Below are 144,179 nucleotides of genomic sequence, written 5' to 3'. Positions count from 1 at the left end.
ACTAGCAGCATAGTGTAATGAGACAGCAAACATGTTAATTGCATGTGAATTACAATAAATGGGGAATTCTTGAGTACGAAAAAAGAATTCGATAAACATAATCGTTCAACCGACTACGACTGCCAATAATTATTTTCCTAAATATTAAAGACCCGTATCTTTTTTGGCTAGAACCGTTATTATCAAACTTTTATTATATTGGACTACGTTTAATTTTGGAATTCAGAAAGTCCAAATGCGCATAATAGACGCTGCGCTGACGAGCGATAATTGGTCGACGCTGTATTTCAATTGAACAATGTCGTTTGAGCTAAGGTAAGACGACATAACGACATAACATGAAATATTTTATTCCCCACTTGTATCAGTCTAAAAAAAAATTAAAAGAAAGTGTTACATTTTTCCTAAGTGGAAGAAGAAACGTATGTGTTATACCACATTATGTTTCTCCTCATTTCATTTACCGCCACTCGAGCGGAGGCATAACAAATGTGAAGGAAATAGATTAAAAATATATTTTAGGATAACATGAGTATCAAATAACATGGCCGGCCAATGAACCTATTCAGTAATAGTTCTATTAACACTATCCGTGTCTCTTCAAACATACGCGAAATATTTCACTCTGAATCCACTTGAATTCGCGTATAACAAAAACTTAGGTCATTCAGTGGAATACTGAACCTACAGTTTGAGGAAAATTACCCCCACACAGCATGTCGAGTGATGCGTAAAAAAGTGTGTTGCGCCGAACTTGAAATAAACGGCGTCCGATCAGTAAAAGTTAATATCGAAAAATTCATTTTCATTTTCGTCCCGTTATTTGGTATTATCTGAAGTGCCGCATGAATGCATTCGGGAGATTTAACGTCGCCGATAACAATGATGAACAAGTGTTCAATGTTTGATTTTCTTCGGTAAATTGCTTTCTTTTCCCAAATCGCGTAAATCTGATTTGAATCGCTAACAAAAAGATGCGATACGAATAGATTAGATTCGCAAATCCAAAAGTGGCATCACTAGCCGCGTTTTCAAAAACTAAAAGTATTGAAGGTGGTCAATGGTGATATAGAGAAAACAAATTAGGAAAGTTGAGAAATTCTAAGTGTAGTTCAATTAAAAATACGCATGAATATGAAATAACAAAACAGCAGGATTTAAGTCAGCATGGATTTGATATTTAGAAAAAAAAAGAACTAAAAAAAGAATAATATATATATCTGATTGCTTTGATGTCGACTAACATTTATTTCAACGTGCCATGTGAAGATTATTTTCTGCGCGTTCAAAGTCTTCAAAGTAACTTTCAGTTATACTCACGCACAGAGTGTAATTAATGAATAGTGATGAATATTCATACTGCAGTTTTTCAAGTGTGTGTTTACTCATGTGATTTTTTTGAAATTTTGGTGAGATTTGAAGGAGGTCGATCTGGATTTTGAATACAAGTTACCAACAGAGTCAAGCTCTGCTTCATGTATTGGCAATCTCGAAAAAAAAGTAAGAAAATTGCGGAAATATGAGTAGCCTAAATGTCTATATAAAGTCAGCGGTGGGGAACCGACTTTATCTCATAAGACGCTCTGGTCCATTACATTTGAACCCACGTACATTTGAACCCATGACAATTGCACCTGTATGCTATTGCACCTATGGAATTCTTTTTGTTTCACGGATAGTTGAACCCATACTAAACCTAACCCATGGGTTTTTGCACCCGCATATAGATTGAATCCGTGGTTATACGCATGGGTTCAAATGTACATGGGTTCAAATGTACGGTCACCCGCTTTGGTATGATGCCAATACTAGTTCAAGAAGACACAATAAACAATTGCAATTTGATAAGATTGCAAATATTAATTGATATTTGACCTTATTACTGATTTGAACATTGGCCAAAGAACGTAAAACGTTGGAATTTTTTCATTCAATCAAAGATCTAGAAACAATCTTGAAGTGGTCAACTAAAGTGCACCCTGTTAAAGATGTTGGACGTGTCTGTGAATGTTTTACAGTTCCAAATTCAGCAAGCCAAAATTCCCCATTTTAGAAACTTCCAAACCTTTAAAATTTAAGTTGTAGTTTTGGTTTATTAAACTAGAGCACACCAAAGTAAACTTTTAAGGTTAATGTCTTGAAGCACTTATCGCTAGCAAAATGTGTTTATAAGGCGTAAAACAAACATGTAAGTGTGTGATATATTAAAAAATACTTTTTCAGCCAATTCTTTATCGCATCATATTATCACAATAAAACTCCATTTGAATGTCTGATTATTTTTTGCTCATACATGTTATAAAAGCAACTTACTAGATTTATATTTGGTTATTGCGAAGTTCATACTGCAAAAATAAAATTGCAAAGTTTCGAAAGATATGCCGCTGTTCTTCTTCTACTGATATTAGTCAGAGATGTATCTGGAGCTTCAGAAAGTAAGATACTCTTTGCAATATTCCTTATCGTAGCGTAATAATTGGGGATCGAAAACAGAAATCCATACCAGCAACAAAATCACGAAAGCTGATAACACATTTTAATTATATGATCTTTATATTAAAGTACTCAAAGGATATCAAGAAGCCCCAGAATATTTGACATTTCATTTTTTTTGTCTTACAGCTTATGACTGTTGGAATACGGCTGATCTTGGGGCAAGTTACCGAGGGAATATGGCTGTCACAAATGTTGGAAAAACTTGTCAACGATGGGATTCGCAGAGCCCGCATGAGCATACAAGGTATATGAATCACGGGTACATGATCGTACTTTCTGACTTTCAGTATTTCATTGAACCATTCAATAATTCAATTTCGCTGAGATCTTGCTTGACAGCTTATTAAGTCGCTTCATACCAGCCTTTGCTCGAAACACGTGCGCGTTTCTCTTAACCCTGACGCGTTGGAAATGATAGAAAAAAAAATTAAAAAAAGTTTCGTAATTGGTATCGCTGTGATAAACACAAGCGCAGATATTCAAGATAGTAAGAGGACTTGTTTTTCCGAGCTGATGCGAGCGAGCGGAATTTTTGTTTGTTTAATTATGTGCGGGTAATGATTGCTAGCTTGTTTACGTGCGGAAACGATTGCTAGCTCGAAATACTTTCTTACAAGTAATAACAGATTCTTTGTATATTTTTAAGCTTTCAAATACTTACACACATAAAACTCACCATATACCGTTTTTTCTTGAAAATAGGACCTACACTGAGAATTAGACCTAGCCTGAATTTTAAAAATGATTTCAATATAAGCCCTCCCCTCAAAATAAGACCTAGTATTTTACGCGAATTATTTTTTGACCTAGTAGATAGCAAGAAATCTCACCTGCGCGTATTGAATGATTGAAAATCTATGTTTTGCAGTTATTTTGACTAAAAACGTGCTATCTATAGGTAAATGTATATCGGTTTTCATATTTTGTATATTTGAAAATCTCGTAGTTCTCAACTTTATAATTTTGTTTTTGACAAATGAAAATATGAGACATACCCCGAAAAAAAGCCCTAGTGTTATTTTTCGGAAGAAAATTTAAATAAGACCCAGTCTTATTTTCGGGGGAATACGATAGTAGAATTGAAAATATGCGAAAAATAATGACACGATTACCGTGATTACGAACACTCGGAGAAGCATAGTGCTTGAGTACGACTCAAAAGAGTCTTATTGCTTTTATTTACAGCAAATGTCCACGAAAAGACGTGACGTATACGTAAAAGGATACCAAACCTTACTAACCAATCATATTAGGACCATATATATATATAAGCACATAAGTAGCATCCCGGCTATATCGGGTTTTAGTCAGCGCCCTAAGTCAGTGCTCTTCAACCGGGTGTATAGCACATGTATGACAATATTTATTTCTTCAAACATCTCTTACCTTTTTTTTTTGTACTGTTTCCGCTGTCTGTTTTACCACGCTTAATATTATTTACTATACTCACTTTACAGAACTGCAGAAGTCTATCCCAATTCTGGATTAGTAAACAACTTCTGCACAAATCCTGATGCAGAACCGTCTGGACCTTGGTGTTACACAACAGACTCGGAGAAACGTTGGGAAAATTGTCCAATACCGAAGTGTGAATGTGAGTTCATAAAAATGTAGCCTCTATGCCAGGCAGTTTTTTGCCTTGTTTTATTTGATGAAGACGTGTAGTCATGTACCCCAGAACTCCCAAGACGGAAATTCACTATATATATATATATATGTGCGAAGGGAAGAATTAAACCTATATTGAGAAGTAATTTCAAATGAGTGCTTCACTGGATTTTATATTCAAAGAACAGGAATTGCTACAATCTTTAATATGCGCTGCAATAATCAACAGAAATTAAAAAAAACACAAACAAATTATTCATCCTAAAGTTTGATTATACTCCGTAATTCACAAGCTAATTCGCGCAAACAGTTGAAACATGCTTTGCCATAGAGGACACAAGTGCAAGTTATCGTGAACTAAGATCAATCACCAAAAATGCACATATATTTAGTAATAAAATATTGGAAAATTAATTATGTTTTATATTTAATCGCAGCTGTGTCAACTACAACTCCCGAACCAACAACAACAACAACAACAACAACGACAACACCAACAACAAGTACGACGGAGCCTGCCCCAGGTTAGAGTTGGGCCATAATTTTATTCCGATTTTTCTTATTTTAGTTCTATTACGAGTTTAGGGACTGTCTGTTTTAGCCAAGTGAATATTCCTTTGTCCATAACTTTCAGTTTCTTCAGCCAACTTGATATAGAATAAGCGAACAAAATTAGTTACCTCCATATTGATACACATACTTCCGGAGCGCACGAAACCGTCGCATTGCTCTTTAACAATTCCCCAGTGAAACAGTTTTTACAAATTGATTTAATTCCACAAAAAAGTTCACGTAATGTTGTTCACGTTATTTTAAATATTCTTATACTTTTTATTTCATGGTTGTATAATGCCGCATCAGCACAGAATATGATCTTGGTAACAGCACTTGTTCCGGCCTTCCTCATTTTACTTTTGATCTGCATTTTAGTTCTTGTCTACGTGTGCAGAGGGTGAGAATATTAAATAGATTTATAAAGGGATTCTGATCTCTTTCAGAAGTCAAATAGGCACACAATGATGTGTTGAGTTCCACGTTCGAATTGAATTGTTCCAACTGACAGATAATGAAATTTACACTTAAAACGTATAATATGTCTTTGAGTTAAACTTTTCCTCTAGTCTAGAATGAGATCGAGGATTGTTTGACCCATGGCACTGTTTGTCATGAGTAGGGCTGTCCAAGCGAACCGCATATTCGAAATCGAATCGCCACCTTTGCATCGCGTCTTTCACCGGGCAAGCAAAAACATGTTTCTATCGCTTTCTTTGCTGTAAAAAAGTGTTTCCTATTGCCCGGTGCCTTGTAATTATCCATTTGTGCATGGTGATAAATGAAAAGTTATGGGTAACAATGATTTAAAGATGACGTTTTTTGAGAGAACACAAGGAGAAAAAAGCAAATTTTGTGTCAGCAAAAACGCCAGTTCTATAAATAGAATCGATTTGTAGCTGTTGAGTCAGTAATCATAGGAACATGGTACAAGACTGAAACACGTTTTGGAGGTTCAATACCTTTTTCCAATAGAATTTGTAATTTCTTCTAATGGCAATACTTTGTTTCATCCATTTATTACTATGAGAAATAATTGCACTCTTGTGAGTTGATGGCTGTTCTACAGCAACAATATGGTCATCAAATATTAATGTCATCAAACTAGCTCTGAATTTGTGAGTTCCCGCAATGCAATTTTGAATTTTTGGGTAACAGTTATATCTATATTGATAGTTGTTTATTATTTTACTGGAAATTACACAAAAAATATTGAGTTAATAATACTAATGATAAAATAACTAAAATAGCAACTACGGGCATATAAGAGTCTGTGCAATTTCCAACTCTTAAAAACTTGATAGTTTTCGAAATCCTAATTTTTTGACCAGTTCAAGGAGGCTTGTGATCTCCTTTTATAACTCTGGAAACATAGTTATGCAAAATATTTGCAATAATTTAGATATAACTGCACGTACGTTATCACAATATTGAAGAGGAAGTTTTTATTGTACATCAGAGACAAATTTAGGATTGCGCAATAATATTCGATTATTCGGTTCGATTCGAGAAAAATATTCGATTTTGGACAGCCCTAGTCATGAGTACAAATCAACCTGCCGACAATATAGCACTCAACTCATGATGTGTAGCCGATGTCATCTGCTTCAAATTTAATGTTCACATTTCTATATATATATAATAAAATATATGTAACGTTACAGAAAAAAACAACATCAACGCGAAGTACGCCTGGCAGAAAATGGAGGCGAGCAAAGATTCGTTCATTGAAATAGAGTCACGAGCCTCTGCGAAAGCCATGCATTATATTGTTCTGTCATGGACAGATATCTCAGTCTGAGAAACTTACAGCTGGGACTATACACATTGTTTTTGATTCATTTTCATTACGTATAATCTTCTTGTAATATTTTAAATGATAAGAATGAAGGAAGTCTTTTTTGTTATATGGATAAAAGGACGAGATGATGTATATATATTATATTCAGTATCTATTTGTTCCACACAACAACGAACTGTAAAAATACTTAAACATATTTGTTTGTATTATTTTATCTGCAACATTCTGCAGATTGGTAATTTTGAACTCCGAGGAATATGAAAGAAAGTTTTACCCGTATAAACCATAGTATAACCATTTATACAAATTGCGAAAAATGTGGTACATTTAGACCCATGTTCTTCAATTTCATTCTCAATACAATCCTTTTGATTCTGCATAGAGCTTCATGAACTATTCGTTAAATTCAAGTCGGTTTGGTGTTGCTGTTTTAGGAAAATAGTTAGGCAAAATTCACAGAAATTGTGTTTTCGGCAATAGGCATGGAATTTTGAATACTCCTCTTTGCACCAAACAGCAAAATGAATATAATATACTATACAAACATGAAGGTTGTTCTGAATTGATAAACGCAAATGTAAATTTCCATATGTTCCATATAACATAAAACACACGAACGGATATTTTCAGGTTATTTCCGGATGATAATAAGGAAAACACGAATTCAAAAAATTGCGTTTTGAATCTCAAGTTTTCTCCGATGTCGTACTCGGAAATAATTGACGCTGCGTGTTTCAGAATTTTCCGTGCGATGCTTCATAAATTTTGAGTCGAGATATATTTATAATTCAAAATTGAGTAGAAGGTCGACACAAGAAAATACAAAACAATTTTCGTTGTTGAGTTTTGTACTTGATGATGGAGAATCACTCACTCGCAGAAATGTTATTTTATTATGCCAAATCATATGTGTTCAATATTTTTAAAAAACAAGATCTTTTTTAAATCACATTTTTTGTATCTTTTGTATTTTTTTTCATTGAAATACCCCTTGCATTGCCGTGAAACTACGGCAATGTAGTGCTTTTTGCAAGCTGCACACACTGCCGGAATAATAATTTTGAAAATGTGAAAAAAAGTTCTGATTTGACTTTTACTATCATCGCGTCGCTTTATCGCAAAGTTAGTACCTACACCAAAATCTTGATATTCAAAGGGAATGTTTATTCGCGATATCAGAGAGACGTTTTAAGCAAAAAAAAATCATGACACGGGGCTCACGCGTCTGACAACAGTCCTAAAACAGGTGGATCGCAGGCCTCGTCGCCCAAATCTGGTAAAACCATTGTATTAATATATACAATAAAGGAGAATTTACTTGGACCGGCGGCAACCTACACTAAGTACCTACGAATCCCATGAGGGAGGGGTCAATGTGCGAGAAAATTGCTGGACCCATCCCCTGTTTCATTCGAGACCCTTAAAGTTCGACCTGAAAGCATGACGTTACATCAGCAAAATATAATTCAGGTAAAATATTTCACATACTTGGCAAAGCCACAATTCGTCATAAATAAATACACTTTTATAAATAGGTTAATATTCCTGACTTTTTTGCAACAGCATAGCTTTGAGGTAGCAATTGATTTCCAGATTAATAAAAGTAAAGTAATAACATATGATCAAAGATTGGAAAACATCTTCTACAATATGTATTTATTTGAACAAAATGAATACATAAGGAGATGAAGAATTTGGCGATAAAGAGTTTTTTTAAAATCGTACAATTATGCTATGAGCGATATCACTATTTGCAGAAGGTAAAATTGATTTTGATTCAAAATGATTTTTGCAAACCCGTGGAAATGATATCAATGTCTTATTTTTTGTTTTAATTCTTTATATATATAATTATCTAACTACTAACATTATACATAGAAAATTGGATAGAAATTCAATTCAATGGTATTTAGCAGTGTAAAATCATACCTATTAACGCTGAAGTGTCGAATTATGCCTAATACCAAGCGGTTCGGACCAATGTCAGCCAATGTCATATGCATATACAACCAATTGATATACAAATACAGCGATTTTGGTGATGTACAACATACACAGCCAACGCCATATGTATATACACTCAATTCGATATACATATATACGGCCATTCAAGTAATGTACATAGCTAATTCCATATGTGTGTGCATAGTCACTCTTTATACACATAAACACATATGAAAGTGATGCGCAAACAACAGTCAATATCATATGCATATACAGCCAATCGAGTAATGTACATGGACAGCCAATGCAGTATGCTCATATAAACTACGCTATATACTTACTTATACAGACACTTAAATAATGTACACAATCACCCAATATCATGTGTATGTATAGTCAACTCTATGTGCTTATCGAGTCATTTAAGCCGTGTCATACAATGCAATATGCATATACTACCAATTTAATATACATATGAAGTTATTCATGTAATGTACATATAAAACCATTACCATATGTACCTATGACCAACTAAATATACATATACAGCCATTTAAGTGATATAAAAACACCACCAATCCATTTCATATTTATGCACCTCCTGTATATTATGTATCGATGCGGCTGTATATACAACTCACAAGTTTGGAAGTCAAATTTATATAAATAGTGCGTTAAAATGGCTTTTGATGGAAGTCTCTTACAAGAAGTGTAAAGTATATGTAATAATTTATTGTGTTATCAACATCATTTAGTGACAAGAGAGCAATGCTCAAATACATGGACACGTTAATCAGAGAAAAGCAGTCCTTACGTTTGACGCTACCGGTACCTACGGAGCTTTACGCCATTCACTGTTCCCCAGTTCGCGGTGCACGAATACGTACAATAGATTGCAATCTATGATACCATAAGATAAAGCCCCAAAACAGCTGGTTGCGATAACATGAAGAATGTGTTGCTGCCAACGACGATATTTAAAATTTCTTTTCAAAGCACTATGCTTGGCCATTGGCAGTAAACTATCGACAAACTAACCAAATTCAAGTTTGGCGCAAACTATCATTACTTATGTTACATATTGATTAATCAAGAAAGCATTGCCAGATTACTTTTATGAAGAGACGCCATGCCCGTTGACGAATTGGGAAGTGTGGCTACGCTTACAGAAACTCCAAAATGGCTATTGATTGAAATGAGAAAAACTACTTGCAAATAGCGTATAGTAGATGTTATAAAATGCTAGATATGAGCATAATTCAGCGGTAAGCCGTTACATATTGCTTGCGCATAATAGGGCATAGTAGCCGGTGCACGTAGTTAAGAAAGAAATTGAAATAAGAAATGAATGTTAGGCTATCAGTTTGTTGAACAAAAACGATTCAAAATGTTATTTATTATGCAAAGACCCTTATAGTAGAAAAATGTGAATATAACATTATCATGGGAATAACAAGGTAGTAATGTTAAAATGAGTATATACAACAAACTAGCAAATGAAAAACATGAAAATTTAAATTCCGTAAAGGCGGTAAAGCCATGATTTTCAAATTTTTGTGTTGAAACGCCTTTCCAAAAGCTCACTGGACGTGCGACGCACCGATGAAAAATATTTCAAAGCAAAATGGTAAAAACACTGAAAATAAAATTTGGTTAGCTTTATATTGTTATGATTTTTTATCATACAAAGAGAATAAGTCATGTTATCACGCTTGTCCGTGGATCTTTTATCAACAAACTCAGCGGTCAGCTAATGCCTCATACGCGATCTTGATGCCAATATATTTTAGCATTGCTTAGTCATATTCATGGTTTACTGGTCGGACTATTTTGGGTTATTATTCATTCAATTCAGGTTATTTCTCATTCAATGTTAAATTAGTATCTGGTTTGAACTCACTCAATCTGTTGCCTTAAATGAAGCATGAATAAATGTTAAATCTAATACCCACTGTTGACTCTCAATTTTTGATTTTCACGTCCAAAATTGAAATAAATAATGCGCACGAGGAATATAATGTTTCCGTACATGTGCTCTGAGATCAAAACGGGTGAAATTGGTTAAATTAAACAAACTTTAATTGATAAGTTTGTGAAATGTTATTGCAAAAGGAATGCCCATCAGAGATTGGCGCCTATTTGGCATTTATCAAGAACTATGCGCCCAGGCAGTTTTATTTTTTATATTTTTCACTAAGCGGCAATTTTAGTAGTTTGTGGACAGTTTATTGCCAATAGGCAAGGAATAGTTTCCTTAGAAAAGATTCTCAGCCAGCACATTTCTTGTATTATTAACGAACAGCTGTTGAAGGTATTATGACATCATAGATTGGCTCCTATTGGACATTTTCCAAGAACTACACGCTCCGGCAGTTTTATGTTTACCACCAAGCATTAATTTGAATATTTTGTGAACAGTTTATTACCGATGGCCAAAGATTAGTCCTCTGAAAAGATATTTTCAGCCAGCACTTTTCTCGTATTATCAACGATCAGTTTTGTGGAGTATTATGACACCAACGATTGATGTCTGTTGTACATTTATCAAGAACTACGCGCACCGGCAGTTTTATGTTTGATATTAATCACCAAGCGTTAATTTGATTAGTTTGTGGACAGTTTATTGTCAGTAGCCATAGGATAGTTCACTGGAGAGAGATTTTCAGCCAGCACATTTCTCGTGTTACCATGTACTACGAACACTGGTAGTTTTATGTCTTTTTGTTTTCAATCAACATATAAGTAAAGCCTTACCCCATGTACTACGAACACTGGTAGTTTCATGTCTTTTTGTTTTCTATCAACATATAAGTAAAGCCTTACCCCTAGATGCTATTACCGTATCGATCACTAGCTGCTTCGGAGGTTTTCATTCTATTTAATGCGCTAATTATATGAACGACCCGTAATGTGCATATATTTCCTATATGCAACCGGTATATGTATATTTGGTTGGCTGTATATGTAATGAGTTGGCGACATATGCTTATTCTTGGCACGTTATATATTCTTTTAAGTATGGCACGTTACCAACCTTGTCGAACTCTGTTTACGGTAATTTTGATTTCTCGCTGAAAGCAATGAAATCAAAGCTGACTTGAATGACCTTATGAAACGCGTCAAAAGAAAGAGAATTGCAATTTTCAATATACTTTAATCTATGAAATCACTTTGGGATAATATAATTGGTTTAATATAAAGTTTCACTGACAGGTGAACGGTCTAAAATTAACTAACAAACTTTTTGTTACAATTTGTTGATTTGTTGGCCTGACTTGTAAATGATGAACTGACAAAGGGTTGGGTAACAAATTCGTTAACTAAATTGGGGTACGTTTTGAATTTTTGTTGATGATGTTATTTTAATTGAATTTGACATTTTTTTAGGCTCAACTTTTATAGTACAGTATTCCATGTTTTGCCATGTAGAATCAAAAAGATAGGTTACCCATTATTACGGCAAATTATGACTATTGTCTAATTGCAGTCAATCTTGAGTATGAAATAGGAAAACATTTCAAGATTATTTGTAAATGGATATATTTGGTAGCATAAATAAATGAAACAGATGTGGTCGTTGTCAAGCTATTTTCCATTAAAGGTCGATCAATTTCAGACAATAGCGCTCATTCAAGGCAAATGTATTTTTGTCATTAATGTAACTTGACCAGGATATTTAATTGTAAAAAGTATTATTTTATCTAACCAAATACGAATTTCGATATCTCAGGATCAGTAAAGAAAAAATTCACTTTTATTCTAAATGCCCGTGATGATGATGACTTCCCGCGACCTACTACATTTTACATACAGCAACGTTGTTCTAAATCTCCCGCTAGAAATTACACGAATGTTCCACACAACTTATCATGCATATTTCCACATCTTTTATATTATATTCAGTGGTAGTAAAGAAAGGACAGGAATTAAAAAACACCCAACTGTTTAGAAACACAAATTTCTTTTTAAGTAGGCTACTCGGAAATAATTGAGGCCCACCGTTCTGGGTTTTCCACGCACCGAGTAATACATTTGAGCGATTGGTATTTATAATTCCAATGCGTCGTTCTGGGTTTTCCGAACAACGAATAATACATTTGAGCGATTGGTATTTATAATTCCAATTCGTAGGGTAAGAGGTGGAATCAAGATAAATATAATAAAAATATTTTTAGAGTAAGCCGTATATAGTAAACCACAAATTGGGGTATCATTGGCAAGAGCCGTTGTGATTAAAATCAATGTTCAGATGAAGTTATTCATAAAAGGGGTAAGTGAAACTTCAATACCAGGGCATGTTTTTTCAAAGAGACTCGCACTTGTTTCACGTATTGCCAACCGCCATCAGTTTTGTTTGATATAATATCCCAAAATGAGAAGCATCACTGTCATCAGTCAGTAATAAATAACAGTTGAGTCTAGAAATTGATGATGGCGAACTATTTGCTCGCAGGTTTGTTATTTTGATCTCCAAATTGAAAATTTAAGGAGAAAATATAAGTCATCATCATTGAACAAAAAGTCGAGAATTTTCACAACTTATAATTTTGTTTACGCAGTCTGTAATCAGAGGCAATATGATAATTCTCAGGATAGTCTATTTCACGATTGTTACCAGAAATTTTGTATGCTGTTCAAGTAACTGTTACGACGGCGGAACAAGTGTAGCAAAACAATGTCTTACGCCTTACGTATCCGCTGCCTACGACAAGAAGGTAGTGGCGACAAACACTTGCGGAGGCATGCGAAAAGAGCAATATTGTCAAATAGCCACTTCGTTTGGTGCTACCAAAACCTGCTGCCAGGCATGTGATAATGATGACAGGAAAAGTTTGCAACACAGCACGCAGTTTTTGACGGATGCTCACGATAACTTTAGGCCAACATGGTGGCAATCACAAAGTATTTTCGAGCAAGACATGGGACCACAAACTGCAGTTAACCTCACGCTTGATTTACGTGAGTTCACTCATGTTTATTGCCTTTATTCATGATTGTCTTTCTTGATAGAGTTTGAGTAATCTGCTAATAGAAAACAGAAATGTTAATTTCATCTTTAATCAAAGAAAATCTGAAATACACGATAGTTAATGGAAGCTATTGTTTGTTCGAACGCCTTTGAAAAAATTTGCCTACAATAATGGGCAGTTTTTCCACTTCCAATGAAAACAATATAATACTGTATATGACTTTCAAACTATTTTTTCAAATCATTTCTGATGTTATTCTTGTGTAACTTATTAAATTATGATAATTTTAGTATTTACCCTTTACAAAATTTCTCGTACTTTATTATTGCGTCAATTAAAAGATAATTTTTTTTTTATATTTAGGCAAAACCTACGAGATAGTTACTGTTAGACTCAAATTTAAATCACCAAGACCAGAAAGCTTTGCTTTGTATAAGAAGGCATGCACCGCATGCGAATGGGAACCGTATCAGTATTATTCGTCCTTCTGCCGTGGTACATACGGAATTGAAACTAAGGTGCAATAATTTGTTTAGAGATTCAAACAGAAGTTAAAACATCATATGAAGGGCCTTCACCCATTTTACCATATATACCGAGGAAATAACCCTACTTGTCTTCGTCAGCAGATTTCAACTTTGCAGATTTATAAAGATGCAGAGGATTCGACATAAAATAACTGAATTGCTCGAAGCGTCATTTTGTACTTTGATTATGTAAATTATTTTGTTAGTTCATAAAATCAATTCAATGTATTTTTTGAATAAACAGACGTTTTTATCAGACAATGAGGTCGGTTGTTCTGAGAGTGAAAGCGACATATCACCACTGACTGGTGGAACTGTTTCATTTAGTCCCTTACGGGGTCGACTTGGAAGCTGGACATTATATCAGCGAAAGGAACTCCAGGTGCAAATATAAAAATACTTGGATTTAATAATAGTAGAATTTTCTGACCTTTCCGTATTTTAGCAATATCCTAGACTAGATGCATATAGGCGACCAGCGATTCTCGCACAAACAAAATTAAAGTAGCCCAATGATATATATATATATCTGTTATAGGATTGGATAACGGCTTCTGCAATACGTATTTCATTAAACAACATGAATACATTCGGAGATGAAGTATTTGGCGAAGAAGAGGCTTTGAAGTCGTATTACTACGCTATATCCGATATCTCTATTGGAGGAAGGTAACTTTGATAATTTTCTACGTGATTGATTATTTGACTATCTCTTGGGAAGGATAGGAATGCCTAACGGAGTCTTTATAGTTATTTTATTTTTTGAATTCCTTGTGTATATGTAAATTGGATATTGTGCATACAACATGCTTACAAATCGTTTCATAAAAACACATTTCATCTGTAATTACAGAGTTCGTGTAGGTTTATTCAATCATCGTGTGTAGTTTCAGTATAGTGTCGAATCGTGTTCACAAACGCAATTTCATATCAGTCATCGCGTTGAAATGAGCTTAATAACACCCCTAGAATTAACCATCCCTCGGACAAGTTCGCTATTTTTTCAAGCCTAATTAGGAATAAATGCTACATAAAAATATATGATCAAAATTTGTTATATCGAATTTCGTTTTAACAGTTGTAAATGCAACGGGCATGCATCGGAATGTCGAGAAAACGACGAGGGAAGTTTCATTTGTATTTGTGAGCACAATACTCAGGGAGATGATTGTGAAACGTGCGCCGATTTTTACAATGATGCACCCTGGCAAAGGGCATCTGATTTCAACGCAAACGAATGCCAAAGTACGACTTTATTAATATTTCAGCCAGAAATTTGATAAAGTTTAGGTTGGAAAATATCGCAAAATTTTTTATTCGTTATGTATAGCCTCAAGATTCGAATTTACTTTTTGCTTCATCACCAGAAAATATAACATATCAAATTAATCTATCAGCAAATTTAAAATATATATATATACCATCATTGTTTTTACAAAAAACTTTTAGAATGCGATTGCAATGGCTTCTCAAAAAAATGTTTATTTGACTCTGAGCTGTATGAGAACACTGGCCATGGAGGACGGTGCGTTCAATGCGAGGGAAATACTACTGGTCCACATTGCGAAGTATGTCTACCAAATCACTACAGGAAGTCGCCGATAGAGGAATGTCTGGAGTGCGGCTGTCATGCCGTGGGCAAGTATTTTTTTTTTTATTCAAAAAAAAACGATCATTTTTAACTTTGGCTCATTTTTCGGCAAGCAATAATTTGAATGTTTCGTTACCAGTAATTAGACAAAATAAAAATATAAAAAAAATGAAGTCATTCGTACTTGTGCGTACAGGATCACATGGCGAACATTGCAATGAGAGCGGAATATGTTCCTGCAAATACGGAGTGAGAGGAGATAAATGTGACCAATGTCGTCCTGGCTATTTTGGAATGTCAGAATTTGGATGCAGGTGTGCTTTGAAAATTTATATATATATACCAGCATTTCTCTAAAACCGAGGCTCAAGATATCAAATTCCTATAGTTCGGAGTGAATGCGCGTGGCCTTGTTTTAGGAATATTTTCCAAGTCTCAATGCATCAACCGCTATGCGATATCCGTGTCTCGAGTCCACTAATATTCGTTTTACCTAAACGATCCGTGGCCAAAATAGGTTGAGAAACACTGTTCTATACAGTTGCTTACTTGGCAGAGACTAATATCTGAGCGTACATTGTTGGTAAGACTGCATGAAAGTAGAATTGATTGCTAAGTATCTCAGTCATGAGTAGGCCTATTGTGTGAATGTACTGCGTCTTGCTTCTTTCTGTTTTCAGTGAAGCACAAACAAACTTTTACCTGCATAGGCATAAATATATTGCCATTGCTCGCAATGCTAAACCACTTCTATGAAATTCAGTGATCGTGATGTACAATATGAATCATTAGCATACTTCGTAACTATACACCTGTCAGCCGATACGACTATTTACAGTTTATATGATTAGGCCAAAACACTCGCTATTTTACCTGTAACTAAGAAAAGAAATGATCAGATAAAAGATATTGGAATATTGACACTGGAAATAAGGCGAATGGTACAAAACATCCGAATAAAAATATCGCGGCTTTTAGATCTTCAGTTACCATTCCCTGACTGGTTAAGAAAATAGCTGACCAGATAAACGTTGCGATGTACGATTCAGATTAGCGGGTTTTCAGACATATTGTTGGGATTCCAATATATTAGTTTTTAATGATAATTATTTCAGCCGATATCTTTGTAAATTATTTCTTCTAATTTCCTTTCAGAGCAATCAAACAATCCATCCTAACAAATGTAATACCATAGGAAAAGTGCAATTGTTACACGGTCTACTTCAATCATTCAGAGCTAGTCACAATCAATTTTCAATATTGCTCGACTTCATATCACAATGTTCAAGAAATATCAATAATTCGGGGTCGTTTTTTATTACCAAACTTTGGCATTTTTCAAGTCTGTACGGCTTGCGGTCGCACATACATTTATTACTTATCGATCTTGATCGGTAAGTATGTTGATAGGTATTTGTCTGTTTGTCTGTTAGATGCACGCGGTATCTCACGAAAGCGAGGTTGAATCTGCTCCAAATTTTGCATCTGCATTCATCATATCTCGGACCAGAAGCCTATCGATTTTGGATGAATTATGTCGTATAATTAGCGAGTTAATGATGAATTAGTGATGGAACACGCGGTGTCACTATAACTTTGTCTGTAACTGATGAATAATCAATTTTAATTTGCAGTACTTGTAGAGTAGTAGAGGGCGCTCTGGGATCTACTATTTCAACGAAACTCCTGCTGTCATATTTTATTTAATAAGAAACGCATCCTGAACACAATTCAAAGTACATTCACATTGCTCGAATGCGACCAGGTTCATACAGCACCACTGTCTTGTATGTCTTATTCGCAGAAAAATCAACTTGGAATCAAAACGACGCTGAACCTCGTCTAGTCGGGCAAATAAACCGTATATAACAATAACCTCCGCTCTCTATGATTTCGAAACCTTCTACCTATCCCAGTGGCGTAGCCAGAATATTTTGCGCCCGTACCAAACTATAAAATTGGCGCCCCGACCTCCACGTTCAATCATATTTTCTATAACATTAAATTGTATATGTAATAAACAATTCAAATTTTAATGGAACAGTTTATTTAAAGAAGAAGCAAAGCTATACAAAATATAGCATATGTTCATAATGTCCTACTCAGTTACTGTCAAAGATGATTTACATAGTCTACAATAAATTTATTTTTTTCTTATTTTACTGTCGCGAACTGATTAATCACGTCATCAAAATCTGTTTTTCCCAATGTTTCTCTTTCAACACTTAGAATTGCAAGATCACTGACAAGATCCTGTCCCATTGATGCACGCGAATACAACAAAATAGGTTTTAATTTGCTGAAGGCCGTTCACAGCTTGCAATTGAAACTGTTATTGTTAACAAAATTTGTAGAGAAATTTGCAGATTCCGGAAAACGTCGTCTCCAAAAGACACAATAAAACCAAGAAAATTTAAAGGAATTTTTGTTGACCTTTAGTTCTGTTACTGAGCAGCATTCTGCAATCTCTAATTTCGGTGAAAAGTTCGTGGCCATTGATGTCCGTGTCGTATAAATTTGCAAAATCTGTGCAATCTTCACAAATTGCATCCTCATCTGTGTCGGATAGAAGAGTCTTAACGTCAAGCAGAAATCAAAATTTGTTTTAAGTCTTTTGGTCGTGAAAAACGTGTTGACATCTCCTGCTTAAGCCGATCAAATACATTTTTCATAACGCGCACAATTTCTTCTTCTGGTGAAAGTCTTGGATCTTTTTTCAGTTGTCCAGGCATTCCCTTACGTTGCCTAATTCGTCTATCTACCTGAACCCCCTGAATCCTGTAAGTGCTTCTGTACACGATCAATTTTTCCAGGTATTCCAGAGTTGTAATAAAACTATGAAATTAAATTTCAATATGCAGGCCTGTAACTGCTTTGCACCACTTCTAGCTTCAGGTGTCATAGTTGAGTCCACTGATGATTTTTCTAGGAATTGTACCAGTTCATCCAGTCTTTCAAAAATAGCTTTTACAGTTCTTATCGTGCACTCCAGCGTGTTGGCAGACTCTCGTTTTACTGTTATAGGAAGAACTCTTCCCAACGAATTGTTGAATGAGAGAAAAACGAATATATATTTTCAAGAATCTCAAAAAATGTGACGACAACTGGATCTTGCTTAGTTGAGTGTAATCCTGCTTAATTTAAGCTGTGGTTGTCACAACTGACAAACAGTGCTCTGTTATTTCTGTCACATATTCGTTGTTGAAGGCCAGAAATATGCTCTGCTATCACAGCAGCATTGTCATAACATTGTGCTCGACAGTCAGCTAAAGATATGACGTCAGATTTTAGTCTCTCGACGATGACTTTCTCTAGGCTTGCTGCATCTTTTGAATGTATCTCGATATAACCTAAGATGATTCTTTGATAGTTAGTTGTTTGGTTTGAAAATTAACATCCACAAATCTTATGATCTGAGACAGCTGTTTCCGATGTCCTAAATCAGGAGTTGGGTCAAGTAAGATGCCGTAGTATTTCCTTTTCCTTATATCCCGCAGCAATTTGCTCTTTACAGTTGATGCAAGTATGTGGGTAAATTCATTCTGAATTTCGAGTGACAAACAGGAAACTGATCCCGGATTCTGTTCAGCATGTTGGACGTGTTTTGCCAGTACTGGACCAAATTGAGCAATGAGTTTGATCAGCGCGAGAAAGTTTCCAACATTTTTATCATTTCTGGAATTCAAGTTTAACGATACAGAACCACGTAATTAACCCCGTGCATTTTGTTACCTAACGTAACCAAATCAATTTTTGCTTTGTTTCCCGGCCAGTTTTTTTGGCCATGTAATTACGATGGAAATCAGACCGTGCGCGAGCAATGTGCCTGATGACGTCGGCAGTCGACGTAAGTGGTCTGACCAAGTGTGCAGTTGGCCATGTACTAAGACTAGATATCTGCCGCCGGTGCAATCTTGCTTGTGGCCGTTTTGTTATCCTTGTTGTGAAACTTTCGCAAGCCCCATTTTGGCGCCCGGGGACATATGTGGGCAAAAAAAAACTTTCTATAATAAAATTTAATTATTTTCAACATATAACACCACTACTAAATTGAAACAAAGTTTCAACCACAAAATATTGGATTTTTTTCAATGATTGTTGCTTAGTAATATTTTTTTGATTTTCTTTCAAATCAGGAAATTCCTTTTGCAGCAAACTTTTTTTTGATATAAAGACACTATTTTTCTGTTTCAATGTCAATAAGACCCTGAAAAATGAAAATAAATGAATTTTCTGGAATATGGTTAATATTACCAATAAATAAAGTGATTGCTTCAAATGCATACATAAATACCCTTTCTGATGTAGATATACTTTGCAATTTTGAAGAAGTTCAGATAAGACGAATTTACCCAGACTATGGATATGCAAAAAATCCAGTGTAATGAAATTGCATAAAGTATACCAAAAAAAGAGTATTTTGCTATTTCAGGTATCTCTCTTTTTCATAAAGTATTTGTAAGTACACTATTCATCAATATTAAAATCCAAGAAAATACACATTTTTAATAAAACATTCAATTTCTAGTTTGAAAATTAATCAATCTTCAACCGCTTGATTATTACAGAACCACCTGGCACGAACATTTAAACAAAACAAAAAACGGACAAACCTTCAATTGCACAAAGACTTGAATATTTGTATTTCGAATATTGTTTGATACAGAACCAGGAAGTTTCTCAGCCTCGTTATCAAATATCTTGATAACACATGATTTCGTGAGGCTTTTATAACTTCCACGTTGCTCGAAAAAGCATGATCATCTTCATTTCTACGAAAAATCATAAAATTAAATCTTAATTAATAATTAAAAACAAAATCAAATGAAATATATACATTATGTATTTACTGGCAAGATATTTAAATATTAGATAGGGCACTGGGCACGCGGTATGTTTGCCTTATGTTTCTTATCAACTGAATCGCATCTCTAACCTTTTCAATCTCATTTTCTAATTGAATATTTCTGAAGTCATGCTAAAATACAAATGAAGAAATATACTGAATATTTTAACTTAAATTGTAATAATCAGATTTGAGTATATTTTATCCCCAACTTTCATAGTATTTATCTACCAAGTTGAATGAAAAAGGTAGAGACGGCAGACTAATATTAGATAACTCAAATGTCAGATAAATTTCCTGTGAATGTTCCGAACATACCGATTCTACCGTAGGATGTTCCTCAATCATAATACTTCAATAATTTTTATTTTTGTTTGGAAGTCTGTGTAATGTATGGCATAAAAGGAGATAGGAGACGAAGAAATGATTCAAATACAAATTCAAATGTTTTTTCATTTGCAACACTTTCCGCAGAGGATGAATCATTGCTGAAAACCGACTTACAACTTTCCTAAAAGACATAGAAAAAAGATTAGGTAATGAGAGTTACAATTTGCAGGTCTGATATCTTTATCGTGATTAAATCTGCGTTTGCAACTAGAATCCAAATTCCGAGTCGTTTGAAAAAAAATAAATAATTCATTTTCATATGCCGCTTAATTTAATTGTCAGTTGAGAATGCTTATTCAACTTAATGATTTTTTAGTTTCAATCATCACTATAGTACAAGTCTTAAATTTCAAATGCATACTCCAAAGAATTCAAATTTTTGGTTCCAACGAGATTGAATCAATAAACGACGACTCCATCTACCACATCAAGAGAAATTGAACTATTATCCTTTAAAAGACCATCAGTTAAGAGCAAATGATTGAGAACATTACTTACCAAATAAAATCAGCCATGTCAACAAAAAAGAATTTATGAATGATAGATGAAGCAGATGAAAGATTTATCGAATCCAATCATGTATTAGTTATCCGTGTTGCAGCACTGAACTTTCTACGAATCCAGCGGTCAACTGGTCGGACGTGATTATTCTGTTGAGGATTTTGTTGTTTTTAATTAAACATGCAATCAAGAGTACGAATTTTACAAAAAATACAGTCTGCAAAATATATTTTTCACCTAAAATTACGGGCATGTAAATATTCCCTAAAATTTATCCGATTAATTAATTTGTGAATTGGTTGTGGTTGGTTTGCCCAAAGTCACAAAAAACTAGCCCAAATTTAGAAGAGAAAAACTTGACAATGGAACATTGACACACAAACATACTAGATAGGATTGATGTCAAAGTTTTTTCAGTAAATGAGCCACACATATTTCCATCATTATAAAAATATGTAGGTCATTGTTATCAACAATCCCCCAATAATTGATGGAAAGCTTGCTGTTGCAAGTCATCTGCTAGTCTTACAATACTGGATTATTATTGTGTAGGTTTGCGCTTTACACATGCAGTACTTGTATCAAGACTGAGGCAATTTGATGAAATTCACATGCGAAAATGAGAGAACGGTTCTACTGTACCATTATGTCATAAACATAGTAACAGCACTGCTTCTAGTAATTCCATGCCGGCATATGTGACTGTGGAATTTCACATATTGGTATATGGAATTTTGGCCCGCCTTATTACAGATTTTCCATCTCCTAAATATTAGTATGATTTTTTACAATAATTTGTGACTTGGGAAAATACCAAAAGGAGAACTTTGTTATACGCAGATCAGCGCTCCATCATCTCTGTACTATATATGATGATTTTTGTGATAGAGCTTGCTAAACAAGAAGATACTAGTCCCAAATTTATACTAGCAGCATGGTGTAATGAGACAGCAAACATTTTTATTGCATGTGAATTACAATAAATGGGAAATTCTTGGAGACGAAAAAAGAATTCAATTAACATAATCGTTCAACCGACTACGACTGCCAAAAATTATTTTCCTAAATATTAAAGACCCGTATCTTTTTTGGCTATAACCGTTATTATCAAACGTTTAATATATTGTACTACGTTTACTTTTGTAATTCAGAAATTCCAAATGTGCATAATAGACGCTGCGCTGACGAGCGATAATTGGTCGACGCTGTATTTCAAATAATTAAACAATGTCGTTTGAGCTAAAGTAAGACGACATTCGCATATTATGCTTTGTCTCATGTCTGGTATGAAATCTGGCGCGTGTTAATGTGCAGCAGTGCACAAGTTGCTATTCCTCAAGTATTATCTACTCCCACCTGCCCGATATGACACTTGATAGAAATAACATGAAATATTTTATTCCCCACTTGTATCAGTCTAAGAAAATTAAATGAAAATGTTACATATTTCTGTGGAAGAAGAAACGTATATGTTATAACACATTATGTTTCCTCTCATTTCATTTACCGCCACTCGAGCGGAGGCATAACAAATGTGAATGAAATAGATTAAAAATATATTTTAGAATAACATGAGTATCAAATAACACGGCCGGCCAATGAACTTATTCAGTAATAGTTCTCTTAACACTATCCGTGTCTCTTCAATCATACGCGAAATATTTCACTCTGAACGAAGTATAAATTATATTTCAATCAAAATTAAATCATTTTTAGAAGTCGTTAGCTGATTCTTTATCCAATCATACCAAGGTGTATCATACCTTAGTCGCAGCGCTGGTGTGCTGTTGCAAATTTTTATCAAAATTGTCGCAAATTTTCGGATATACGATCAACTTGAATTCGCATATAAAAGAAACTTAGGTCATTCAGTGGAATACTGAACCTTCAGTTTGAGGAAAATTACCCCCACACAGCATGTCGAGTGATGCGTAAAAAAGTGTGTTGCGCCGAACTTGAAATAAACGGCGTCCGTTCAGTAAAAGTTAATAACGAAAAATTCATTTTCCTTTTCGTCCCGTTATTTGGTATTATCTGAAGCGCCGCATGAACGCATTTGGGAGATTTAACGTCGCCGATAACAATGATGAACAAGCGTTCAATGTTTGATTTGCTTCGGTAAATTGCTTTCTTTTTCCGAATCGCGTAAATCTGATTCGAATCGCTTCCAAAAAGATGCTATACGAATAGATTAGATTCGCAAATCCAAAACTGGCTCCCTACTGGAGGTTGTCAATGGTGATATAGAGAAAACAAATTAGGAAAGTTGAGAAATTCTAAGAGTAGTTCAAAATACGCATGAATATGAAATAACGAAACAGCAGGATTTAAGTCCGCATGGATTTGATATTTAGAAAAAAAAAGACGTAAAAAAAAGAATATCATATATATCTGATTGCTTTGATGTCGTCTAACATTTATTTCGTGCCATGTGAAGAATTTTTTCTGCGCGTTCAAAGTTTAACTTTCAGTTATACTCACGCACAGAGTGTAATTAATGAATAATAATGATTTTTCATACTGCAGTTTTTCAAATGTGTGTTTACTCATGCGATTTTCTTGAAATTTTGGTGAGATTTGAATGAGGTCAATCTGGATTTTGAATACAAGTTACCAACAGAGTCAAGTTTTGCTTCATGTATTGACAATCTCAAAAAAATAAGTAAGAAAATATCGGAAATATGACTAACCTAAATGCCTATATGAAGTCAGCGGTGGGGAACCGACTTTATCTCATAAGACGCTGTAGTATGATGCCAATACTAGTTCAAGAAGACACAATAAACAATTGCAATTTGATAAGATTGCAAATATTAATTGATATTTGACCTTATTACTGATTTGAACATTGGCCAAAGAACGGTAAACGTTGGAATTTTTTCATTCAATCAAAGTTCTAGAAACAACCTTGGTCATCTAAAGAGCGCCCTGTTAAAGATGTAGGACGTGGCTGTGAATATTTTACAGTTCCAAATTCAGCAAGTCAAACTTCCAAACCTCTAAAAATTTAAGTTGTAGTTTTGGTTTAATAAACTAGATCAGGGGTTCTCAAACTTTTGGTGTTGCGGAGCCCCTGAAACGGTTGACTTTTATTCGCGGAGCCCTAAAAGAAATGTTAAAATTGTAGCTTTCCGATAAATATTCCTGAGTAAGTTAAAAGTACTTAACTTAATTTAAATGCTAAACCATTTTTTTAAAGGGGTTAATGCAAGTCATGAATTAATCAAAATTTCAAAGCTAAATTATATATACTCTTACTAAAGCTGTTAATTTGACCTTTGACAAACATATTAATAAACTAGGGGTCGAATCTTTTCCCTTTTGACATTTTCGGAAGACTTAAAAGGCCGCTAATAACGTGCGCGATTGCATTTTGTTACAATCACCTATAGTTTTCGTCAGCATGGCATGTTTTTAAACATCTTTACGTCGGCGTTTATTCTCCCTAAATCAAAAATTTTCTTCGACATATACATATATTGTTCCACAATGACGACGATAAATGTTTTTTTGTTCTCGTGGGGAATTATGAGTTCAAGGTTAAAGTTCAAAAATAATAATTAATAATAAAGGGGTAAATCCCCAACTCAAATTTCTTGATTGAAAAACGGCATTCTAAAATATTAAAACTTAAAATAAAAGATCACACTATAAGTTTGGTTTTAGCAGACTCACGTCAGATTAAAAACGCTTTTATAGGCATTGTAAATCACAAAATTTGGTGTAATGTTGGGTTTTCTTTGGTTAATCATCGTATAGTAACTGCGAAATCGAAACACAGTCAATTGTGTGCGCGATTTACCTTTTTTCTATTCTGAAACTACCGACGGAGCCGCATGCATTAAAATAAATTTCAATCGTATATTGCCCAGATCTTGTGATTTTTTAAACGGCGATATCTTGCTTAATTAATAATAATCTCGAGTGCAAAATAACAAATCAAGTTTGACAAATTCCAAGATCGCAAAAATACGACTCCAATTTATTTATAGTTGGCAGTTTATCACGTATTTTATGTAATTTTAGAATAGTATTCTTTCACTTTAGTAATCCTAATAGTAATCTCGAAGAAAACTTGAGTAACTATGAGTACAATTGAATTATTACGACAAGACACTTTAAATGCTCGCATCGGCCATACATTGAATATTTTACGCAACAGAAATCTCGTTATCCGTTTTTTATAATCGCAAAGAATGTTGCGCGGAAATTTCCGATTCAAATCCCCACCTCTTGAGAATCCTGGCTGCGCTCCAGCTTATAAATAATGTCATTTTTTAATTCCGCCTCTTTGCCATATTTCGAGGCTATATTGTTGTCAAATTTTATCAAAACTGTTATTGCTTCTTTGGACAGTTACAAAACTATAGTCATTATTCTGAAAAGTAATCGGATAGCTCGCGGAGCCCCTGGGTTTCTCTCACGGAGCCCTGGGCCTCCGTACGGAGCACTTTGAGAACCTATGAACTAGAGCACACTAGAGTAAACTTTTAAGGTTAATCTCTTGAAGCGCTTATCGCTAGCAAAATGTGTTTATATGGCGTAAAACAAACATGTAAGTGTGTGATATATTAAAAAATACATTTCCAGCCAATTCTTTATCGCATCATATTATCGCAATAAAACTCCATTTGAATGTCTGATAATTTTTTGCTCATACATGTTATAAAAGCAACTTACTAGATTTATATTTGGTTATTGCAAAGTTCATACTGAAAAAATGAAATTGCAAAGTTTCGAAAGATATGCCGCTGTTCTTCTTCTACTGATATTAGTCAGAGATGTATCTGGAGCTTCAGAAAGTAAGATACTTTTTGCAATATTCCTTATCGGAGCGTAATAATTGGGGATCGAAAACAGAAATCCATACCAGCAATAAAATCATGAAAGCTGATTAACACATTTTAATCATATGCTCTTTATATTAAAATACTCAAAGGATATCAAGAAGCCCCAGAATATTTGACATCTCGTTTTTTGTCTTACAGCTTATGACTGTTGGAATACGGCTGATTTTGGGGCAAGTTATCGAGGGAATATGGCTGTCACAAATGTTGGAAAAACTTGTCAGCGATGGGATTCGCAGAGCCCGCATGAGCATATAAGGTATATGAATCACGGGTACATGATCGTACTTTCTGATATTCAGTATTTCATTGTACCATTCAATAATTCGAAATAATTATAAAAATGGATTATTTACATCAGTATAAAATTACAGTTTTATACTAAATACGGATGCAGAACATGCACGGTTTAGTGAAAAGATAACGCCATTTAACGACGAACTATTTTGAATCGATTGTTTTTGCGCCACGCCGAAAAATGGAAAGTGTTTTTAGTAACGTCAAAAATCTTGCAATCGTTTTTGTGGAATGATAGCAACCCAATTGAACCGCCCTCCCTCTGAGCTTCTCGTATACCCTTCCTAAAATATCATACCATTTTTTCAAACGTGCGAGAACTTCGCTGAGGTCTTGCTGGACAGCTTATTTACGTCGCTTCATACCAGCCCTTGCAAGAAACACGTGCGCGTTTCTCTTTACCCTGACGCGTTGGAAACGCGACGATATTCAAGATAGTAAGAGCACTTGTTTTTCCGAGCTGCTGCGAGCGAGCGGAATCTTTGTTTGTTTAATTATGTGCGGGTAATGATTGCTAGCTCGCATACTTTCTTACAAGAAATAACAGATTCTTTGTATATTTCTAAGCTTTAAAAAACTTACATATACCGGTAGTAGAATTGAAAATATGCGAAAAATAATGACGCGCTTACCGTGATTACGAACACTCGGAGAAGCATAGATCATGCTTGAGTACGACGCAAAAGAGTCTTATTGCTTTTATTTACAGCATATGTCCACGATAAGACGTATACGTAAAAAAATATCAAATCTTACTAACCTATCATATTAGGACCATATATACATAAGCACATAAGTAGCATCCCAGCTATATCGGGTTTTAGTCAGCGCCATAAGTCAGTGCTCGTCAACCGGGTGTATAGCACATTTATGACAATATTTATTTCTTCACACATCTTTTACCGTTTTTTTGTACTGTTTCCACTGTCTGTTTCACCACGCTTAATATCATTTAATATACTCACTTTACAGAACTGCAGAAGTCTATCCCAATTCTGGATTAGTAAACAACTTCTGCAGAAATCCTGATGCAAAACCGTCAGGACCTTGGTGTCACACAACAGACTCGGAAAAACGTTGGGAAAATTGTCCAATACCAAAGTGTGAATGTGAGTTCATGAAAATGTAGCCTCTATGCCACGTAGTTTTTTGTCTTGTTTTATTTGATGAAGACGTGTAGTCATGTACCCAGAACTCCCAAGACGGAAATTCACTATATGTATATATAATGTGTAAAGGGAAGAATTAAACCTATGTTGAGAAGTAATTTCAAATAAATGCACTGCATTTTATATTCAAAGAACAGGAATTGCGACAATTATTGAAATGCGCTGCAATAATCAACAGAAATGAAAAAAAAACATAAACAAGTTATTCATCCTAAAGCTTGATTATAATCAGTAATTTACAAGCTAATTCTCGCAAACAGTTGAAACATGCTTTGCCATGGAGGACAAAGGTGCAAGTTATCGTGGACAAATATCATTCACAAAAACTGCACTTAAATTTAGTAATAAAATATTGGAAAATTAATTATGTTTTATATTTAATCGCAGCTGCGTCAACTACACCAACTCCCGAACCAACAACAACAGCAGGTACGACCTGCCCCAACAGCGCCATTTTTTCATTATGTTTCTGTAATTTAGTTGTAAAATTATAGTCGCTTCGTATTTCGAGTCGTTTTAGTTGCAGTAGTCAATAAATTATCCAAGAAAGCTGCCATAGACTACAGTCTAAATTGGCGTATACGCCCAAATTATCCACCAGAAAATCTTAAATGTCAGTTAATAAAAGATTATGAATCAAAATTTGACAAACATGCAACTTGTGCACCCTAACTAGCGAAAACACTTTCGAAACAAGCATAAAAAATTTCACAATGGTAAAGTATAGAGATTATAGTTCTGCGACCACGTACTGCGAAACATTCATTGGCTTGCACGAATTCGGGTACTCTCGTAGTATGTGTACCAGGTTAAGATTAGGCCATAATTTCATTCCGATATTCCATATTTTAGATCTATTACGAATTTGGAGAGTGTCTGTTTTAGCCAAGTGAATATCCCTTTGCCCATAGGATTCAGTCCGTTTACCAATAAGCGAACAAAATTAGTGTGTTATATTGAAAAATATTTTTTCAATCAATTCTTTATCGCATCATATTATTGCAATAAAACTCCATTTGAATGTCTGATTATTTTTTGCTAATACATGTTATAAAAACAACTTACTAGATTTATATTTGGTTATTGCAAAAATGAAATTGCAAAGTTTCGAAAGATATACCGCTGTTCTTTTTCTACTGATATTAGTCAGAGATGTATCTGGAGCTTCAGAAAGTAAGATACTTATTGCAATATTCCTTATCGGAGCGTAATAATTGGGGATCGAAAACAGAAATTCATACCAGCAATAAAATCATGAAAGCTGTTTAACACATTTTAATCATATGTTCTTTATATTTAAATACTCAAAGGATATCAAGAAGCCCCAGAATATTTGACATCTCATTTTTTGTCTTACAGCTTATGACTGTTGGAATACGGCTGATCTTGGGGCAAGTTACCGAGGGAATATGGCTGTCACAAATGTTGGAAAAACTTGTCAACGATGGGATTCGCAGAGCCCGCATGAGCATATAAGGTATATGAATCACGGGTACATGATCGTACTTTCTGATATTCAGTATTTCATTAAACCATTTAATAATTAGAAATAATTATAAGAATGAATTATTTACATTAGCATAAAATTACAGTTATATACTAAATACGGATGCGGAACATGCACGGTTTAGTGAAAAGATGAAGCATTTTAAGGACGAACTATCTTGAATCGATTGTTTTAGCGCCACGCCGAAAAATGACTGTTTCTGAAACTGTTTCTAGTAACGTCAAAGATCTTGCATTCGTTTTTGTGGAATGATAGCAACCCAATTGAACCGCCCTCCTTCTGAGCTTCTTGTATACCCCTCCTAAAATGTCATACCTTATTGGTCAAACGTGCGAGAACTTCGCTGACATCTTGCTGGACAACTTAATTACGTCGCTTCATACCACCTTTGCAAGAAACACGTGTGCGTTTGTCTTTACCCTGACACGTTGGAAACGGGATGTTTTTCAAGATAGTAAGAGCACTTGTTTTTCCGAGCTGATTCGAGCGAGCGGAATCTTTGTTTGTTTATTTATTATGCGCTTATTAAATGTTTGAAAATCTATGTTTTGCAGTTATTTTGACTAAAAACGTGTTATTTATAAGTAAATGGATATCGGTTTTCATATTTTGTATATTTGGAAATCTCGTAATTCTCAACTTTATAATTTTGTTTTTGATAAATGAAAATATGAGACATACCCCGAAAATAAGCCCTAGTGTTATTTTTCGGGAAAAAATTTAAAAAAGACCCAGTCTTATTTTCTGGGAAATACGGTAGTAGAATTGAAAATATGCGAAAAATAATGACGCGCTTACCGTGATTACGAACACTCGGAGAATCATAGATCATGCTTGAGTACGACGCAAAAGAGTCTTATTGCTTTTATTTACAGCATATGTCCACGATAAGACGTATACGTAAAAAATATCAAATCTTACTAACCTATCATATTAGGACCATATATACATAAGCACATAAGTAGCATCCCAGCTATATCGGGTTTTAGTCAGCGCCCTAAGTAAGTGCTCGTCAACCGGGTGTATAGCACATTTATGACAATATTTATTTCTTCACACATCTTTTACCGTTTTTTTTTGTACTGTTTCCGCTGCCTGTTTTACCACGCTTAATATCATTTACTATACTCACTTTACAGAACTGCAGAAGTCTATCCCAACTCTGGATTAGTAAACAACTTCTGCAGAAATCCTGATGCAGAACCGTCGGGACCTTGGTGTTACACAACAGACTCGGAAAAACGTTGGGAAAATTGTCCAATACCAAAGTGTGAATGTGAGTTTAAAAAAATGTAGCCTCTATGCCACGCAGTTTTTGTCTTGTTTTATTTGATGAAGACGTGTAGTCATGTACCCCAGAACTCCCAAGACGGAAATTCAATATATGTATATATAATGTGCAAAGGGGTGAATTAAACCTATATTGAGAAGTAATTTCAAATAAATGCACTGCATTTTATATTCAAAGAACAGGAATTGCTACAATCTTTGAAATGCGCTGCAATAATCAACAGAAAAAAAACAAAAAAACATAAACAAATTATTCATCCTAAAGCTTGATTATAATCAGTAATTCACAAGCTAATTCTCGCAAACAGTTGAAACAAGCTTTGTCATGGAGGACAAAGGTGCAAGTTATCGTGGAAAAATATCAATCACAAAAACTGCACATATATTTAGTAATAAAATATTGGAAAATTAATTATGTTTTATATTTATTTAATCGCAGCTGCGTCAACTACACCAACTCCCGAACCAACAACAACAGCAAGTACGACCTGCCCCAACAGCGCCATTTTTTCATTATGTTTCTGTAATTTAGTTGTAAAATTATAGTTGCTTCGCATTTCGAGGCGTTTTAGTTGCAGTAGTCAATAAATTATCCAAGAAAGCTACCATAGACTACAATCAAAATTGGCGTATACGCCCAAATTATCTACCAGAAAATTTTAAATGTCAGTGAATAAAATATTATGAATCAAAATTTGACAAACATGCAACTTGTGCACCCTAACTAGCGAAAACACTTTCAACACAAGCATAAAAAATTTGGCAATGATAAAGTATGGATGTTATAGTTCTGGGGCCACGTAGTGCGAAACATTCATTGGCTTACATAAATTCGGGTACTCTCGTAGTACGTTAGGATTAGACCATAATTTCATTCCGATTTTCCATATTTTAGTTCTATTACGAGTTTGGACAGTGTCTGTTTTAGCCAAGTGAATATCCCTTTGCCCATAGGATTCAGTCCGTTTATCAACTTGTTGTAAAATAAGTGAACAAAATTAGTTACCTCCATATTGATACACATACTTCTGGAGCGCCCGAAATCGTCGCATTTCTCTTTACCAATTTCACCAGTGAAACATTTTTGACAAAGGATTTAATTCCACAAAATAGTTCACGCAATGTTATTCACGTTGTTTTAAATATTTTTATACTTTTTATTCCATGGTTGTATAATGCCGCATCAGCACAGAATATGATCTTGGTAACAGCACTTGTTCCGGCCTCCCTCATTTTACTTTTGATCTGCATTTTGGTTCTCGTCTACGTGTGTGGAGGGTAAGAATATTAAATAGATCTAAAAAGGGATCCTGACTTCTTTCAGAAGTCAAATAAGCACACAATGATGCGTTGCCAGAGTTACACGTTTGAATTGAATTGTTCCAACTGACAGAGAATGAAATATACACTTAAAACGTTATAATATGCCTTTGAGTGAAACTTTTTCTCTAGAATGAGATCGACGATTGTTTGACCCATGGCACTGTTTGTCATGAGTACAAATCAATCTGCCGACAATATAGCACTCAACTCATGATGTGTAGCCGATGTCATCTGCTTCAAATTTAATGTTCACATTTACATATATATATATATAATGACATATATGTATTGTTACAGAAAAAAACAACATCAACGCAGAGTGCGCCGGGCAGAAATTGGAGGCAGGCAAAGATTCGTTCATTGAAATAGAATCACAAGCCTCTGCAAAAGCCATGTATTATATTGTTTTGTCATGCACACATATCTCAAGTCTGAGAAATTTACAGCTGGAACAATACACATTGTTTTTGATTCAATTTCATTACGTAATCTTCTTGTAATATTTTAAATGATAAGAATAAGGGAAGTCTTTTTTTATATGGATAAAAGGACGAGATGATGTATATATATTATATTCTGTCTCTATTTGTTTCAAACAACAACAAACTGTATAAATATTTAAACATATTTGTTTTTAATATTTTATCTGCAACATTCTGCAGATTGGTAATATTGAACTCCAAGGAATATAAAAGAAAGTTTTACTCTATGAATCGTAGTATAACCAACCATTCATACAAATTGCGAAAAATGTAGTACATTTAGGCCCATTTTCTCCAATTCCATTCTCAATACAATTTTTTTGATTCTGCCTAGAGCTTCATGAACTATTTGTTAAATTCAAGTCGGTTTGATGTTTTTTAGAAAAACAGTTAGGCAATATTCACAGACATTGTGTTTTCGGCAATATGCATGGAATTTTGAATACTCCTCTTTGCACGAAACAGCAAAATGAATATAATATACTATACAAACATGAAGGTTGTTCTGAATTGATAAACGCAAATGTAAATTTCCTTATGTTCCATGTAACATAAAACAAACAAACGGATATTTTCAGGTTATTTCCGGGTGATAATAAGGAAAACACGAATTCAAAAAATTGCTTTTTGAATCTCCAGTTTTCTATGATGTCGTACTCGGAAATAATTGACGCTGCGTGTTTCAGAATTTTCCGTGCGATGCTTCATAAATTTTGAGTCGAGATATATTTATAATTCAAAATTGGGTAGAAGGTCGACACAAAAAAATACAAAACAATTTTTGTTGTTAAGTTTTGTACTGGTGGAGAATCTTTCATTCTCAAAAATGTTATTTTATTATGCCAAATCATATGTGTTCATCATTTTTAAAAAAACAGTCTGATTTAAAACAAGATCTTTTTTAAATCACATTTTTTGTATTTTTTGTATTTTTTTTATTAAAATACCCCTTGCATTGTCGTGAAACTACGGCAATGTAGTGCTTTTTAAAAGCTGCACACGCTGCCGGAGTTATAATTTCGAAAATGTTAAAAAAATTCTGCTTCGACTTTTACTATCCTCGCGTCGCTTTATCGCTAAGTTAGTACCTACACCAAAGTCGTGATATTCAAACGAATGTTTATTCGCGATATCAGAGAGACGTTTTTAGTGTAAAAAATCATGAAACGGGGCTCACGCGCCTGCTAAACACAGTCCCAAAACAGGTGGATGCCAGCCTCGTCGCCCAAATCTGGTAAAACCATTGTGTTAATATATACAATAAAGGAAAATTTACTTGGACCGGCGGCAATCTACACTAGGTACCTACGATTCCCATAAGAAGTAGCAATTGATTTCCACATTAATAAGAGTAAAGTGATAACTTATGTTCAAGGTTTAGAAAACATCTTCTACAATATGTATTTCTTTGAACGAAAGGAATACATAAGAAGATGAAAAATTTGGCGATACAGAGTTTTTTTTAAATCGTAAAATTATGAGCTATGAGCGATATGCAGAAGGTAAAATTGGTTTTGATTTAAAATGATTTTTGCAAACCCGTGGAAATGATATCAATGTCCTATTCTTTGTTTTAATTCTTTATATATATAATTATCTAACTACTAACTTTATACATAGAAAATTAAATGGAAAGTCGATTCAATGGTATTTAGCAGTGTAATATCATACCTAGTAACGCTGGAAGTATCGAATTAGACCAAGCGGGTCGGACCGATGTCAGCCAATGTAATATGAATATACAGCCAATTGATATACAAATACAGCGATTTTGGTGATGTACATACACAGCCAACGCCATATGTATATACACTTACTTCAATATACATATACGGCCATTCAAGTAATGTACACAGCCAATTCCCTATGTGTGCATAGTCACTCATTATACACTAGGGTTGCCATACCGTCCGGAAAATTTAGGGTTAAATTTTGCGTCCGGGAGGAATCAAATGTCCGGAATTTTACTGCATCTGCAATCATAATGTGCACACTGCTAATACAGAACATTGTTATTTCGTATCGTGCGCATATTTTTTACTACGAGGTTGTATGGAATTTTAATATAACACAGCTTTTTCCTTATCAATGGTGTTAAAGTTGCAAACGTCTATGAGAGATGCTTGGAGTACATGTGCAAATGGAGGAAACCAATGGAAGAGTTTACTTGTTTCAAATGGTTAACCTTGAACGAGATACCAAGTTGGAAGGATGTAAAGCAGGGGTTGCAACCTACGGCCCGCGGGCCGGATTCGTTTTTGTTTTCAACATTCTAAAAATATGAGGCCCGCCAATGACTTGCAACCTTTGGTCTTGGCCCGCGAGCGACAAAAGGTTGCCGACCCCTGATGTAAAGCCTTGCCTGGAACATCTGATTAGTAAACAGGTTGATGTGGACGATGATAAATGCTTTGACCAATTCTGTAACTTGAAGCAGCTTGTGGAAAGTTACCTACAAGACAAAAAATTTATTAAACTGCCAACGCATAAGAAATGATGCAAATATTTCGATCAGTCTACGAACATCACATGCCACTCCGAAATTTTAAGAATTGAACTGTTTTTCTTTGCTGTTACATCCCACAATGCCGATGTAGAGAGAGTCTTTTCACTGATGCTAAGTCAGTGGACTAAAGAGAGAAACAAGTTGCGACTATAAAGGCATGTTGACTCTCCAATATAAATGCACTGTAGTGAATTGTTTTCATTTTTGAAATCAGACAAGAAGAGAATTAAATCTTCAGAAAAATATGTATGGTCAGAAGAGTAAATTTGTAGTGATTGTCTTTAATTTGTTTTAAGCATGTAATTGCTGTTCTTCCGTTTTGGCACAATCTAATTCTCATTCTTATTTTTCACTCTGAAGTTGAGGTTTTTCCAGTCGACGGCCCGTAGCTATATTTAGATTAGAGTGTGCTTACCTGCCTGGTGTGAGATTCCGCTTGTGACTGAAGACAATACTTTTCATTTCGGTAGCTGGCGCTTTAGCATGAGTATCGTACAACGTTAGCATGAGTATCGTACAAGGTTTGCAGCCTTAGAATTTCGGTAGCGCATATATATGTGCTCATGAAAAGAGGGACCTCCAGAAAGAAGTATGCGCACCAAAATGGCGCACAACCTGAACATAGTTTCTGTGTACCGGTTAGGACTAAGGTTGTGCGACATAGTCATGCACTGTCCGGAATTTTGCTTTTTCCAATATGGTAACCCTATTATACACATAAAGACATATGAAAGTGATGCGCATAGCGCAGTCAACATCCTATGCATATACAGCCCAATTAATATACATATACGGCCAATCGGGTAATGTACATACACAGCCAATGCAATATGCTCATATAAACTACGCTATATACTTACTTATACAGCCACTTAAATAATGTACACAATCAGCCAATGTAGTGTGTATGTATAGTCAAGTGTGGCGGGACTGGATTGTCCTATTTTTTTATTGTTTTATATTTTATTTATATTTATTGTCTAGTATTGCATATGCAGTGGTGTGTGGAGTCTGATCTATAATTCGGCCTATAGTTAGAGATCCTGTTACTCGACTCCAACCACCACTGCATATGTGAACTGGCTGCAGTTCGCAGCGTTCGCTCTTTTTGCTTTTGCTGTCGCTGAAAATAAGAACTTGCTAGATAACTGCAAATAGTCTATGCTAGTGTTGCAAAACTTGAAGAAAGAGATTTTGGCATGAAGGAAGTACTCAAACGGGTAATATGCCGTCCGGAGAGCATTGACGAGGCCATGGCTGAGAGTGAGGTGCCATCATTTATTCCTAAACCTATTTTAAAAACCCCTGAGGTGCCTAAGAGTGTTGATAGGAATGGTGAACCGGACTGCTCTGATAATGAATGGTACCGGTACTATTAAAAAATTGAATTTTGCTGATGAGTGTGTGGTTGACCAGTCTACACCTATGCATGCAAGTGTGAATGGTAATGTTATTGATTGCAAGGCAGTTCCTTTTGGTATGAATAATAGTATGAGAATGGATATCCAGCCTGATACTTTTAATGGTGATGTTATGTCTTTGGATGATTATTTGTGTCATTTTTCATCCATTACTACCTGCAATGGATGGACTGATAAAATTGCTGGTGTTCATTTTGCTGCATGTATGCGTGGGAAGGCTTTGTCCTTGTTGAATGAATTATCCCTTCTAGATAGACACAGTTTGAGTGTTGCAGTGAATCACTTGATAAAGCGTTATTATCCAGAGGGTAAGGAGTCATACTTTGCTACTTTGCTTAATAACAGGAAGAAGTTGGCCAATGAGACGCCAACGGAATATGCTACTTCGCGCATTGTCAAGGAAGGCTTATCCTTCTTTGAATGTAATTGCTCGTGAGAATCTGTTAAGCAGCGTTTCATTTCAGGTTTTCCTGATTTTGCGATGTGTAAGACTTTGACCATCAGGCAAACTCAGAGATTTGATGAATTTATTACTGCTACTCTGATGTATGACTGATGTATGTCATTCTATTGGTGCTACGCACAGTGCGCCTGGTTTTAATCGTGCTAGTAAGCCCATGGTAGCTGTTGTGAATAATTCTGAGCGTGATGATGGTGTGTGTGAATCTGAATTTAGTAAGCTGCGGAATGATATTAAAGAGATGCTTGACAGTTTTCGTGCTATGTTTGACAAAGGTCATCAACCCCGATTTTCCCGCCAGAAGGGTGGGCGTAGGAATGAAGGTATTACTTGCTATGGTTGTGGTGCCAAGGGTCACATACGTAGGAATTGTCCGGATAACCTGTGCCAGATACGTAATGGCAGAGGTCATATAACTTTTCAGTGTGATAGATATTATGTTCCACAGAATTCGCAGCCTTCTACTGCGTATTCGGCCCAGCAAACGGTCAATGGATCGGTAGTAATTTGTTCACCAGGGAATAGCTCAAATTCTGCCTGGGGTGGGAATGGCCAGACTCGTCGTGACGGTGGGAATATTCCCCAGTTTCACCCAGCTCCCAAGAATAATGATATGCCTTTAAACAGAAATCAGCAGCACGGGGGTCCTCAGTTGCTACTGGAAAGATGACGAATTTATGCATAGACCATGATTTTGATGATTTGATTTGTTCTTTGAGATTACCCACTAGCTGGTATGCTATGGTTGATGTGAATGGCATTACTGTACGTTTTCTTATTGATTCTGGTAGCGCTGCTACGCTTATAGATTATGCAGTTTTTTGTTTTATTGGTGGGAAGGAGTGTGATTTGTCACCTTGTGATGTTTGTTTTCAAACTGCTAATGGTACTTCTCTGAAAGCTCGTGGTATGATTGACTTGAAATTTTGTATTGATTCTGTGTGTGCTGTTCAGAGAGTGTTTAATATTTCGTTCCGCTGTGTTTCATATTTTGCTAATACCTGCCGATGGACATACACATTGTGTTTTTTACGAGTTTTGTATTCCCATTGTGTTAATACCTTTCTTAGGGGATGTTTTTATTTTTTTTAAGAGTAAATTTTTCTGAATTTTCTCTAATGAAAAGGGGGTATTGTGGTGGGACTGGATTGTCCTATTTTTTATTGTTTTATATTTTATTTATATTTCTTGTCTAGTATTGCATATGCATCGGTGTGTGGAGTCTGATCCATAATTCGGCCTATAGTTAGATCCTGTTACTCGACTCCAACCACCACTGCATATGTAAACTGGCTGCAGTTCGCAGCGTTGGCTCTTTTTGCTGTCGCTGAGTGAGGACCGTATTTTGTCGCTCTTATATTCTATCTGTTTTAATCGTGGATTTTACACTATTTTAATAAAGTCTTTCGTGTGCATCGTGAACTTCGAACCTATTTGTATGTCTTTGCAGCACACGGGATCTTCTGAACTAATTATTACTAGACTATATTAGTGGCGAGCACCTACCGGTATTCCGGTTAAGTCGTACTGTTGCACAAGTCTATGCGCTTATGGAGGCATTTAGCGGAGTCATACAATGCAATATGCATATACTACCAATTTAATATACATATGACGCTATTCATGCAATGTACATATATAACCATTATCATATGTACTTATGACCAACTAAATATACATATACAGCCATTAAAGTGATGTAAAAACACCGTCAATCCATTTCATATCCATGCACTTCCTGTATATTATGTATCGATGCGGTTGCATCTACAACTCACAAGTTTGGAAGTCCTATTGATATAATTAGTGCGTTGAAATGGCTTTTGATGGAAGTCTCTTACACGAAGTGTAAAGTATATGTAATAAATTATTGTGATATCAGCATCATTTAGTGACAAGAGGGTAATGCTCAAATATATGAACACGTTAATCAGAGAAAAGCAGTCCTTACTTTTAAAGCTGCCGGTACCTACGGAGCTGTACGCCATTCACTGTTTCCCAGTTCGCGGTGCACGAATACGTACAATAGGTTGCAATCTATGATACCATAAGATAAAGCCTCAAAACAGCTGGTTGCGATAACATGAAGAATGTGTTGCTGCCAGCGACGATATAAAAAATCTCTCTTCAAAGCACTATGCTTGGCCATTGGCAGTAAACTATCGACAAACTAACCAAATTCAAGTTTGGCGCAAACTATCATTACTTATGTTGCATATTGATTGATCAAGGAAGCATTGCCTGCTTACTTTTATGAAATGACGTCATGCTCATTGACGAATTGGGGTAGTGTGCTTACGCTTACAGAAACTCCAAAATGGCTATTGATTGAAATGTGAAAAAATGCTAGATATGAGCATAATTCAGCGGTAAGCCGTTACCTTTTGCTTGCGCATAATAGGACATAGTAGCCGATGCACGTAGTTTAGAAAGAAATTGAAATAAGAAATGAATGTTAGGCCATCATTTATCATTCATTGTTAAATTAGTTTGGTTTGAACTCACTCAAACTGTTGCCTGAAATGAAGTATAAATATGTTAAATCTAATACCCACTGTTGAGCACACGATGAAAAATCAGCTTTAGCACTCATACTATATCCATCATCAGCCATTGCTTTCGATGTTTGACTCTGACGTTTGGTGATTTACGACGTCTTTGCAAACGGACAGCGAGCGTGCAGAGCCACCCTTGATATGATATGAAATTGGTTTTAGGGGGTTGAAATTAAAATTTCGCCATCTCCGTTTTTTATTTTTCACATTATCTTTTCCGACAGAAAAAAACAAATGTATGAAATATTTTAGCTTTATTCCACTGTGAAATATTCATAACGTTTAGCGAGGAGATGTACCTTTCTAATTTTGCCATGGAGCAATATGAAAATGTTTGTTGGAAACAACGCACCGAGGTTCAATAGGACATGCTCCACTGCGCACAATTCGACAGTGTTTTATCCATTGAGTGCTTAGATGCCTACAAATTCGTTATATTTTGTGTTATATTAGGTTTTATTTAAGGCCATGGCTCAATTCGGAATATATTCTAGATTCAAAAATATTTTTTCAAAGGGTATTTAATAGTGTAAATTATTTGACATTTTACTTTTTAATACATAAATGTGGATTTTTTGTTTTATTGAACACGGTTATCATTTCAGTAATTGAAAAAAATATACTTTCTTTTTTTAAGTTTTTTTTTGATCACTCAAATCCCGTATTTGATGTTTATGGCATTTCGACAAAGAACTGTCAACTGAGAATCTAAAATATTTAATCAGCATATATATAATGACTCTTTAGATACGCTTGTCTCCAGAGTGGTTTTATGTTACCAACGCGGAACATTTGTTTAAAGAATGTTTTTAAAAAAGATCTGAAATATTTCAGTTGAACCATAATTTCAAAATTAATAAATTCTGTGGGGTAATATTACATCTTATATTGGCGCCTATTGGAGATTTATCAATGTTATTTTATATTTTCCACCAAGCGGTAATTTTATTATTTTGTGGACAGTTTATTGTCAATAGTCAAATAATAGTTCCCTCAAAAGAGATTTTCAACCACCATATTTTTCGTGGTATTAAAAATCAGCTGTTGAGGGATTATGACATGATAGATTGTCTCCTATTGGTCATTTTTCAAGAACTACACGCCCCGGCAGTTTTATATTTATCACCAAGCGTTAATTTGATTATTTTGTGGATAGTTTAATGTCAATAGCCGAAAAATAGTTCTCTGAAAAGAGGATTTTCAGCCAACAAATTTCTAGTATTATCATCGATCAGCTTTTGAGGGGTATTGTGACATCATAGATTGGCGCCTATTTGGTATTTATTAAAAACTATGCGCCCCGGCAGTTTTATGTTTTTCACCAAGCGGCAATTTTGTTATTTTGTGGACAGTTTATTGACAATAGGCAAAGAATAGTTCCCTTAAAAATATTTTCAGCCAGCACATTTCTTGTGTTATTAACAATCATCAAGGTATTATGACATCATAGATTGGCTCCTATTGGACATTTTCCAAGAACTACACGCACCGGCAATTTTATGTTTTATATTTACCACCAAGCGATAATTTGATTATTTTGTAGACAGTTTATTACCAATGAGCAAACAATAGTCCTCTGAAAAGACATTTTCAGCCAGCACATTTCTCGTAATATCAACGATCAGTTTTGTGGAGTATTATGACATCACCGATTGATGCCTGCTGTACATTTATTACTACACGCACCGACAGTTTTATGTTTGATATTTTCCACTAAACGTTAATTTAATTAGTTAGTGAACAGTTTATCGCCAGTAGCTATAGAATAGTTCACTGAAGAAAGATTTTCAGCCAGCACATTTCTCGTGTTACCATGTACTACAAACACTGGTAGTTTTATGTCTTTTTGTTTTTAATCAACATATATATAAAGCCTTACCCCTAGATGCTAATATCGTATTGATCACTATCGATCACCGCTTCGGAGTTTTTCATGCTATTTATATGCGGTAATTATATGAACGACCTGTAATGTGCATATTATTCGTAGATGCAACCCATATATAAATAAATTGTATTCTTATGAAATGATCTGGCAGTATTTGTATATTTCTATATATGCGTATCACTCGGCAGACTGGCAGTATATGTATAGCAACTAACCCCCAAATGTACCCCATTTCATGTTGAAATCATCAAAACAAAGTTAATTTAAGAACATAACATGTTCCACCCGGCCATTATCAAATTAAAATTCATTTCACCACGATATTTAAACACTAATTATATCTAAGTTGCCATCCGTACGAGGTACATAATTACCCTTATTGAGATAATAGTTTCTGTTTATAACGTGAATCACGAGCTCACGTTTACAGTATTTAATTAGATGTATGATCGACGTATAAATACGACTCGATATCTTTCGATATTGACGATGTAAACCATTCTAAGCTAGTGTGGATAAATGTTTTAAGATTTGTATTCTGTATGTTGTGGAAATCTGAGAATAAAATCAAACAGAGTTTACTAAAGTTTCTTCATTAACGTGGGCATTGAAGTTGAAAGGTGAACGGGCGACTGGCAGTTCTGAGACGGTCTACGAAATAGCAATATACGGTGACATCACATTCATTTAACAATCATATATGCTATATATGTATATTTGGTTGGCTGTATTTGTATATGAGTTGGCGACATATGCTTATTCTTGGCAGTATATGTATGGCACGTTATCAGCCTTATCGAACGCTGTTTAATTTTGATTTCTCGCTAAAAAGCAACGAAATCAAAGCGAGTGACCTTGTGAAACGCGTCAAAAGAGGAGAATTGCAATTTTCATTATACCCTAATTTATAAGACCGCTCTGGGATAAAATAATTGGTTTCATATAAATTTTTACGGATAGGTGAACGGGCTACAAATAAATAACAAACTTATTGTTGCAGATTGACTCGGGTAAAACCTATATGTATTCAAAAACAGTAAATGCTCGGATGAACTAGAAAAAGACAATTAACAACTGAATTATATAGATACTGTATTGTGTCCTTCTGTTTTTTGTAACTAAAGTCTCTGTTTTATTAAGAAAATGGATAGCCAGCTCAACGTTTTCGATGTATGTTTTTAGATTATAAGTTTCCTGCAATATTGTTAGAATTCTTCCAGGCTTTCAGCAATAATTATTTCATCCGAAATCCTTGTAAATTCTTTTACCCTTTATTTTCAGGTTAATTTGAAATCCATCCTAACAAATGAAATACCATACAAAGAGGGCTATTCGTAGACATAAAGTATGTATCCTGAAGGAGCCTGGTCATCATTATAACATTCAGTGCTCATTACAAAATGATTTCAAATATTTCTCGCAGTTTATGTCATAACAATCAAAATATATAGACAAATTCATGATCGCATTTTAAGATCTGAGTCTGTATTGTAGTGACAAACTACTCCGAGGATACCTCAAGATAGTCCGTTTTTAAAATTTTCTGAAACATGGTCAATATTACCAATAAATGAAGTGATAGCTTCAAATGCCTACATCAATACCTTTTTTGATGTAAATATACTTTATAAGACAAATTCACCCAGCTTATAGATATGCAATAAATCTAGAAAAATTGATTTGCAAGAAGTGTACCAAAAAAAGAGTAATTAGCGATTTCAGGTATATTTCTTTTTCATGAAGTATTTGTAAGTACACTATTCATCAATAATAAAATTCTAGAAAATACAATTTTTCAATAAAACTTCCAATTTCCAGTTTCAAAATTAAGAAATCTTTAACCGCTTGAATATTACAGGATGACCTGACGTAAAGGCGCGAACATTTTAGAAAAGCAAAAAACGGACAAACCTACAATTGCACAGAGAATTTGAATATTTGTATTTCGAATATTGCTTGATACAGAACCAGAAAGTTTCTCAGACTCGTTATTGAATATTTTGATATAACATGTTTTTGTGAGGCTTTTTATGACTTCCATATTGCTCGAAAAATCATGATCATCTTCATTTCCACGAAAAATCATAAAATAAAAACAAAATTGAATGAAATATATACATTGTGTACTTACTGGCGCGATATTGAAACATTAGTCAAGGCAGAAGTAGGCACATAGTATAGTTGCCTTTTGTTCCTTATTGAATATATCCTCATTTTTATTTTCTCGTCAAGTTCCTAAACCATTCGATTGACAGTTATATTAATGTTTCATTGCAATTTTTTCAAAAAAGTCACAGAAGAGCTACCCACATATATGGACGAATATTCAAGTTAAATTACAGTATATACAGCTTTTTTTCTTTATTACATGCGTTGGTTTGCTCAAAGTCACAAAAAACTAGCCCAAATTTAGAAAAGAAACTTGACAATGGAACACTGACACACAAACATGCTAGACAGGATTGATGTCAAAGTATTTTCAGTGAATGAGCCAAACATATTTCCATCATTATAAAAAAGATGTATGTCATTGTTATCACCAATACCTGCAATAATTGATGGAAAGCTTGCCGTTGCAAGTCAGCTGCAAGTCTTACAATACTGAATTATTATTGTGTAGGTTTGCGCTTTACACATGCAGTACTTGTATCAGGACTGGAGAAATTTGACGAAATTCACATGCGAAAATGAGAGAAGGCTCTATTGTACCATTATGTCATAAACATAGTAACAGCACTGCTTCTATAAATTCCATACCAGCATATGTGACTGTGGTGTTTCACATATTGGTATATTGAATTGAGACCCGCCTTATTACAGATTTTCTATCTCCAAAATATTAGTATGATTTTTTACAATAATTTGTGACTTGAAAATACATGAAGGAGACCTTTTTTTATGCGCAGATCAGTGCTCCATCATCTCTGTACCATATATGCTGATTGTTGTGATAGAGCATGCTAAACAAGGAGATACTGGTCATAAATTAATACTAGTGTAATGCGACAACAAAAAATGGCTAAAATCGTTTTTATCAAACATTTATTATATTGGACTACGTTTAAATTTGTAATGTACATAATAGCCGCTGCGCTAACGAGCGATAATAGGTCGACGCTGTATTTAAATTTCAAACAATGTCGTTTGAGATAAAGTAAGACGAAATTCGCACATTATGTGCTTTGTCTGGTATGAAATCTGGCGCGTTTTAATGTAAGGCAGTGCATAAGTTGCCATTCTTCAAGTATTATCTACTCCCACCTGCCCGCTATGACACTTGCTAGAAATAACATGATATATTTTATTTCCCGCTTGTATCGGTCTGAAAAAAACTAAAGAAAATGTTTCATTTTTATTAATGTGGAAGAAGACACGTATATGTTCTATCACATTATGTTTCCCCTCATTTCAATTACCGCCATTCGAGCGGAGGCATAACAAGTGCGAATAAAATAGATTAAAAATAAATTTTTGGTTAACATGAGTATCGATTAACATGGCCGGCTAATGAACTTATTCAGTAATAGTTCTCTTAAAATATGCGCGAAATATTTCAATCTGAATGAAGTTTAAATTATGTTTCAATCAAAATGAAATTATTTCTAAAAGTCGGTAGATTATTCTTTTTTCAATCATGACAGGGCGTATCATGACTTGGTCGCTGCGCAGGTGTGCTGTTGCAAATTTTATCAAAAATGTCACAAATTTTTGGATATACGATACATATAAATTCGCGTATATTAGAAACTTAGGCCATTCAGTGGAATACATAACCTACAGTTTGCTAAAAATTATCTCAACACAGCATGTCGAGGGATGCGTAAAAGAGTGTGTTGCTCCGAACTTGAAATAAACGGCGTCCGATCAGTAAAAGTTGATCACGAAAAATTCATTTTCATTTCGTCCTGTAATTTGATGTTATTTGAAGTGCCGCATGACCGCATTCGGAAAATTCAACGTCGCCGATAACAATTATGAACAAACGTTCATCGTTTGTTTTTCTTTGGTAAATTGCTCGCTTTTTCCGAATCGCATAAATCTGATTTGAATCGCTTCAAAAAAGATGCCATACGATTCGATTCGCAAATCCCAAAGCGGCATCCCTAGCCGCCCACAAGTTTCGAAAGTTTGCATTTCCAAAAACTAAAAATACTGGAAGAAGGGATTGGTGATATAGATAAAAACGAATTAGCGAAGTTGAGCAATTTTAAGTGTAGTTCAGAAATTTAAACAGCAAGATTTAAGTCAGCATAGATTTGATCTTCGGAAAATATAAATAAACGATTATTATATATATCTGATTGCTTTGATGTCGACTAACATTTATTTCAACGTGCCATGTGAAGAATATTTTTTGCGCGTTTAATGTACAATTTCAGTTATACTCACGCACACAGTGTAATTAATGAATAATAATGAATATTTATACTGCAGTTTTTCTAGTGTATGTTTACTCACGCAATTGTTTTGAAATTTTGGTGAGATTTGAGGTCTGTCAGGATTTTGAATACAAGTTACCAACAGAGTCAAGCTTTGCCTCATGTATGGGCAATCCTGAAAATAAATAAGAAAATTGCGGAAATATGAGTATAGCCTAAATGCCTATATGAAGTCAGCGGTAGGAAACCCACTTTATCTCATAAGACGCTTTGGTATGATGCCAATAATAGTTCAAGAAGACACAATGATAAATGCAATTTGGTAGGATTGTACTATTAGGATTGTAAATATGAATTGATATTTGACCTTATTACTGATTTGAACATTAGCCAAAGAACGTTCAACGTTGGAATTGTTCTTATTCAATCAAAGATCTAAAAACAATCTTGAACGTGGTCATCTGAAGTGCGCCCGGTTAGAGATGTTGGACGTGGCTGTGAATGGTTTACAGTTACAAATTCAGTAATTCAAAATTCCTTATTTTAGAAACTTCCAAACCTCTAAAAATTTGAGTTGTAGTTTTGGTCTAATAAACTAGAGCACACTTGTAAACTGTTAAGGTTAATCTCAAGCGCTTATCGCAAGCAAAATGTGTTTACATGGGGTAAAACATGTAAATGTGTAATATATTAAATATATATTTTTATCAAGTTTTTATCGCATCATATTATGCTAATAAAGCTTCATTTCAATGTCTGATTCTTTTTTGCTAATACATGTAATAAAAGCAACTTAGTAGATTTATATTGTAAGGTTCATACTGCAAGAATGAAATTGCAAAGTTTCGAAAGATATGCCGCTATTCTTCTTTTACTGGCATTAGTCAGAGATGTATCTGGAGCTTCAGATAGTAAGATACTTTTTGCAATATTGCCTATCGGAGCGTAATATTTGGGGATCGAAAACATAAATAAACATGCCAGCAATAAAATCATGAAAGCTGATAAAAACATTTCAATCAAATGTTCTGTATATGAAATACGCAAAGGATATCAAGAAGCCCCAGCATAATTGACATTTCATTATTTTGTCTTACAGCTCATGACTGTTGGAATACGGCTGATCGTGGGGCAAGTTACCGAGGGAATATGACTGTCACAAATGGTGGAAAAACTTGTCAACGATGGGATTCGCAGAGCCCGCATAAACATACAAGGTATATGAATCACGGGTATATTATGACTTTCCGTAAATGGATATTTTACATTAGCATAAAATACAAAGTTACAGTCATATACTAAATATGGATGCATAACATGCACATGTTTAGTGAAAAGATTACGCCTTTAACCACGAACTATTTTGAATCGATTATTTTTGCGCTACTTCTCGGTGGAAATTACTTCATAGAATTGGCACTATTTATAAGAATTTAGATTTCGTCTCAATATTTATCAGATCCGAGAAATGGAAAGTGTTTTTAGTAACGTCAAATATATTGCGCTAATTTTTTGTTGAATGATAAATTAAGTCAGCGCCCTAAGTCACTGCTCGTCAACCGGGTGTATAGCACATATATGACAACATTTATTTCCTCACACATCTTTTACCGTTTCTTTTTTACTGTTTCCGCTGACCGTTTTACCACGCTTAATATCATTTACTATACTCACAGAACTGCAGAAGTCTTTACCCATTCTGGATTAGTAAACAACTTCTGCAGAAATCCTGATGCAGAACCATTGGGACCTTGGTGTTATACAACAGACTCGGAGAAACGTTGGGAAAATTGTCCAATACCGAAGTGTGAATGTGAGTTCATAAAAATGTAGCCTATATGACACGAAGTTTTTTGCCTCTTTTTAATTGATGAAGACGTGTAGTCATGTACCCCAGAATTCCCATGACGGAAACCCACTATATATATATATATATATATATCTTGGAGCAAATGATTAATGATGTATTCACATGAGGTGACAATCATACAATTGGGACACGAATTATTTTGACGCGTAGCTCACCACAAAGTCCGTTATCTAATCATTCAACATTTTCAAGTCTCAACGCCGAAGCAATCCACATCGGTGGTATCGATAATAATATGTAATGAAGTTGCCTTGACTGAGGCTGCTGCTGTTGACCACCCAAATTTTTGATCAATGACCCTCAATGATTTCGCTCTCGATGTCTTTGTTGTAGTATATATAAAATAAGTTAAACGAAGTCACACTTTATTGATTAGAAAGATGATGCACTCCGAATAAATTTTTGGACCAATAATATTCATAACCACGGCGATTCATTGATTTGTTCAAAGCGGATTTCTTATATTATATATATTTCCTCTCGTTAATCGGGTACAAGGTCCGGCACTACTTTGACAATGATTTGAACCACACTTTGTGATATCTCTCACCAATTCATGCTACGAATTTTTTTTTTTTTGCAATACATATAAAACTTTTGATATGTCAAGAGTATGTATTTCACACAAATATTTACTTAACTCAATTCAGGATATATATATGAACTTTGAAAGCTTTTATGCCTTTATCACAAATTTTAATGAACTCGTGATGAATTAGCTTTAGATGAACAAATGAGCAAAAATATATATGCTTGATATAAAATTAGCATCAGAAATGCAACAGAATTTTCCACGGCGTAACTATAGGTTTATATCCGTGCCAATTGCATACCGCCATAATAATGAAAAGATGCCGAATTTCGTTTTTTAATTTTATGAACATTTCTCTTTTGTGGTTATTTATTTCCAGGCATAATAAAACAGTCAAATAATATTCTAGCGTAGTATCATATAATATGATGGAATGAAGGATGTCGTGATCGATATTCCTTACTGTAAATTTTCTAAAATTTTGATTTCGAAAGGCGTTAATTTCAGAGTGATTCTCATTTTCTGAATTATATTCTGCCGTTTTTTTGCGAAAACCCAAAACTTTACAACTGTAAAGTACACCTAGAAAATGTGCAGATATATAACAGTACATGGAAGAGAATTGTAAACAAAGCTGTAGAAATCATGTAGTATCTCTGGAAACGTCATTTCCTATCCCGTCTGATATCTATATGGATTGACTTACATCTGACGATATAATTCTGAAAATCTTTCTGGAAGAAGGTTGTATAAACTGCATTATTTGGAAATGCAGCCTATTTCTAACAGCGTACATTACTGTGGTTATAGATGTCCATAGCCATCCAACCTCGTTCATTTATGACAACTGTGGTTCGACACCAAAAGAGAATGTAGACTGGTCTCAGGCAAGTATTTATGAACGTATTTGATGTATGAAGTATACATGCTAAACTAATGGAATACTTCAATAAGTAAATATGAGAACACTTGCCCTTCGAAATGGGGTGCGGCAATTTTGGAAAACTTTTCAATACCCAATTGCAAATAAGATCAAATTATATTTAACTTTTCTTGATAGGTACCTTCTTCAGTCTGGTATCTATCATCTAAATCTCCAGATGGAATGTTTTCGAGAGTAGTCAATTGTCAAGCTATAAAAAATATTACAAATGACCTCCAAGTCATTTCGACCCGGCGTACTGGTATCTAAGATTGCACCACAATTTTCAGATAGGTTCAACGTTTCTTTTCTACAAAAACTCTTTGTAATTCCGAGGATTTTTTTCGTTAAATATGTCATCCAAGAAAAGATCTTGGTCTGATGATTATTTGCGGTATGGCTCTTCCTGTTCAACTGAACGAGACTCCAATGCGAGAATGGCGTGAGAATTGCCCCTTTTGAATCGAAGCCACGTGTCTCTCAATTGGTTACCGAAAAACAGCAGCAGAAGTATTACTAATAAATCTAATGAATAATTGAAGTTTACTGTTTGTTGCAATTTATTCTGCTACAACCAATGGAGCAACCAGTTTTTTTTTTCGGTGGTTGATACTCTCTTGACAAAGCATTTCCTTCAAATTTAACTCGCAAAAACAACCTATGCTCAACAGTAAGGCAACGAATTTATATTTTATCAATTGAAGGTGGTCAAATTTTCTATAAATTTGTACAAAATCGACTTACCCTCAATAAGTTCAGGTTGCGCTCTTAGTTCAAATATTTTGGGTTCGACAGAAGCTTGCGGAATAGCGTAGGGGTTCGGCAGGCTCACAAAGTTTGAGAACCACTGACTTTAGCGGTCCTCGAAAATTCCTTCGTCGTGGAAACTTTGTGGAAACGTTAGGCGCTACGTTCTAAACAATTATCAGAATCAATTTCCCCAAATACATTTTTCGTAATACCCCGCCTTTGAAATAGAGTGAAAGAGAGATTGATAGAGAGATCCGATAGTAAATAAAGCAAGTATTCCAAACATTGTCTATCAAACAAACAGTGAAATTGGTGAATATTTTTTTGTTATGCGTCTGAATATTTATTTGCTATATCGTTCTATAATAGGATGAGTGGATATAATATGAGTCAATCAATCCAATTTTCGGCCGTGGCATTGAGAAAATCTAGAGGCGATGTCACATTCAAATCAATCAAAGTATTTCTGACGCCAAGAAGATCTTCCGCTGTTGGATACGGTGTTGGTGTAAACACTCCAATCCATCGAATCCCTGCAAAATTTGAGACTATGTTGTAATTAATTTTGTATTATGAAAATAATTACTATAGTGAATATTGGTAAGAACTGATCAAAACTAAGTACACCAAGGTATCCGTTTTGGTATCAAATTTCACACACTTTGGATTTTATTTCATTTTATTAGATTAGGACATCTGTTATTTTGTCCGTGTCTGATTGCGCTGGAAACACAATGCTACTATGTTTTTTTTTGTCCTATTTACCGCATTTGATGTTTCTCGAAACGGGGACTTGAAATATAAGATTTCTACTCACGTTTACTTTCACGCAAAGTAAAAACTAATTTGTTCCCTGCAATTGTTACACTTCAAAAATTACCTTCAAATTTATTACAATCAACAGCAAGAATATATGCTAAATAATCTGATGCAAATAAGATCTTTGTGTTGCTATTCGCATGAGATTCAACTGTAAGAATAAACACATAAGTTATACAAATGTTTGTGTTACAAGTGGTCACAATAGAAAGTAATGTACAAGTATTGAATAAATCAGATCATAAAATAGGGTTTCCATTAGATTTCTTCCGTTTACTAATGGGTTACTTGGTGTATTTTATACAGCAGTATCGCATATCGCCTTTTTGTTATGGCGATAGTTTGCAACAGTGCTTAGTTTGTTTTATTAAAAAGGCATAAGTTTCGGTATTTTGTCAAATCTATGACTTTCTATTTTTAAAAACTTTTCCTTAAAGATATGCTATTATAGAATATCACAAAAACTGTGTTGACGTGCAATATATAGTAAAACTTTTTCAAGATATTTTCTTCAAGATATATTATCGCATGATGTTTGCAAATTCTCCTTGTAGAACTTAGGTTAATTTGTGCATATACTGTGTCCGTGTCTATTTGATTTCGATTGAAAAAGCATTGGCATCGAACTTTCGTAGACCTTTTCTGAAAAAATTCATACGCGCAAACCTGAATTCTTCCAACCAAGAGTTAGTTATCGTAAAATTGCATCCTCACGTAAGTTCGTTTCGGCAATTGAGCAAACGTTCGTTGTTGCAAAACTATATTGGCGAAAAAACCCGGGTTGACAGTAGTTTTATTTTGGGAAATGTAATTCGTGCTCACGAAACCATATTCTCGCTTTGCGCATAAAGCTATATTTTCAAAATTTGGCAGTTACATTTGCCCACGGCCTGCGAACCTGAATTTTGTGAGCCTATCAGTAATGCATTGTGATAAATATTAGTTGTGCAGGCGAATCCTTTTCTTATCGGAGTTGGGTCGATAACACAGACACAATGGTGTGACATGTGAATAGAGTACATGCATCTAAAATACATTGACTGTTTATGTAAATCATTCGAATGGCTCTCTCTCTATATATATATACATATACATATGCTATATTTTGCTGCAGTTGGGCCACTCGTTTTCTGGCATATGGCATATAATGAGCTACTCGCAGCGTTATTTTAGCGGTTTTTAATAGAAAATGGTATGACAAAATGTCACGCAAGTAATACAGTTCGTTTAATATAGTCGAGTTGGTCCCAATCGTGGCCGGAGTGGTTTCAATTACATATTCGATCCCCAAATAAATAAATATTGTTCTGTTGAAGCTGTACTGAAAATTCTAGTATTCTCGAATATATTTCAATGAAACACATCTAAAAATAGTATTATAATCAAAATTCATTGAATAGTTATCGAGAAAATTGGGTGCAACATTTTTTTATTCGTCGTTTTTTGGTCATAACTTTTGATATAATTAAAACAAACCAAAAATGTTGATACCATTCAATTGGTATTTGAGAGACGCCTTTAACGATATATTATTTAATGGCTGGATAGCTAAAAAAAATTAAAAATTTTGAAATTTGCAAATAAATGGGGTTGGGAAACTTATTATCGCATATCGAATTAGGTTACTGGGGTTTCATTGATTATAATTTAATTTTCCGCCTTTGATGTTCGTTTTTTTTTGTTGTATTCAAATATACTTGAATATAACAAGTGCATTGCACGTGCTTTTCATCAACTTTAGGCAAAAAACTCAAAATATCGCTTCAAGATCGATGGTGATGTTATCAACAACGCAATTTTCGCCTTAATTATTAGGTTTTCTAGCGATAATATGATGTATTAGCAAATAAAAGTATTTATATGAGCAAGTTAAAACTAAGCCTAGTATTTTGGTACTTCATATCATTAAATCGAACCTTCACCTGATTAATTAACCATTTTTTAAACAAATATAGTTACCATTTCGGGAACAGGAGGAGAATCGGCGATGTATGAAAACTCGAATTCCCGCAGAATTAAATCCAATAGCTCGGTCTAGGAAGGGATCTAACTTTTCCTTTCCCATTGAATGCAAAGTTTCGTGTTCTGGTGACTGTGAGTTTGCTTATTTATATAATTCCAACTGGAGAACAAAATGAATGAAGTGGAAAACTAAACAACTTGGTATCGGCATGAGCGACTTAGACTTGCGGCATAGAAAGTTTCTAATTCCTACATTTCCACGAGTCCCAATAACAAGTTGTATCCCATTTTTTAATTAGGAATACAGCCGCTGAAAGGTCACAGAGCTTTCAAATATGCCACAGTTCGTTAGAATAGATTCTAGGGCTAATTAGCTCCTTGTAATCTGAATTTCAACTGTGCAGCGTTCAATTTCCGACTTTCAGGTAATGTATTTTTCCGAGTGGGATTCGTCCAAAATAGCCACTGAACTGAAAATATATGGAACGATCTTCTCTCTCGTTTTGCGTTGTATTGCCGCGGGATCATATGATCGCCGCCATCTTGGCATCAATGCTTCCAAATTTTCTTCGTGTTGCATATGGTTTTGGCCAGTTTTCGTCTATTTTACTATCTAGTGCGCCGCATATGAATGTATATGCGACACTTTGTGGGTATTCAAATACAATTGTATTCGAGTTGTATTTTTAGAGCCTGATGTGGATCTCGTTCTTGAAAAAATTTGGTTGTTTGTGTTTAGGCAATTGTACAATAGATATAAGTGGAAACAATTGTTTTTGCCTGATATCATAAAATGTAATAACCTCCACGGGGAAGATTTCACCTAAGTCTCCAGTATAAGACGAAGAGAAGTTTAGTTGATACTGCCGTAGTCTGTGTACTCGGTTAGGGTTAGGCCATAACTTTATTCCGACTTTTCTTATTTTAGTTACATTACGAGTTCGGGTACTGTGTCTGTTACCCAAGTGAATATACCCATCAGTCCCTTTACAGCACTTGACGTAAAGTAGGAGAACAATAGTAGTTGCCTCCATATTGGACAATTTAAATATATATCTCGGGTAGGCCACTACGGCGCCAGGCCACGCAAAATACTTACGGCAATAAAATATGGCCAAATATAGGCAAATGGAGAATGGATTCCGATAAGCCATCTTGGCTGATGTTCTGTGGTCGTTTTTGTTCGCTTTTGACTGATACGTTGGCCATATTAGCAACCACGACTTACGCATATTTATATAACTGCCAAAATTAGACCGTATGGTGGACTGGGGTATATTAGCGTTTGATATATAATGAGAAACGAATCAAGAACATGCGAATATGCAAAAAAAATCGACGCAAATAATTAATTTCTGTAAAATTCCATAAGAAATGCATTGGGCGTATCGGAAAATCTGGAAGCATATCGTCAAAACGAGATAGGCTTCAAATGATCCCGCGAAAACGAGAGAGAAGCACACTCCATATTTATATATCTCTGTGAAAATAGCTCACAATGTACTGGAGGTTATCATAATTCATTCGATTATGGATAGTTGGAAATAAGTTACGACAGTTAATGTAATTAGTATCATGTATTTCCAACAATGCGAAAAATCATAGTGACGTCATATGGTTTTCTAAGTGAAATTAATTTTGGCGTCATAACAAAGATGTTCATGTATGATGATGTCATAAATTTATATAAAAATTTCCGTTGGACGGAAGATCTGTATGTTAATCACGCAAGTATACTAAATAATAAGTTGAATATTGAAAACGAATAAACCGCATTACCAGTAAACTTGAAGTCAGAGTAGCTATTTCTATTTGTGCCAAGGGAGCAGGGACTTGACCCAAATCCTACCCTTTTTTTTATTTTTCATGAAATCGCTCATCTGGGACTTCAAAGAGAGGGGTGTGGGAGTAATCTTTAAACGTATCTGGGCATTATTTAATGTTTACAATAGAGATGATATGGCAATATTGTTATCAGCACAATGCAGATCGTGGCTTTTTATAGAAGTATGTTTGCGCAGCAAAAATCGCCCAGCTTTACAAAACTGCCAAAATTATCGGTAATTACAAGTAAAAAAGCTCTTGTACAAGAAGACCAATCCATCTTTTCAACTGTTGGTACGTCGCCCATCAAGATCCGTCTGTCAAAATCGGTGACAGCAAAATGACTTTCGCTGACCATGCATTTAGAGTGACTGTTCTGTACCATTGACCGACAAACAATTCCATTGTGACAAGATATCACAAGTCATCGTTGTATTAAAATCTCCTGTTTGCTGTATCAAATAGACACGGTGGTAAGTAGCGCACGATTTGGGCACAGATAGCAAACGTCAGCTTCAATAACAGATGCGTCGTATGCCATGAAAATTACAAGATTGCAAAGAAATCTTAGCCCGCTTCTTCAGGCAAACACTTGCTTCACTTATGTTTGAATATTGTTACAAATGCCCATGTCTAGGCAAAAAACAAACATGGGTGGAAATATGCTAGAAGTCTTTCACGTTCATTAATATTCTGGTAATTGTAAATAAAATTGCAAGCTAGTTCATATTTCTACACATTGCCATAAGTTTATAGGATGAATATTCCCGTAGTATGTGAACTGGGTTAGGGTTAATACACCATAACTTTATTCAGATTTTCCTTATTTTTGTTATATTTTGAAATCGGACTGCCTGTGTTGGCCAAATAAATATACCCCTTACCGTAGGTTTCAGTCCTTGATGTTAAGTGGGCAACAAAATTAGTTACCTCCATATTTGTACACACACTTCTGGAGCGCCGTTTATGGGGCTTGAGCTTGCATTTTAAAACCTTGTGCAAGCTTTGAATGATTGACATCGGGTTAAATAACTATCTTAAGCAGAGACTTAAATTAATTAATTAACATCTCGACGTAACATGTTACAGACAAAGCTTCTTTGTTTTATTTTGTATACATTTGACCGTGTTTATTTTAAAAGATATCGGTCATTGAGCTTTGTTATTTGGTTGACCGCTCATAAATTACTTCCTTTTTAAAACAATTTCACCATCTGTCCGTGGGCAGGAATAGGCATGTCGGCGTAAACAAAACCCTTTATCAGTCTTTTCTTTTTTCTCTTATTCTTGTTTATTTATTATATCGAATCATTGCCAGTCGGTTGTTTACTATTTATTTAGTGTTAGGAGTTTGCCGTTGAGTAGTGCTAATTTACTTGCCGCAATGAGCTGGTATGTTTGCTTGTTTTAAGTTAAATGATGAGGTTCGATTTGTTTTGCATAATTTAATGTTGCTATTGTTTGCATATTTTAGAATAAAGTATGTTAAAAACCATAGGAATGGCCAATGAATCACATTTTTTCACCCAGAAATTTCAAGCAGTGCGCGAAGACTGATCATTTGAATATTTTCAGCGTCATTAAACCATTTGCGATCAGCATCAACTTTTTTACGTTCTGTTGCCATTTCTCTAATTATAAACAATTATAGGCTCATTAAACGAGTGATTGTGAATTTTATACTTGTTAGGTTATAGTATAATTTAGTTTCTCAAAACAAATTTTGTCACGTTAAGAATATATTCGTCAATAAAGCTGTTTTGTTAATATAATTCAGTGAAGCGTCGCGGGCCGAATCAGGCCCGTGGGCCGTAGTTTGCCGACCACTGATCTAAACCCTTCAATGAAAGTTTGATCATTTTACTGAGTCGGCCGATATTTGTCCCATCACTGCATCTAGAAGTCTGATACATTTATAAATAGACCGAATTCGATATGAAGGTATCAAATATAATTGGCTTCATAACTGCAAACTCTCCCTTAACAACGAAACATTGCGATAATCCTAAACGCTGAAAGAGAAACTCAAAAATACGATTTCAATCCATTCATTGGTAGTAGACGGTTTAACAAGTATTTCATGGTTGCCGTAACTCAAAGGCGAGCAACGATGAACACAATTGAATTGATATGACATGACATTTTAAATTCTCGGGTCGGCCATGGATTGAGCGATGAGTGTTGCTCGGAAACTTTCTATTCTACCCCCCCCCCCCCCCCCTCCCCCATTTTAGAAAAGCATGGCTGCTGCGCCCTTAGTGATAAATAATGTTATATTTGAATCACCACCACATTTCGACACCACCATCGTCAAATTTTATTAGTGATAGTGACGTTAATGCTTCTCCACAGATACGAAATTAACCAAGTCAGTTTTTTAAGTGAACGAATAGCTCGCGGTGCCCTGAGGCTCCGTACGGAGCACTTATAGCAGTGGGGATCAACGCCCGACAAAAGACTCCTCTTCTCACCCTCATCAGATAGAAATACATCATACATATAAGCGGAATAACAGCGAATAATGCATAAAGATTGGTTTCACGTGTAGCTTACAGCAAAGCATCCAAAATTCATTAAAAAACCAATACATTTTTTCCCGCATATCAGCGTTTTCATACATAAAATACAATTACAGATCAAGGCTAGAGGTAGAAAAATATCTTCAAAGTTGCCGTATCCCAAATTAAACCTCGATTTGATATGTTGTGTATTATACACAAAGCTTATAATTTGCATTAGTCATAATAAACGCTATTATTCACAATTTCATGTGATAAGTTTCATATAATTTTGTGCAAGAAAAATGCTAGTGTCGACAATAGTCCTAAAATCGATAAGTAATTACATGTTTACCAAATACTTGGGTAGCGAGAAGTTAAAATTTTTTTGGGGGTCGCGCTAAAAAGTAGTTGCGGACCCCTGTTCTAGAGAGAACATGACTTTTGTGCAAAGCGTCCTAGACTACTGTAACTTTCTGGTATAACCATACACAAACAGAAGTTCATGAGTAAACAATGTTTAATAAATTTACTTCATTTTTGTACAAGTATGTGTTCTCGCTGCAATGCTTGCTCAGTCTCACAATCATTGAAACTATGAAAATATGGTGATTCTGGGAGATAACTAAAATATATTTTAATTGATATTCGATAATATTTAACTTTGTTTTAATAGATTTCATCGTCACATTGGTATCTTTCGTTCAAATCATCAGATGAAATATTTTCGAAAGTTGTCAATAGTCAAGTGGTAAAAAATATCACAAATGACCTCGAAGGCATGTAAAATTTCATTTTAAAAACTTTTGTTATTCTGGGTTACTATGATAATGATATTGTTGAGTTTAATGGGCATTTTGACATCGCATTCCCGCGGCAGCAACATTCTGTTATTAGGGCGCCAAAGCATATCGATTGTGCAGATAAATAAATTTTGAGTGTATCCTGTGAAGGATTGTGCGAAGCACATTAACAAAATTGGATGTTCACCTGCTATTTCTTTTTGAGTAGATAATGAGAAACATTGTTTTAGAAAGCTTAATATAAAATGAATCTGAAGCAGCTTTATAATTGTATTTTGACAGGCAGTCTATTACACGTTATTTATATTTTTAAAATAGATAAGAGCCTAAAGAATTTGTGGTCGCACTTTTCAAAACCAAGGAAACAGCAACATATCGAGGAATTCGTGAGTTCTCAGTCGTTAAACACTACCTGATTTATTAGTTGTAACTTGTAACTATTCCTTTAAATACAGAAGACGCAGATCATAGAGAAGTCGGCTCTCGAGTTTCTTCGCCCGTCCATGACACAGCAGCTGCGCAGGAAGGTATTGTGTTATTTTCAAAAGGAATTCATCAGGATTTAACGGCGATCATGTTTCACAAACTTATAGTTATCATGAGGCATTTTAGATTAGTACACAAAATATATACATGTTCTAAAGCAGCAGACAGGGGTAGCTGAAGAATGAACTTTTTCGCGAATACAACCTTGCGTGGAAATGAATATGGAAAAATGTGGTATTGGGACAATGAACGAGATACTAAAATATTCGACTTATTTAAAAAGTAACTATGCACTGGAATCCATTTTTAGCAAAAAAGCAATATATGATATCTAATAAACCAAGCAACTCATTAGTCAACGAGGGCAGTTTTAGGAAATAACATTTTATAATCTGATTGATTCAATATTTCTATATAGTGTGAACAATTACTTCGATTGTGATCACTATGGTAACACAGCCGTTTGTATAATCCATGTGTGTACGTATGGTTACAGTTGAATCTATTGAAAATGGCAACACGGAGATCATGGTTGCAACCGACTATTCAACATACATCGTTTGTATAGATTGTAATATATTTGGAGGTAATTTGTTGATGATTTGGAAGTGGCAAGAAACGAATTAGTTTTTTTATTCATACACAACCGTAAGTTTATGAAAACGAGTAAAGCATCTTATTTGTAAATTTACTGTTTCAAATTACAGCAAATGCGTTAACTGAAATCGAAGTAAAACTTTGAAATGTGGTTTTGAGTATTGTGCTGCCAGGGCAATCAGTCATGCACAAGATAACAGCTGCCATTATCATCTACTGCTACATAATATCTGAAATGGTATGCCACTTATTGTTGATCAATTCATACCAATATAAAATATGTGATATTTTAAAAAACAATGTCAATAAAAACATAGTTAGTATCTTGCAGGGATTCGGTTGATCGGAGTGTATACGTCAACACCATATTCATCAGCAAAAGACCTTCTTGACATTAGGAATGCTTTGATTGATTTGAACGTGACATCACGTCTAAATAATTCTCAATGCTCAGATGTTATTGTTGCTTCCGACATCTCAACAAATTAATGCAACGACACAAATATTACATTGTCTGACTTATTAAATATCAACTTATTTTATTATTATAAAACAATGTAGCAAATAAATATTTAGACGTAGGATATAGTAGAATCTTTCTTTTAGAATAGTAACTTTATTTCGACAGGCCTGGGAAGCGTTATTTTTACCTTTTGTATAATCTGATGCGATCGCTTAATTGTGGAAGTGGAAATAAGTTGAGAGCCAACAAACGAAAGTCGATAACTCGGAAGAGGTAAAAAAATTTGTCGCAATACCACAGGAACGCTAATTGATGCTTTACATATTATCAGTAATTCGCTATATCACAATGCGAAACATATTGAACATAATCGCTTTTGGGTCACCGATTTTAATGCTCGTTCGATATGTTTAGAATAGTCTACTTTCCATATTTCAAAGAATTTGATTCTATTCAATTTATGTTTACATAAAGTCGATCAATTTTCCAAGTAATGAATTTTTAAGGAACACTGAGGGAAAAGTGTGCGAAATGAACTAGAAAGTGCTTTTCTATATTTAAACAGCAATGGTCATATCATAGTAATCGGGAAAAAATTTGAAAAAATGAATAAATTTGATAAAGCTACTCTGGCTGCTGCTGTTGACCATCTATGTTAGGGTCGTCAAACCCGTGGACCGCGGGCCACATGTGGCCCGACGAAGGTTTCCGAGTGGCCCGCGTGGTATTATTCGAATCCCAATGTTTTTCACAAATCTGAGCCTTTATTGAAACCTCTAATAAAAAATGTCGTTCAAACGCACGAGAAGCACCACCTAGCTATCGAAAGCTTCTTTTATGTCCATTTATGGTCGTTATTGCTAGTGAGACATGTTTGAATTTATTTTAATCGTCTGCCATGTATTTCAATCTGTTTTCCTGTTTTTTTTCTGTGAAGCTAGAAGAGGCAGTTTTATGACCTCAATATTTGACAGCATTCACTTCTAAGAGCAATTTTTTTCATGAATGAACAAGGAAAATCCCCCGTGAAACACTAATTTCTGACAGCCACGTGAAAAATTTGCTCCGCATTTCTACATCGTCCATTGCACCTATGATTGACAGACTTGTCGGATAAACGCAGTGCCATACTTCCCATAAATATTTATGTGTGGTTAAAACTTTTGACTTTACTGTATCTTCGTATTTTCGTTGTTCTTATAATTTAGGTGCTTTGTTTGTTTTTTCTTTGATCTGTAGTCGGTGAAACTAGAATATAACTACCATGTCAAGTGAACCGCGCAATCATTCGTAAACTAAATGTGGTCCTTCGTCCAAAAAGGTTGGACAACCCTGATCTATGTTATGAGCTTATGTGCCTCAATGATTTATGTTACATAAGCTGAGTGAGGCCAAACTTCAATGGTGAAAAAGATGATGCACCCCGAAACAAGTTTGAGACCAATCATATTCATAACTCATTTGATATTGGCCATGGAGGTTAATAACGGTACTGGGAGTACGAGCACAAATGTGGCAACAATACTTCATAATAGATTCCATCTTCAGATTGGTATCTTTCGTTCAAATCATCAAATAAGGTATTTTCGAAAGTTATCAGGTGATAAAAATTATCACAAAATGACCTCGAAGGCAGTGCAAAATTTTAAGAATTATTATTATTATGGGTGAGTTACTAATCGTCCTAAGCGTTAGGAATACGCGAAGTGGATCGAAGTGTACACACCAAAACCATATCCATCAGCAAAATTCCTTTATGATATTAGGAATACTTTAATTGATTTGGACGTGACATCGACTCTAAATAATTCTCAATGCTCAAATGTTATGAGTGCTTCCGACTTCTCAACGAAATAATGCAACGACGCAAATATTACATTGTTTGACGGTTCTTAGGACTTATAATTATCTACTCATTTTATTATAGAACAATGAAGCAAATAAATATTCAGACATAGGCTATAATAGAATGTTTCTTTTAGAATAGTAACGTAGGTTTCGGCAGGCCTGAAACGCATTGTTTTTAACTTTTGTATGGTCTTATGCGATCGCTTTATTGTGGAAGTGGGAATAAGTTGAAAGCCATCAAATGAAAGTCGAGCACTCGGACGAAGTAACAAAATTTGTCGCAAGAACGCTTATTAATGCTTTACATATTATCAGTGATTCGTTATGTCACAATCCGAAACATATCTACCATAAATACTTTTGGGTCACCGATTTTATTGTTCGTTTGATATACTTTGTTTAGAATACTTTCCATATTTACTATCTATTTTGAAGGTAGGTTACCACGGAAAATTTATTTTGGAGAATTTGACTCTATTTAATTATCCAGGACTTTTGGTTTACGAAAGGTCGGCTAAGTTTTCAAGAAATGAGGGATTTTTGAGGAACACTGAGGAAAAGTGTGCGAAATGAACTAGAAAGTGTCTTACTATAAGTAAACAGCAAAGTTCTAGGTTAAATATCGAATCCTGTAAGAATCAGAAACAAATTGAAGAAATGGATTTATTTAAAAAACGTTCCCCTGCTGCTGCTGTTAACCATCGAAGTTTTAAGCCAATGTGACTCAACACTTCATTGGTGAGGAAAATGACGCATCCCGAAACAAGTTTGAGACCAGTCATATTTACAACTCTTGATATTGGTCAAAGTTCTAGGTTAAATAATGAGTCCTGTAAGAATCAGAAACAAATTGAAGAAATAGATTTATTTAAAAAACGTTGCCTTAGCCGCTGCTGTTGTTAACCATCGAATTTTTAAGCCAATGTGACTCAACACTTCATTGGTGAGAAAAATGACGCAACCCGAAACAAGTTTGAGACCAGTCATATTTACAACTCTTGATATTGGTCATGAAGCTGAATAACAGTACTGGGAGCGCCAGCGCAAATGTTGTAACGATACTCCATACAGCGGCAATTAGGTGAATAGTTCAAGTTAAGCTCTAATTTCCAATCATTGTTTTATTTGGCTTAAAAAAGGCTCTTCACCCTTTTGATTAAAATCTGAACCAGACCTTGTAATATCTTTCATCAAATTATGCGAGGAATTGTTTTTACGACCCATATATAAACATACAACTTTTAATGATATGTCAACATTATATTTTATATAAAAAGATGTCTGACATGAAACGTTACTAAACTTGAGATATATGAACATTGACAGCTTTTATCCCGAACGTTATTGACATCGTTATGAATTAATTTAGTCCGAAGAAATGAGTAAATTCATATATTATGGTTAAAATAAAATTAGCTTCGGAAATGAAAAACAAACTTTTTCACGGCGTGATCGAGTTTTCCTTTATTAAATTATATCCGTGCCAATTGTATACCGTCATAATATCAAAAACTTGCTGCGCATGTTATCGTTGTTTTTGTTTGATTTTATGAGCATTACGCTTTTTTTTATTCATACAAAGCATATTGAAATATCTAAAATAATATTCTTTCAGTTGTGATTTTGGAACCTAGTTTTGTAAAGTGGGACCTCGAAGCAATATATCTTGGGAAAACCCGAAAATATAATTGCAATTAATATTCGTGGTACGATTCAGCGGGTTCGTGCGAACACGTTATTGGAATGAACGCGTTCTTGTTTTAGACGTTAAACAAATGCAACACCGATTATATTTGGCGTACCGTAGAACCTGTTGTTGGTGAGTCGATACAAGAGAAAACTCATTTATAAATTTTCGAACCCAGCACTGACTAAGATTCAATAATATTTCAACTTCTTTTAAAGCAGTGGTCGGAAACCACCGGGCCGCGGCCCATCGCCGGTCCGCGGAAAGGTTACTGCCGTTCCGCAGAGGGGTGATACAAAAACAGACAAGGCTGTAATAAAACCTCTAGAATCTAACCACAAACCCTACGACTAAAAAACAGTACCCAACAGTAAACCAAACAAAACCAAATCCAGGGGTATGCAAACTGCGGAACCAAAGGCGGCCCGCGAACTAGTTTGTTGCGTCCCTTGAACGACCCGACATTCAATAAATAAAACAAAAATTAATCCCAAATTTATTATTGTCTCTACACGGATTTATGTGGTGACAAGTGCTGCTGCACGGCGCTTGTTATGTAACAAGTAGCGTCAGTTGTATGTCGTTCGAGGTAATTTTGATTTTAAAAATGTCTGGGAATCGGGAGCGACGAGGGTCGAGCTTTCCAAAGTGCTTGAACGGAAAAATATTTTTCTTTCTTGCGCATTCCAAAACCAGTTTGCTCGATATGCCCAGTCAGCATCGCAGTTGTTAAGGGTTTCAATGTTAAACTCGTTACGAAACGAGTCGTCGAAAATTCGACCTGAGACCCGGCACTGCACCACAGCTCATCTGTGCGACATTGCAAAACGTGTAATGTGCACGTTCGGAAGAACATATGGCGTTGAGCACCTTCATCTAAAATGCATTACACTTAGACTAAATTTCGTACTCGCTTGTCAGATCATCCTATGGACGACAAGTTGCCTTAAAAACATCATCTTTCACATTGATAATAAGTAAATGAAAACAATGTATTGTTGGAAATGTATTGTTGAGAAGCACTTTCGCAACTTTTTTTAGGGACTTTAGCACTTTTTTCCGATTTTGAAAGGCAAAAATTCAAAGTTGACAATTATTTTCGTGCGAGTATTAAGTTGACAAATAAGTTGCCTACTAGGACTTTTGTAACCCAATTTTGCATTACATAATGATATTTGCTGGAATTCTAACCCATGTGGTGCATACATATGAGACAAAACTTTTGCATTAACGGCAAAATTCTTGTTTATAATGTGATTATTATACAAGCACGCCGATTCCGCTTCTCCCGCAAAAACAGTTGGCGGCGTTATTGAAACCAGATACAACGCAGTGCGTTTCTTCAAACGAGAGTGGTCATGTGACTGTAAATGACACCAATGAATTGTGACCAAAGTACACGATTTTCTAGTGCAAGTTTGACGGGATTTGTTCCTTCCTCAGCAAATTTATTGAAGCCATTCAGAAAGTTCTGATACCCGATACGATTTTTGTAACGAGTGTAAACCTAGGCCATTATTTTTTGAATTAGAAGAAACGTCCAGCAGCATCTCACAGATTTGCGAAATCACCAAATACATGGTCGTATTAACAGTCATTTTATTGTAACCACTAATGTCAAAAGCAATATTTGTGAGCATATCACTGGACGGAAATATTTTGCACCCCTGCTATTTGCAGAACAACGATACGCTAAAGTTGATTGATCGAATACACGGGAAGTATTTATTTATCATCTCACTGGCCAACATCGGGCGGAATTGTACGATCATGTTGTCTTCCTTAAATAACATCTGTGTATTAATTATGATATGTCCTTGTTGGATTTTCATTTATTTAAAATTAGAAATTGTTCGGGATGCCCATATAAGTGTATAATAATAATATTATAGTGTAATCAGTAACCAACTTACCAAAAAGAAAGTCTAAGGAGCTTGAGGCGGTCAGCCACGGGTTTTCCAGCGTGGGTCTTACGGTCAAATTAAATACCGGTAAATGCTTTAATCGTACAATTTACAACTCCGTAAGAGGTCTGTTACATTCCAGAGTTTCGTGTAGCTCGCCTCCCTCTGTAATCGTTTGGTGAAGATTTGGTATGCCTATTTCAAGGATATACTTACTAATCTTCGACCATTATTTAATTCGCAATCAGTTGTAACCACGTAGCGAATTTTTCTCATAAATGAGGTATTTCCGGAGAGGAACAAATGTGAGAAATGTTAGAAATAAAACGATAAAAATAGTGAAAATTAATTTCGAGAGAAAAGGAAAACTCGCGAGTATCAATGGTGTTATAATCGTTTATATGCACAAAAACATCGATTGAATGTACATGAAATGTGTGAAACTATTACTCGTGGTAATCAATGTTAATCTTTTTATTGTAATTCGAGTATTTACCTACACGTGATTAGAGATGGGCAAAATCGGATTTTTGAATAGAATAATTTTTTATATTTAGTTTTATTTAATAGAAACTCACTAAAGACCGAAAACTCGGTAACAAGGCGGAGTTTTTACTTCCTAATTTTGTCACAATCATGGATTATTTTTTGTCACCGCGACCGTTTCAGCGGCGGACATCCTAATTATTGTTGCACTATTTTTTAAAGCACCTTTTTCACAAGTAATAATTCTCACGCAGCGGCGGACAATAAACTTATTTTTATATTTCAAGCCGAACTATGAGTTCACATAGGCGAAAATGTTAAAGACTCTATTAGGTAGTGAATTCATAAACCTTTTAATTTTATTTTGATCTCATCATCTGGTTCGATAAAAGTTTGTAAATTACGGTCCTAGTTTTTAGCGAACAATATTATCATTACTGACCCCGTGAAGAAACTATTTATAAAGCTAACAAGAGCTGACTTTTTACGATTTTAATTTCTATCGTTTCTGTGTTATTTTTGTATTAAATAACACTGGCCAACACATTTTTTGGTGCCCAAGGTTTCTAAGCTGATTTAGATTAATTTGGGGGTGCTGAGTCCAAAAATCATACTCGTTTTTTCTCATCAGGTCAAATTTTTGAAATATTTGCCATTTTATACCTTTTTTCCTTAAAATTAGGGGTATTTCTAGCGTTATATCAAATGTTTAAGTTTTTATTGTGATGTATGCCAAACGATTATGACATCACACGCCTTATAGAAGGCAAATTTTATATATATAGAAGTCAGACATGAAATAAATAGGCTGCATTGTTTTGGTTGAGTTGCAGATTTTTAGAGCAAAAATTAAATATGGCTACATCTTCTCTTAGGCGACATTGTTCAAACAATCCAAATGTATTTTGCTATATTTGCGGAGAATATACATTGCAATCCAACAGGAAAGGGATCAGTAAATTTGTGAGGTGTGCTTATCTTGCCTACTTCAAAGTAATGCTGGGTGATCAAGATAAGGTATGGGCACCTCATATTGTATGCAAGCAATGTGTTGAACATCTTCGACAGTGGACAAAAAAGGATAGAAAGTCACTCCGCTTTGGTATTCCAATGGTCTGGCGTGAACCGAAAAATCATTTTGATGACTGCTACTTCTGTGCAGTAAACACTAAGGGAATCAATAGGAAGAACAGAAAATCGTTGGTTTATCCAAACCTCGAGTCTGCAATTAGGCCAATTCCACACTGCAATGAAATTCCTGTTCCAGTGTTTGAAGGCTTGCCCGAATTGGAATTGCCTTGCTCTGAAGAATATCAAACCTCCGTTTTGTCCACTAAAAGTAGTGAGGGCACTGATTCAGATATCTGGTTTCCTTCTTCACTGCCACAGCTTTTTTCTCAAGAAGAACTTAATGATCTGACTAGAGATCTCAACCTTTCCAAAGAATCTTCTGAACTTCTAGCTTCAAGACTCAATGAAAAAAATCTACTTCAGCCGGGAACTCTCATAACATTCTATAGAAAACGCCATATTGAATTCTTGTCATATTTCACTCAGGAAAAAGACATAGTATATTGTAACAACGTTGCCGGCCTGCTGCGGCAGCTTGGTGTCCAACAATATGATCCTCAAGATTGGCGCCTTTTCATAGACAGTTCCAAAAGAAGTTTAAAATGTGTTCTTCTTCACAATGGAAACTTATTTGGATCAGTTCTAGGTCATTCAACAAACCTCAAAGAAAAATACGATGAAATCAAATTTGCACTGGGAAAAATTTCATACAGACAGCACCAATGGATCATATGTGTCGATTTGAAAATGGTTGGATTTCTCCTTGGGCTACAAGGTGGATACACAAAATTTCCTTGCTTCTTGTGTTTGTGGGACAGCAGGGCAAGAACAGAGCATTGGATAAAAAAAGATTGGCCTGTGCGCAGTGAGTTGATTCCTGGCTTTCTCAATGTTTTGGCTCCTCCTTTGGTCGACCCTTCAAAAATTGTGTTTCCTCCTCTTCACATAAAGCTTGGCATCATGAAACAGTTTGTGAAGGCTCTTGAGAAAGATGGCGACTGTTTCAAATATATTTGCAGGAAATTTCCAGGTCTAACCACAGGAAAATTAAGAGCTGGAATTTTTGATGGACCCCAGATTCGAAAGTTAATGAATGATGTGACTTTCTGTAATTTTATGAATCCAACAGAATTGAGGGCTCAGACGGCGTTTACAAATGTAGTAAAATTCTTTTTGGGAAAAACGAAGGCGCCCAACTACAAAGAGCTTGTTGAAACACTACTTACAAGTCTCCGTCAACTGGGTGAAAATATGAGCATCAAGTTACATTTTTTGCACAGCCATCTTGCCCGTTTTCCAGAAAATCTAGGTGATGTGAGCGATGAGCAAGGGGAGCGCTTCCATCAAGATATCAGCGATATGGAAGTTCGCTATCAAGGTCGTTGGGATTCCACCATGCTTGCAGACTACTGTTGGTCTATCAAGCGCGATGATGCCGAGGCCTCTCATTCTAGAAAATCAGTAAAACGTCAATTTATAGCTGATGACATCTATTAGATAGCATTTATTACAACTTCCAGCTTTAATTGTGAATATTTTGGTGAGATTCCATGGATATGTTCAATTAAATTACAGAAAAATGTTGTTTCTTCAATTTGCCTATCTTTATTGTGGCTATCGGCATCCTGCAAAGAGCGATATACCATAGAGGAAAAACTAGACCTGATCGAGAAAAAGTAACAGCATTTCTGAAATCAGCGCCCTCAAATGTGCTAAAAACGTTTAAAACATCTTAGGCACCATGAAAAAAATTTTTTTTTGTTGGCCAGTGTAATGAATAAAACACTTTGCAAAATCGTCATTGCGTGGGTACTCGGTGTTGCTTTGAATTAAATATACTGATTAAATAAATCGGCAATAATAGCATTTCTACATAGTCAAAATAATATTTCAGCCTAAAATATTTGAAAATTTCCATAGAATACATTATTTACCTGTCTTACTTTATCTGGTTTGACGTTTCTAAACGTAAAAAAATGGCTTTGGGGCGCTTGAATTGAACAAATGTGATGGGCGCAGAAAGAAAAAACACCACAGCTGAAAGATTTCTCATGTTTATCGTTTCCGTCTGTTAGCGACAGTCGTAGGTGACAGTCGTAACTCTTACTTCGAAATTAATGTTAATAAATTTGATCTTGCGTTTTCATGCGCCGTGATTTGAATTATTGAAAAAAAATTGTGTAGTAGGTTTTAAGAGAAGGCCTTAAATTAGCGTATAACAGTCCTTTTATGACTATTATTGAATTGTAAAGTAGGTCAACCTATCGTTCAAAATAGCGGGATGCCGACTTTCATAGTCAATTTGTGTAATCTTTCAAAAAAAAATTGGATGAAGAAACATGATGTCAATCCATATCGATGACCAGGGATGTTATTTAGCACATGCTTTGTACAAAGGACCACCTCTCCGGCTTTGGCCGGTAGTAACTAATATCGATTGCTGTGTGTATTAATCGCTGTCTGTTGGATGGAAGGAGTAACAAAAATGTGTGAGGCATTGCTGTTCACGGAAAGGAGTACTGTTCGCAACTGACACGGTTGGTTTGATTGCACAAAGTTTTGTTCGCGACAGGTGTGCTTAGCAGGTGTCCTTTGTTACCGATCAATTCGCTTGTTTTAAACAAGGGTTTAAAGGAGAAACACGGTTAATAGAAAGGCACCTCTTTATTTCGCAATATTAACCAAAGAACCGCTTTTTCGAGTATCTACACTGTTTAAAAAGAATTTAAACAGAAACTAGGGCACCTAACTTGCTAAAATCGGCAAAAGCATATTCGCACTTTTTTTCAACTACGAAGCACTTTCGCACTCATAATTTCCTTAGAGTTAACACCGTATAACACCATAATAAGAAATTTTGATTAGGTAATAATCATTGGACGGTCGAGAAAGTGTGTGTTTAAGGATGCCGATATATAAATTCTGTGAGGACTGGACCCAAATAGTTTTGAATTTTTGTATGTGGATCTTCGGTGAAAATAGTTGAGTAGCTCTGTCCTAAAGTACCACTGAGATCACTGATGACACACTTTTTTATACAACCACGAATTTCCCTATAATTTGCATTTACGTGGTTTTTAAATTATAGGTGAATTTCAATAAGCAAAATATATAAAGTTACAACATATTTTATCTAATAAAAAAATATTCTTTTCTTTTATTCGCGAACTTTTCAAAGTTATTTGCTATTATACTGTATATATACTACGTTGTCGAGTTTAAGGAAATGTTAGGTATATTCATAACATAAGGTGATTATTAGTCACTACTCAGCTACATTCAAAAGGCGGTAGACATAAACGGTAAAGTGTTGAAGGTACCGACTAGGTATATTTCATATGTTAGTATTCTAGATATAAACTCTGCATAAGTTACAATTTAATTAGTATATATGTATATGTCAAAAAATATTTAAACTTCATCTGCTGTGTACCAGTATATCATAATCCTAATTGTTCATTAAAACACATAAAAACACAAATATTTGAAAAGGTATGGTTTTTAATAGACTAATACTCAAAAATCTGAATTCGGGTAAATTGAAAATGGTTCGAAAATATAAATTAAATTCCGATTCCGAATCGGACAATAAAATTATTTGTAATAAGCATTAAGGTGGACGAAATAATTTAAATAACAAGTTCACTCGAACAATGTGTATTTGTCAGCAGAACCTTCTATCTCTAACTTAAAATCATTTATAAACCAATATGTTTGTTGTGTTTATTCACAATATTCTTTCAAGATAAACTCAATCTACGCCCTGACCTGGAATACCTTGTGCGACTTATAAATTCGTACCTGTTCTCACTTCCTTATGCACATTAAAATAATTTCTTTGGATTATCTTATAATTTTAATGAATTTCTGCAGCAAGAAACGTTTCATTTCGACATTCTGGCACGGCTTATTTTATATTTACTTAAGACTCGCAACAATTCTTTAATCGCTCGATTTCTACCTTTTAATATGGTTTCGACCTCGCAACCAAATGGCTTTACATTCCATAACTCAAACCTATAGACAGTGTTTTGATATGTAAGGCCGATGAAAATTCTTTTTTCAAAACTCCAAGCAATTGCAGGATTCTTACTTGGTTAGTCATAATAATTTGTCTATGACATGAAAGGTAAGGTGATCATTAGGTGTAAGGTAAGGTAAAATAGATTTAGCATGGTTTAGGTTATTTATGCATCAAAACTTGTATACTCCACGCTTGGTATATATATAGTAAAAATATATCACCTACAGGGAAGTTGATTAAGACGTGGGAGCCTTCGTGTTGTCATCAAATTGTTACAGGCTAATATTTGAGTTTACTTTCCGGTCGTTGCTAATATACATAAACCGACAACACAGTTGCTGATGCATCATCGGCACAGTTTTGAAGACAATAAGTTATAGTAGGGAATACAGAATTACCGTAAGCACAGTCACCTAATCAAGGTAGCCGCTGACAGGTAGACTGAATGGCCAATTTCGCCGTTATCCTGTCCATTCTGGGCAAAGTCATGAATATGTATATATATATTTTTTCAATTTTGCTCTAACGTTGTTGTGCCCGTTTGCCTGCATGGATGGCTAATAAAAAACGATTTGATTGATTGATTGAATTATTCGTGATTATGATTATTTTTTTATTTTTTTTAAGTTTTTATTTGTGATAATTTTGATACTTTAAGAAATCATATAGCACGGATAATATTTTTTTAAGATGCAAAGAAATTTCAAAATAACGTAACACACGCATTTGATAGCAGATTTTGTGGTATTAACCATGATAACAAGTAACCTATTTTAAAAGATTCAAATCCGGTTTACTAAGACAATTCAGGAAAATGTAAAATGCCATAAAGGGGCTAGATCCTCAGCTCTAGCTCCTTAAAGGCGGCAACACGGCTTTCGCCACCAACCCAATCAATGTATGTCGCGGAACATTTATATATATATATATATGACTTACCATATTCATTGTCGACGGTGTTGGTAATCGAGCAGTAGATTGCGTTTGAGTGGAGTTGTAGCCCATTATACGTTCATCGAAGAAAAATATCAGTGGTCAACTGTATTTCACTAAGTAGCCTATGTGTTTCAGATAATAAAGAAATGTTGTCTTTCAATCGTGGGTTTACATTATCAAAATAGTGTATTTATCAATCAAAATCATATTAAAATTAAATGCATATCTAGGACAAAGAAATATTTTACATGCATACTTGATTATAATTTGACGCCACGATTTAAATCAGATGCTAACCACAAGTGTTTATGTGTTATACGGCTACGATAAATTTAGCTTTCAATAACGCACCCAGAATAATAGTAGATTTTCAAATCGTATATATTGCACACCGTCTTCGAGGTTATATTTATGATTTTATCATTGGCACGTTAGAATATACCTCACCTGAGGATTGAAATGAAAGATACCAGTTATCTATCCAAAGTGGTGTGCTCTGTTGCAAATAAGCTATGAATAAACACGCAAGCAAATCTATCAATATCGCGCTGGGTAGGAAATGAGGCTTTTCCCATTTTCGATATCTGTCTTTTTTATTCGGATATATTTGTACATGTATCATGTGTATGGTGTTAGTTTATTTTAATTTTTTTTTTACAAATCCAAATAGACGAATAGAATTAAATAGCAATTTGAAAAGACTTTTCCAATGGTTCTGGAAAAATTCGACATGAATACAATTCAGCAGCACTAAAGTGGTACTCTGTCCACCATTTCATATAAAACTTGTTTTTGCATCTGGTTGGTACGCTTGCACAGAAAATCATTTGCAAATTGTCATTTGCTAACGGGCCAGTTGCTTTGGAAATTTTCAGTGGTTAAAGATTCTATTTTTGCTAGAAGGCTATTACTTTTATTTGTTTCTTAGTTTTCTCTGATATCTGATATTTCATCCAAATTGCGCTGTATAATTTTAATTACGGGAACACGCTTTTATGACATCGGGACGACTGGTACAGTTAGTTTAATCCTAATGTGAAAGATTTCATACCCGTACTATGCCATTTTGGATTCCATGTCCATATATATTTGGGCATCGCTCTCTCGTTCTTGGGTTGCAACTGCTTCTGATGACCTCCAAAGGTCGTATCGTTGCCTCCCAGTCATGTACCGAAAACATTTGTTTATTTGTTATGTATAAATGTATGTATGTATGTATATATTGTTTTCTTGGTTTGACAAAATGAAATAAACTCTCTCTCTCTCTCTTTCCTGTTGATAGTGTAATGGCCGCATTGGGACAGATGACGTGACACCGCTGTGGGTTATATTTAAATAAATGAAAAAAAAACTATATATATGGTTTGAATTCAAATAGTTTGTTTACTTTGGAATAACAATCAGTCACTTTTATTTGATGATTAAAAGACGTTGCACTTTTGTAACTGGCATTTAGTACATTCAGGAACCCATTGCTTTAAACTTTTTAAGATCCCTTTGTATTCGATTCGTTCTTGATTGACTGTCGAGGCTGAAAATGCTATTAACGCTGATGTTGGGACCAATTGAATTAATTTGAAAGCGAGATACTGAGTCCGCGACAGTATTAGGTGAGGCCTTCAAATGACTAAGGTCATCAGCAATGTTCCCTCTAATTTTTTGTAGTATGTGTGCGCAGAAATTTTGGTGTGTGCGCACTTTTTTGGGAATGACTAATATTTGTGCAAAACCAATGAAGAAATTTTGGTGTTCTAACCGGGTAAATAACAACAAACTTTCTCAACTTGCCAACCGAGCGCATTGTTACATTACATCGAAATACGTCTGTGCGCAGTAAATCTATGCGTGTGCGCAGCCTCTGAAATCTGTGTGCGCGCGCACACGCGCACACCTTAGAGGGAACACTGGTCATCAGTATACTCGGAATTTACGGTAACTTCAGATGCCGTGCGTGTCTAGAAACAAATCGTTTGGTTGAAATTTTTTATGGCTCTAACAAGAGCATCGTTCTCTATGTTACAAGTTGAAATTTCCGCTGTTTTGGCTGTGTGCTAAAATGAATTATTGCAGTGTACGCTGCTAAAAGCTCAAGATCAAATGTTGAGTTTGTTCATCTCTTTCGACTGTGTGCTAAAATGACTTATGCCGTGTACGCTGCTAAAAGCTCAAGATCAAATGCGAAGTAGTTGCTTGTCCTATATTGAATGATTTTGAAAAAGAGGTGAACAGTATGATTTGAATGGACAAGCATTATTCCAGATGCTAGTTCTGAATTAATCCTTTGGAACGACTGACGCGTGTTCTTGCTCTGACAAAATAGTAGGGTTACTGGTTCAAAAATCCCTCAAAGCAGATGAAAGCAGCCTTGATGATATGCTTTCGAAAGGTCGCATTTGCCAAAATATTGTCAACCATGAAATTTATTATAATAGTGAAGTTTACGACGTCGTAGCAACTCAGCATAGCAGTAAAGCAGTTTTTCAATTCTAGTCGATTCCGCGGAGTTGTGATAGTTTCATATATTGAAAGAGTTAGAACTTGTTGACCCTACCATGTTATTGGTGTATCGTTGGTCGAGAACGTTACAACTTTCAAATGTGGGGGATCAAAGAAACTGTTGCTCTTGTATCAAAAGGAAATTTTCGACCGCCTTTTCTATCAAATAGCTAGAGAACGTTTGTGTTGGAAGAACTGGAATCAAATTTACGAACTGAATTTATATGTCGCTGTGATGGTCTTTACTACGCCCTAGGCAGAAAAAATAACCTCGTTTGCAAAAGGTAACGGGCTGGACGCAGTCGCCTGCTGAATTCCCATAACGCTGATAGTACCAGCAGGACGTTGTAGCATTGGATAAAGATTGATGCTTGGAGTGATTGACTTTGTTATTACTGCCACTCCCATAGGAGAATTGATGAGTTTGTGCATTGGGCGACGACGGATTCATAAAATTCATGCGCTGTCCGTTTCTGTTACGTACGGCATGCTGGGTTAAAGCATTAGAACCGACAGAAGTAGGGGGCGTCTTTGCAAGCAAATGTGTCGAATTTTGTTTTATACATTCAATTTCTATTCGAAGATAACTTTGACATGATTGAGATAACTTTGACATTGAAAGAATGAATATTGTTTTCAATACAACAGTCAGGGTTTGACATATTGTTGTGATTAAGAATACTATTGTAAAGGTCTTCTGGCGAACTTACTAGCAGCACTAATAACCCATTTAACAACGGTATTAAACTGTATATAACCCCCATTCCAAATTGGGTGCAAAAGTACTAGATAGAAAGATTTGATGGTAACTATGGGGAGTATTCCAAACACTGCACGGTATATCGAACGAACACTGAAATTGGTGAATATTCAATATAGTATGCGTCTGAATATTCATTCGTATCGTTAATAGTTATGAGTGTCTAGTAATATATATAGGCCAAACAATCTAATTTTGGGCCGTGGCATTAGTTTGTTTAGATATCGGTTTCAACAGCAACATCTGAGCATTGAGAAATACCTAGAGGCAGGGGCGGATTAAGCCTCTTTGGTTCCCTAAGCACTGAAGACTTTGGTGCCCCCTCATGTGTAATTTAATTACAAAAACAATAAACCACATAGGTGTATTATCCATTGAGAATAATCAAAACCAACAGTAAATAAAAAAACTTTTACGAACATTTTTAGGTTTTTTAACTGTTATATATAGCCGATATATATATCGGCCGTTTACTGCAGATATTATAAATATGCAAACACGCAATATCGGGCCAATATATCGGTCGAGCTCTAATACTGAGGGAGTGTGACAATAAAGATTCATGCCTCCAGTCTCAACGTGAATCGTAATATCAAAGGATACAAGTCACAACTGTAGTTTGAAATTTTACCGGTACCTGTGGGTGGCGTTCGTTTAAAAGAAGATATATAAAGCCTTCAGTTATTTTAAAGTTAATTCCCGAGAATTACCGATGTATTTTGCGCATCTCGCGTTTAATGTCGCTTCAAATTATATTCTTTCGGGACAGATATTACTTGAAATCAAACCAGACACTGCGTGATGGTCAAGGAAATACATTTCCGCCGTGTTCTCATATGTCACCTTTCTTGCGACACTCATTTTATTAAGAATTGTTATATTGAGTAATTTAAAAACAAGCAGCGTGAGCAAGCTTATTGACATCGTCAAATACCAACCAAGTCAGTCTAAGTTGGATTTTGGGATCTACCTAAAAAAACTGGAATACGCGGCGTTAAGTCGGCTCCGCGTTTCGTCACTACTGTCACATGGCCGACGCGAGTGTTTTTACTAAAATAAAGGCACAAAGCGTTAGAAAAAGGGTTTGAATTTCGGAATCCCAACCCCATCTAAAAAAAAAACTCAAAAACTTCACTCCATTAGATACAAATATACGCTGAAATTGTTCTGTGAGCCGCACGGAATGTATCAGCATGACAGAGTTCGGACCACCCTGGTCTACCTTATCAAGAAACTCCCGACTTTGCTGACCAATATATCGTTGAAATGCGATCGTGGAACCGCCACATAGTGTAAATAGTGCATTGGTCCAATTGTTAAATTGAATAGAAATTTTTTCAAAATAAAAATGCAGCAACAAGGTGAATACTAGAAAGAAAAAACAACAACAATTTAAGAAGGCCCATTTCGTGTCCAATAAATAAGCTTCAGTGTTCATTTTTAGTAAAGAAGATTAATATAATACTTGAAGACGAAAAATAAGCGAACGGTGAACTCGCGGTTAATAAATACCGATAAACTATATAAAATTCTGCTCCACGGTTTCAGTTTTGAGACCTTATTTTACACACTTTGGAGTTATTTCATTTTATATGATTATGGCATCATTTATTTTGTGCTGATAAAGTTCTATAGTTTTATTTTATTTAATGCGCTCGATGTTTCCTGAAGCGGTTACTTAACAAATAAGATCTTCGCCCAAGTTCCTAAACTTGCGGTTGTATGCAAAGTAAAAGTTAATTTGTTTCCTGCACTTGTTACACTTCAAAAATTACTTTCAAATTTATTACAATCAACAGTCAGGATAAATGTTGAATAATCCGATGCAAACACGATCTTCGTGTTGCCATTTTCATAAGACTCAGCTGTGATAATAAACACATAAATTAAACAAATGTTACAAGTGGTCACAGTCGAAAGTAATTGTTTACTTACAGTATACAAATATTGAGGGGATTAGATCATAAACAAAAGAGCTATGCTGAAATATATAGACATGTTACGCTGAAATTCACTGTTGTACGGTACGTTAACTTACCAGCAGGCTTGACCACGGAACCCGTTCGTTGATCAAGTGATCGATATATGTTTGCGGAAACGCCACATGGTGGCAAATTCTGATGACGTCATAGCTCAAAATAAAAACGAATCTCATTAAGCTCACGGGAATATTTGAAATTAATTAATTTGAAATTTATAGCCTTCTAGAAAAAAATTTCATCTTCAACTACTGAAAATTTCAAAGCAATTGGTCCAGTAATCAAAGAGAAACGCGACTTTTTAAGAACGTGTCAAAGAACAAGAACAGGAACAATAAGAACAACGACTATATTGCGGAAACTGGCTGTAATCCAATCACAATGTTTGGTTGCATTAAAAAGTACTCCTATTATAGCGTTACAATCCCAGTGTAACGAAATGCCTTTGCATATTATAGAAAATGTCTACATTACAAATGCAGAATGATTCCTCATGACAGCGAAATTACAGCACAATTATTCAAACAGACGTGGGAAGAATATTTCCCTGACAAACCGTCATTTGCAACGTTTATTATGAAAACAACCAACAGCTTTTTTACCGACTTCTCTGTTGCAAAAGATTTCAATTTCAAGATTCCTCCCTTGATACATCGTTAACGATTTATGATACAACATGTTCACCTACAATACTTCAAACGTCATCTCCTGACCATGTAAACGAAAACTTTCGAGGCTATGTACAAATATTTACTGACGGTTCGAAAAATCCATTTGGCGTGAGTGCTGCATAATATGTGCCTCAAGCGAAAGTAGAGAAAAACTGAAATTATATCATAAAAAGTATTAATATTCCGTGCCAAAAAAATTTGGGAAGCGCTGGCTTCGGGTAGGGATGGTGGGAGGAAGCCGCCAGCAATCCTCTGGTACTAAATTATCCCCTACTGGATTTGAACCTGCGAATCCCAGCGGGGTAATCTAAGGTTAGAAATCAAGCGTAGTCCTAAGGCTTAGCACGATGCGCCACTCATTGCGAACGTAGTCAACTGCAGTGCACTGGCTGACATAGATACTAAACACATTAATATACGTCTATACCCTTACGCTGGATGACGAAATTTCAGGATTGTTCTTTATGGCCGTACATACCTGTATCATGATCGCCTTTTACCAAGAGGTCAACTGTAGAGACAGACTCAAAGTGCTTCATACAGAACTAGAGTCTCCGCGAACTATTCGTTTACTCAAAATGACATTCATAAAATTAAGAAGCAGCAAATACATCCGAGGTATTAAATAGAGTAATTTCAAATCACTCATTAATATTGATCGGTAAGTAACAAATTGTTTTTGTCACGTCCTTATTGCTGGGCTCCGTAAATAACAGTATACCTCTTCACGAGCTTCATAACACCAAATATGTGAATCAGTCGTTGTCGTCGGTATGCACTTGTCTTGAGCAGTCAATTACCGTATTTACTTCACATAGAACCGTAATTAATGCTGTTGCTGATGTTATATGTTTTTGCCGTTTGGTTTGGGCGGAGAAATTACTTTTAGAGTAGGCATCGAAACAACGTCACATTGTGACTCCACTTTTAAGGACATCGCCGGCACGTTATTGTATGAAAACATTCTTGGCTGCGAAAGTCAATGAGCTAAGATTTGTACGTCAATTTAGAGAATGCATTGATATAACGCTAAACACGCCGTTATTCTTTCATTGAGTGGAAGGAAGGTTACATTTTTGATGACATCCACGTGCGCGTTTACTCGACAAACAAAACAGACAAATATAATGGAAATGCTGGATTCTTTGTACTAAGCTCCCGTCACTGATGAACACAATGTGAGATCTGAGATAAACGGTTCCATTACATTTGAACCCGTGTACATTTGAACCATGTACATCTGAACCCACGACAATTGCACCTGCGTACTATTGCACTTATGGAAGTTCTTTTGTTTTACGGATATTTGAACCCATACTAACCCTAACCCATGGGTTTTAGCACCCGCATATAAATTGAACCCGCGGATATACACATGGGTTCAAATGTACGGTCACCGAGATAAACACCCCTGAAAATATTATGAACTAGGTATTATGCGATCCGAAAATGTATGAAGCAAATCCCAACCGTCATCTTCATTCTGCAACTTTGAGATCACGCGTTAGAAGCGTGATTGATTGTAACGGCAACCTGGAGTAATTAAAGTAATCAGTTAAAAATATTTGATTACAACAATCAGTTAGCTTTTTTCTTCAAATATTTGTGCGCGGGAAGCCACAAGCGACATCGCAGTCACAAATGTTCGTCGTAGGATAAGGTTTGATTTTGGTAGGATGTATGGATAAGCTGACTGTTGGGTTATGACAGCGAGTTCGAAACAATATTCAGGTGAGCTAAATGTTCTTTATACTTATTGTTTTCATTGCTATTCTATTGCTTTCATTTTTTTATTGTATAAGTGGTAAATTAGAGGTTTTCGGGCCTATACGAATTGGAATTATTAACCTAATACAGAAGTCTAGATTGGTGGGTGATTCTCTTTTGCATCGAACTCACTAACATCGGGTTCCATCGTTTCCTCACAACTGGTCGAACTTAAAAGCTATATGGCAATACATAGACTTATCATATTAGGAAACTTAAACGTAATATACTGATCTACGTCACTACGTAAGCTGCATTCAACAGGACAAGATTTACATGAATGTAATGCATAACTTTTAAAACTTTCGCAAATGTAGCGCAAAATCAATGGTTTATTAGAGATTCTCCGTAGCCTTTTCAGTTTCCAATTTTATTGTGTATAGGGTGCACCGATAGTATTCGTACCAAGATGGCGCACAACCTGAAAACAGTATGTGAACCTGGTTAGGGTTCAGGTTGTGGCGCCGTCTTGGTACGAATACTACCGGATCGCCGTGTATAGATTGGATCTTTGTACAAAGACCCTATCAACGTTCAAAATAAGAGAATTAATAATTATCCAGTTTAAGTTAGGAATGCAGATTGCGTTGGAAATTCAAATGTTTTAAATCATTCGTAACCCCAAATTGATAATTACTAATATGTCATTTTAAAACGTGGCGGGAGCTTTGTGCAAAAGATCCGATAGATTCAGTCCCGCTGTTCATTGAATATGCTAACTACAGTTCTGCGACAGTTTATTTATCAATATTTTAACTTTTTTTAAGATGCAAAACTATTAAAGGTTAGAGATTCAAAGGCACAAAGTAACAAACGAGGAATAATACAAGTAATTATCATTTAAACATTTTATTTGAATTTCGACGCCTATTTTATTCCTGTACACCACTGTTTTCGTTTAGAATGCTAAACAATTGGATGCGAGCGCACCGCGTCTCGGGTCTTGCGATCAAAGTCGGCATAGTCATGCCACTTATTTGATCGCGTGTTTTCCCTCGAAATTGTAAGTTTTATATTTTCACAAGTTTTAATAATTGTCTTTCGAATCAAAATTCCAAAAAAGTAAGACCCACGTTCACGTACAAAATGTTAAATAGTTCGATGCAAGCCAACATTGTTACGCTGCTTATTTGATCCTGTTCATCCTATCGAAATTTAAGATTTAGATTCTGTACAAGTTTTAATAATTGTGTTTTAAAGCAGAAGTCCGAAATAGTACTATAAATATAGTACCTTGTATCAAATTGGTGTACTATTTGCGACCCCTAAAATTCGTTGCTCGCTTCTCTGCTGGATAGTAATCTCCAGTTTGCGATCCCATCGTGAACAATGTGATAATTCTACAAGTTACTGATCAGAGGTGATTAGTCATATACTCCATGAAACAGTTATAAAAGTTCATTGGGTGTTTTACTGTTATTGTATTATTTGCAACTCGTGCAGTTTGAAAACTACACCTGATATGTTTTAAATATTAAGCTGAATTTATGAAATTGAATGATTACATATACCTGTAACTGTAGAGTCGATGAAAAGCAATTTCTATGGTAATCTATAATATTTGAAATTTAATGGCAATCGCTGAATAAATTTTATTCGTCTAAATTTTCTTAGTTCTGTGTATTTAAAAAAAAATCGGAGAAAAGTTTGGCTTTTATGAAATCGAATGTCGAAATTTATCCGTTACGTATTTTATTGAAACTAACGTCTATTTTTTGCTTTGCATTGTCTCTGTCAAATAGCATTTGTCTGAATTAACTACCTAATGACATAGTTGGCTCAACGAAATTTAGTTTAATTCAAATTTAGAATTGGCTTGCACAAAATCATGACATATATATTGATTTTCAGCTTTTTAAAACACTGCTTGAAAGTTGACAGGACAATTTATTATTGTACCAAAAGAAATTCGTCAAGTGCCAGCTTTTCATCACTGAGTGAGATGGAGGCCTAACAAGTCTGAAGAGCAAGTATGTAACCAAATCATTTGGAATCTTTTCAATTTAGATGTCTGTAGTATAAATAAATGATATATTGTATTTTTTTCGGGAAATCTACATACAAATATTAATTTCAATATATTGAGTATAAGCTCAGTTTTGGTTTGTGTGTCAAATAACATTTTCTAAAAATTACAACCTCAAAATTTCATCATAACATGATTCGCACAACTACCGTTTTATTCTGGCTGTTGAGTCGGTCCAGTGAATAAGGCTAGGGCCATGTTTTTTTCAGAAATAAAAATTAAGCTTTTTTTCGTTCCCGCCCAATAGTCGAGATACAAGAATGCATTAAATTGATTTTATTTTTGTCAGTTTGGGCACCAATGCGCGCTCATAATTGTTTATGGCAAAATATGTTAAACCAAACCATGCTCATTTCGTAGAATCGCGGAAATAAATATTCTGTCCTACGAATTAACTGTAGCAATATCCGGTGAATAATGGCATAGTCGGTACAGCGCAGGGGCTAACTGCTGTGTTGTCCCATCTGCTGTCGTTTCCTTTAATCGTCCAAACCGAAAGGCGAATCACTATGTTGTAATGTCAGTCTATTTAAAGGGTATTAGGCCAGCATAAATAAAAGGGTAATAGGTAACCGCAATAGGGTGTCACGTTGTGATTACGACAAACAGTGAAATTTTTTCATAGTGATACTTTTAGTTCAGCAGTGTATATCTGCAGAGATACTTGAAGAATTTGAACTATGCCTCGTTAAGTGCAATTCGGTTAAAACACAACACCAACTTAATAACCATGCGAATATTAAAACCTATTTTTTAACTTGTTGTTTATTATAGGGTGCCTATATATACTAATATGTCTGACATGTTTGGAAACGTAGTCCTGGCCTTTTTCATTAATCTGATGATCGTTTTTGCCACAAATGGTAGTTGACACTAACTATATAAAGTAATCGGGCTAATTTTTTAAATGTAACTGTAGCTCATTGTGACCTGTACGTGGTAGTTCACAGTTGATATTCATGCCAATGATGTTTCCAACTAGTTCAAACTGGAGTCGCCCAAAATTTCCAATAATGATATTATAAGAGTGAGTCATACTATGTGAATTAAGATATCCGTTAATCTTACACCTTAAAGAACTCGTGTTTCAACTAAAATTTCCAAAAACGATACTGTATAAATTATATTCAACCAAGTGTAAACTCCATTTTGATTCTTATCCCCTTGCTAAAAGTCCTAAGTTATCATACCAGCCATGTTCATAACTATTTAAAAATAGAGACATAGAAATATGCGTCATATTTCCCTATTGTTAGTGCGGGTCACGTCATGTTATGCCTAATCATGTGTATTAAGAATAGCTTAATTAATGTAAACTCTTCTATATAATTTTTACTGAATGGTCTCTTTCATATATGGCACTCATCGTCAATATAAGGTTTGGTAAGGTTAAGGTTTGGCCCCTTTGGTACTAGTTAACCATGACATTCGTGTTCACATGTGTTTCGAACTAAAATCGCATTAAGTTTCCAATAATATAATATGATATAATATAATATAATATGAGTGGGTAGAATGTGTCCCAAACTAAAATTTCGAAGGTTACTATATATATACATGAGATCCCACCAATTGTAAATCTACTATAGTCAGCCTATATCCATATTGCTAGTAGCCTTATGTTCATAAGTGTTTGAATCTGGGAATATATTCCTTATTTCTCTATCGTTTATTCCCTAGTTATGATCTGTCATGTTCTCATATTTATATATATTTAATGTCTAAAATATCTTTGGCTGAAGTTATTTATAAATGTATATTTTCAGGTCTCTGGGATGGGAAAGAAGGACTATAGAGAACTTGGAGGTAAAATATAACACACTAATAAATAGTTCACTGGTTAAAATTTAGATAATGAGATACAACATAGCAAAATGACAGATCATTCCGAATAAGTAATATTTATAATATTGAAAATCTGCAAATAATATAAAATGAATTTAAATGAATATCAGTACAAGTTGTCGTCCTTGCATCTTTAGAATAAGCATAGCTTATCACAAGAGCGTGGACAATTTTTTCAGGGGCGTAAAGGTAATTCGAAACAGAAATATTTGTTAAATTTTATCTTTTCCGCCTTATTTTTTATATTTACATTTCTTAATAGCCGTATTTCAATGAATAAAAATATAATTTATATGATGTGTTGCAATATTATACACTGACAAATCATTCCAAAGTAATGTTAGTAAATAAGGGGGAAATCTGAATAATTTGTCAATGAACTGAAAATTAATATTTTTATTTTAGGTATCCAAAGTATAAGCATAGCTTCTCTGTGCTCCTGTTAAATTACATTTTCCGTAACTTATAAATCTAAAACTTAATAATGACTTAGTTCGAACAACTATATTTATTCAAATCAATATTATACAAAATTTACTTACAGTTCATTATCTCGCATAAAGTTCAGCTTTCTGAAACTCTTCTTGAAAGCGGAAAAGACAGTTTATCATTATACATCAAAAGACATGCGGAGGTATTTGTCCGATTATGCATCACTGAGAGAGGTGGATACATCGAGTCTAAAGAGCAAGTATGTTATTAAAATCTTCTGAATCTTTCTAATTTACATTCATCACAAACAAGTTAATATTATAAAAATCGGTGAAGAAATAAATGATAAAGAGGTGAATCCGCAACCCAATTTCTTGATTGCGGCATTGTAAAATATTAAAATTAAAATATAAAACGGAAGATATCACCATAAGTTTTGTTTTAGCAGTCTCGCAGCAGATTGAAAACGCTTTTTAGACATTGTAAATCACAAAATTTGGTGTTATGTTAGGATTTCTTTAAAATATATACCATAATAGTAACTGAAATTGAAACACAGTAAATTGTTCACGCGATGTACCTTTTGTCTATTTTGAAACTAACTACTACCTATTGAGCCGCATACGACTTTTTCTCGGTATGTGACGATATATAAAATAATTAATGCAAAATATATTGATCGATTTTTTTGCAATAATTTAAATTACAATCGTTCGTATTTTTCCATATCTTGGGATATTTCAAATGGTGAAACCTTAAAAAGCCTGCGGCGGGGCGGATTCAGTGTTGTTACACTTGGTTTCATTGTTCTTCATTTCAAGTCCGCTGATTGACGCGGTAATTTTGAGTCGTAATGATTTTATATTGTCGTAAGACGTAAGTCGTCGCAACTGCATGTTTCATTGAACACAATCAAGCCAATAAATACCGCATTTTAAATATTGCCGCACCCAGGGGCGCAGCCAGGATTTTCCAATGGGGGTTACGATGAAACTAAAAGAGTGCGCCAAAAGTGCAATTCACGACGACGTAATGCGTTTAATAAACTAAAATGTATGGTCGTTCACAGCGAAATTCTACAGTTACGTTGTAGACCGTCTCTCTTTGCCTGATGGTGTTGGTGAATATTTTACAAGTCGTATCAGCTTGGGGATCAGCTAACAAAACTTCATTACATCGCATTGAAATATTGCAAAACAGGGCAATTCGTGCACTTACTAATGCCGGACCTCGATCAAAATTAGACTCCCATTATCATAAAATGCAAATAATTAAAATGGCAGATATCTATAAAATTGAAGTACTAAAATTTATGCATCAGCATCAGAATAATGAACTGCCTATTGCATTCACTAATTATTTTTTTAAACAACGTGCTATACATTCATATGCAACTCGATCCGCTACCAACAGCTCTTATTATGTAACCCGTTATTCTTCTAATCTTACACAAAACACTATAAAATTTGTGGGTGTGAAACTATGGAATACGCTTCCTGATTCTATTCGTTCTAAAAATTATTATCCATTTAAACAAGCATTAAAAAATCTTTACCTTGATGCTTATATCTCTCAGTAATTTGGCCTTTTTTTGGACTATCTGCTTCAGATTTGTGAAAAGAGGAATACTGCAAAACGCCTATATTGTTTTCATTTGTTTCTTTTTGCACTGCTTCCAAAATATAAAAACAATGCTGCAATGCGAACGGCATTGTCAATATCACTATTCGTTGATGTATAATTTTGAATATCCTGAGCATTCGGTTATTTCTGGCTGTAGCACTGCAACTCGGTATGGTACCGGTATATATAAATCTTATACCTAAAACAAAAGCATATTTGATGATTAATTTCCTCCATTATGTATTAATAATTATCAATTATTCTTTATTACTATAACTTCGAAATGGTTTTCTCTCTCGCCCGAATATTATTGATGTACCCAGAACTGCTAATATATTTTCCCCTTGGCAGTTGTTGGGAATTCCCCTTCTGTTATCTGAAATTTGCAATGTCATGTTGTTTTCTCTGTGCTCATCTGAGCATTACGTTAATAAGCTAAACTGACTTTAACTATATAATCAGTAATTACTACAGTTAGTTACTATATTCAGTAATCTCTTGACTCTCTCGATATTATTTTGCCAAATTGTATTCCCATTTTTGTTAAAGAATAATTAGTTGATTTTATTTGACGTCATCTGCTGTTGAACTCAGCAAACACGGTGTCGCTGACACGATGACTCTGGTAGTCTTTCGCGGCCCCGCGTCAATTGCGGAAATATTGTGTGCCTTTCTATTTCAATTGATCTTTTTGTTAGCATTTTTTTTTTCTTATTACTTGTGTCGCTACAATATTTCATGCACGACGGAAATAAAATATCTGAATCTGAATCTCTCTGTATTTCAAACGTCGACTATTAATCCGTAGTCAGCGGGTACCCGCATTTAGAAATAAAACATAAAAAATTCGGAAAAATTAATTTCAGAGAGAACTAAATCTCGCAGATGTCAGTAGTGTCAAAATGGTTTATATGTACAAAAGTACGCTCGCATGTAGCGCCGATCAAATGCATGAAATGTGAAACTATTACTTGGAATTTATTGTTATGAAGTTGAACTTTTTTTTCCATTCAATGATTATTTACTTGCGCAGTGATCAGTGGCGGGCAAAATCGTATTTTTTAATCGAGTTAATCGAATATTTTTAACGGACAGCGAATAATCAGTATTGTCATTTTGAACGACATCAATTGGGGTGTCGGCCGCCGAAACCACCGCCGTGACAATATTTTTTTTTCGGATTTTACTAGAACAGTGCGTCGTTTTTTATTTCATAATTTTGTCGTAATCGAAGGCCTCAGTGAATTATAAGTCACTGCGGTCGTTTTGGCGACCGACATTCCTATTAATGTTGTTAGACTATATTAAAGCACTTTTTTTTTATTCACTAGTAAATATTAATTATCACGCGGATACCGTAATTTTTATATTTCGGACATGATTGTGAGTTCACATCGGCAAATAGGGACAACAAGTGCATTCACAACACAAATTAATTTTATTATGATTTCTATCTTCTGTGTAGGATTTCTATCACAGTTTGTAAATTACGGTCCCAATTTTAGGCGAACAATACCATCATTATTGACCCCGGGGTGCGATATTTTTGAAGCGGATAGTTGGACATTTCTATGCGTTTAATTTTAGATCGTGTCGGTGGTACTTTCGTGTTAAATAATATTTAAAGAACTTCGCAAATTGGTAATCACTACAATACTTACTGTTGAATGTTCACGTAACTCAACTTTGTTAAAACACTTTTTTATTGAGACCAACCACATGAATAAATCGGCAATAATGGCATTTCTACGTGGTCAAAATAATATTGTTTATGTATTTTTAATATAAGCTTACCTTTGATTTAACTCTGTTAATAAGCATTTTTTCTGATTTGTAACTCCAAAACTTGATAATGAAACTATATATTCATTTTCAGTTTTCTAAATCACTGCTTGAAAGAGTCATTGCATCAAACGGACATTCTTATTAGTCTGGTGCCTCACGGAGTGAGATGGAAGCCTATATAGCGTAAAGAGTAAAGAGCAAGTATGAAATCTTATAAATTTTTCAATTCATATTTTGTCAGATATAAACTGATATATCATGTTAAATCCCGCTAGTCAGGAAGAACTGCAAATATTTGAATTATCCTCACAGGATGTCCATAATATTCCGCCCAATTTTATTTATATAATTGCATAAAGTGATATAATGCAATGGTTTCCATCCGCTAGTTCACGGAAGGTGTGCAGTTTTTAGCTGGTATGCAATAAATGTTTCTGCTTTGTTAATTTTGTATGCACAATTCCCGAAAACTGGTCCTTTTCGGGCGTTCTCCCATCGTTTGACAAGTATCGAAGTATGCGGCAGTTTGCCAGCAATAGGGTTATAATACTGGTAATGGGACAATTGCCGCTGCATTAATACAATTGGTCGGGCCTCATTTCATAGTATTTATTGTATTCGTACTTTATGGGTTTATTTCACTGCCATAGCGTTTTGTTAGTTTTTCAATAGTCTAGAACAGGGGTTCTCAAACTTTTGGTGTTGCGGAGCCCTTGAAAGGTTGAATATTATTCGCGGAGCCCCAAAATAAATGTTAAAATTGTTACTTTCAGATTAATATTCCTGAGCAAGTTAAAAGTACTTTACTTATTTTAAATGCTGAACCCTTTTTAATAGGGTTAACACAAGTCATATTGAATCTAAATTTCAAACATAAATTATATATCGTCACGCTAATAACCGATTTGCGTAAGTCATTTTTGGCGATCTTGAGTTTTTTATAAAATAGGTATTAATGTAATGCTGCGCACCTGTCTGTTAACTCAGATTTTATTTTAAGAATTTCGAAACCAATAAAAATAGAGATTTAGTATGACATGCACATTTGTGCAATTGTTTCGTCATAATGAATTACACTGGCCAACAAAAAAAATTTTTTTTCATGGTGCCTAAGATGTTTTAAACGTTTTTAGCACATTTGAGGGCGCTGATTTCAGAAATGCTGTTACTTTTTCTCGATCAGGTCTAGTTTTTCCTCTATGGTATATCGCTCTTTGCAGGATGCCGATAGCCACAATAAAGATAGGCAAATTGAAGAAACAACATTTTTCTGTAATTTAATTGAACATATCCATGGAATCTCACCAAAATATTCACAATTAAAGCTGGAAGTTGTAATAAATGCTATCTAATAGATGTCATCAGCTATAAATTGACGTTTTACTGATTTTCTAGAATGAGAGGCCTCGGCATCATCGCGCTTGATAGACCAACAGTAGTCTGCAAGCATGGTGGAATCCCAACGACCTTGATAGCGAACTTCCATATCGCTGATATCTTGATGGAAGCGCTCCCCTTGCTCATCGCTCACATCACCTAGATTTTCTGGAAAACGGGCAAGATGGCTGTGCAAAAAATGTAACTTGATGCTCATATTTTCACCCAGTTGACGGAGACTTGTAAGTAGTGTTTCAACAAGCTCTTTGTAGTTGGGCGCCTTCGTTTTTCCCAAAAAGAATTTTACTACATTTGTAAACGCCGTCTGAGCCCTCAATTCTGTTGGATTCATAAAATTACAGAAAGTCACATCATTCATTAACTTTCGAATCTGGGGTCCATCAAAAATTCCAGCTCTTAATTTTCCTGTGGTTAGACCTGGAAATTTCCTGCAAATATATTTGAAACAGTCGCCATCTTTCTCAAGAGCCTTCACAAACTGTTTCATGATGCCAAGCTTTATGTGAAGAGGAGGAAACACAATTTTTGAAGGGTCGACCAAAGGAGGAGCCAAAACATTGAGAAAGCCAGGAATCAACTCACTGCGCACAGGCCAATCTTTTTTTATCCAATGCTCTGTTCTTGCCCTGCTGTCCCACAAACACAAGAAGCAAGGAAATTTTGTGTATCCACCTTGTAGCCCAAGGAGAAATCCAACCATTTTCAAATCGACACATATGATCCATTGGTGCTGTCTGTATGAAATTTTTCCCAGTGCAAATTTGATTTCATCGTATTTTTCTTTGAGGTTTGTTGAATGACCTAGAACTGATCCAAATAAGTTTCCATTGTGAAGAAGAACACATTTTAAACTTCTTTTGGAACTGTCTATGAAAAGGCGCCAATCTTGAGGATCATATTGTTGGACACCAAGCTGCCGCAGCAGGCCGGCAACGTTGTTACAATATACTATGTCTTTTTCCTGAGTGAAATATGACAAGAATTCAATATGGCGTTTTCTATAGAATGTTATGAGAGTTCCCGGCTGAAGTAGATTTTTTTCATTGAGTCTTGAAGCTAGAAGTTCAGAAGATTCTTTGGAAAGGTTGAGATCTCTAGTCAGATCATTAAGTTCTTCTTGAGAAAAAAGCTGTGGCAGTGAAGAAGGAAACCAGATATCTGAATCAGTGCCCTCACTACTTTTAGTGGACAAAACGGAGGTTTGATATTCTTCAGAGCAAGGCAATTCCAATTCGGGCAAGCCTTCAAACACTGGAACAGGAATTTCATTGCAGTGTGGAATTGGCCTAATTGCAGACTCGAGGTTTGGATAAACCAACGATTTTCTGTTCTTCCTATTGATTCCCTTAGTGTTTACTGCACAGAAGTAGCAGTCATCAAAATGATTTTTCGGTTCACGCCAGACCATTGGAATACCAAAGCGGAGTGACTTTCTATCCTTTTTTGTCCACTGTCGAAGATGTTCAACACATTGCTTGCATACAATATGAGGTGCCCATACCTTATCTTGATCACCCAGCATTACTTTGAAGTAGGCAAGATAAGCACACCTCACAAATTTACTGATCCCTTTCCTGTTGGATTGCAATGTATATTCTCCGCAAATATAGCAAAATACATTTGGATTGTTTGAACAATGTCGCCTAAGAGAAGATGTAGCCATATTTAATTTTTGCTCTAAAAATCTGCAACTCAACCAAAACAATGCAGCCTATTTATTTCATGTCTGACTTCTATATATATAAAATTTGCCTTCTATAAGGCGTGTGATGTCATAATCGTTTGGCATACATCACAATAAAAACTTAAACATTTGATATAACGCTAGAAATACCCCTAATTTTAAGGAAAAAAGGTATAAAATGGCAAATATTTCAAAAATTTGACCTGATGAGAAAAAACGAGTATGATTTTTGGACTCAGCACCCCCAAATTAATCTAAATCAGCTTAGAAACCTTGGGCACCAAAAAATGTGTTGGCCAGTGTTTATCATTGTTCCCGCAGGAGTATTGTGACGCCACAAAGGCAAAATAACCTCGGCGAGGTATTTTCGAGTTTTTGCATCTCGGATTCTAGCTTAGCGCGTATTAATTTGAATTTATACTACAGTATAGGAAGACGTGCACTTGCGATATTCACTGTCCGAGTCCAATTCACCTTGGTTGGTTTTTATATTGGGTGCATTGCTGTTTTATTCTTTATTTTCAATCTTAGTCTTATTTCGATAGGTGTGCAGAACGTGTTATATTGATGAAATATATATTTTTAAACATGAAAAATAATGTAATTGAAACTGATTAGCTATTTTGGGGATTAGGCATTGTAGATACTAAGAATTACATTCGTTTTTGGAATGTTTAGTTTTCAGGACTGGTGCATATAGTAAAGTTGCAAAATTGCGTATGTCCCCAAGTCATAGACACATTCCTGGCTAAGTCACAGTGCGCCATTATGACGTCACTTAACTGCGTCATACAAATTAACGTAAATTCGGCTACGATCAAAAAATTGAACCATGTCAAATTATTGACTCTCAATGGCATAACAATATCATTAGGAAGTTTTTTACGTTTTTCTCAAAACTGCTAAAAATGACTTACGCAATTCGGTTATTAGCGTGACGTTATACTAAAGCTGTAAATTTGACACTTGACCAACATATTGATAAATTAGGGGGCGAATCTTTTCCCTTTTGACATTGAAAGACTTAAAAGGCCGCTAATAACGTGCGCGATATCATTTTGTTACAATCGCCGATTTTTTTCGTCAGCATGGCGTGTTTTTGAATCTTTAAACATCTTTACGCCGGTGTTTATTCTCCCTAAATCAAAAATTTCCCTCGGCATATACATGTATTGTTACACAATGACGACGTTAATTGCTTTTTGTTCTCGTGGGGAAGTATGAGTTTAATGTGAAAAACATGTTACCATATTATAGTCATCGGCGATGAAAGGCTAAAAATAATAATTACCGGTAACAAAGAGGTAAATCCGCAACTCAAATTTCTTAATTGAAAAACGCCTTCTAAAATATTAAAACTGAAACTTAAAATGGAAGATCACACGTTTCGTTTTCAGCAGACTCACCTCAGATTGAAAACGCTTTTATAGACATTGTAAATCATAAAATTTGGTGTTATGTTAGGTTTTCATCGTAGTAACTGCGAAATCGAAACACAGTCAATTGTGAGCGCGATCCGCGATGTACCTTTTTTCATTCTGAAACTACCGACAGAGCCGAATGCCGAAGCCGATATCTTGCTTAAAAATAATCTCAAGTGCAAAAGAACAAATCAAGTTTGACAAATCCCAAGATCGCAAAAATACGACTCCAATTTATTTATAGTTGGCAGTTTATCACATATTTTATGTTATTTTGGAATAGTATTCTTTCATTTTACTTTAGTAATCCTAATAGTAATCTCGAACCAAACGTGAGTAACGATGAGCACAATTACATGATAACAACGAGACACGTTAAATGCTCGCATCGGTCGGTGGCAGTTTATCACATATTTTATGTTATTTTGGAATAGTATTCTTTCATTTTACTTTAGTAATCCTAATAGTAATCTCGAACCAAACGTGAGTAACGATGAGCACAATTACATGATAACAACGAGACACGTTAAATGCTCGCATCGGTCGGTGGCAGTTTATCACATATTTTATGTTATTTTGGAATAGTATTCTTTCATTTTACTTTAGTAATCCTAATAGTAATCTCGAACCAAACGTGAGTAACGATGAGCACAATTACATGTTAACAACGAGACACGTTAAATGCTCGCATCGGTCATGGATTGAATATTTTACGCAACAGAAATCTCGTTATCCGTTTTTTAATCGCGAAGAATGTTGCGCGGAAATTTCCGATTCCAATTTTGAACCACCTGCCTCTTAAGAATCCTGGCTGCGCTCCTGCTTATAAATAATGTCATTTTTTAATTCCGCCTCTTTACCATATTTCGAGGCTATATTGTTGTCAGATTTTATCAATGCTGTTATTGCTTCTTTGAACAGTTACAAAATTTTGAGTCAGTATTCTGAAGAGTTCGCGGAGCCCCTGGGTTTCTCTCGCGGAGCCCTGGGGCTCCGTACGGAGCACTTTGAGAACCTATGGTCTAGAAGAGTAGTTTTTAACCAGGGTTCAATCGACTTTTTGTTTTTCGTTGGGGTAACAGGGGTTCGACAAGGTTCCTTTAAATTTAAACAGTTTTCTATTATGGGAATTTCTATCACATCGTCTACTAATTATGCAAATATAACTACAGTTCATCTCAGATATTTAAACTTACACGTTCAACAACTTATAAATTAGCGTTTCTGTTTGTATAGCGTTGCGCAGTTGTAAGTTTGTAAGTTTTAGTGAACCCGTCATCTCCACGGATGTCGCGCGCTTTAGTGTTTGTGCTTATATGATAGTGCCCTTTGATGCTTTCTGCTTATGACTATGAAACATCTTCGATTGCTGTTTCAAACCAAGATTTTCAACCTGAATCTTTTCATTTTCCATAATCTTGCACGAAATTATGCTTCCCTTTTATAAAGTCTTGATTGGGTTCCTAATTTCAACCACCTGGTACAATGGGGTTTGGCTGGAGCTTTCAGGATAGCGCAGGGGTTCGACAGGCTCGTTAGGGTTTAGAATTTGGAAAATCTACGGTGTATTATTTTATTTGATGTTGCCATATCGCTAGAGCAGACAGGTACGAATAGATTTGTTTAAATATATATCCAATTCATATAATTTATCAAATTACATTTTCGGTTATTCATAGACCCAAAACTTGACATAGTTCATATAGTTCACATAATGTCAAACTCGAAAAATTATTGGTACATTTAAATTTTAACCCCCAAGCCGAAATTAGATCGAAATAATTAAATATAAATTAAATATTAAATATATCTACGTCACTACGTAAGCTGCATTCAACGGGACAAGATTTACATGAATGTAATGCATAACTTTTGAAACTTTCGCAAATGTAGCGCAAAATCAATGGTTTATTAGAGATTCTCCGTAGCCTTTTCACTTTCCAATTTTATTGTGTATACTATACCTGGGCAAGCTCCGGCCCGCGGGCCGCATCCGGCCCGCGGCAACGTTTCATCCGGCCCGCGAGCAGATTTCTAAATTAAGACACTTACATTTTTTATTTACTTATAAAATATACTTTGAGGGCAAATTTCATTAATGTAATAGAAATAAGCGTTTTGGTAGCTTTGTGTATTTTAGATTAGACCATGGCATAGTACCAACTGATATCTGTAGTCATCTTTGTCGCAACGATCAGCGCTTGTTTTTGCACGTGATTACTGAACAGCAGAGTAATCGAAGCGTGAATTTTGCGCGCGTAATTTCGATGAGTCGCGTTTTGATTCGTGTCCCAATTAAGAAGGATACAGTTAGGCTAGTCAGCTCTGCGCTACTCAGCGTTTCAAATATTGTAGAAGTAGTGGTATGTAGATAAATTGTTGAATTGCGCCCAGCTTTATTTTATTCTTTGTTTATCCTTTTATTTATGTAACTTGAACTGTAGCGTCAATTCTAAACCTGTGCTAGATCTACAAAGTTGCAAAATGTCAGCCGAAAACAAGAAAAGAAAAGTTGACACAGAATGCAGAATTTTTAACAAAAGTTGGACAGCGAAGTATTTATTCACAGAAGTCGATGGGATAGCTGTTTGTCTGGTTTGCAAGGAGAAGGTCGCGGTTATTAAGGTTTTTAATTTAAAAAGGCATTTTGAGACAAAACATGCAAAAAAATACAAAAATCTAAGTAATAATGAAATGGCGCAAACAGCGGAGAGTATGGTAGCAAAGCTCGAAAAACAGCAAAGTTTTTTCACACGACTCCATGCATCTAATGATGCAGCTGTCATGGCCAGTTTCGTAATAGCTCACAAAATCGCTCAAAACAGCAAACCATTTTCTGAAGGGGAGTTCGTCAAAGAATGTTTAGTAGAGACGGCAGCAATTGTTTGTCCTGATAAAACAGATGCTTTTAAACAAGTTCCGCTATCGAGAAGAACTGTCACCAGAAGGGTTGAGTGTATCGCAGGAGATTTAAGAGATCAGTTGCTACATTATGTCAAACAATTTGACTTCTTCACTTTAGCGTTAGACGAGAGTTGTGATGTACGCGACACTGCTCAGTTGCTTATTTTCGTTCGTGGAATTACTTGTGATTTCAAAATTACTGAAGAAATAGCTGCTATAAGACCAATGAAAATAACAACAACAGGTGCAGATATTTTTAGCGAGGTAGATGCATCCATGGATAAGTTGGGACTTAAATGGGAAAAATTGGCGGGAGTGACGACAGATGGGTGCCCAAATCTTACAGGAAAAAATGTGGGATTGTTGAAGCGCATGAAAGACAGAGTTAATGAAATTGACCCAAAGCAGCAGTTAGTGTTTTTACATTGTATCATACATCAACAGGTATTGTGCAAGTCAGTGCTAAAAATAAGCCATGTCACTGATGTTGTTACAAAACTAGTTAACTTCATCAGGTCTCGAGCACTAAATCACAGACAGTTTATTTCCCTGTTGGAAGAGCAAGAAAATGAGCACACTGACATAGGATATCATACAACTGTGAGATGGCTCAGTTTAGGCAAAATACTGAAGCGAGTTTGGGACTTGCAGCAGGAGATTCGAGAATTCTGTCAAACAAAGAACAAGGATATTCCGCAGCTTTCAGATAAGAAATGGTTATCTGATTTTGCTTTTGTTGTTGATGTCACTGCTCTATTGAATGAGTTGAATTGCAAACTCCAAAGTAAAAAACTGTTTGTGCATAATATGCACAGCTTGGTAAAATCGTTCATAACGAAATTGCAGTTTCTTTCACGCCAATTACAGAACAATAATCTCGCTCATTTTCCCACACTCAACACAGCTACCACATCTGCAAATGATTTTCAAAAGTACTCTACAATGCTAGATGCACTGCATGCTGAATTTTTAAGACGATTTGAAGATTTCCGATTAATTGAAAATAAAATGAGTATGGTCTCTTCTCCTTTCACCAGTAACGTGGAAAACATACCATCTGATGCACAACTCGAGCTTATTGATTTGCAGTGTGACACTTTACTTCAGGAAAAATTTAAATCATCTGAAATTCTGGATTTTTATTCCTCTCTAAATAAAAAAAGTTTTCCCAACATAAGGAGACATGCTCAAAAGATGCTAGTTCTTTTCGGATCCACTTATATTTGCGAGCAAACCTTCTCAGTAATGAATTTTACCAAATCGAAATTTCGGTCGTCTCTCACCGATGAACATCTTTCTGATTTGCTGAGAATATCTACGTCTGCCATTGAACCCGACATTCAAGGACTTGTTAAGGCGCAGCAGAGCATACACACGTCTCATTAAAAATAACAATTGTATTAGATTTTGTTTCATTCAATTGTGTAATAAAATACAATAAAAAACGCAATTTTGGTTGACTCAAATTAGTCCGGCCCGCCACTGCATTTTGATTTGCAATGTGGCCCTCGAGCAAAAATAATTGCCCAGCCCTGGTGTATAGGGTGCTCCGATAGTATTCGTACCAAGATGGCGCACAACCTGAACACAGTATGTGAACCTGGTTAGGGTTCAGGTTGTGGCGCCGTCTTGGTACGAATACTACCGGATCGCCGTGTATAGATTGGATCTTTGTACAAAGACCCTATCAACGTTCAAAATAAGAGAATTAATAATTATCCAGTTTAAGTTAGGAATGCAGATTGCGCTGGAAATTCAAATGTTTTAAATCATTCCTAACCCCAAATTGATAATTACTAATATGTCATTTTAAAACGTAGCGGGAGCTTTGTGCAAAAGATCCGATAGATTCAGTCCCGCTGTTCATTGAATAACTACAGTTCTGCGACAGTTTATTTATCAATATTTTAACTTTTTTTCAGATGCAAAACTATTAAAGGTTAGAGATTCAAAGGCACAAAGTAACGAACGAGGAATAATACAAGTAATTATCATTTAAACATTTTATTTGAATTTCGACGCCTATTTTATTCCTGTACACCACTGTTTTCGTTTAGAATGCTAAACAATTGGATGCGAGCGCACCGCGTCTCGGGTCTTGCGATCAATGTCGACATAGTCATGCCACTTATTTGATCGTGTGTTTTCCCTCGAAATTGTAAGTTTTATATTTTCACAAGTTTTAATAATTGTCTTTCGAATCAAAATTCCAAAAAAGTAAGACCCACGTTCACGTTTAAAATGCTAAATAGTTCGATGCAAGCCAACATTGTTACGCTGCTTATTTGATCCTGTTCATTCTATCGAAATTTAAGATTTAGATTCTGTACAAGTTTTAATAATTGTGTTTTAAAGCAGAAGTCCGAAATAGTACTATAAATATAGTACCTTGTATCAAATTGGTGTACTATTTGCGACCCCTAAAATTCGTTGCTCGCTTCTCTGCTGGATAGTGATCTCCAGTTTGCGATCCCCACCGTGAACAATGTGATAATTCTACAAGTTACTGATCAGAGGTGATTAGTCATATACTCCATGAAACAGTTATAAAAGTTCATTGGGTGTTTTACTGTTAATGTATTATTTGCAACTCGTGCAGTTTGAAAACTACACCTGATATGTTTTAAATATTAAGCTGAATTTATGAAATTGAATGATTACATATACCTGTAACTGTAGAGTCGATGAAAAGCAATTTCTATGGTAATCTATAATATTTGAAATTTAATGGCAATCGCTGAATAAATTTTATTCGTCTAAATTTTCTTAGTTCTGTGTATTTAAAAAAAAATCGGAGAAAAGTTTGGCTTTTATGAAATCGAATGTCGAAATTTATCCGTTACGTATTTCATTGAAACTAACGTCTATTTTTTGCTTTGCATAGTCTCTGTCAAATAGCATTTGTCTGAATTAACTACCTAATGACATAGTTGGCTCAACGAAATTTAGTTTAATTCAAATTTAGAATTGGCTTGCACAAAATCATGACATATATATTGATTTTCAGCTTTTTAAAACACTGCTTGAAAGTTGACAGGACAATTTATTATTGTACCAAAAGAAATTCGTCAAGTGCCAGCTTTTCATCACTGAGTGAGATGGAGGCCTAACAAGTCTGAAGAGCAAGTATGTAACCAAATCATTTGGAATCTTTTCAATTTAGATGTCTGTAGTATAAATAAATGATATATTGTATTTTTTTCGGGAAATCTACATACAAATATTAATTTCAATATATTGAGTATAAGCTCAGTTTTGGTTTGTGTGTCAAATAACATTTTCTAAAAATTACAACCTCAAAATTTCATCATAACATGATTCGCACAACTACCGTTTCATTCTGGCTGTTGAGTCGGTCCAGTGAATAAGGCTAGGGCCATGTTTTTTTCAGAAATAAAAATTAAGCTTTTTTTCGTTCCCGCCCAATAGTCGAGATACAAGAATGCATTAAATTGATCTTATTTTTGTCGGTTTGGGCACCAATGCGCGCTCATAATTGTTTATGGCAAAATATGTTAAACCAAACCATGCTCATTTCGTAGAATCGCGGAAATAAATATTCTGTCCTACGAATTAACTGTAGCAATATCCGGTGAATAATGGCATAGTCGGTACAGCGCAGGGGCTAACTGCTGTGTTGTCCCATCTGCTGTCGTTTCCTTTAATCGTCCAAACCGAAAGGCGAATCACTATGTTGTAATGTCAGTCTATTTAAAGGGTATTAGGCCAGCATAAACAAAAGGGTAATAGGTAACCGCAATAGGGTGTCACGTTGTGATTACGACAAACAGTGAAATTTTTTCATAGTGATACTTTTAGTTCAGCAGTGTATATCTGCAGAGATACTGGAAGAATTTGAACTATGCCTCGTTAAGTGCAATTCGGTTAAAACACAACCCCAACTTAATAACCATGCGAATATTAAAACCTATTTTTTAACTTGTTGTTTATTATAGGGTGCCTATATATACTAATATGTCTGACATGTTTGGAAACGTAGTCCTGGCCTTTTTCATTAATCTGATGATCGTTTTTGCCACAAATGGTAGTTGACACTAACTATATAAAGTAATCAGGTTAATTTTTTAAATGTAACTGTAGCTCATTGTGACCTGTACGTGGTAGTTCACAGTTGATATTCATGCCAATGATGTTTCCAACTAGTTCAAACTGGAGTCGCCCAAAATTTCCAATAATGATATTATAAGAGTGAGTCATACTATGTGAATTAAGATATCCGTTAATCTTACACCTTAAAGAACTCGTGTTTCAACTAAAATTTCCAAAAACGATACTGTATAAATTATATTCAACCAAGTGTAAACTCCTTTTTGATTCTTATCCCCTTGCTAAAAGTCCTAAGTTATCATACCAGCCATGTTCATAACTATTTAAAAATAGAGACATAGAAATATGCGTCATATTTTCCCTATTGTTAGTGCGGGTCACGTCATGTTATGCCTAATCATGTGTATTAAGAATAGCTTAATTAATGTAAACTCTTCTATATAATTTTTACTGAATGGTCTCTTTCATATATGGCACTCATCGTCAATATAAGGTTTGGTAAGGTTAAGGTTTGGCCCCTTTGGTACTAGGTAACCATGACATTCGTGTTCACATGTGTTTCGAACTAAAATCGCATTAAGTTTCCAATAATATAATATGATATAATATAATATAATATGAGTGGATAGAATGTGTCCCAAACTAAAATTTCGAAGGTTACTATATATATACATGAGATCCCACCAATTGTAAATCTACTATAGTCAGCCTATATCCATATTGCTAGTAGCCTTATGTTCATAAGTGTTTGAATCTGGGAATATATTCCTTATTTCTCTATCGTTTATTCCCTAGTTATGATCTGTCATGTTCTCATATTTATATATATTTAATGTCTAAAATATCTTTGGCTGAAGTTATTTATAAATGTATATTTTCAGGTCTCTGGGATGGGAAGGAAAGACTATAGAGGTAAAATATAACACACTAATAAATAGTTCACTAGTTAAAATTTAGATAATGAGATACAACATAGCAAACTGACAGATCATTCCGAATAAATAATATTTATAATATTGAAAATCGGCAAATAATATAAAATGAATTTAAATGAATATCAGTACAAGTTGTCGTCCTTGCATCTTTAGAATAAGCATAGCTTATCACAAGAGCGTGGACAATTTTTTCAGGGGCGTAAAGGTAATTCGAAACAGAAATATTTGTTAAATTTTATCTTTTCCGCCTTATTTTTTATAATTACATTTCTTAGCCGTATTTCAATGAATAAAAATATAATTTATATGATGTGTTGCAATATTATACACTGACAAATCATTCCAAAGTAATGTTAGTAAATAAGGGGGAAATCTGAATAATTTGTCAATGAACTGAAAATTAATATTTTTATTTTAGGTATCCAAAGTATAAGCATAGCTTCTCTGTGCTCCTGTTAAATTACATTTTCCGTAACTTATAAATCTAAAACTTAATAATGACTTAGTTCGAACAACTATATTTATTCAAATCAATATTATACAAAATTTACTTACAGTTCATTATCTCGCATAAAGTTCAGCTTTCTGAAACTCTTCTTGAAAGCGGAAAAGACAATTTATCATTATACATCAAAAGACATGCGGAGGTATTTGTCCGATTATGCATCACTGAGAGAGGTGGATACATCGAGTCTAAAGAGCAAGTATGTTATTAAAATCTTCTGAATCTTTCTAATTTACATTCATCACAAACAAGTTAATATTATAAAAATCGGTGAAGAAATAAATGATGAAGAGGTGAATCCGCAACCCAATTTCTTGATTGCGGCATTATAAAATATTAAAATTAAAATATAAAACGGAAGATATCACCATAAGTTTTGTTTTAGCAGTCTCGCAGCAGATTGAAAACGCTTTTTAGACATTGTAAATCACAAAATTTGGTGTTATGTTAGGATTTCTTTAAAATATATACCATAATAGTAACTGAAATTGAAACACAGTAAATTGTTCACGCGATGTACCTTTTGTCTATTTTGAAACTAACTACTACCTATTGAGCCGCATACGACTTTTTCTCGGTATGTGACGATCTATAAAATAATTAATGCAAAATATATTGATCGATTTTTTTGCAATAATTTAAATTACAATCGTTCGTGTTTTTCCATATCTTGGGATATTTCAAACGGTGAAACCTTAAAAAGCCTGCGGCGGGGCGGATTCAGTGTTGTTACACTTGGTTTCATTGTTCTTCATTTCAAGTCCGCTGATTGACGCGGTAATTTTGAGTCGTAATGATTTTATATTGTCGTAAGACGTAAGTCGTCGCAACTGCATGTTTCATTGAACACAATCAAGCCAATAAATACCGCATTTTAAATATTGCCGCATCCAGGGGCGCAGCCAGGATTTTCCAATGGGGGTTACGATGAAACTAAAAGAGTGCGCCAAAAGTGCAATTCACGACGACGTAATGCGTTTAATAAACTAAAATGTATGGTCGTTCACAGCGAAATTCTACAGTTACGTTGTAGCCCGTCTCTCTTTGCCTGATGGTGTTGGTGAATATTTTACAAGTCGTATTTCAAACGTCGACTATTAATCCGTAGTCAGCGGGTACACGCATTTAGAAATAAAACATAAAAAATTCGGAAAAATTAATTTCAGAGAGAACTAAATCTCGCAGATGTCAGTAGTGTCATAATGGTTTATATGTACAAAAGTACGCTCGCATGTAGCGCCGATCAAATGCATGAAATGTGAAACTATTACTTGGAATTTATTGTTATGAAGTTGAACTTTTTTTCCATTCAATGATTATTTACTTGCGCCGTGATCAGTGGCGGGCAAAATCGTATTTTTTAATCGAGTTAATTGAATATTTTTACCGGACAGCGAATAATCAGTATTGTCATTTTGAACGACATCAATTGGGGTGTCGGCCGCCGAAACCACCGCCGTGACAATATTTTTTTTTTTCGGATTTTACTAGAACAGTGCGTCGTTTTTTATTTCATAATTTTGTCGTAATCGAAGGCCTCAGTGAATTATTAGTCACTGCGATCGTTTTGGCGGCCGACATTCCTATTAATGTTGTTAGACTATATTAAAGCACTTTTTTTTTTATTCACTAGTAAATATTAATTATCACGCGGATACCGTAATTTTTATATTTCGGACATGATTGTGAGTGAGTTCACATCGGCAAATAGGGACAACAAGTGCATTCACAACACAAATTAATTTTATTATGATTTCTATCTTCTGTGTAGGATTTCTATCACAGTTTGTAAATTACGGTCCCAATTTTAGGCGAACAATACCATCATTATTGACCCCGGGGTGCGATATTTTTGAAGCGGATAGTTGGACATTTCTATGCGTTTAATTTTAGATCGTGTCGGTGTTACTTTCGTGTTAAATAATATTTAAAGAACTTCGCAAATTGGTAATCACTACAATACTTACTGTTAAATGTTCACGTAACTCAACTTTGTTAAAACACTTTTTTATTGAGACCAACCATATGAATAAATCGGCAATAATGGCATTTCTACGTGGTCAAAATAATATTGTTTATGTATTTTTAATATAAGCTTACCTTTGATTTACCTCTGTTAATAAGCATTTTTTCTGATTTGTAACTCCAAAACTTGATAATGAAACTATATATTTATTTTCAGTTTTCTAAATCACTGCTTGAAAGAGTCATTGCATCAAACGGACATTCTTATTAGTCTGGTGCCTCACGGAGTGAGATGGAAGCCTATATAGTGTAAAGAGTAAAGAGCAAGTATGAAATCTTATAAATTTTTCAATTCATATTTTGTCAGATATAAACTGATATATCATGTTAAATCCCGCTAGTCAGGAAGAACTGCAAATATTTGAATTATCCTCACAGGATGTCCATAATATTCCGCCCAATTTTATTTATATAATTGCATAAAGTCATATAATGCAATGGTTTCCATCCGCTAGTTCACGGAAGGTGTGCAGTTTTAGCTGGTATGCAATAAATGTTTCTGCTTTGTTAATTTTGTATGCACAATTCCCGAAAACTGGTCCTTTTCGGGCGTTCTCCCATCGTTTGACAAGTATCGAAGTATGCGGCAGTTTGCCAGCAATGGGGTTATAATACTGGTAATGGGACAATTGCCGCTGCATTAATACAATTGGTCGGGCCTCATTTCATAGTATTTATTGTATTCGTACTTTATGGGTTTATTTCACTGCCATAGCGTTTTGTTAGTTTTTTAATAGTCTAGAAGAGTAGTTTTTAACCAGGGTTCAATCGACTTTTTGTTTTTCGTTGGGGTAACAGGGGTTCGACAAGATTACTTTAAATTAAATGGATTCTATCACATCGTCTACTAAATATGCAAATATAACTACAGTTCATCTCAGATATTTAAACTTACACGTTCAACAACTTATAAATTAGCGTTGCTGTTTGTATAGCGTTGCGCAGTTGTAAGTTTGTAAGTTTTAGTGAACCCGTCATCTCCACGGATGTCGCGCGCTTTAGTGTTTGTGCTTATATGATAGTGCCCTTTGATGCTTTCTGCTTATGACTATGAAACATCTTCGATTGCTGTGTCAAACCAAGATTTTCAACCTGAATCTTTTCATTTTCTATAATCTTGCACGAAATTATGCTTCCCTTTTATAAAGTCTTGATTGGGTTCCTAATTTCAACCACCTGGTACAATGGGGTTTGGCGGGAGCTTTCAGGATAGCGCAGGGGTTCGACAGGCTCGTAAGGGTTTAGAATTTGGAAAATCTACGGTGTATTATTTTATTTGATGTTGCCATATCGCTAGAGCAGACAGGTACGAATAGATTTGTTTAAATATATATCCAATTCATATAATTTATCAAATTACATTTTCGGTTATTCATAAACCCAAAACTTGACATAGTTCATATAGTTCACATAATGTCAAACTCGAAAAATTATTGGTACATTTAAATTTTAACCCCCAAGCCAAAATTAGATCGAAATAATTAAATATTTTTTGAAATCAATCATTTTTTGTAAAATTTATCATCTTCGAATACCACATTGTGCCACCGCAAGTTTTTGTTGCAATAAGTTTTTGAACACGTCAGTGTACATAACGATCGTTTCAATATTATGTTGTTGTTCTTGTTAGTATTTTTCTCTTTCGTCATGATGAAATGCTTTTCTTTTCGAATACTGGACCAATTGCTTTGAAATTTTCAGTGGTTAAAGATTGATTTTTTTGCCAGAAGGCTATTACTTTTACTTATTTCAAAAATTTCTGGGGACCTCGAAGATTCGCGTTTTTTATGTGTCAGAATAAAAAATAGCGACACCTTGTGACGTGTCCATATATTTGAGAACAGCTTTCTTGTTTATATTAGTCCTCGATTTAATGGAATATTCAAATATTTCCCCGCTAGATCGGAAAAGTTGGGAATAATTCAATATTTTTGAAAAAACTTATAGTGCAATATACCAATTATCTAAGTATATTACCACAGCTGTGAATGTTTCTTTGAAAAATGAGAGATTTGATTTGAAATTAATGCTTCCATTGAATTGAATTTAAATCCGTCAACTTAAAGCTTTAAAACAACAAGTTAGTGGTTGTCCAGCTTGGGTTAGGTTTCGGGTTGGGAGAAATTAAAAAATTTGAAATCTGCATTCGTGGGTGTTTTTTGAAATAAATGCTTTCGTTGAATTGAATTTAATTCTGTTCCTAACTTAAATGCCCAACCCAGGTTTGTGTTTGGTTATTTTTATTTAAATACAAAAAATTCTGATAAACAATAATTTATTTCTAAGTCATTGTCGCGTGAATGTCTTAGCCGTACAAAAATACATTTGTGAATGCTAAATGATGTGCATTGTTTTTTACTTTGAGTAAAACAGTAAAGATGCAAAGTAAGAATGTTAAGCTAAATAGTGGGGAAATGAAAGAAAACGTATTAACTAAAAGCGCTGGATGTTTCTACGAATTTAAAAAAGAAATGAAACGATCACTTCTAATTCTCCGATGAAGCGTAATAAATTGGTAGATTCGGAGGCACGCAACATGAAGACTTTTTATTAAATTTTCAGAATTTTCTGATTTTGTCGCAACGACACTGATCAGTTTGTTCTTCATTAGGGATTGCGAATACTTCAGAATAGTTCTGTTTTATTAGCTGACACTGAATATTCATAGTTTCTAATATATGTATTGAAATAGTATATTTTTGAACCAAAAGTTAAATGTTTTAAGCAAGCTGACAAGCTAGAAAAATCTTAGTTACACTGCACGCATGCCAGGTCATATTTATTAATCCCTCGTTCAATCGTATGTTTTTCTTTTTTTATCTGATCCTCTGCTAATGAGTGCTAATACAATACAATGCAGCAATAATCGCGAAAGTCGTTCAGGTTCATTCGTGGGCCGTTTTTCCGGAGTTCCTATCATTTCAAATTTTTTATTTTGTCAATGCTAGTTTTTTATTTCACATTTTGTTTTGTCTCTGTACAACACTTTTCATATAGTTTATGATTGTTATCAAATTGCTGTGTAGTTCTTTGCGTTTCATACTTTTTAATTTCTTTTTGTTGTCAAGACTTTATGATAGTTTTTGATTTTACAGTTTTTTGCTCTTGGTTTAAAAAATACCATAATATTATAGTGTGAATTTTTACATGCATTTTCTACTTGAGTCTCTCTCTTATCGTTTGTGCTCCTTTTTTCCCCTAATAATAGGTCATCTATAAACTTGTTTTGGTATCATGATGCCATGAAAAGATAATATCACTTGAACTTACGGGTTATGTTTTGATAGTCGCGTTTTTTTACTGTAACTTGGTTCTAATTTTATTGCTCGATTCAAATTAGAATGATTTTAAGTCGAATCACGTCCAAATATTAACTGGGGACAGCTAAACTAACCCAATATGATATGTTCATTTTGCAATAATATTTTTTGCCTTGAATAGTAACTTTTTAACAAATGTTCATATTACCATCGTGTACTATTTACTTGCTTTATTTTATCATTAATTACGGTATATTGACTTTTCACTTATTTCAATTTCGGTTTGGAATGATTAAAATGAGTGTTTTACCTTCTGCTTAAAACAAACATCAATGTCGTTATACAGTCAGTGCTGGTCAAAACTAATTTAAAAAGCTTTCGGTAAAAGGTATCGGGTATCGGTAATATCGGCAATTTTTTGGTATCGGCATTCGTATCGATATCGGCTAAATGTAGACTGATATTTTCAATATAATTAACTTTTATCTATTCCATAATGTTTTAAAAAGTAGGTTGAAATACTGACATGAAAATTATTTTTTGCTCGGAGTGATCGTGTTCGCGGTATTAGCCTCGTTAGGTAGGAGCAGTGTAGTTTCCCAACCGCGCGAATAGAAACGGGAATATGATTATGACATGATTTTAGCTATTTATCAGCCCAACTAATTTGGCTATTTTTGCAGCCAATTTTTTATATTGACATTTTTAACATTGCATGGAAATTATGAAGAAATATATCGAATGGTAATTTTTCGATGTGTGAAATTCAAAATACGACGTTATAATGGCATAAAATTCTACGCACGCAACTCGATGTATCAGTTAGACAGAACGAGTGAACATTTACTTATTTTACCACTCAAAGTAGCCAAACCCGAATAGATAATGACATAGCTCGAACAACTATATCTCTTCTCTGTATTTCTGTCTTGTGAATTAAATAACTTGATAATGTCTTAGGTCAACGAAATTTAGTTCCACCTAAAGTAAGATGGACTCGGTATGCACATAATATGGCATTAAATTGATATTTTTATGTATTTTTAATATAAGATTAGCTTCGCTTTACCTCTGTCAAACAGCATTTTTTGTGATTTATGACTTCAAAACTTGCTAATGAAACTATATATTTATTTTCAGTTTTCTAAAACACTACTTGAAAAAGTCATTGCATCAAACGGAATCGACAGTTTTAACAGTATGGTGCATCACAGAGTTAGATGGAAGCCTATTTAGTCTAGAGAGTAAAGAGCAAGTATGTAATCTTATAAATCTTTCAATTCCTATTTTGTCCGGTATAAACTGATATATGATGTTAAATCCCGCTAGTCATGAAGAGCTGCAAATATGTGAATTTTTTTCACAAGATGTCCAAAATATTTCGACCAATTTTATTTTATAATTTCGTAGAGTCATGTAATGCAGTGGTTTCCACCCTCTAGTTCACGGGCGAGTGTGCCGTTTATAGCTGGTATGCGATAAATTTTGCTAATTTGGTAATTTCGTATACATAGCTCCCGAAAAGACGCGGGTTTTTTTCCCTTTTGGGCGTTCTCCCATCGTTTGACAAGTATCGAAGTATGCGCCAGTAGCCAACAATGGGGTTATAATACAGGCAATGAGGGCATTTGCGGCTGCATTAATACAATTGGTCGGGCCTCATTTTATAGTATTTATTGTATTCGTACTTTATGGGTTTATTTCGTTGCCATAGCGTTTTGTTAGTTTTTCAATGGGCTAGAACAGTAGTTTTTAACCAGGGTTAAATCGAATTTTTGGTGTTCGTTGGTGTTGTTCCAGGGATTCGACGAGGTTCCTTTAAATTAAAATAGTTTTATATTATGGGACTTTTCTGTCACATTGTCTACTAATTATGCAAATTTAACTACAATTCATCTCAGATATTCAAACTTACACTTTCAACAACTAATAAATTAGCGTTGCTGTTTGTATAGCGTTACGCAGTTGTAAGTTTTAGTGAACCCGTCATCTCCACGGATATCGCGCGCTCTGGTGTTTGTGCTTATATGATAGTGCCTTTAGATGCTTTCTGATTATGACCTTGAAACATCTTGGGTTGTTATGGCAAGCCAAGGATTTTCAACCTGAATCTTTTAATTTTCTATAACCTTGCACGAAATTATGCTTCCCTTTTATAAAGTCGGGAATTGGGCTCCTAATTACAACCATTTGGTACAATGGGGGTTGGCGGTAGCTTTCAGGATAGCGCAGGGGTTCGACAGGCTTGGAATGGTTAGGGTTTAGAATTTGGAAAATCTACGGAGTGTTGTTTTATTTGAGGTTGCCTCTTCGCTAGAGCAGACAGGTACGAATAGATTTGTTGAAATATTTATCCAATTTATATCTAATTTATCAAATTACATTTTCTGTCATTTATAAACTCAAAACTTCACATAGTTCATATAGTTCGCATAATGTCATAGTTCGAAAAATCATTGGTACATTCAAATTTTAACCTCCAAGCCGAAATTAGATCAAAATAATTAAATTTTTTTCTGAAATCAATCAATTTTTGTAAAATTTATCATTTTCGAATACCACATTGTCCCACCACAACTTTTTGTTGAATTAAGTTATTTATTCATTCCTCGATTTAATGGAATATTCAAATTTTTCCCCGCTTGATCGGAAAAGTTCGAAATAATTCAATATTTTTGAAAAAACCTATAGTGCAATATACTAATTATTTAGGTATATTACCACAGTTGTAAATGTTTCTTTGAAAAATGAGAGATTTGATTTGAAAAAAATGCCTCCATTGAATTGAATTTAAAACTTGAAGCTTCAAAATAACAAATTAGTGGTTGTCCAGCTTGGGTTAGGATTCGGGTTAAGAATAATTAAAAAAATTGAAATCTGCATTCGGTGGTGTTTTTTGAAATAAATGCTTTCGTTGAATTTAATTTAATTCTGTTGTTAACTTGAATGCCCGACCCATATTTGTCTTTCGTAAATTTTTAGTTAAATTCCAAAACTTCTGATAAATAATAATTTATTTCTAAGTCATTGTCGCGTTAATGTCTTAGCCGTACAAAAATACATTTGTGAATGCTAAATGATGTTTATTGTAAGAGTAAAACAGTAAAGATGCAAAGTAAGAATGTTAAGCTAAATAGTGGGGAAATGAAAGAAAACGTATTAACAAAAAAGCGTTGGACGTTCCCACAAATTTAAGAAAGAAATGAAATGGTCACTTCTAATTCTCTGATGAAGCGTAATAAATTGGTAGATTTGAAAGCACGCAACATGAGGACTTTTAGGTAATTTTTCAGAATTTTCTGATTTTGTCGCAACGACACTGATCAGTTTGTTCTTCATGAGTGATTGCAAATACTTTTGCAGGACAATGCTGTATTATATAATGATATTTTACGGAAATCTTAAGCAATGTAATGAAGAGAGATAAATGAACTGCAAAATTCTTGTTAATAAACACCCTTTTTTATACAAAATTCCTCACACTATATCTCCGCCATAACAAAAACGCTTGATCATATGTTTGAAAGCTGCACAGCAACAGATTCATAAAAAAACGCAAGTTACTTTTCGGATTTTGTCTCCCTTAGTGAATTCATAAGACACGACTTAGTTTTGGTGGTAAAATATGTAGATCAAACAGCAGGGTTGTACAAATTATAATACAAGAGGACCAGATACAAATAACTGGGTGAAAAGTAATTAGTTAGTATCTCACGAGCCGACATTGAGTTTCTCGTGGAATTTTATCGTACTTTCAACCCTAAATATTAACTTTTTAATATGCTTGTAGGAAGTAAAATGATATTTTCTGTTTGCTGTCTAGTTCTGTTTTATTAGCTGAATTGTTATTTATCCGACGCTGACACTGAATATTCATAGTTTCTAATATGTGTATTAAAATGGTTTATTTTTGAACGAAAAGTTAACATGTTTTAAGCAAGCTGACAAGCTAGATAAATCTTAGTTACTGCACGCATGCCAGGTCATATTTATTATTCCCTCGCCCAATCGTATGTTTTTAATAAAATACAATAATATGCAGCAATAATCGCGAAAGTCGTTCGGGTTCACTCGCCGGCCGTTTTTCCGGAGTTCCTAACATTTCAAATTTTTCATTTTGTCAAGGCTAGTTTTTCCTTTCACATTTTGTTTTGTCTCTGTACAAAATATTTCATGTAGTTTTTGACTGTGATTAAATTGATGTGTTTGATTATTGCTCGATCTGTTTATCGTCGGTTTGTGCGCTCAATATTCCAACGGTTGTTGTTCCGACTTCTTTGTCCTCCTCTGGCTGTCGGGTATCCAATGTAGTAAAAAATACTACATTACTTGCTTCTAATTTTAATGTTGGAGAGTGTTAGAATATTTCAGAATAAAAGACGTCCAACTAACTGTTAACTGAAGGCGCGTGTTGGATGTAATTTTGCCAAATCATATCAGTTTGAGAAATAAAAATGCGCATTTTACTGGCTTTCATGTAGGTACATCCTAAAACTCCGATTTGTAGTGCGATTGTTTTAAAATCATATTCTAAAATATGTTAACGTGACTATAAGTATTTAATAAAACAAATCTCCCAAATCAAATAAACTCTCTTTGGTTTTAGTACAAAATATAGAACGCCGTTAACAATATAAAGAGGAAAATATGGGATACCTGTATAGAAGAAAAATGTCTGTCCATTACATACTTCTACGAACATTTGTTTCTGTAGTTCTTTGCGTTTCATACTTTTTCATTTTTTTTGTTGTCAAGACTTTATGATAGTTTTTGACTTACAGTTTTTTGCTCATGGTTTAGAAAAGAACATAATATTATAGTGTGAATTTCTACACGCAATTTCTACTTGTTCTACTTGTTTTTTACTACACGCCCAAATATTAACTGAGGACAGCCTAACTAACCCAATATGATATGTTCATTTTGCAATAATATTGTTGCCTTGAATAGTGATTTTTTAACAAATGTTCATATTACTATCGTGTATTATTTACTAGTTTTATTTTATCATTAATTGCGGTATACTGACTTTTCATTTATTTCAGTTTCGGTTTGGAATGCTTGAAATGATTGTTTTACCTTCTGCTTAAAACAAACATCAATGTCGTTATACACGCAGTCAGTACTTGTCAAAACAAATATAGAAGTCTTTCGGTAAAAGATATCGGGTATCGGTAATATCGGCAATATTTTGGTATCGGTATTCGTATCGATATCGGCTAAATGTAGACTGATATTTTCAAAATAATTAACTTTTAATCTATTCCTGAACGTTTTAAAAAGTAGGTTGAAATACTGATATAAAAATTATTTTTTGCTTGGAGTGATCGTGTTCGCGGTATTAGCCTTGTTAGGTAGGAGCAATGCTGTTTCCCAACCGCGCGAATAGAAACGGGAATATGATTATCAACTGATTTTAGCCATTTATCAGCCCAACTAGCTCAACTAATTTGGCTATTTTTGCAACCTATTTTTTATATTGCCAATTTTAACATTACATGGAAATTATGACGAAATATATCGAATGTGAATTTTTCGATGTGCAAAATACAAAATAAGACGTTGGCATGGCATAAAATTCTGCGCACACAACTCGATTTATGAGTTAGATAGATTGAGTGAACATTTATTTATTTTACCACCTACAGTAGCCAACCCCGATGAGTTTTCTAACCGAACACCGATGTAATTAACATCAGTGTGCAATGTATTTAAATCAAAAAACGTATCAGGATCCAAAACATAAATTTCTTTTTATCTGAAATATGGCTTTTTCAAATATAAAAAAATTGTGTGGCATTAATAATGCTTGGAATCTGTTACTTTTTGTTTGGACTGCACACCTAAGATAATAATTACATAGCATGTAAATGTCGGCAATTTCTGCTTTAAAATATTAATATCGTCGTTTTATCGTTGTTGTCGAATTGGTATCGGCGACAAAGGTATCGAAACATCTCTTAGTTGGAATCTCTAGTATAATGTAATGGACGTTAATGGAATGTTTAAAATAGACATCCATCCCATGCGTTATTGTATCAAATATATGTTGTAAAACAATGTACTCTTTTACTGCAAACCTAAAAAAACTCGTAAGATATCAAATAGCATCTTTTATATTCCATCTCAAGCATGTAATAGTATGTTACACATACTACTACTAAGATTTATTTCCTCAGCAACAGACAAAGTTTAATTGTTTTCTTCCGTATATATATTTGACCCGGGGTTATTTCGAAAGTTATCGGGCATTGTACTTTCGATGAATGACCGCTCATAGACTTCTCTTTTAAGGCAATTTCATCTTCTGTTCGTGGGAAGAAAAGAGGCATATTGACTTCAACAAAATCTTGTATCGGTCTTGTCTCCTCATATTCATGTTTGTTTATAGTTATTTCGGATCATTGCAAGTCGACTATTTAAAATTTAATTTGCATTAGAAGTTTGTCGTTCAAGTAGTGTTAATTTAATTGCTGTAATAATCAGATTGTTTGCTTATTTTATATTTTGGTTAAATGATAAGGTTTATTCATATTACATAAATTAATGTTGTTATTGTTTGCATCTTTTGGAATTAAGTATGTTGTCGACATACTTAGGTTGGTCGTAAACTTTAGCAACCCAATACATTATGGCCAAATATGACAGATGTCCCAATATATTGGCATATATGAAAAGTAGGGTTAATAGTTTTGGCTTCTACATTATGCGTTTCGACCTCTACAATAATCATTTTTATCAGCACACTATTTGACGTTTTTCATCACATATTATTCGTTTCTCGTACTTTGTTCATGTAGACTGGATATTTCATTGCCAGTAATAGACTTCAATCATATTCAAAGATGTGGAGTTGTTAATAACTAGAAAACTTGCAGGTTATAAGGCTTAAGGGAATTGATGTCGCGCAGCGTCGCCGCCCAACACGTTATAGGCGTCTTGTAAAGCCTCATCATACGAAATAAGTTGCTCATAATTTACTTCCTCTACTATAAGAAGTGCATAATAACTAAATGTATATATATTTTTACAGGATTCTTCAATTATGGAACATGACGAATCTTTCTGTTTTTCAAAAGAAAATACAACTTAATTATTTGAATATGAAGAAGAGTTTTATTAAAGATAACTGAGATGTGCTAGCCAACAAATGCATCGAGTCCACACACAAGACTTTGATATAGAAAAATAGACAGTTGTTTGAGACTGCATTTCATTGCCATACATACTTTAAGCTCGTATGTATGTGCACTGATTACTAATATGTTATCGCAAACAAATGCATTGGGCAGCACATACACATGTCTTTTATATCAAATAAGACTGTTGTTTAAAACTATACCAAAATGTCATGCACACTGTAAAAGGATTATATGCGGAAGTTCAACATGGGTCGACCCGTGAGGAACTAACCATTTATGTAATTTGAACAATTGCAAAAAAATTTTCGATTGTATATTTATTAATGAATTGAATCATAGCTCAGAAAACTAAATACAATTGGTATTTGTATTCTAATAACCTGCACTGCAATCCTGTATTTGGTGTCCTGGTATGATAAGTTTAAAATGATTCTTTCGTTTTACGTTATTCTTATATTTTTATTACTGTTATTGTATATTACTGTTTTATTAATTATATTGTCGTTTATTACTGATATTGTATATTTTTTTATTAAGCTTTTTTTGTAATATGCTGTCCCCATATTTAGCTATCTTATTTGTCATATTCATTATTTTCTATTGTATTTTTGGGGATATTTTCCTATCTAGTTACTCCTATCTCCTATCTAGCGTTCATTTCGATTTTTTTCAGTAATATGCTCTATTCATATTTGCCTATCTTATTTGTCTTAATCATTATCTTCTCTTCTATTTGTGAGGTATTTTCAACAGGAAACAGAATGTCGTGACACCGACCAAAGAAGAAACGTATTAACAGGGATTGTCATGGCATTTTTGTTTTTAATATTTTCTTTTGTTAGAAATAGATTTAGACCCATTCCCATCGTTAGAAATGCCCGCCATTAGGATTAATAGGGTTTTTATTAGGCTTAGATATTTTAATGGTATTCTAGATTCTCAGGCAAAGAATTATGAAGGCAGTGGGGAAATTCGGAAGAGACTGATACAAGGAAACAATGAAGAAAATAGGAAAGACTGATACAAGGAAAATCTACAAATTGAATGTAAATGTTCTTACAAATTTAAATTAGGCTTAGATATTGTTAATGTTATCTTAGCTTCACAGGCACAAAATTTTGAGGACATTGAAGAAATTTTAAAAAGACGGAACCAGAGACAAATCTAAAATACCGGTAAATATGTTACATGTGTTTCATTACGCAGGATTACTCTTTCCATCTGGTGTTCATTAATACTGATACAATAATGCACGGAGTATTATGTTTATTGCTTATATTGAAAATTTTTAATAAAGCTTTTTTAGTAATATATGCTGTATCCATATTTTCCTATCTGTGTTTGTCATAGTCATTAATTTCTCTTCTATTTTTAAGATATTTTCAACAGGAACCAGGATATCGTGACACCGACAAAAGAAGAAAAGTATTAACAGATCTTGCCGTGGCTTTTTTGTTTTTAATATTTTATTTGGTATAGATAGATTTAGACCCATTCCCGCCATTAAGAATAATAGGGTTTTTATTAGGCTTAGATACCTTTAATGTTATTCTAGCTTCTTAGGCACAGAACTATGAAGGAACTGGGAAAATTAGGAAAAGACTGATGCAAGGAAAATCGACAAATAACATGTAAATATTTTTAAGAATTTTATTATGCTTAGATATTGTTATTAATATCTTAGCTTCTCAGGCTCAGAATTTTGAAGGCACTGGAGAAATTGAAAAAAGACGGAATCAGAGACAAATCTGAAATTCCGGTAAGTATGTTACAAGTGTTTCATTAGTCAGGCTTACTTCTTCTATCTAGTGTTCATTTAGATTTTAGTTCGATATAATACTTTTTTGCTCATATTAATTGTGATACAGTAATGCGCAAAGTATTATGTTCTATGCTGATATTGAATATTTGATAATAAAGCTTTTTTAGTAATATGCTCTATTCATATTTGCCTATTTTATTTATCATAATCAATATTTTCTCTTCTATTTTTGAGGTATTTTCAACAGGAAACAGAATGTCGTGACACCGACCAAAGAAGAAAAGTATTAACAGGGATTGCCATGGCATTTTTGCTTTTAATATTTTCTTTTGTTAGAGATAGATTTAGACCCTTTCCCACAGTTAGAAATACCCGCCATTAGAATAAATAGGGTTTTTATTAGGCTTAGATATTTTTAATGGTATTCTAGATTTTCAGGCAAAGAATTATGTAGGCAATGGAGAAATTAGGAAAAGACTGATACAAAGAAACAATGAAGAAAATAGGAAAAGACTGATACAAGGAAAATCTACAAATTGAATGTAAATATTCTTACGAATTTTATTAGGCTTAGATATTGTTAATGTTATCTCAGCTTCACAGGCAAAAATTTTAGAAGACACAGAAGAAATTGAAAAAAGACCGAATCAGAGACAAATCTGAAATTCCGGTAAGTATGTTACAAGTGTTTGATTAGTCAGGCTAACTCGTTCATTTTGATTTTAGTTCGATATAATATTTTTTTGATTATATTAATACTGATACAGTAATGCACGAAGTATTATGTTCATTGCTGATATTGAATATTTAATAAAAAAGCTTTTTAGTAATATGCTTTCTTCATATTTGCCTATCTTATTTGTCTTAATCATTATTTTCTCTTCTATTTTTGAGGTATTTTCAACAGGAAACAGAATGCCGTGACACCGACCAAAGAAGAAAAGTGTTAACACGGATTGCCATGGCTTATTTGTTTTTAATATTTTATCTGTTAGAGATTGATTTGGACCCATTCCCACCGTTTGAAATAACTGCCATTAGGATTAATAGGGTTTTCTTAGGCTTAGATATTTTAATGGTATTCTAGATTCTCAGGCAAAGAATTATGAAGGCAGTGGGGAAATTCGGAAAAGACTGATACAAGGAAACAATGAAGAAAATAGGAAAGACTGATACAAGGAAAATCTACAAATTTAATGTAAATATTCTTACAAATTTTATTTAGGCTTACATATTGTTAATGTTATCTTAGCTTCACAGGCACAAAATTTTGAAGACACTGAAGAAATTTTAAAAAGACGGAACCAGAGACAAATCTAAAATACCGGTAAATATGTTACATGTGTTTCATTACGCAGGATTACTCTTTCCATCTGGTGTACATTAATACTGATACAATAATTCACGAAGTATTATGTTTATTGCTGATATTGAATATTTTTAATAAAGCTTTTTTTGAAAAAAATATGCTGTATCCATATTTTCCTATCTGTGTTTGTCATAGTCATTAATTTCTCTTCTATTTTTAAGATATTTTCAACAGGAACCAGGATATCGTGACACCGACAAAAGAAGAAAAGTATTAACAGATCTTGCCATGGCTTTTTTGTTTTTCATATTTTATTTGGTATAGATAGATTTAGACCCATTCCCGCCATTAGGAATAATAGGGTTTTTATTAGGCTTAGATACTTTTAATGTTATTCTAGCTTCTCAGGCACAGAACTATGAAGGAACTGGGAAAATTAGGAAAAGACTGATGCAAGGAAAATCGACAAATAACATGTAAATGATTTTACGAATTTTATTAGGCTTAGATATTGTTATTAATATCTTAGCTTCTCAGGCTCAGAATTTTGAAGGCACTGGAGAAATTGAATAGAGACGGAATCAGAGACATCTGAAATTCCGGTAAGTATGTTACAAGTGTTTCATTAGTCAGGCTTACTTCTTCTATCTAGTGTTCATTTAGATTTTAGTTCCATATAATACTTTTTTGATCATAATAATTTTGATACGGTAATGCGCGAAGTATTATGTTCATTGCTGATATTGAATATTTGATAATAAAGCTTTTTTAGTAATATGCTCTATTCATATTTGCCTATCTTATTTATCCTAATCAATATTTTCTCTTCTATTTTTGAGGTATTTTTAACAGGAAACAGAATGCCGTGACACCGACCAAAGAAGAAAAATATTAACAGGGATTTCCATGGCATTTTTGTTTTTAATATTTTCTTTTGTTAGAGATAGATTTAGACCCTTTCCCAGCGTTAGAAATGCCCGTCATTAGGATTAATAGGGTTTTTATTAAGCTTAGATATTTTTAATGGTATTCTAGATTTACAGGCAAAGAATCATGAAGGCAATGGAGAAATTGGGAAAAGACTGATACAAGGAAACAATGAAGAAAATAGGAAAAGACTGATACAAGGAAAAATTACAAATTGAATGTAACTATTCTTACGAATTATATTAGGCTTAGATATTGTTAATGTTATCTCAGCTTCACAGGCAAAAATTTTTGAAGACATAGAAGAAATTGAAAAAAGACGGAATCGGACATATTTTCCTATCTGTGTTTGTCATAGTCATTAATTTCTCTTCTATTTTTAAGATATTTTCAACAGGAACCAGGATATCGTGACACCGACCAAAGAAGAAAAGACTTAACAGGTCTTGCCATGGCTTATTTGTTTTTAATATTTTATTTGGTATAGATAGATTTAGACCCATTCCCGCCATTAGGAATAATAGGGTTTTTATTAGGCTTAGATACTTTTAATGTTATTCTAGCTTCTCAGGCACAGAACTATGAAGGAACTGGGAAAATTAGGGAAAGACTGATGCAAGGAAAATCGACAAATAACATGTAAATATTTTTACGAATTTTATTATGCTTAGATATTGTTATTAATATCTTAGCTTCTCAGGCTCAGAATTTTGAAGGCACTGGAGAAATTGAAAAAAAAAGGAATTAGAGACAAATCTGAAATTCCGGTAAGTATGTTACAAGTGTTTAATTAGTTAGGCTTACTTCTTCTATCTAGTGTCCATATAGATTTTAGTTCGATTTATTATAATTCTGATACAGTAATGCGCGAAGTATTATTTTCACTGCTGATATTGAATATTTGATAATAAAGCTTTTCTAGTAATATGCTCTATTCATATTTGCCTATCTTATTTATCTTAATCAATATTTTCTCTTCTATTTTTGAGGTATTTTCAACAGGAAACAGAATGTCGTGACACCGACCAAAGAAGAAAAGTATTAACAGGGATTGCCATGGCATTTTTGTTTTTAAATATTTTCTTTTGTTAGAGATAGATTTAGACCCTTTTCCACCGTTAGAAATGCCCGCCATTAGGATTAATAGGGTTTTCATTAGGCTTAGATATTTTGAACGGTATTCTAGATTTTCAGGCAAAGAATTATGAAGGCAATGGAGAAATTAGGAAAAGACTGATACAAGGAAACAATGAAGAAAATAGGAAAAGACTGATACAAGGAAAATCTACAAATTGAATGTAAATATTCTTACGAATTTTAATTAGGCTTAGATATTGTTAATGTTATCTTAGCTTCACAGGCACAAAATTTTGAAGACACTGAAGAAATTTTAAAAAGACGGAACCAGAGACAAATCTAAAATACCGGTAAATATGTTACATGTGTTTCATTACGCAGGATTACTCTTTCCATCTGGTGTTCATTAATACTGATACAATAATGCACGAAGTATTATGTTTATTGCTGATATTGAATATTTTTAATAAAGCTTTTTTAGTAATATGCTGTATACATATTTTCCTATCTGTGTTTGTCATAGTCATTAATTTCTCTTCTATTGTTAAGATATTTTCAACAGGAACCAGGATATCGTGACACCGAGAAAAGAAGAAAAGTATTAACGGGTCTTGCCGTGGCTTTTTTGTTTTTAATATTTTATTTGGTATAGATAGATTTAGACCCATTCCCGCCATTAGGAATAATAGGGTTTTTATTAGGCTTAGATACTTTTAATGTTATTCTAGCTTCTCAGGCACAGAACTATGAAGGAACTGGGAAAATTAGGAAAAGACTGATGCAAGGAAAATCGAAAAAAAACATGTAAATATTTTTTCGAATTTTATTAGGCTTAGATATTGTTATTAATATCTTAGCTTCTCAGGCTCAGAATTTTGAAGGCACTGGAGAAATTGAAAAAAGACGGAATTAGAGACAAATCTGAAATTCCGGTAAGTATGTTACAAGTGTTTCATTAGTCAGGCTTACTTCTTCTATCTAGTGTTCATTTGGATTTTAGTTCGATATAATACTTTTTTGATCATAATAATTCTGATACGGTAATGCGCGAAGTATTATGTTCATTGCTGATATTGAATATTTGATAATAAAGCTTTTTTAGTAATATGCTCTATTCATATTTGCCTATCTTATTTATCCTAATCAATATTTTCTCTTCTATTTTTGAGGTATTTTCAACAGGAAACAGAATGCCGTGACACCGACCAAAGAAGAAAAATATTAACAGGGATTGCCATGGCATTTTTGTTTTTAATATTTTCTTTTGTTAGAGATAGATTTAGACCCTTTCCCAGCGTTAGAAATGCCCGCCATTAGGAATAATAGGGTTTTTATTAGGCTTAGATATTTTTAATGGTATTCTAGATTTTCAGGCAAAGAATCATGAAGGCAATGGAGAAATTAGGAAAAGACTGATACAAAGAAACAATGAAGAAAATAGGAAAAGACTGATACAAGGAAAATTTACAAATTCAATGTAACTATTCTCACAAATTTTATTAGGCTTAGATATTGTTAATGTTATCTCAGCTTCACAGGCAAAAATTTTTGAAGACACAGAAGAAATTGAAAAAAGACGGAATCAGAGACAAATCTGAAATTCCGGTAAGTATGTTACAAGTGTTTGATTAGTCAGGCTTACTCGTTCATTTTGATTTTAGTTCGATATAATATTTTTTTGATTATATTAATACTGATACAGTAATGCACGAAGTATTTTGTTTATTGCTGATATTGAATATTTAATAAAAAAAGCTTCTTTAGTAATATATATGCTTTCTTCATATTTGCCTATCTTATTTGTCTTAATCATTATTTTCTCTTCTATTTTTGAGGTACTTTCAACAGGAAACAGAATGCCGTGACACCGACCAAAGAAGAAAAGTATTAACAGGGATTGCCATGGCTTATTTGTTTTTAATATTTTCTCTGTTAGAGATAGATTTAGACCCATTCCCACCGTTAGAAATAACTGCCATTAGGATTAATATTGTTTTTATTAGGCTTAGATATTTTATTGGTATTCTAGATTCTCAGGCAAAGAATTATGAAGGCAGTGGGGGAATTCGGAAAAGACTGATACAAGGAAACAATGAAGAAAATAGGAAAGACTGATACAAGGAAAATCTACAAATTGAATGTAAATATTCTTACAAATTTAAATTAAGCTTAGATATTGTTAATGTTATCTTAGCTTCACAGGCACAAAATTTTGAAGACACTGAAGAAATTTTAAAAAGACAGAACCAGAGACAAATCTAAAATACCGGTAAATATGTTACATGTGTTTCATTACGCAGGATTACTCTTTCCATCTGGTGTTCATTAATACTGATACAATAATGCACGAAGTATTATGTTTATTGCTGATATTGAATATTTTTAATAAAGCTTTTTTAGTAATTTGCTGTATCCATATTTTCCTATCTGTGTTTGTCATAGTCATTAATTTCTCTTCTATTTTTAAGATATTTTCAACAGGAACCAGGATATCGTGACACCGACCAAAGAAGAAAAGTATTAACAAGTCTTGCCATGGCTTATTTGTTTTTAATATTTTATTTGATATAGATAGATTTAGACCCATCCCCGCCATTAGGAATAATAGGGTTTTTATTAGGCTTAGATACTTTTAATGTTATTCTAGCTTCTCAGGCACAGAACTATGAAGGAACTGGGAAAATTAGGAAAAGACTGATGCAAGGAAAATCGACAAATAACATGTAAATATTTTTACGAATTTTATTATGCTTAGATATTGTTATTAATATCTTAGCTTCTCAGGCTCAGAATTTTGAAGGCACTGGAGAAATTGAAAAAAAAAGGAATCAGAGAAAAATCTGAAATTCCGGTAAGTATGTTACAAGTGTTTAATTAGTTAGGCTTACTTCTTCTATCTAGTGTCCATATAGATTTTAGTTCGATATAATATAATTCTGATACAGTAATGCGCGAAGTATTATGTTCATTGCTGATATTGAATATTTGATAATAAAGCTTTTCTAGTAATATGCTCTATTCATATTTGCCTATCTTATTTATCTTAATCAATATTTTCTCTTCTATTTTTGAGGTATTTTCAACAGGAAACAGAATGTCGTGACACCGACCAAAGAAGAAAAGTATTAACAGGGATTGCCATGGCATTTTTGTTTTTAATTTTTTCTTTTGTTAGAGATAGATTTAGACCCTTTCCCACCGTTAGAAATGCCCGCCATTAGGATTAATAGGGTTTTTATTAGGCTTAGATATTTTGAATGGTATTCTAGATTTTCAGGCAAAGAATTATGAAGGCAATGGAGAAATTAGAAAAAGACTGACACAAGGAAACAATGAAGAAAATAGGAAAAGACTGATACAAGGAAACAATGAAGAAAATAGGAAAAGACTGATACAAGGAAACAATGAAGAAAATAGGAAAAGACTGATACAAGGAAAATCTACAAATTGAATGTAAATATTCTTACGAATTTTAATTAGGCTTAGATATTGTTAATTTTATCTTAGCTTCACAGGCACACACACACACAGACGGAACCAGAGACAAATCTAAAATACCGGTAAATATGTTACATGTGTTTTATTACGCAGGATTACTCTTTCCATCTGGTGTTCATTAATACTGATACAATAATTCACGAAGTATTATGTTTATTGCTGATATTGAATATTTTTAATAAAGCTTTTTTAGTAATATGCTGTATACATATTTTCCTTTCTGTGTTTGTCATAGTCATTAATTTCTCTTCTATTGTTAAGATATTTTCAACAGGAACCAGGATATCGTGACACCGAGAAAAGAAGAAAAGTATTAACAGGTCTTGCCGTGGCTTTTTTGTTTTTAATATTTTATTTGGTATAGATAGATTTAGACCCATTCCCGCCATTAGGAATAATAGGGTTTTTATTAGGCTTAGATACTTTTAATGTTATTCTAGCTTCTCAGGCACAGAACTATGAAGGAACTGGGAAAATTAGGAAAAGACTGATGCAAGGAAAATCGACAAATAACATGTAAATTTTTTTAAGAATTTTATTAGGCTTAGATATTGTTATTAATATCTTAGCTTCTCAGGCTCAGAATTTTGAAGGCACTGGAGAAATTGAAAAAAGACGGAATTAGAGACAAATCTGAAATTCCGGTAAGTATGTTACAAGTGTTTCATTAGTCAGGCTTACTTCTTCTATCTAGTGTTCATTTAGATTTTAGTTCGATATAATACTTTTTTGATCATAATAATTCTGATACGGTAATGCGCGAACTATTATGTTCATTGCTGATATTGAATATTTGATAATAAAGCTTTTTTAGTAATATGCTCTATTCATTTTTGCCTATCTTATTTATCCTAATCAATATTTTCTCTTCTATTTTTGAGGTATTTTCAACAGGAAACAGAATGCCGTGACACCGACCAAAGAAGAAAAATATTAACAAGGATTGCCATGGCATTTTTGTTTTTAATATTTTCTTTTGTTAGAGATAGATTTAGACCCTTTCCCAGCGTTAGAAATGCCCGCCATTAGGATTAATAGGGTTTTTATTAGGCTTAGATATTTTTAATGGTATTTTAGATTTTCAGGCAAAGAATCATGAAGGCAATGAAGAAATTAGGAAAAGACTGATACAAGGAAAATTTACAAATTTAATGTAACTATTCTTACGAATTTTATTAGGCTTAGATATTGTTAATGTTATCTCAGCTTCACAGGCAAAAATTTTTGAAGACACAGAAGAAATTGAAAAAAGACGGAATCAGAGACAAATCTGAAATTCCGGTAAGTATGTTACAAGTTTTTCATTAGTCAGGCTTACTCGTTCATTTTGATTTTAGTTCGATATAATATTTTTTTGATTATATTAATACTGATACAGTAATGCACGAAGTATTTTGTTCATTGCTGATATTGAATATTTAATAAAAAAAGTTTTTTAGTAATATATATGCTATCTTCATATTTTCCTATCTTATTTGTCTTAATCATTATTTTCTCTTCTATTTTTGAGGTATTTTCAACAGGAAACAGAATGCCGTGAAACCGACCAAAGAAGAAACGTATTAACAGGGATTGCCATGGCTTATTTGTTTTTAATATTTTCTCTGTTAGAGATAGATTTAGACCCATTCCCACCGTTAGAAATAACTGCCATTAGGATTATTAGTGTTTTTATTAGGCTTAGATATTTTAATGGTATTCTAGATTCTCAGGCAAAGAATTATGAAGGCATTGGGGAAATTCGGAAAAGACTGATACAAGGAAACAATGAAGAAAATAGGAAAGACTGATACAAGGAAAATCTACAAATTGAATGTAAATATTCTTTAATTTTAATTAATTAATTTTAAATTAAATTAAATTAAATTAATTAATTAAATTTAAATTAAGCTTAGATATTGTTTATGTTATCTTAGCTTCACAGGCACAAAATTTTGAAGACACTGAAGAAATTTTAAAAAGACGGAACCAGAGACAAATCTAAAATACCGGTAAATATGTTACATGTGTTTCATTACGCAGGATTACTCTTTCCATCTGATGTTCATTAATACTGATACAATAATGCACGAAGTATTATGTTTATTGCTGATATTGAATATTTTAAATAAAGCTTTTTTAGTAATATGCTGTATCCATATTTTCCTATCTGTGTTTGTCATAGTCATTAATTTCTCTTCTATTTTTAAGATATTTTCAACAGGAACCAGGATATCGTGACACCGACCAAAGAAGAAAAGTATTAACAGTCTTGCCATGGCTCATTTGTTTTTAATATTTTGTTTGGTATAGATAGATTTAGACCCCTTCCCGCCATTAGGAATAATAGGGTTTTTATTAGGCTTAGATACTTTTAATGTTATTCTAGCTTCTCAGGCACAGAACTATGAAGGAAATGGGAAAATTAGGAAAAGACTGATGCAAGGAAAGTCGACAAATAACATGTAAAAATTTTTACGAATTTTATTATGCTTAGATATTGTTATTAATATCTTAGCTTCTCAGGCTCAGAATTTTGAAGGCACTGGAGAAATTGAAAAAAAAAGAAATCAGAGACAAATCTGAAAACTCCGGTAAGTATGTTACAAGTGTTTAATTAGTTAGGCTTACTTCTTCTATCTAGTGTCCATATAGATTTTAGTTCGATATAATATAATTCTGATACAGTAATGCGCGAAGTATTATGTTCATTGCTGATATTGAATATTTGATAATAAAGCTTTTCTAGTAATATGCTCTATTCATATTTGCCTATCTTATTTATCTTAATCAATATTTTCTCTTCTATTTTTGCGGTATTTTCAACAGGAAACAGAATGTCGTGACACCGACCAAAGAAGAAAAGTATTAACAGGGATTGCCATTGCATTTTTGTTTTTAATATTTTCTTTTGTTAGAGATAGATTTAGACCCTTTCCCACCGATAGAAATGCCCGCCATTAGGATTAATAGGGTTTTTATTAGGCTTAGATATTTTGAATGGTATTCTAGATTTTCAGGCAAAGAATTATGAAGGCAGTGGGGAAATTCGGAAAAGACTGATACAAGGAAACAATGAAGAAAATAGGAAAGACTGATACAAGGAAAATCTACAAATTTAATGTAAATATTCTTACAAATTTTATTTAGGCTTACATATTGTTAATGTTATCTTAGCTTCACAGGCACAAAATTTTGAAGACACTGAAGAAATTTTAAAAAGACGGAACCAGAGACAAATCTAAAATACCGGTAAATATGTTACATGTGTTTCATTACGCAGGATTACTCTTTCCATCTGGTGTACATTAATACTGATACAATAATTCACGAAGTATTATGTTTATTGCTGATATTGAATATTTTTAATAAAGCTTTTTTTGAAAAAAATATGCTGTATCCATATTTTCCTATCTGTGTTTGTCATAGTCATTAATTTCTCTTCTATTTTTAAGATATTTTCAACAGGAACCAGGATATCGTGACACCGACAAAAGAAGAAAAGTATTAACAGATCTTGCCATGGCTTTTTTGTTTTTCATATTTTATTTGGTATAGATAGATTTAGACCCATTCCCGCCATTAGGAATAATAGGGTTTTTATTAGGCTTAGATACTTTTAATGTTATTCTAGCTTCTCAGGCACAGAACTATGAAGGAACTGGGAAAATTAGGAAAAGACTGATGCAAGGAAAATCGACAAATAACATGTAAATGATTTTACGAATTTTATTAGGCTTAGATATTGTTATTAATATCTTAGCTTCTCAGGCTCAGAATTTTGAAGGCACTGGAGAAATTGAATAGAGACGGAATCAGAGACATCTGAAATTCCGGTAAGTATGTTACAAGTGTTTCATTAGTCAGGCTTACTTCTTCTATCTAGTGTTCATTTAGATTTTAGTTCCATATAATACTTTTTTGATCATAATAATTTTGATACGGTAATGCGCGAAGTATTATGTTCATTGCTGATATTGAATATTTGATAATAAAGCTTTTTTAGTAATATGCTCTATTCATATTTGCCTATCTTATTTATCCTAATCAATATTTTCTCTTCTATTTTTGAGGTATTTTTAACAGGAAACAGAATGCCGTGACACCGACCAAAGAAGAAAAATATTAACAGGGATTTCCATGGCATTTTTGTTTTTAATATTTTCTTTTGTTAGAGATAGATTTAGACCCTTTCCCAGCGTTAGAAATGCCCGTCATTAGGATTAATAGGGTTTTTATTAAGCTTAGATATTTTTAATGGTATTCTAGATTTACAGGCAAAGAATCATGAAGGCAATGGAGAAATTGGGAAAAGACTGATACAAGGAAACAATGAAGAAAATAGGAAAAGACTGATACAAGGAAAAATTACAAATTGAATGTAACTATTCTTACGAATTATATTAGGCTTAGATATTGTTAATGTTATCTCAGCTTCACAGGCAAAAATTTTTGAAGACATAGAAGAAATTGAAAAAAGACGGAATCGGACATATTTTCCTATCTGTGTTTGTCATAGTCATTAATTTCTCTTCTATTTTTAAGATATTTTCAACAGGAACCAGGATATCGTGACACCGACCAAAGAAGAAAAGACTTAACAGGTCTTGCCATGGCTTATTTGTTTTTAATATTTTATTTGGTATAGATAGATTTAGACCCATTCCCGCCATTAGGAATAATAGGGTTTTTATTAGGCTTAGATACTTTTAATGTTATTCTAGCTTCTCAGGCACAGAACTATGAAGGAACTGGGAAAATTAGGGAAAGACTGATGCAAGGAAAATCGACAAATAACATGTAAATATTTTTACGAATTTTATTATGCTTAGATATTGTTATTAATATCTTAGCTTCTCAGGCTCAGAATTTTGAAGGCACTGGAGAAATTGAAAAAAAAAGGAATTAGAGACAAATCTGAAATTCCGGTAAGTATGTTACAAGTGTTTAATTAGTTAGGCTTACTTCTTCTATCTAGTGTCCATATAGATTTTAGTTCGATTTATTATAATTCTGATACAGTAATGCGCGAAGTATTATTTTCACTGCTGATATTGAATATTTGATAATAAAGCTTTTCTAGTAATATGCTCTATTCATATTTGCCTATCTTATTTATCTTAATCAATATTTTCTCTTCTATTTTTGAGGTATTTTCAACAGGAAACAGAATGTCGTGACACCGACCAAAGAAGAAAAGTATTAACAGGGATTGCCATGGCATTTTTGTTTTTAAATATTTTCTTTTGTTAGAGATAGATTTAGACCCTTTTCCACCGTTAGAAATGCCCGCCATTAGGATTAATAGGGTTTTCATTAGGCTTAGATATTTTGAACGGTATTCTAGATTTTCAGGCAAAGAATTATGAAGGCAATGGAGAAATTAGGAAAAGACTGATACAAGGAAACAATGAAGAAAATAGGAAAAGACTGATACAAGGAAAATCTACAAATTGAATGTAAATATTCTTACGAATTTTAATTAGGCTTAGATATTGTTAATGTTATCTTAGCTTCACAGGCACAAAATTTTGAAGACACTGAAGAAATTTTAAAAAGACGGAACCAGAGACAAATCTAAAATACCGGTAAATATGTTACATGTGTTTCATTACGCAGGATTACTCTTTCCATCTGGTGTTCATTAATACTGATACAATAATGCACGAAGTATTATGTTTATTGCTGATATTGAATATTTTTAATAAAGCTTTTTTAGTAATATGCTGTATACATATTTTCCTATCTGTGTTTGTCATAGTCATTAATTTCTCTTCTATTGTTAAGATATTTTCAACAGGAACCAGGATATCGTGACACCGAGAAAAGAAGAAAAGTATTAACGGGTCTTGCCGTGGCTTTTTTGTTTTTAATATTTTATTTGGTATAGATAGATTTAGACCCATTCCCGCCATTAGGAATAATAGGGTTTTTATTAGGCTTAGATACTTTTAATGTTATTCTAGCTTCTCAGGCACAGAACTATGAAGGAACTGGGAAAATTAGGAAAAGACTGATGCAAGGAAAATCGAAAAAAAACATGTAAATATTTTTTCGAATTTTATTAGGCTTAGATATTGTTATTAATATCTTAGCTTCTCAGGCTCAGAATTTTGAAGGCACTGGAGAAATTGAAAAAAGACGGAATTAGAGACAAATCTGAAATTCCGGTAAGTATGTTACAAGTGTTTCATTAGTCAGGCTTACTTCTTCTATCTAGTGTTCATTTGGATTTTAGTTCGATATAATACTTTTTTGATCATAATAATTCTGATACGGTAATGCGCGAAGTATTATGTTCATTGCTGATATTGAATATTTGATAATAAAGCTTTTTTAGTAATATGCTCTATTCATATTTGCCTATCTTATTTATCCTAATCAATATTTTCTCTTCTATTTTTGAGGTATTTTCAACAGGAAACAGAATGCCGTGACACCGACCAAAGAAGAAAAATATTAACAGGGATTGCCATGGCATTTTTGTTTTTAATATTTTCTTTTGTTAGAGATAGATTTAGACCCTTTCCCAGCGTTAGAAATGCCCGCCATTAGGAATAATAGGGTTTTTATTAGGCTTAGATATTTTTAATGGTATTCTAGATTTTCAGGCAAAGAATCATGAAGGCAATGGAGAAATTAGGAAAAGACTGATACAAAGAAACAATGAAGAAAATAGGAAAAGACTGATACAAGGAAAATTTACAAATTCAATGTAACTATTCTCACAAATTTTATTAGGCTTAGATATTGTTAATGTTATCTCAGCTTCACAGGCAAAAATTTTTGAAGACACAGAAGAAATTGAAAAAAGACGGAATCAGAGACAAATCTGAAATTCCGGTAAGTATGTTACAAGTGTTTGATTAGTCAGGCTTACTCGTTCATTTTGATTTTAGTTCGATATAATATTTTTTTGATTATATTAATACTGATACAGTAATGCACGAAGTATTTTGTTTATTGCTGATATTGAATATTTAATAAAAAAAGCTTCTTTAGTAATATATATGCTTTCTTCATATTTGCCTATCTTATTTGTCTTAATCATTATTTTCTCTTCTATTTTTGAGGTACTTTCAACAGGAAACAGAATGCCGTGACACCGACCAAAGAAGAAAAGTATTAACAGGGATTGCCATGGCTTATTTGTTTTTAATATTTTCTCTGTTAGAGATAGATTTAGACCCATTCCCACCGTTAGAAATAACTGCCATTAGGATTAATATTGTTTTTATTAGGCTTAGATATTTTATTGGTATTCTAGATTCTCAGGCAAAGAATTATGAAGGCAGTGGGGGAATTCGGAAAAGACTGATACAAGGAAACAATGAAGAAAATAGGAAAGACTGATACAAGGAAAATCTACAAATTGAATGTAAATATTCTTACAAATTTAAATTAAGCTTAGATATTGTTAATGTTATCTTAGCTTCACAGGCACAAAATTTTGAAGACACTGAAGAAATTTTAAAAAGACAGAACCAGAGACAAATCTAAAATACCGGTAAATATGTTACATGTGTTTCATTACGCAGGATTACTCTTTCCATCTGGTGTTCATTAATACTGATACAATAATGCACGAAGTATTATGTTTATTGCTGATATTGAATATTTTTAATAAAGCTTTTTTAGTAATTTGCTGTATCCATATTTTCCTATCTGTGTTTGTCATAGTCATTAATTTCTCTTCTATTTTTAAGATATTTTCAACAGGAACCAGGATATCGTGACACCGACCAAAGAAGAAAAGTATTAACAAGTCTTGCCATGGCTTATTTGTTTTTAATATTTTATTTGATATAGATAGATTTAGACCCATCCCCGCCATTAGGAATAATAGGGTTTTTATTAGGCTTAGATACTTTTAATGTTATTCTAGCTTCTCAGGCACAGAACTATGAAGGAACTGGGAAAATTAGGAAAAGACTGATGCAAGGAAAATCGACAAATAACATGTAAATATTTTTACGAATTTTATTATGCTTAGATATTGTTATTAATATCTTAGCTTCTCAGGCTCAGAATTTTGAAGGCACTGGAGAAATTGAAAAAAAAAGGAATCAGAGAAAAATCTGAAATTCCGGTAAGTATGTTACAAGTGTTTAATTAGTTAGGCTTACTTCTTCTATCTAGTGTCCATATAGATTTTAGTTCGATATAATATAATTCTGATACAGTAATGCGCGAAGTATTATGTTCATTGCTGATATTGAATATTTGATAATAAAGCTTTTCTAGTAATATGCTCTATTCATATTTGCCTATCTTATTTATCTTAATCAATATTTTCTCTTCTATTTTTGAGGTATTTTCAACAGGAAACAGAATGTCGTGACACCGACCAAAGAAGAAAAGTATTAACAGGGATTGCCATGGCATTTTTGTTTTTAATTTTTTCTTTTGTTAGAGATAGATTTAGACCCTTTCCCACCGTTAGAAATGCCCGCCATTAGGATTAATAGGGTTTTTATTAGGCTTAGATATTTTGAATGGTATTCTAGATTTTCAGGCAAAGAATTATGAAGGCAATGGAGAAATTAGAAAAAGACTGACACAAGGAAACAATGAAGAAAATAGGAAAAGACTGATACAAGGAAACAATGAAGAAAATAGGAAAAGACTGATACAAGGAAACAATGAAGAAAATAGGAAAAGACTGATACAAGGAAAATCTACAAATTGAATGTAAATATTCTTACGAATTTTAATTAGGCTTAGATATTGTTAATTTTATCTTAGCTTCACAGGCACACACACACACAGACGGAACCAGAGACAAATCTAAAATACCGGTAAATATGTTACATGTGTTTTATTACGCAGGATTACTCTTTCCATCTGGTGTTCATTAATACTGATACAATAATTCACGAAGTATTATGTTTATTGCTGATATTGAATATTTTTAATAAAGCTTTTTTAGTAATATGCTGTATACATATTTTCCTTTCTGTGTTTGTCATAGTCATTAATTTCTCTTCTATTGTTAAGATATTTTCAACAGGAACCAGGATATCGTGACACCGAGAAAAGAAGAAAAGTATTAACAGGTCTTGCCGTGGCTTTTTTGTTTTTAATATTTTATTTGGTATAGATAGATTTAGACCCATTCCCGCCATTAGGAATAATAGGGTTTTTATTAGGCTTAGATACTTTTAATGTTATTCTAGCTTCTCAGGCACAGAACTATGAAGGAACTGGGAAAATTAGGAAAAGACTGATGCAAGGAAAATCGACAAATAACATGTAAATTTTTTTAAGAATTTTATTAGGCTTAGATATTGTTATTAATATCTTAGCTTCTCAGGCTCAGAATTTTGAAGGCACTGGAGAAATTGAAAAAAGACGGAATTAGAGACAAATCTGAAATTCCGGTAAGTATGTTACAAGTGTTTCATTAGTCAGGCTTACTTCTTCTATCTAGTGTTCATTTAGATTTTAGTTCGATATAATACTTTTTTGATCATAATAATTCTGATACGGTAATGCGCGAACTATTATGTTCATTGCTGATATTGAATATTTGATAATAAAGCTTTTTTAGTAATATGCTCTATTCATTTTTGCCTATCTTATTTATCCTAATCAATATTTTCTCTTCTATTTTTGAGGTATTTTCAACAGGAAACAGAATGCCGTGACACCGACCAAAGAAGAAAAATATTAACAAGGATTGCCATGGCATTTTTGTTTTTAATATTTTCTTTTGTTAGAGATAGATTTAGACCCTTTCCCAGCGTTAGAAATGCCCGCCATTAGGATTAATAGGGTTTTTATTAGGCTTAGATATTTTTAATGGTATTTTAGATTTTCAGGCAAAGAATCATGAAGGCAATGAAGAAATTAGGAAAAGACTGATACAAGGAAAATTTACAAATTTAATGTAACTATTCTTACGAATTTTATTAGGCTTAGATATTGTTAATGTTATCTCAGCTTCACAGGCAAAAATTTTTGAAGACACAGAAGAAATTGAAAAAAGACGGAATCAGAGACAAATCTGAAATTCCGGTAAGTATGTTACAAGTTTTTCATTAGTCAGGCTTACTCGTTCATTTTGATTTTAGTTCGATATAATATTTTTTTGATTATATTAATACTGATACAGTAATGCACGAAGTATTTTGTTCATTGCTGATATTGAATATTTAATAAAAAAAGTTTTTTAGTAATATATATGCTATCTTCATATTTTCCTATCTTATTTGTCTTAATCATTATTTTCTCTTCTATTTTTGAGGTATTTTCAACAGGAAACAGAATGCCGTGAAACCGACCAAAGAAGAAACGTATTAACAGGGATTGCCATGGCTTATTTGTTTTTAATATTTTCTCTGTTAGAGATAGATTTAGACCCATTCCCACCGTTAGAAATAACTGCCATTAGGATTATTAGTGTTTTTATTAGGCTTAGATATTTTAATGGTATTCTAGATTCTCAGGCAAAGAATTATGAAGGCATTGGGGAAATTCGGAAAAGACTGATACAAGGAAACAATGAAGAAAATAGGAAAGACTGATACAAGGAAAATCTACAAATTGAATGTAAATATTCTTTAATTTTAATTAATTAATTTTAAATTAAATTAAATTAAATTAATTAATTAAATTTAAATTAAGCTTAGATATTGTTTATGTTATCTTAGCTTCACAGGCACAAAATTTTGAAGACACTGAAGAAATTTTAAAAAGACGGAACCAGAGACAAATCTAAAATACCGGTAAATATGTTACATGTGTTTCATTACGCAGGATTACTCTTTCCATCTGATGTTCATTAATACTGATACAATAATGCACGAAGTATTATGTTTATTGCTGATATTGAATATTTTAAATAAAGCTTTTTTAGTAATATGCTGTATCCATATTTTCCTATCTGTGTTTGTCATAGTCATTAATTTCTCTTCTATTTTTAAGATATTTTCAACAGGAACCAGGATATCGTGACACCGACCAAAGAAGAAAAGTATTAACAGTCTTGCCATGGCTCATTTGTTTTTAATATTTTGTTTGGTATAGATAGATTTAGACCCCTTCCCGCCATTAGGAATAATAGGGTTTTTATTAGGCTTAGATACTTTTAATGTTATTCTAGCTTCTCAGGCACAGAACTATGAAGGAAATGGGAAAATTAGGAAAAGACTGATGCAAGGAAAGTCGACAAATAACATGTAAAAATTTTTACGAATTTTATTATGCTTAGATATTGTTATTAATATCTTAGCTTCTCAGGCTCAGAATTTTGAAGGCACTGGAGAAATTGAAAAAAAAAGAAATCAGAGACAAATCTGAAAACTCCGGTAAGTATGTTACAAGTGTTTAATTAGTTAGGCTTACTTCTTCTATCTAGTGTCCATATAGATTTTAGTTCGATATAATATAATTCTGATACAGTAATGCGCGAAGTATTATGTTCATTGCTGATATTGAATATTTGATAATAAAGCTTTTCTAGTAATATGCTCTATTCATATTTGCCTATCTTATTTATCTTAATCAATATTTTCTCTTCTATTTTTGCGGTATTTTCAACAGGAAACAGAATGTCGTGACACCGACCAAAGAAGAAAAGTATTAACAGGGATTGCCATTGCATTTTTGTTTTTAATATTTTCTTTTGTTAGAGATAGATTTAGACCCTTTCCCACCGATAGAAATGCCCGCCATTAGGATTAATAGGGTTTTTATTAGGCTTAGATATTTTGAATGGTATTCTAGATTTTCAGGCAAAGAATTATGAAGGCAATGGAGAAATTAGGAAAAGACTGATACAAGGAAACAATGAAGAAAATAGGAAAAGACTGATACAAGGAAAATCTACAAATTGAATGTAAATATTCTTACGAATTTTAATTAGGCTTAGATATTAATGTTATCTTAGCTTCACAGGCACAAAATTTTGAAGACACTGAAGAAATTTTAAACAGACGGAACCAGAGACAAATCTAAAATACCGGTAAATATGTTACATGTGTTTCATTACGCAGGATTACTCTTTCCATCTGGTATTCATTAATACTGATACAATAATGCACGAAGTATTATGTTTATTGCTGATATTGAATATTTTTAATAAAGCTTTTTTAGTAATATGCTGTATACATATTATCCTATCTGTGTTTGTCATAGTCAATAATTTCTCTTCTATTGTTAAAATATTTTCAACAGGAACCAGGATATCGTGACACCGAGAAAAGAAGGAAAAGTATTAACAGGTCTTGCCGTGGCTTTTTTGTTTTTAATATTTTATTTGGTATAGATAGATTTAGACCCATTCCCGCCATTAGGAATAATAGGGTTTTTATTAGGCTTAGATACTTTTAATGTTATTCTAGCTTCTCAGGCACAGAAGTATGGAGGAACTGGGAAAATTAGGAAAAGACTGATGCAAGGAAAATCGACAAATAACATGTAAATATTTTTACGAATTTTATTAGGCTTAGATATTGTTATTAATATCTTAGCTTCTCAGGCTCAGAATTTTGAAGGCACTGGAGAAATTGAAAAAAGACGGAATCAGAAACAAATCTGAAATTTCGGAAAGTATGTTACAAGTGTTTCATTAGTCAGGCTTACTTCTTCTATCTAGTGTTCATTTAGATTTTAGTTCGATATAACTCTTTTTTGATCATATTAATTCTGATACAGTAATCCGCGAAGTATTATGTTCATTGCTGATATTGAATATTTGATAATAAAGCTTTTTTAGTAATATGCTCTATTCATATTTGCCTATCTTATTTATCTTAATCAATATTTTCTCTTCTATTTTTGAGGTATTTTCAACAGGAAACAAAATGTTGTGACACCGACCAAAGAAGAAAAGTATTAACAGGGATTGCCATGGCATTTTTGTTTTTAATATTTTCTTTTGTTAGAGATAGAAATAGACCCTTTCCCACCGTTAGAAATGCCCGCCATTAGGATTAATAGGGTTTTTATTAGGCTTAGATATTTTGAATGGTATTCTAGATTTTCAGGCAAAGAATTATGAAGGCAATGGAGAAATTAGGAAAAGACTGATACAAGGAAAATCTACAAATGAATGTAAATATTCTTACGAATTATATTAGGCTTAGATATTGTTTATGTTATTCTAGATTCTCAGGCATCAGGAAGAAATTAAAGACAGATACAAGGAAAATCTGCACATTATATGTAAATACTTTTACGAATTTTATTAGGCTTAGATATTTTTAATGATAAGAAGTTCAATTAAGTGAATTTTATTAATAATTTCGATCCTATTGAATATTTTTATTAAATGTTTTTTGTTTTCAGAAGATTACTTACCGAGAAATAGAAGAAGCCGAACAAGATCTGTGAAGACAATCACGATGAGTTATAATATAATGCATTAATGACTGGGTGGGTTTTTATAATTTTGACAAGCCACTATTTGCGGGAGTCAACGTTTTAACTGTCCACTGTGGTTTTATTGGTATAGTCATGTATCCGTTTGGCATTTAAATATGGGCATAGGGCGTTTCAGATTTTTCTGGAGCGCGATAGGACCCCATCAACAAGTCCTAACGAGTGGGAAAACCGACACCCCTTGGGTCCACATGGAAGCTCGGTATTATATTTTGACATTTTAGAAAATGCTTTTTATTTTAATTATTAAAAAAATGCATTGTTACTATATGCAATTGAATATATATTACTTACAAATCTATTTAGATTATTTAATTAATATGTGACTACCGACTACCGACTTTGCAATATGTTTTAGTTGTATTTTGCATATATATAATAAATGGAGAAAATATATCTGTATAATAAAATTAAATGATTTGCTTTGATCGATTTTGACTGTCTTGTTCTATTCCGTTTCGAAATGGCAGAGCTAGTCCACAGTTAAAGTGATAAGTGATATAAGACTATTACCAAAAGAAATGCAGTGAGAGGCCACCAGGAAATTTCATGCATGGGTGGTGGGTGTAGTCAGGTTTACTTTGTAACGCCATGCATGAGTGAGCACATAGTCAGTTTTACTCTGTAACTTCATGCATGAGTGAGCATAGTCAGTTTTACTTTGCAACTTCATGCATGGGTGAGCACATAGTCAGTTTTACTCTGTAACTTCCTGAATGTGTGAGCATAGTCAGTTTTACTTTGTAACTTCATGCATGAGTGAGAATAGTCGGTTTTACTTTGTAACTTCATGCATGAGTGAAAATAGACGGTTTTACTTTGTAACGTCATGCATGAGGGAGCATAGTCAATTTTACTTTGTGTAACTTACTGCATGAGTTAGATTAGTCGGTTTTACTTTGTAATTTCATGCATGAGTGAGTGAGCATAGTCGGTTTCATTTTGTGTGTAACTTTATGCATGGGTCAACGAGTCTGTTTTACTTTGTAACTTCATGCATGGGTGAGCGTAGTCTGTTTTACTTTGTAACTTCATGCATGAGTGCGAATAGTCGGTTTTTCATCGTGAGTGAACGTAGTCAGTTTTACTCTGGAACTTCATGCGTGAGTGAGCGTAGTCAGTTTTACTTTGGAACTTCATGCGTGAGTGAGCGTAGTCAGTTTTACTTTGGGGACTTCTTGCATGGGTGAGCGCAGTCAGTTGTACTTTGTAACTTCATGCATGGGTGAGAGTAGTCAGCTTTACTTTGTAACGTCATTCATGAGTGAGCACAATCAGTTTTATTTTGTATTTTCATGCGTGGGTGAGCGTAATAAATTTTACTTTGTAACATCATGCATGACTGAGCTTAGTCAGTTTTACTTTGTAACGTCATTCATGGATGAGTGAGCATAGTCAGTTTTACTTTGTAACGTCATGCATGGGTGAGCGTAGTCAGTTGTACTTTGTAACTCCATGCATGGGTGAACGTAGTCAGTTTTACTTTGTAGCTTCATGCGTGGGTGAGCGTAGTCAGCTTTACTTTGTAACGTCATGAATGAGTGAGCACAATCAGTTTTATGTTGTAACTTCATGCGTTGGTGAGCGTAATCAGTTTTACTGTGTAACATCATGCATGACTGAGTGTAGTCAGTTTTACTTTGTAACGTCATTCATGCATGGGTGAGCGTAGTCAGTTGTACTTTGTAACTCCATGCATGGGTGAGCGTAGTCGGTTTTACTTTGTAACGTCATGAATGGGTGAGCGTAGTCAGTTTTACTTTGTAACGTCATGCATGAGTGAGCAGAATCAGTTTTACCTTGTAATGTTATGCATGAATGCACGTATTCAGTTGTACTTTGTAACTCCATGCATGGGTGAGCGTAGTCAAGTCAACCTTGTAGCTTCATGCGTGGGTGAGCGTAGTCAGCTTTACTTTGTAACGTCATGTATAATTGAGCACAATCCGTTTTATTTTGTAACTTCATGCGTTGGTGAGCGTAATCAGTTTTACTTTGTAACATCATGCATGACTGAGCGTAGTTAGTTTTACTTTGTAACGTCATGCATGGGTGAGCGTAGTCAGTTGTACTTTGTAACGTCATGCATGGGTGAGCGTAGTCAGTTGTACTTTGTAACTCCATGCATAGGTGAGCGTAGTCGGTTTTATTGTGTAGCTTCATGCGTGGGTGAGCGTAGTCAGCTTTACTCTGTAACGTCATGCATGAGTGAGCATAATAAGTTTTACTTTGTAACATCATGCATGAGTGAGCGTATTCAGTTTTACTTTGTAACATCATACATGGGTGAGCGTAGTCAGTTTTACTTTGTAACATCTTGCATGGGTGAGCGTAGTCAGTTTTACTTTGTAACGTCATGAATGGGTGACCGTAGTCAGTTTTACTTTGTAACGTCATGCATGAGTGAGCGGAATCAGTTTTACTTTGTAATGGTATGCATGAATGCACGTATTCAGTTGTACTTTGTAACTTAATGCATGGGTGAGCGTAGTCAGCTATACTTTGTAACTTAATGCATGGGTGAGCGTAGTCAGGTCTAAATTTGTAACGTCATGAATGGGTGACCGTAGTCAGTTTTACTTTGTAACTTAATGCATGGGTGAGCGTAGTCAGTTTTACTTTGTAACGTCATGAATGGGTGAGCGTAGTCAGTTTTACTTTTTAACGTCATGAATGGGTGACCGTAGTCAGTTGTACTTTGTAACTCCATGCATGGGTGAGCGTAGTCGGTTTTACTTTGTAACGTCATGAATGGGTGAGCGTAGTCAGTTTTACTTTGTAACGTCATGCATGAGTGAGCAGAATCAGTTTTACCTTGTAATGTTATGCATGAATGCACGTATTCAGTTGTACTTTGTAACTCCATGCATGGGTGAGCGTAGTCAAGTCAACCTTGTAGCTTCATGCGTGGGTGAGCGTAGTCAGCTTTACTTTGTAACGTCATGTATAATTGAGCACAATCCGTTTTATTTTGTAACTTCATGCGTTGGTGAGCGTAATCAGTTTTACTTTGTAACATCATGCATGACTGAGCGTAGTTAGTTTTACTTTGTAACGTCATTCATGCATGAGTGAGCATAGTCAGTTTTACTTTGTAACGTCATGCATGGGTGAGCGTAGTCAGTTGTACTTTGTAACGTCATGCATGGGTGAGCGTAGTCAGTTGTACTTTGTAACTCCATGCATAGGTGAGCGTAGTCGGTTTTATTGTGTAGCTTCATGCGTGGGTGAGCGTAGTCAGCTTTACTCTGTAACGTCATGCATGAGTGAGCATAATAAGTTTTACTTTGTAACATCATGCATGAGTGAGCGTATTCAGTTTTACTTTGTAACATCATACATGGGTGAGCGTAGTCAGTTTTACTTTGTAACATCTTGCATGGGTGAGCGTAGTCAGTTTTACTTTGTAACATCATGAATGGGTGACCGTAGTCAGTTTTACTTTGTAACGTCATGCATGAGTGAGCGGAATCAGTTTTACTTTGTAATGGTATGCATGAATGCACGTATTCAGTTGTACTTTGTAACTTAATGCATGGGTGAGCGTAGTCAGCTATACTTTGTAACTTAATGCATGGGTGAGCGTAGTCAGGTCTAACTTTGTAACGTCATGAATGGGTGACCGTAGTCAGTTTTACTTTGTAACTTAATGCATGGGTGAGCGTAGTCAGTTTTACTTTGTAACGTCATGAATGGGTGAGCGTAGTCAGTTTTACTTTTTAACGTCATGAATGGGTGACCGTAGTCAGTTTTACTTTTTAACTTCATATGCATGGGTGAGCGTAGTCAGTTTTACTTTGTAACGTCATGCATGAGTGAGCGTAGTCAGTTTTATTTTGTAATGTTATGCATGAATGCACGTATTCAGTTTACTTTGTAACGTCATGCATAGAGAATTTTCGTTCTAAGGTTCTTCGGCCAAGATCTTGCTATTTAAACCAAAAACGTGACAATTTATACCAGCCAATCCTTAGTTTCGTCACGCAGTTTTGTACATATATGTTAAGCTAATACAACAGAGTGTGTCAATATGTTATGTAGAATATAAGCGACTTAGTATTAATTATGAGGCTCTACAAGAAGCCTAAAACGTATAGGGCGGTGACATTTCGGGCTATTAACTTCCTTTGATGTATCTCTGCCAGGTTTCACGATAATTAACAACTTCACCACTTTGAATATGTAAATGTGATGAATGAAACGACGAAATTGTGTGGTGATAAAAACAAATGATTCCAGTATCGTAGATATAGACGTGTAAATAATTCTTGCAATGTAGAGGTCCAAATAAATATATAGTAATGTTGAGGGTTGCTAAAGTTTACGGCAAACCCAACAGGCAGGTTATTAAGGGCATGACACGGCTTGTTAAAATTTAGAAAACTGTTATCCCCAACAAAAAACCATCAGTAGCCCAATTAGTAAAACATTTTTAAACTGCCAATTAAGGTTATTGTTTACTAATTGAGATTCCAGCCTACATATACGAATGCTGTCAATCATGTTTTGTCGACGTACGATTGAATCATCTCATTGGCATACACGACCAGTATAACCCATGGAAGTTGGTCGCAAGATAGTAAAGTTCAGTGTGGCGATCGGGTCGTGAATAAAGCGCCGTTAGGTCAGGTACCGAATAGATTAGCACCGTAGGTCAAAGATAGGTAAGTTGTGGCAGATAGGGCAGTGTGTCCGAGGATAGGAGGTTGAGGGAGATAGGGCAGTAGGTCGAGAAGAGAGAGGTTGCGGGAGATAAAGCGGTGGTTCGAGAATGCGAAAGTTGGGGAGATAGTGGGTCGAGGATAGGGCGATAGCGTAGTGGGTCGAGGATAGGAAGGTTGAAGGAGATAGGGCAGTGGGTCGAGGATAGGAAAGTTGAGGGAGGTCGGGCAGTGGGTCGAGGATAGGGAGATAGCGTAGTGGGTCGAGGATAGGAAGGTTGAGGGAGATAGGGCAGTGGGTCGAGGATAAGGAGATAGCGTAGTGGGTCGAGGATAGGAAGGTTGAGGGAGATAGGGCGGTGGGTCGAGAATAGGAAAGTTGAGGGAGGTCGGGCAGTGGGTCGAGTATAGGTAAGTAGATGGAGATAGGGCAGTGGGTCGAGGACAGTTTTAAGTGTCTTTAACGGAGTCCTGAGGCTCCGTGCGGAGCACTTTGAGAACCCAAAGTCTACGTAATAGGATACAAATGGTTTTGCGAGTTTAGGACTTATATTTACCAAAACACAATTAAAGTCTAACAAATAACACGCGAAAACTGACAAAACGGAGGTAATATCACAACCACGAAAGACTGTCTGAATGGCAGTATCTGAGCGCTTTTGAAACGTTCATTGTTACTTCAATTTTGCACTTATGCTGATTGGCCAATGTTACGGCAGTAAATAAGGAAGTGTATACTCGGAGAAACATTCAAAATTATAATCAGAGATTTATAAAGTTGTTATACATAAATACGCTGCACAGACGCGATGCTCATATTTATGGAAAATTTAAAATGTTTCGCGACCCAGAGCGGACCCAAATTTGGGTCGCGACCCCGTAGTCGCGGACCCCTGCTCTAGAACACTGGTTTTCAACCAGTGGGCCATGGCCACTGGTCCACAGGAACATTCAAAGATGGGCCACAGACCTATTAAAAATTGCTAGAGTTGCTGTTAAAGTTAGTTAAATTTGATGGTAGTAGCAACGGATGATGCTGTTTTTTGTTACAGGGTGGTAATTTCCACCTAATTATTATTAAAGTGAAAGTGTCAATTTTCGCAGAATTTTTTTTATGTTTTTTCGTGAAATTTTTCCCCAGCATGAAAAAATTAGTGGACCACAGAATCATTGTGCAGCAAAAATGTGCCACAAATGAAAAAAGGTTTAGAACCATTGCTCTAGATTCTAGAATATATCCTCATGATGTTGGAGACAGACTTGTATACGCTGCGCAAAATTGTCTTGGTTTTGTGGTCTTGGTTCATTGGTTTTATGCTGAAGCGCACTTCCTGCTACCTGGGCATGTCAATAGCAAAAATATTGTTTACAGAAAGGGGCACATTGGGAAGTCTTACAGAGAACGCCACACCCAGTGCGCGGCATGTGTAAACATTTGTGTACGTAATGTTCCGTACGAATAGGGAAACGAATATCAAACAGTGAATATGGAACATTATGTGATGGTGCTGGAAAAGTGCTGAACATTATTTAAACAACATTGATGATCAGGATTAGTGATGAGGATTAGTGGTTTCAGCAAAAAGTTCTGTAAAAAAAATTAGATGAATTTTCTCAAATTTCGAAGAAGTAATTGGGAAATTTAAGGGTTCGGTTTTTTAGGTAACTCTGTATTTCGTTTTTTCTTTTCGAAGTATTTTATTATTTTGACCTATATATTTAATACAGTATATCGCTTCATACAGAGTCATTTTCATGTTTTAACTCTTCAGGCCACAATTCGACTTACCTGCGACCAGTCCACATTCTTCTTTGATGTCAAAAAACATTTGTCATGAATGAACGAGGTTGTTGGACTATGGGCATCACAGTTATATACTCTAATACAAATAGACTACATATCAACATAATTATTTTGCAGTTTATACAACCTTCCTCTAGCACACTTTCAGAATCATATCGGCTGATGCAAGTCATTCCATATTGATATCAGACGGGATAGAAAATGGCGTTTCCAAAGATACTTCAGCATGATTTCTATAGCTTTGTTTACAATCCTCTTCCATGTACTCGTATATATCTGTACATTTTCTATGTGTACTTTACAGTTGTAAAATTTTGGGTATTTTATAGAATAGAAATGGCTAAATATAATTCAGAAATAAAATAAATTCACTCCGAAAATTGCGCCTTTTGAAATTGAAGATTTAAAAAAAGTTACAGTCAGGAATTTGTATCACAACGGACTCAAATATTTTACTATGCTTTGGAATGAATAACCAAACAGGAGAAATGCCCATGAAAGTAATTAAACGAAAACGAGTGAAACGACGTCATGGATATACATTGTCAAACACCGGCAAATCTTTAAACATAATGACGGTATGCAACTGAAACGAATTAGATTTATAGAAAAATTCAGTCACGCCGTGGGAAATTTTGTTAATTCCTCAGGCTAATTAAGTTTTGGGCATATATTCTTGCCTATTTCTTTAAACTTTTCTTACTTCTCCATAAAAAATATCTAAATTAATGAATCACAAGTTAAGTAAAGTTTTATCTTGAAACTTTATGTTTGTCAAACACACTGTTGACAAATTGAAAGTTTTATAAGAGTCGTAAAAATAATTCGTACCATAGAATGATGAGAGATATCACAAAGTGTGGGGTCAAATTATGGTGTGTCCGTAGAATGTGCACCAAGATGGCGCACAACCTGAACATAGTATGTGTATCAGGTTAGGGTTAAGGTTGTGCGCCATCTTTGTGCACATACTACGGGAGCGCCCAAATTATTATCAAAGTAGTGAAGCGCCTTTTTCGACCTACACTAGTATACCTGAACAACGAGAGGCGATCTAAATGAGGACTTCACCTGAACGAATCATTGAGTTTCCGCTGTATGGAGTATTGGCTTTGCCAATTGAGGTAAAATTTTATTATGTTAAAGTCGATTGCAGTCACTTCAAAGATCGCAGTATAGACCCTATCCAACATGAGGCAGTAAAAGAAGGGCGTCTCAAAAATGTCGTGTCCCACTCGTCCTAGTCATCCCACCTGTGCCATGTATCTCATTTGCCCCCCCAATTGCCTCACTTGTGCCACGTGTCCCATTTGTCGCTCAAATTGTCTCACTTTTTTATATGTGTCCCACCTATCCAATTTGCCGGCCTAATTGTCCCGCTTGTCCTATTCCCTACCCCACTTGTCGGACGTATCTCACTTGTCCTACAAGCCCGGCTTATCCCACGTGTCCCGCTTGCCCCACTTATCCTACATATATGAAACAAATGAGACACGACAAATATCAATTTAATATGTTCTGGAATACCTGTTCGTCAATCTGAAATAATGATAACTATAAATATAGTTTGCAGAAAACTATTTTATCCTGTCTGTCTCCTACAATCCAGATGATAAATAAATATTATCGGAATATTCTTATACAAGTGATTACAATAGTTTAATCATGTACAAATCACCTATACGCCAATTTTCATCACCTTGGGACAAGTATGACATCGTTACCTGAAAAATCTGGTAATACAACTAGGTTCATTACTCACGAATCCACGATTTGTGATATCATTAACACTAGGCTCTTATTTATTTGTTCTCATATCCACAACCCAGACGTTCATGGTGCAACTTATTTTTGGTCATACTGATTTCAAACACTATAAGCTTCTCAGCAATATATTCAAGTTCATACTTGATCCCTTCTGTACAACTTCTATAGCACATCATTACGCTATTGTTACTATTTTCCTATTCGTGGCCACTTATCCTGTCATCATACTCACATCACATATACCGTGTCTCAGCCTCAGCTTTTGTTTGATAGAATTCCACTCATCTCTAGTTTCACAGAGAAACAAATTGGTCAGATTGAACGAGAATGAAAAACACCGTTTTTCTCTGAAATATGCAGAAGTCTTCGTTTTTATTCTAAAAAAGTATTTATTATTTATTCCATTCTAAGAGAGCAGTGTCCGAAGATGGGTACGAATGTACAATGACTAACAATGAGACAGTACCGGTAGCCTACGGTGTCTACAAATGCCGTTTCTACATTGTGCCATTTTAGGGCATTTGTCTCACATATACCAAATGTCCCACTATTCCAACTGTTACCATATAGATTATAGAATATATATATATATATATATATAACGTGCAAAAGGAAAAATTAAACATATATTGAGAAGTAATTTTAAATAAATGCTTTACTTCATTTCATATTTTTAAAGAACAGGAATTGCTACAATCTTTAAAATGCGCTGCAATAATCAACAGAAATTGAAAAAAAAACACAAACAAATTACCCATCCTAAAGTTTTATTATAATCAGTAGTTCACAAACTAATTTTCGCAAACAGTTGAAACATGCTTTGCCATAGAGGACAAATGTGCAAGTTATCGTGGAAAAATGTCAATCACAAAAACTGCACATATAATATTAAAAAAATATTGGAAAGGTAATTTTGTTTCGTATTTAATCGCAGCTACGTCAACTACACCAACGCCCAAACCAACAATAACAGCAAGTACGACAACAGCGCCATATGAAGAAAGAGGTAGACTGAAACATTGAAACAAAATATAAGAAATGTAACATACCAACGTAAAATTGTATTACTGAATAAATAATTCTTACGTTATGTTAAATTTAGAAAAAAATCAAATTCGGACATTTTGAAAAGTTGCAGAACACGTTATATATTTTTTTCATTTTGCTCTTCTTTCTAGCTTTGAACACAGCAGTGGAATGTTTCACAGCAGAAGATATTGGTCAAAGTTATAGAGGACTTGTCGCTGTTTCCAACACTGGGAGAACTTGCCAGAGATGGGAAGCACAAGCACCACACAGTCATACTATGCAAGTGCAACAAAACATAAATAATTAATTTATTGCAATATCTACCTAAATTTTATAATATAATTCCAAATATTTTATCTTTTTAATCTATAATGTATTACGGTATTTATTTTCTCACACATCTTCTACTATTTCCTTTATACTGTTTCTATTGTCCGTTTTTTACGCTTGATATCATTTATTATACTTACTTTACAGAACTCCTGAAGTGTATCCCAATTCTGGATTATTAAACAACTTCTGAAGAAATCCTGATGCAGAACCAATGGGACCTTGGTGTTACACAACAGACTCGGATAAACGTTGGGAAAATTGTCCAATACCAAAGTGTGAATGTGAGTTCATAAAAATTATTATGATCAGTATTAATAATTAGGATCAGTGATTCACAAGCAAATTCTCGCAAACAGTTGGAACAGGCTTTGTCATGATGGACAAAGGTACAAATTATTGCGGGCAAATATCAATCACGAAACTGCACATATATTTAGTAAAAAATATTGGAAAGTTAATTATGTATTTTTTATTTAATCGCAGCTGCGTCAACTACACCAACTCCCGAACCAACAACAACAGCAAGTACGACCTGCTCTAACAGCGGCATTATTTCATTATGTTTCTGTAATTTAGTTGTAAAATGATAGTCGCTTCGTTTTTTGAAGCGTTTTAGTGGCAGTAGTCAAACATTTATCCCAGAGCCCCGATAGACTACGCCCAAATTATTTACCAGAAGATTTTAAATGTCAGTTAATAAAATAGTATGAATCGAAATTTTACAAACATGTAACTTGTAAACGCTGACTAGCGAAAACACTTACGAAACAAACATAAAAGATTTGGCAATGGTAAGGTATAGAAATTATATATCTGGGACCACGTACTGCGAACATTCATTGGCTTGAACGAAATCGGCTACTCCCGTAGTATGTGTACCAGGTTAGGGTTAGGCCATAATTTTATTCCGATTTTCCTTATTTTAGTTCTATTGCGAGTTCGGAGACTGTCCGTTTTAGCCAAGTGAATATCTCTTTGCCCATAGGATTCAGTCCCTTTACACAACTTGATGTAAAATAGGCGAACAAAATTAGTTACCCCCATATTGGTACACAAACTTCTGGAGCGCCCGAAATAGCACCATTGCTCTTT

General features: G+C 34.2%; 2 protein-coding genes and 3 long non-coding RNA genes across 5 annotated transcripts; all 5 read left to right on the top strand.

Annotated features, from left to right (window-relative positions):
- The first annotated feature begins 12,964 nt into the window (after positions 1–12,964).
- On the top strand, positions 12,965–18,200 carry LOC120346582 (laminin subunit gamma-1-like). The gene is made up of 8 exons (XM_078115499.1): positions 12,965–13,360; positions 13,735–13,889; positions 14,143–14,280; positions 14,437–14,567; positions 14,977–15,143; positions 15,348–15,536; positions 15,686–15,803; positions 16,645–18,200. Exons 1-8 carry the CDS (start codon positions 12,979–12,981, stop codon positions 16,682–16,684), a joined length of 1,320 nt encoding a protein of 439 aa, XP_077971625.1. The 5' UTR covers positions 12,965–12,978; the 3' UTR covers positions 16,685–18,200.
- Positions 18,201–41,452: 23,252 nt separating this feature from the next.
- On the top strand, positions 41,453–42,943 carry LOC144425586 (uncharacterized). The gene is made up of 3 exons (XR_013477538.1): positions 41,453–41,642; positions 42,253–42,316; positions 42,830–42,943. It is a non-coding gene; the product is annotated as an uncharacterized LOC144425586 (long non-coding RNA).
- A 3,227-nt stretch (positions 42,944–46,170) lies between these two features.
- Positions 46,171–47,510, top strand: LOC120346675 (plasminogen-like). The gene is made up of 4 exons (XM_078115188.1): positions 46,171–46,261; positions 46,450–46,567; positions 47,027–47,163; positions 47,413–47,510. Exons 1-4 carry the CDS (start codon positions 46,180–46,182, stop codon positions 47,508–47,510), a joined length of 435 nt encoding a protein of 144 aa, XP_077971314.1. The 5' UTR covers positions 46,171–46,179.
- Positions 47,511–78,362: 30,852 nt separating this feature from the next.
- LOC144425753 (uncharacterized) lies at positions 78,363–80,469 on the top strand. The gene is made up of 3 exons (XR_013477631.1): positions 78,363–78,469; positions 79,273–79,334; positions 80,357–80,469. It is a non-coding gene; the product is annotated as an uncharacterized LOC144425753 (long non-coding RNA).
- Positions 80,470–82,918: 2,449 nt separating this feature from the next.
- Positions 82,919–99,324, top strand: LOC144425752 (uncharacterized). Its single transcript, XR_013477630.1, has 6 exons — positions 82,919–83,067; positions 86,308–86,417; positions 95,546–95,607; positions 96,631–96,749; positions 98,573–98,603; positions 99,184–99,324. It is a non-coding gene; the product is annotated as an uncharacterized LOC144425752 (long non-coding RNA).
- The last annotated feature ends 44,855 nt before the right edge of the window (positions 99,325–144,179 follow it).

This window comes from Styela clava, chromosome 8, assembly GCF_964204865.1.
Source record: "Styela clava chromosome 8, kaStyClav1.hap1.2, whole genome shotgun sequence".
Taxonomy (NCBI): domain Eukaryota; kingdom Metazoa; phylum Chordata; class Ascidiacea; order Stolidobranchia; family Styelidae; genus Styela; species Styela clava.
Note: the sequence above shows the minus strand (reverse complement) of the source record. Positions and strands in the feature narration are given on the sequence as shown.

Excerpts from the sequence above, each read along its gene's own strand:
- LOC120346675 (XM_078115188.1), top strand. The coding sequence starts at position 46,180 with ATGAAATTGCAAAGTTTCGAAAGATATGCCGCTATTCTTCTTTTACTG. Across the intron at positions 46,262-46,449 it reads TGTATCTGGAGCTTCAGATA|CTCATGACTGTTGGAATACG; the intron begins GTAAGATACTTT and ends TTTGTCTTACAG. Across the intron at positions 47,164-47,412 it reads TCCAATACCGAAGTGTGAAT|TCTCAACGCCGAAGCAATCC; the intron begins GTGAGTTCATAA and ends AACATTTTCAAG.
- LOC120346582 (XM_078115499.1), top strand. The coding sequence starts at position 12,979 with ATGATAATTCTCAGGATAGTCTATTTCACGATTGTTACCAGAAATTTT. Across the intron at positions 13,361-13,734 it reads TAACCTCACGCTTGATTTAC|GCAAAACCTACGAGATAGTT; the intron begins GTGAGTTCACTC and ends TTTTATATTTAG. Across the intron at positions 14,568-14,976 it reads GATATCTCTATTGGAGGAAG|TTGTAAATGCAACGGGCATG; the intron begins GTAACTTTGATA and ends TCGTTTTAACAG.